This window comes from Dysidea avara, chromosome 6 (genome assembly GCF_963678975.1).
Source record: "Dysidea avara chromosome 6, odDysAvar1.4, whole genome shotgun sequence".
Classification (NCBI taxonomy): domain Eukaryota; kingdom Metazoa; phylum Porifera; class Demospongiae; order Dictyoceratida; family Dysideidae; genus Dysidea; species Dysidea avara.
The window spans coordinates 29,521,007-29,644,683 of NC_089277.1; the positions used below are offsets into that span (position 1 = coordinate 29,521,007).

General features: G+C 39.2%; 4 protein-coding genes across 4 annotated transcripts; 3 read left to right on the forward strand and 1 right to left on the reverse strand.

Annotated features, from left to right (window-relative positions):
* The first annotated feature begins 2,430 nt into the window (after nucleotides 1-2,430).
* On the forward strand, nucleotides 2,431-27,159 carry LOC136259388 (tripartite motif-containing protein 2-like). Its single transcript, XM_066052881.1, has 2 exons — nucleotides 2,431-2,470; nucleotides 25,344-27,159. The coding sequence occupies exon 2, from the start codon at nucleotides 25,783-25,785 to the stop codon at nucleotides 27,157-27,159; it is 1,377 nt and encodes a 458-aa protein (XP_065908953.1). The 5' UTR covers nucleotides 2,431-2,470; nucleotides 25,344-25,782.
* A 13,269-nt stretch (nucleotides 27,160-40,428) lies between these two features.
* LOC136258140 (tripartite motif-containing protein 2-like) lies at nucleotides 40,429-49,736 on the forward strand. Its single transcript, XM_066051448.1, has 2 exons — nucleotides 40,429-40,538; nucleotides 47,342-49,736. Exon 2 carries the CDS (start codon nucleotides 47,363-47,365, stop codon nucleotides 49,553-49,555), a length of 2,193 nt encoding a protein of 730 aa, XP_065907520.1. The 5' UTR covers nucleotides 40,429-40,538; nucleotides 47,342-47,362; the 3' UTR covers nucleotides 49,556-49,736.
* An 8,966-nt stretch (nucleotides 49,737-58,702) lies between these two features.
* Nucleotides 58,703-59,497, forward strand: LOC136259389 (nicotinamide N-methyltransferase-like). Its single transcript, XM_066052882.1, has one exon. The coding sequence runs from the start codon at nucleotides 58,703-58,705 to the stop codon at nucleotides 59,495-59,497; it is 795 nt and encodes a 264-aa protein (XP_065908954.1).
* Nucleotides 59,498-59,605: 108 nt separating this feature from the next.
* LOC136257183 (pre-mRNA-processing factor 17-like) lies at nucleotides 59,606-119,502 on the reverse strand. The gene is made up of 18 exons (XM_066050253.1): nucleotides 119,281-119,502; nucleotides 117,601-117,687; nucleotides 102,415-102,593; nucleotides 101,903-101,940; nucleotides 101,198-101,343; nucleotides 100,839-100,938; nucleotides 99,738-99,861; nucleotides 99,207-99,297; nucleotides 87,313-87,358; nucleotides 85,842-86,008; nucleotides 85,719-85,769; nucleotides 85,337-85,377; nucleotides 76,241-76,333; nucleotides 73,105-73,181; nucleotides 68,494-68,594; nucleotides 68,396-68,439; nucleotides 60,430-60,498; nucleotides 59,606-59,829 (listed from the first exon to the last, which is right to left on the reverse strand). Exons 1-18 carry the CDS (start codon nucleotides 119,446-119,448, stop codon nucleotides 59,721-59,723), a joined length of 1,731 nt encoding a protein of 576 aa, XP_065906325.1. The 5' UTR covers nucleotides 119,449-119,502; the 3' UTR covers nucleotides 59,606-59,720.
* Between the last annotated feature and the right edge of the window lie 4,175 nt (nucleotides 119,503-123,677).

Genomic DNA, 123,677 nt, shown 5'->3' on the forward strand with positions numbered 1-123,677 from the left:
ATCTCCATAGTTACAAAAGTTTTAATTGTGGGTTTTGTTTTATTCATTGTTTTCCACTATGGCTACAAGAGGTGATTCTTAATCAAAGTGTGGTTTAATTCAAAGTGTTAGTTGGTTTAACTGCATGGTAAATAATTTGTTTAACTGGTTACAGTCAGTATATAGCTACGGCAACTCAGCCATTTAGCAAAACTGTAGTCTTTGTAATTGAGAGTCTGATGAGGCGGCTAGCTATAGCATATTCACCCACTGACTTTTGTCTACAAATGTTAAATCTGTATTGGTTACCTTCTGATATGACCCCATGCTGTGGATTATGGTGCTGGCATTTGTAGCTAGCTAGATCAGTCTTCATGGAAATAAGTTAACAATCACAATAGCAAATTTATTCAGAAAGCTCATCATCATAAATTCAAGTAAAGCTGCATGTACAGGGTTACTATAGTGGACTAATAGCTACTATCACACCTGCTTTTACACTTTATTTGGTGCTTAAGGCTAACAAAGTGTCACTAAGCTAAGGAGCATGCATACTAATTGTGATCTTTAAATGTATCATTATGCTCAACACTACTGCTACTTAGCTATACTTGTTTCCATATCACAGATTTAGCTGATTAGAACATGGTGATCCATTAGGTATTTAGCATTAGCTAAATGCTTTGGTAGTTACAAATAAAGATCATTATTATTATGCGTGATACTCAGTGCATGTATTACAATCAATCTTGATACAATGGAAAAGTAAATGATATAAAATACCATTATTTTCCACTGAAAACAGCTGAAAACACTCTCAGATCAGATTCACATACAGAGTCTAATTTTCAAAAAGTTCCTGGGGGGCATGCCCCCAGACTCCCTAATAGTATGCTTTGCACACTAATGTAGCCTTTATTTTTCAAATATGGATACTAGATGAATTTTATCACTTGATCTCTGTATTAAAACACCCCTTATATTTAAAAGTACTATCCACTAGGGACCTGTGAGGAGGCTTGGCATCATCTTATGTCTGCCTAGTCACCTATGTCCCTGTCTGGCTTAGCCCCCCCCCCCCTTTCAAAAAATCCTAGATCCACCCCTGCGTATATAGGCATAGCTGAATGCTCTATTAGGCTACTCCAAATAAATCTCCTGTTTCCCGTCCACTTCCCACATCTGGTTACTGTCAGCTCTAAATATTCCATCATGGTTATTCCGTATTCTTCCAGTTATGCTTGCATACTGACAGGCTTTAGCAGAAACAGTGTCAGCTCACGTGTCAGCAGTGTTATCAAGTCGGCACAAACTTCACGTTTGTGTTATTTTTGCAACTTTAAAAGGAAGGAACATGCATATGCTTTTGTGCAGCTTTTATAGCTGTGCCAGGAAAATAATGGCTTGAAAAGCTGCCAGTCTTGTAATGAAATAATGGAAATGGACCGCCCGCCCGCCCGCCCGCATGCAAATATGCTTGAGGTCAGAACGGGAAACAGGAAATTTATTTGGAGTGGCCTTAGCCTTTAAGGGTGACTGTTCTATTAGAGTATCTCGATCTCGCATATGCTACACGTAGTTGGCTTTGCATGAATTATAACTCAGTGGTTTGTATCCGATTCTTCTGTACTACTGCAAGGACTTTCTATGATAATTATTCCAGCTACACACCGATTTTTAGCTCATAAAAAAAAAAAAAAAATTTAGCTCATTGCTCTAAGCGGTTTGCTTGGTAGGCGTGAAAACTAATAGTTTTTTTATTCATAAAAATCGATCGCATAATTGTGACACAGGTTGGGTTTTGTGTCATATCTTGATGGCCTTTGACTGGATTCCTTTCAAACCACAAAAAGGCACTCCTACGATAGTTACTCCATCTACATAGCTCATTCCTTCAAGCGGTTTACCCTGTGGGCGTGACAGACCTTCGACCTTATTTTACGCAAATAAGCGGTCATAACTCCGTGCATGTTCATTGGATTCCTACCAAACTTGGTAGTGAGATACGCCTTAATGAGCCCTTTACGTGTGCTAAATTTCAGCCCAATTGGAGCATGTTTTATGGCGGATTTTGCGAAGTGTGCGAAAAGAAGTAGAAGAAAAAACCAAGAAAAAAAACCCTAACTTTGGCCGCTCGTATCTCGGAAATGGCTGGAGCGAATTTCTTCAAATTTGGTATGTGAACTCCCCTACCTAGCCGGCACTTCTGTAGCAACTTTGGTTTCAATTGGATAAGGAATCACGGAGCTACAAAGGTGTGAAAATCGCGTTTACTTTCTTCCTTTTAATATACTCACGGTGTGGCGCGCCGGCTTCTTGGGCCGCACGACACACTACCGTGTGTCTTGATTTTTGTCAACCCTTAATAATGCATGCGCGAGAAGTCAATTGCTAGGGGCGCGCGTTTATGAATGAATGTTGGTGAGCGTTATTTAGCTACTGTAACTACTTGGAGCTGTTGGATCTGTCATCTACAACGCCAGTGTTTCTGGTGAGTGTACAGTATAATATTGTGGGTGCGCCTACATCCTGTACTTTCAGCGCCTTTATAGCGGATCCTATAGGCCTAATGTTTGGTGGTGAAAGAAGCCCAAGTGGATTCCCAGACATTCTTTCGTAGTGGATATACGTAGATTATGGGTTCTTGTAATAGAACACCAAAAATCCACGTTCTAATGTTGAGAGGTACAAATAAATAACAAGAGGTCAAAGACCTTGCAAAAGGGTGTACAGTAGTAGTCTGGCGCCGCCCGCCCCTTCGCATAAAGTAAGGGTCTGGTGAAATACAAATACCTTATCATTTCAAAAGGAATTCAATTAGACAGCGCACGTAATGCTTGTTATGTCAGATGATTGCACTTCAATTCGAACAAAAGCATTGTGTTGCCAAGGCGATTTCTGTGTGAACGTCATTGGCATGCACTAATTGGCTAGCGCCAAATCTGGGTGCTAGAAATGATTTAGTATCTGTATTTCACCAGACCCTTACTTTATGCGAAGGGGCGGGCGGCGCCAGACTAGTACAGTAGCTCACCTTCATGCTTTTAGGGGCGGAGCTAGCTTTCAGAGAGGCCCTGGCACGCCTATCGTTATCCACTATGCTTGACTGTCAAGTTGTCTTTAAAACGTGTACCTAGCTAGCTAACAATAGCTATGCTACACTGCTGTTCTGCAGTTTATTTCACTATGCTATTCATGAGATTGATAAGAATCTAAAGCTATACAATAACAGACCACAACTTGAGCTCCATATAGCTATCACTGTTCTGTATTTTCATACAACTCTTTATATGTACTTTGTGACATTGAGAGGGCTAAAATAAAACAATGATCCTCCCGCCCAATTTGTTCAATGCCTGAGAATTGTGTTTTGCCCATATTTCATCATTCTGCTGTTAAAGAGGTTGAATAAAATCCAACCAATTCTCTGACCCTGTTCATTATGCCAGGCTGATGTGAGAAGTGGCTTTCATTGGTCTACTAATAAAACAATTATTTTATTATCCAATAATGTCATCCAGTCAGTACAATTGCAGCAGAGCTTGAGTGTATGATTGTGAATGCTTAATTTCATGTGATACTGGGCATTATTACTAATTGACACATTTGTAAACTCAAGTCTTTGATATGTAGTTATTCCAGTGAAAGTGTCATAAAATGCTCAAAGTAAGTATATTATGTTAATTTTTTGTGATGGATGTTGCATTCACCAGACTTGATGCCTGGGTAAATTTCCTGGCAGGCCCAGGTATAGCTGCTTCCCTGTGGTATATGTATAATTTTGTGTTTGCTACCTCCTTGCTTTGTTAAGCCAGTATAGACTAATAAACATCTATTTAGGGTTGTACACATGATTCCAATACTTATCCTGTAACATTAGCAGGCTGGACATATAATTTTTTTCTATTAGAGTTTAGCAATGATTAAAGGTCGGGGTTTGTAGTGTAGCTAAAGAATCTTTTTAGTGATAGAGTCTATGCCTCAAAGGACATCCAGTGCTTGATATTAGCATTAAAATAATTTTATTCTAGGACATATTTGCACATTTCATGAGATACTTGTTTAACTTAATCAGATAATATTCGCATTACGTGTATATGCCTGTCAACCATTACCAACATTGACTATTTGTATTAATTTTTGTGGTACTATGCATAGTTGTGCAGCTGTATTTTTATTAAAATACTTTCACAAAACAAAGTTATGAACTTGCCACCCTATACAAGTCAATTGGGGTGCTTTTCTACTACTCCAGTGAATCTGTATTCTAGACTTGCAGTTGACCGATACTGATGATATTTATAATATTGGTATTGGTACAGCATACTGCTATAATCCCATATATCTGTACATTGGCCCATTTGCACGGTTCTTTTTCGACATGCTAACAGTTCATTCCATACTTTCTACTCTCAGATGCTCAAGTTTTTTACGGAAAAGGAGGGTATGTGTGCTATTACACAACTTCTCGTGAAATCCTAGAATCCCTGATAGTACAATAGGTCCTGCATAATTATAGTGGGCAGGGGCAGTCCTGTAGTAGTGGAGGGACTGGGAGTCAACTCTCAGACAGAGAATGATGCATATAAAAAATGTGAACATTAACTGCAAGATGTCTGTGTGTAGGGATGTGATAGGCAAGTAGTGTTTTGCGATACAGTGCATTTTGTGTACCATGTATCACTATCAATAAACTGTTCAATACAATACTGTATCACGATACTATAATGAAGTGGTCATGGCTAGTTATGACTTGCCAATTTATCTGTATCTTAAATAGCCGACACTGATTCTACATTCACTGTGTATACAAATTTCTTTATTCAGTGAATGTAAATATTATCTAATCCAAAACAGCCAAGCTGTAAAAAAAGTGTGCGGCCCTCAGAAAGGCTATGGTGAAAAAAGATGTGAAATCCAAGGTGGCGGCCAAGAAATGGCTGTGATGGTAGGTTAATGGTAAAAATTTTAATAACGACATTTCAGGTGAATTTTTGTACCGCTTCACAAAATTTACCTAAATTGTCATTATTAAAATTTTTACCATTAACCTACCATCACAGCCATTTCTTGGCCGCCACCTTGGATTTCACATCTTTTTTCACCATAGCCTTTCTGAGGGCCGCACACTTTTTTTACAGCTTGGCTGTTTTGGATTAGATTTCATTTCTTTTTGTATTTGTATACCCCAAAGCCGGCCTATGGCCAGCTTTGGGACTTTTTAACCTATGTTTTTTTCTTTACTACAGGAAGAAGAAAAGATGAAGTAGATGTACTTTAAATAGTTTATCAGTAAATTTACAAATTATATATACTGTATAATACATATGTGACCGGATTTGCGAAAAGGGGTCTACCACACACATCCAATTTGCCAACTTTGACAATTGATAACTTCAGATTGGAAAGAGCTATTGCCTTGAATGTTGGGCAGTGGTGAGCACCACTATAGCTGAATACATGGTGAACTTTTCAGGTTAATATGTTACTTGAACACTGAGTTATGGTCTCCAACGTTTACAGAATTGGATGTGTGTGGAAGACCCCTTTTCGCAAATCCTGTCACATAATATTATATTGATTACAGAAATCTTCATGGTGGTTTCTTTGTAACTGAACACTCTACAAGGTGACTTCTTCTAATTGCTCTCTCTACAGGGTGAATTGTTTGTAGCTGAACGATCTACAAGGTAGCTGATCTCTCTACAGGGTGATGTGTTTGTAGCTGAATTCTGTATAGGTGATTTGTTTGCAGCTGAGCTCTTTACTGAATGGTTTCTTTGTAGCTGAACTCTCTAAAAGGTAACTTCTTCTAACTGATCTCTCTACAGGGTGATTTGTTCGTAGTTAAATTCTGTACAGGTGATTTGTTTGCAGCTGAGCTCTTTACAAAATGGTTTCTTTGTAGCTGAACTTTCTCCTAGGTAACTTCTTCTAACTGATCTTTCTACAGGGTGATTTGTTTGTAGCTGAACTATCTACAAGGTAATTTCTTCTAGCTGATCTCTCTACAGGGTGATTTGTTTGTAGCTGAATTTTGTACAAGTGATTTGTTTGCAGCTGAGCTCTTTACAGAATGGTTTCTTTGTAGCTGAACTCTCTACAGGGTGATTTGTTTGTAGCTGAGTTCTCTACAGGGTGTTTGTTTGCAGCTGAATTCTCTACATGGTGGTTTCTTTATAGCTGAACTCTCTACAAGGTGACTTCTTCTAGCTGATCTTTCTACAGGGCGATTTGTTTGTAGCTGAGTTCTCTACAGGGTGTTTGTTTGCAGCTGAATTCTCTACATGGTGGTTTCTTTATAGCTGAACTCTCTACAAGGTGACTTCTTCTAGCTGATCTCTCTACAGGGTGATTTGTTTGTAGCTGAACTCTCTACAGGTGATTTGTTTGTAGCTGAACTCTCTACAAGGCGATACTTCTAGCTGATCTCTCTACAGGATTCCTTGTTTCTAACTGAACTCTCAACAGGGTGATCTGTTCATAGCTGAACTTTCTACTGGGTGATTTGTTTGCAGCTGAACTCTCTAAATGGTGGTTTCTTTGTAGCTGAACTCTCTACAATGTGACTTCTTCTAGCTGAATTCTCTACAGGGTGATTTGTTTGCAGCTGAACTCTCTACATGGGAGTTTCATTGTAGCTGAACTCTCTACAGTGTGACTTCTTCTAGCTGAACTCTCTACAGGGTGACTTGTTTCTAGCTGAACTCTCTGTAGGTGATTTGTTTGCAGCTGAACTCTCTACATGGTGGTTTCTTTGTAGCTGAACTCTCTACAAGGTAACTTCTTCTAGCCAATCTTTCTACAAGGTGATTGAGTTTTTTGCAGCTGAACTCTTTACATGGTGGTTGCTTTGTAGCTGAACTCTCTAAAAGGTGACTTCTTCTAGCTGAACTCTCTACAGGATGATTTGTTTGCAGCTGAACTCTCTACGTGGTAGTTTCTTTGTAGCTGAACTCTCTACAATGTGACTTCTTCTAGCTGAACTCTCTACAGGGTGACTTGTTTTTAGCTGATCTCTCTACAGGGTGACTTGTTTCTAGCTGAACTCTCTACAGGTGATTTGTTTGCAGCTGAACTCTCTACATGGTGGTTTCTTTGTAGCTGAACTCTCTACAAGGTAACTTCTAGCTGATCTTTCTACAGGGTGATTTGTTTGTAGCTGAATTCTCCACAGGGTGATTTATTTGCAGCTTAACTCTCTACAAGGTGACTTCTTCTAGCTGAACTCTCAACAGAGTGATTGATTTTTTTTGCAGCTGAACTCTCTACATGGTGGTTTCTTTGTAACTGAACTCTCTACAGGGTGATTTGTTTGTAGCTGAACTCTCTACAGGGTGATCTGTTCATAGCTGAACTCCCTATAAGGTAACTTCTTCTAGCTAATCTTTCTACAGGGCGATTTGTTTGTAGCTGAGTTCTCTACAGGGTGATTTGTTTGCAGCTGAACTCTACATGGTAGTTTCTTTGTAGCTCTACAATGTGACTTCTTCTAGCTGAACTCTCTACAAGGTGACTTGTTTCTAGCTGATCTCTCTACAGGGAGATTTGTTTGTAGCTGAACTCTCTATACATGATTTGTTTGCGGCTGAATTCTCTACATGATGGTTTCTTTGTAGCTGAACTCTCTACAAGGTAACTTCTTCTAGCTGATCTCTTTACAAGGTGAATTGTTTGTAGCTGAACGATCTACAAGGTAACTTCTTCTAACTAATCTCTCTACAGGGTGATTGGTCTGTAGCTGAACTCTCTACAAGGAAACCTCTTTTAACTGAGCTCTGTACAGGGTGAATTGTTTGTAGCTGAACTATCTACAAGGTAACTTCTTCTAGCTGATCTCTCTACAGGATGATTTGTTTGTAGCTGAACTATCTACAAGGTAACTTCTTCTAGCTGATCTCTCTACAGGGTGATTTGTTTGTAGCTGAATTCTGTATAGGTGATTTGTTTGCAGCTGAGCTCTTTACAGAATGGTTTCTTTGTAGCTGAACTCTCTACAAGGTAACTTCTTCTAGCTGATGTATCTACAGGGTGATTTGTTTGTAGCTGAACTATCTACAAGGTAACTTCTTCTAGCTGATCTCTCTACAGGATGATTTGTTTGTAGCTGAACTATCTACAAGGTAACTTCTTCTAGCTGATCTCTCTACAGGGTGATTTGTTTGTAGCTGAATTCTGTATAGGTGATTTGTTTGCAGCTGAGCTCTTTACAGAATGGTTTCTTTGTAGCTGAAATCTCTACAAGGTGAATTCTTCTAGCTGATCTTTCTACAGGGTGATTTGTTTGTAGCTGAACTTTCTACAAGGAAACTTCTTCTAACTGATCTCTGTACAGAGTGAATTGTTTGTAGCTGAACTGTCTACAAGGTAACTTCTTCTAGCTGATCTCTCTACAGGGTGATTTGTTTGTAGCTGAATTCTGTATAGGTGATTTGTTTGCAGCTGAGCTCTTTACATGATGGTTTCTTTGTAGCTGAACTCTCTACAAGGTAACTTCTTCTAGCTGATGTATCTACAGGGTGATTTGTTTGTAGCTGAACTATCTACAAGGTAACTTCTTCTAGCTGATCTCTCTACAGGATGATTTGTTTGTAGCTGAACTATCTACAAGGTAACTTCTTCTAGCTGATCTCTCTACAGGGTGATTTGTTTGTAGCTGAATTCTGTATAGGTGATTTGTTTGCAGCTGAGCTCTTTACAGAATGGTTTCTTTGTAGCTGAAATCTCTACAAGGTGAATTCTTCTAGCTGATCTTTCTACAGGGTGATTTGTTTGTAGCTGAACTTTCTACAAGGAAACTTCTTCTAACTGATCTCTGTACAGAGTGAATTGTTTGTAGCTGAACTGTCTACAAGGTAACTTCTTCTAGCTGATCTCTCTACAGGGTGATTTGTTTGTAGCTGAATTCTGTATAGGTGATTTGTTTGCAGCTGAGCTCTTTACATGATGGTTTCTTTGTAGCTGAACTCTCTACAAGGTAACTTCTTCTAGCTGATGTATCTACAGGGTCACTAGTTTGTAGCTGAATTCTCTACATGGTGGTTTCTTTGTAACTGAACTATCTATAAGGTGACATCTTCTAGCTGATCTTTCAACAGGGTGATTTGTTTGTAACTGAACTCTCTACAAGAAAACTTCTTCTAACTGATGTCTGAACAGGGTGAATTGTTTGTAGCTGAACTCTCTACAGGGTGATTTGTTTGTAGCTGATCTCTATACAGGTTACTTATTTCTAACTGATCTCTTGAATTCTGTTCAGGGTGACTGCTCTATTAGGATGACTGCTCTATTAGGATGACTGCTCTATTAGAGTATCTCGATCTCGCACTTGCTACACCAAGTTGGATTTCGTGTTATAACTCCGTGGCTTTAAGTCTGATTCTTCTACACCATTGAAGAGCCTTTCTAAGATGATAACTCCATCTGTACAGCGATTTTCAAAGCATTACCCCAAGTGGTTTATCTGGTAGGCGTGGCAAGCATAATAATAATAGTAATAATAATAAATTAGCTAATCTCGATTGTGTAATTGTTACACACTGTTGATTTTTTCGCTGTATCTTCCTGGTTTTTAGCTCGATTTCTTTCAAACCACAAAAGGTTTGAGGTTCAATAGTTAACCTATTCACCCACCGATTTTCAGCTTCTTCCCATATGCGGTTTACCCTGTAGGCGTGACAACATATTGGTGTTATTTTTCGTGCATAATCGCTCATAACTCTTTGCCTGTTTATGGTATTCCAGCCAAAGTTGGTACCGAGATGCGCCTTTATACCCCCCTTCTGTGTGCCAAATTTCAAGGCAATCGGATAACACGTTCGTGTTTTATAGCAGTTTTTGTAAGTGTGCGAAAAGAGGAAGAATAATAAGAAGAAAAAAAACCGAAGAAACTAAGCCAATTTTTGAAGTCGCATATCTCAGGAATGCCTGAAGCAATTTTGCTCAAATTTGGAATGTGGAGTGCTGAAGTTGGAGGGAATGTACACAGCAAAATTTGTCTTGTTTCATCAAGGCAGCACAGAGCTACGGAGGTGCGAAAATTACATTTTCTTTCTTCCTGTCAATATACTCACGGAGTTGCGCGCCGGCTTCTTGGGCCGCACGACACACTACCGTGTGTCTTGATACTGATGTGACAAATAGCTAGTGTGTTCTGATATGGTTTTTAGTGTGGAAAGTAGAGTTACTGTTAAAAGCAGATCTCTACCTGGATACCTGCCTGTATTACACCACCCAGACAATAACACAAACATTTTAATGCATGCTCCCACAAAGGCTTTTCCGGATTACTCCGCATTTTGATGAATTGTCAAGAAGGCTAGTATATACAGCAGATTGTTTACTTTATATACTTAAAGTGTAACAGCTACTGTTTTTAGAAGACCCGGGTAAGAAAATTTTGGCCATAACAGCAGCACTTATACATGCATATTTGTATGGCTTCGCGTAACATTGCATTTTATAGTGCAGGTAAATAGATCGCTTTCTATTTGAGTATCTAGATCACTGTTACAGTAATACAGCAATCAATGACTGTTCTACTAGAAAACTTTGATATATCGATATTTTCTAAGTACGTACAGTATCGTATTGTGATACATATTTGCTGTATCGATATATTGCCGTATCGATATGTATTGCGGATCCCTATAGGCAAGTAAGAATTATTTTGGAATGATTGCACAATTTTTATAATTACAAGTTTGCTATCTTCTTACATGTACATGTACATGCCCAATGCTGTTTATGTAACAGGGACAGATCCAGGGTTTGAAAGGAATAGTTGCACTAGGGTTAGTGGCTGTGCATCCCCTAAAAGCTATAGGCATTTTATATCAATTACCGTACTGTTTAAGTAGGAATCACCTAGAAAATTTTGTGCGCCGCACAAAATTCCGCCTTTAAAAATCATCCCAGAGACATTTTACGTGATGAAAAAATCACCTTTACAAAATAGTACTAGTCCATATAATATCAAGACACATGGTAGTGTGTCGTGCGGCCCAAGAAGCCGGCGCACAACACCCGTGAGTATATTGACAGGAAGAAAGAAAACGCAATTTTCACACCTCCGTAGCTCTGTGCTGCCTTGATGAAACAAGACGAATTTTGCTGTGGACATTCCCTCCAACTTCAGCACTCCACATTCCACATTTGAGCGAAATCGCATCACGCGTTCCCGAGATATGCGACTTCAAAAATTGGCTTAGTTTCTTCGTTTTTTTTTCTTCTTATTTTTCTTCCTCTTTTCGCACACTTACAAAAACCGCTATAAAACGCGAACGCCATATCCGATTGCCTTGAAATTTTGCACACAGAAGGGGGGTATAAAGGCGCATCTCGGTACCAACCGTGGCTGGAATACGATAAACAGGCAAAGAGTTATGAGCGATTATTCACGAAAAATAACACCGATATGTTATCACGCCTACAGCGTAAACCGCGTATGGGAAGAAGCTGAAAATCGGTGGGTGAATAGGTTAACTATTGAACCTCAAACCTTTTGTGGTTTGTAAGAAATCGAGCTAAAAACCAGGAAGATACAACGAAAAAACCAACAGTGTGTAACAATTATGCAATCGAGATTAGCTATTAAAAAACGACTGCTTGCCATGCCTACCAGATAGACCGCTTGGGGTAATGCTTTGAAAATCACTGTACAGATGGAGCAATCATCTTAGAAAGGCTCTTCAATGGTGTAGAAGAATCAGACTTAAAACCACAGAGTTATAACACGAAATCCAACTTGGTGCAGCAAGTGCAAGATCGAGATACTCTAGTAGAGCAGTCATCCTAATAGAGCAGTCACCCTGAAGAGAATTCAAGAGATCAGCTAGAAACAAGTAACCTGTATAGAGATCAGCTACAAACAAGTCACCCTGTAGAGAGATCAGCTAGAAGAAGTTACCTTGTGGGGAGTTCATGCAACTATGGAAAGAGATAGTTCAGCTAGAAGAAATCACCTTGTAGAGTTCAGCTACAAAGAAACCACCATGTAGAGAGTTCAGCTACAAACAGATCGCCCTGTAGAGAGATCAGCTAGAGGAAATTACCTTGCAGAGAGTTCAGCTATAAAGAAACCATCATGTAGAGAGTTCAGCTACAAACAAATCACCCTGTAGAGAGATCAGCTAGAAGAAGTTACCTTGTAGAGAGTTCAGCTACAAAGAAATCATCATGTAGAGAGTTCAGTTGGAAACAAATCACCTATAGAGAGTTCAGCTACAAACAAATCTCCCTGTAGAGATATCAGTTAGAAGAAGTTCCTTGTAGAGAGTTCAGCTTCAAACAAATCACCCTGTAGAAAGATCAGCTAGAAGAAGTAACCTTGTATAGAGAGTTCAGTTACAAAGAAACCACCATGTAGAGAGCTCAGCTACAAAGTAGTGACCTTGTAGAGACATCAGCTAGAAGAAGTTACCTTGTATTAAGTTCAGCTACAAAGAAACCATTCTGTAAAGAGCTCAGCTGCAAACAAATCACCTGTACAGAATTCAGCTACAAACAAATCACCCTGTAGAAAGATCAGCTAGAAGAAGTTACCTTGTAGAGAGTTCAGTTACAAAGAAACCACCATGTAGAGAATTCAGCTAAAAACTAGTGACCCTGTAGAGACATCAGCTAGAAGAAGTTACCTTGTAGAGAGTTCAGCTACAAAGAAACCATTCTGTAAAGAGCTCAGCTGCAAACAAATCACCTATACAGAATTCCGCTACAAACAAATCACCCTGTAGAGAGATCAGCTAGAAGAAGTTATCTTGTAGATAGTTCAGCTACAAACAAATCACCCTGTAGACAGATCAGCTAGAAGAAGTTACCTTGTAGAGAGTTCAACTACAAAGAAACCATCAATTAGAGAGTTCAGCTTCAAACAAATCACCTGTACAGAGTTCAGCTACAAACAAATCTCCCTGTAGAGAGATCAGCTAGAAAAAGTTACCTTGTAGAGAGTTCAGCTACAAACAAATCACCCTGTAGAAAGATCAGCTGCAAACAAATCACCTGTACAGAATTCAGCTACAAACAAATCACCCTGTAGAGAGATCAGCTAGACGAAATTACCTTGTAGATAGTTCAGCTACAAACAAATCACCCTGTAGAGAGATCAGCTAGAAGAAGTTACCTTGTAGATAGTTCAGCTACAAACAAATCTCCCTGTAGAGAGATCAGCTAGAAGAAATTACCTTGTAGAGAGTTCAGCTACAAAGAAACCACCATGTAGAGAGTTCAGCTGCAAAGAAATCACTCTGTAGAAAATTCAGCCACAAACAAATAGCCTTGTAGAAAGATCAGTTAGAAGAAGTTACCTTGTAGAGAGTTCAGCTACAAAGAAACCATTCTGTAAAGAGCTCAGCTGCAAACAAATCACCTATACAGAATTCAGCTACAAACAATCACCCTGTAGAGAGATCAGCTAGAAGAAGTTACCTTGTAGAGAGTTCAGCTACAAACTAGTGACCTTGTAGAGACATCAGCTAGAAGAAGTTACCTTGTAGAGAGTTCATGCAACTATGGAAAGAGATAGTTCAGCTAGGAGAAATCACCTTGTAGAGTTCAGCTGCAAAGAAACCACCATGTAGAGAGTTCAGCTACAAACAAATCGCCCTGTAGAGAGATCAATAGAAGAAGTTACCTTGCAGAGAGTTCAGCTACAAAGAAACCATCATGTAGAGAGTTCAGCTACAAACAAATCACCCTGTAGAGAGATCAGCTAGAAGAAGTTACCTTGTAGAGAGTTCAGCTACAAACTAGTGACCTTGTAGAGACATCAGCTAGAAGAAGTTACCTTGTAGAGAGTTCAGCTACAAAGAAACCATCATGTAGAGAGTTCAGCTACAAACAAATCACCCTGTAGAGAGATCAGCTAGAAGAAGTTACCTTGTAGAGAGTTCAGCTACAAACTAGTGACCTTGTAGAGACATCAGCTAGAAGAAGTTACCTTGTAGAGAGTTCATGCAACTATGGAAAGAGATAGTTCAGCTAGGAGAAATCACCTTGTAGAGTTCAGCTGCAAAGAAACCACCATGTAGAGAGTTCAGCTACAAACAAATCGCCCTGTAGAGAGATCAATAGAAGAAGTTACCTTGCAGAGAGTTCAGCTACAAAGAAACCATCATGTAGAGAGTTCAGCTACAAACAAATCACCCTGTAGAGAGATCAGCTAGAAGAAGTTACCTTGTAGAGAGTTCAGCTACAAACTAGTGACCTTGTAGAGACATCAGCTAGAAGAAGTTACCTTGTAGAGAGTTCAGCTACAAAGAAATCATCATGTAGAGAGGTCAGCTGCAAACAAATCACCTGTAGAGAGTTCAGCTACAAACAAATCACCCTGTAGAGAGATCAGTTAGAAGAAGTTACCTTGTAGAGAGTTCAGCTACAAAGAAACCATCATTTAGAGAGTTCAACTTCAAACAAATCACCTGTAGAGAGATCAGCTAGAAAAAGTTACCTTGTAGAGAGTTCAGCTACAAACAAATCACCCTGTAGAAAGATCAGCTAGAAGAAGTCACCTTGTAGAAAGTTCAGTTACAAAGAAACCACCATGTAGAGAGTTCAGCTACAAACCAGTGACCTTGTAGAGACATCAGCTAGAAAAGTTACCTTGTAGAGAGTTCAGCTACAAAGAAACCATTCTGTAAAGAGTTCAGCTGCAAACAAACCACATGTACAGAATTCAGCTACAAACAAATCAAAGATCAGCTAGAAGAAATTACCTTGTAGACAGTTCAGCTACAAACAAATCAGAGATCAGCTAGAAGAAATTACCTTGTAGACAGTTCAGCTACAAACAAACACCCTGTAGAAAGATCAGTTAGAAGAAGTTACCTTGTAGAGAGTTCAGCTACAAAGAAACCATTTTGTAAAGAGCTCAGCTACAAACAAATCACCTGTACAGAATTCAGCTACGAACAAATCACCCTGTAGAGAGATCAGCTAGAAGAAGTTACCTTGTAAATAGTTCAGCTACAAACAAACCTCCCTGTAGAGAGATCAGCTATAGAAGAAATTACCTTGTAGAGAGTTCAGCTACAAAGAAACCACCATGTAGAGAGTTCAGCTGCAAAGAAATCACTCTGTAGAAAATTCAGCCACAAACAAATTGCCCTGTAAAAAGATTAGTTAGAAGAAGTTACCTTGTAGAGAGTTCAGCTACAAAGAAACCATTCTGTAAAGAGCTCGGCTGCAAACGAATCACCTGTACAGAATTCAGCTACAAACAAATCACCCTGTAGAGAGATCAGCTAGAAGAAGTTACCTTGTAGAGAGTTCAGCTACAAAGTAGTGTTCCACCGATAATCGGATCGGTATCGTATCGGAGCCAATATTGGGCTTTTCGTATCGATCGGTATCGGTTATTCAGGTATTCCGATACCGATTAATAGCCACTCGCGCCAATCGTCATAACCATAACTATCATCATAAATCCTATGCTAGCAAAACGTGAGGTATAACAAGTTGGAAATAGTGTTGAGTATTATTCTAGCATAAAAGGTGCAGGAATTGCTTTGCTAAACATCAAGCAACTGCTACTTACTATGTTTGCATGAAAAAGATCGAAATACTCTAATAGAACAGTCACTGCACAATAATATATTCTACTAGAACAGTCACACATAGCCAGCTTGAGATGATTGTAAATTGTATAGCAATTATCGGTATCGGTATCTGTATCGGTGAAAATTTGCTTCTAGGTATCGGTATCAGATCGGTAGTTATTTTTCTGTATCGGTGGAACCCTACTACAAAGAAACCACCATGTAGAGAGTTCAGCTGCAAAGAAATCACCCTGTAGGAAATTCAGCCACAAACAAACTGCCCTGTAGAAAGATCAGTTAGAAGAAGTTACCTTGTAGAGAGTTCAGCTACAAAGAAACCATTCTGTAAAGAGCTCAGCTGCAAACAAATCACCTGTACAGAATTCAGCTACAAACAATTCACCCTGTAGAGAGAGCATCTAGAAGAAATCACCTTGTAGAGTATTCAGTTACAAAGAAACCACCATGGAGATTTCTGTAATCAATATATGTATTATATATATATATAATTTGTACATTTACTGATAAAATATTTAAAGTACATCCACTTCATCTTTTCTTCTTCCTGTGGAAAAGAAAAAAAGATGGGTTAGAAAAGTCCCAAAGCCGGCCATAGGCCGGCTTTGGGGTATACAAATACAAAAAGAAATGAAACCTAATCCAAAACAGCCAAGCTGTAAAAAAAGTGTGCGGCCCTCAAAAAGGCTATGGTGAAAAAAGATGTGAAATCCAAGGTGGCGGCCAAGAAATGGCTGTGATGGTAGGTTAATGGTAAAAATTTTAATAATGACAATTCAGGTGAATTTTGTGCCATTTGACCAAGCGGCACCAAAATTCACCTGAATTGTTGTTATTAAAATTTTTACCATTAACCTACTGTACCATCACAGCCATTTCTTGGCCGCCACCTTGGATTTCACATCTTTTTTCACCATAGCCTTTTTGAGGGCCACACGCTTTTTTTACAGCTTGGCTGTTTTGGATTAGATAGCATTAAATAATAACAAAACACTTACAGGTGACCGGAAATAGAATTTTTTAAATCGCTATAACTTGAATTTTAGTCTCACTGCCTTACTGACCACAGTCACAAGGCTAGAGGCAAAACGAAGCACCACATAGCCACTATTTTATGCCACAATAGCAAACTCACCAGTGGGATGTGCCTTTTGGGTTTCCGACAAGTGTAGGCCCTCTGCACCTTTTCTTTTCTTTTATCTTCAATCAGACTGCTTGTCTTCTTCTTCATCCAACAAAGCCATATTGAGGCATTAATTTTACGTATCAACACTTTCTTTCAGCAACATAATATAGACACCATAGAATTATTTTAGAGCTGGGTTTCAGAAGCACTTCAGTCCTTGCACTATACTAGCTAGGTATCTGCAAGTTTGCGATTGGGATCTCATTCGCGATTGGTTTGTGACCATGCCCATCAATTAAAGATCTAGGTGGACTAATAGCGATAGAGTACGGGAACCACACCTTTTAACAATCTAGCTGTTACTTAACAATAAACAAGATGACCTCACCCCTTTTTGGTCTAGCTAGCTGCACACCTCTTGGCTGTCTTGAGATATACTCTATTACAACAGTCACTCTAATACAACAGGCATGTATGATATTCTATTCGAACAGTCACAAGTTACATTGTAGCTAGTAGCAAACTAGTATTTTAATTTTAAAATGAAGTAGGGATCTATGCTAGTGAAACAAGAGATGAATGATGGTATTATAGCATAGCTCAGTAGGAAAGTCCCAACTTTGGCACATTAGTTATAACAATTATTTTGCTCAATGCCAAACAAAGTAAGGACTTTCCCATAGTAAAAATTGTTAATTAAAAAATAAAGTAGGGATCTATGCAATAAAAAGTAGTAAAACAAGAGATGAATAATGGTGTTACAGCATATCTCAGTCTAGTTGAATCATATAGTAGTTTTGTGTATAAATATATGCACGTGCAGTACCATGCAATAGGCATACTATTGCCTCATAGGAATTTTTCATATATTCATGGGATCCTGAGGAATTCTCTCGGATTCTCTGTGTTGCATTTGATGACTGTTCTATTAGAGCATTTGACCGTTCTATCAGAGTTTCATGATCTTGTATTAAATTATTATTTGGCTTGAGGAAGAGGGTCACATGTCCAGGTAAGTAGAATTCTAGGAAAACAGGAATGGGAATGAAAAAAACAGAAAGTGACAAAATGTGACCTACCTCATTTACTTGGTTAAACGCCGCACCTTCAATATTAGCTGCGCTTGAGTGCTGTCACAATCAATTTTGAAAACATGGGCTTCTGCATGCTTTCAAGTATTGATTGGTGGTATAGTTACCACATCGATTTTATGATAAATGTGCAGCATTTAACCAAGTAAATACAGCAATTTCAGAAAACTGTCGATGTATGCACATTTTTCAAAATTCATTAATTTTTATTGCTTGTTGTCCATAAGGACAGAGGAGTGGACTGGCTAAGTTTCAGCTTCATAACGTAAGCAGTGTGGGAAATATAGCACTAGACAGCTGGTTGAGCAAATATACACAGGAAATTATCTACAGGTGCTTACCTAAACTGATACAACAGTGTATGGAGTTGATTCTTGGCTCATTGTGTTCGCCATAAGTTTGTGAATCCACTAAGGTATAGTTTTTTCCCCAAGGTATGCTTGTGTGTTCGAGAAGGAAGGCGAATTCAAGATTGTCATTGCAATGTAAACAAATGTTTGTAACTCAGAAACCCTCCCATGTTCAACTGTATGACAATGAAACAAGGATTTTTGAACTACATGTACTATGAACAAGCGAACACAATGATGCCCAGAATTTATTCAATGGTGTATCAATTCACCGACCAGTGAGGCAATAAAAATATTTTTTTCTGTAACTTTTGTTTTTTACGCATTACATTTTATTACAGAAGTACTATTATTGTGCATAGATCGACGGTTTTCCCAAATTTGGTCACAACTGTCTGATAAAGTCAATATGTGACTGGGCCTGCGAAAACAGGGCATGTGGGCACATGATTTTTGCCTACTTTTTCAAACTTCTTTGACTCATAATGTTTTATACCAATATGCTATGGCAATGAAATTATAAACACTTAGTGAGCATTTAATTGGTTATATGATACAAGTTACAGAATGCAAATATTCTGTTCCAGTATTGAGTTATGAGATTTAGTGTGACGGGGTGTAGTTTGTGCCCACATGCCCTGTTTTCGCAGGCCTGGTCACATATACATGTAGGATTTTGTGCCACAATGCTTCTTGGTGACAATGTTGGATTCTTCCACTAAAGTGATGGAAATACTCTAATAGGGCACAATTAAAGTACTTGAGAAAGTCACATGATGGGGTATGAAGCTGTATAATGCTTATCAGACTGGTGAGGTTCCATGAGGTGGCTAATGACTGTTCATGGTGACCTTAGCCACCTCAATGGGACTGCTCTAGCTTGACAAGCAACTGCAACATACCCCAACCTGTGACTTCTCATCCTGAAGCTGCAGGTAAATTTTCCTGGTGTAGCCTATACAGTGGTACCCCTCTAAGATGGGCACCATTGGGAATTTATCTTTGTCCTTTGCCCTTAGTATGAAGTATACTATAGTACTATTGATTTGGAACCTAGACAGGCATCCATTATAAAGAGATTGTCCACAATTCAGGGGTGTCCTTTAAGAGGGGCTCAACTGTAATAGGCACTGTCAGTTTACTAGAATACTTTGTAGTCCTCTTCATTTTTAATATATGAATCTTTCAACAGAGTAGCTAACATTCAGTGTTGTCAAGTTAGCTAGCCTATGTACCTGGCTAGCCCATTAATTTCAATACAGGTCCCTGGTAGGATAGTAATTTCAAAGCTTCTTGATTGCTCTATTAGAGTACTTTAACTCAAGTGACTGGTCTATTAGAGGGTTTTTGATCATTTCAATGGAAGGATCTAATGATGCTGCCAAGAAGCATTGTGGTATAAACTTTATATTGACACAATGACCTTATAAGATATTTTCCAATGGTTATTCCCTTTCTGATCTAATTTCCCAGAAGTCTACTTGCCTGTGGCCCTGTATGGTTCAACATTGAGTTGTTTTGGTTGAGTATCACTAAACCAATATTTACAGTGTGTTAAAATATTATATGAGAATGGCACTAATGTGTATTGTAAAGTGATTATGCACATGAAGAAAGTTAATCTTTTTTCAAAGATAGCCATGCATGTACATTAAATGTGCAAATTTTCCATTCCTTGAAATTCATATTTGCACATATCAAACAGTACAGTAGTACTGTTTAAGTAGGGATACCCCAAAAATGACATGCTCCACCTAAAATGCCGCCTTCAAAAATCATCTAGAGACATCTTACTTACGCAATGAAGATCACCTTTATAGAATGATAGTGTAGTCCATCTAACATCAAAATTTAATACAGCATTAAAAACAAGAAAACACTAATGGGTGGCCGGATGTAGAATATTTAGAATATCGCTAAAACTCGGATTTTAGTCTGCCTGCCTGCCTGTCTGCCCACCCACCCACCCACCCTCCTGCCTGTCTGCCTGCCTGCCTGCCTGCCTGCCTGCCTGCCTGCCTGCCTGCCTGCCTGCCTGCCTGCCTGCCTGCCTGCCTGCCTGCCTGCCTGCCTGCCTGCCTGCCTGCCTGCCTGCCTGCCTGCCTGCCTGCCTGCCTGCCTGCCTGCCTGCCTGCCTGCCTGCCTGCCTGCCTGCCTGCCTGCCTGCCTGCCTGCCTGCCTGCCTGCCTGCCTGCCTGCCTGCCTGCCTGCCTGCCTGCCTGCCTGCCTGCCTGCCTGATTGCTTCGGACAAGATAACAGTTAAGGTTACAGGCTTGGTTTTTCACTTGCTTCATCCCTAGATGTGCCTTTTAGTATGTAAAATGCACACATCAACGACATACCTTGGTACTCCTTTGTGCACCATATCCTTTTGCCAACATCCAAAGTGTCGATTCACGACAATGCAATATATGGCTTCTCTTTTGTAAATAGGAATTTTCCATGGTGACTGGATTGATTGCAGAGGCGTCTTTGTTTGTATTGCTGTGTAACGGGCTGAAAATGTTTCGGAGAATAGGTGAAAGCAAAGCGTAATGGTCATCTCACTTTCAAGTTAGTAATTGATAGATTGGGCATACGTATCCTTTGTGTTTTCGTGGTGGCTGGCTTTGTGCCTGGATTGAATGCAGAGGCGCTTCACCGCTGTTCTTCATTAGTGCTATGAGATGGGCTGAACATAGCTGAAAGCATAGTGTAATGGCCACATCATTTTCGAGTCAATAATTACTAACTGAGGGACGTGTTTAGACAATTAACTCTGACACCATCCTTTCTTTTGATGTGGTATGTGCTGTTTCACTAGTCATAATGATGCTACAAAAAAGTAAATAAACAAGTTAAGGAAAATTAAGGAATTTTAATTTCGGTTAGGGATCATGAAAAAAGTCATGACAGTAGGGGAAACACCTGAGGGAGGTTGCCTACACCTAGTGAACATTTAATCCCTAATCCAATCATGGATATATATTAACTAAATGTTTACTAGTATAATATACTAGTAAACATTTATTTATATATTCATGATACCCATGATTGAATATATTATCTGCTGGTGTAGGTAACCTCCCTTGTTTCCCTACTTTTTTCTATGATCCCTAATCGGACTTAAAATTCCTAATTTTTCCTTATTTTGTCTTCTCCCAGTGGCATTAGCTATTTTACACTGCAATAAACATGGTTTAGAATTAAAGGTGTTATTGAAAGAAACGACAACTTGGCTTTTATTTGAAGTCAATAGATAATTTTATTCCAAAGTTATGATCATTTGTATTAGCCATGAAATTCTATAAGCTACCTGTTCATTGGTGATTTACTGTACATCCCAAGGGAAGATAAATTCTAAATTTTACCTTAATTAGCTAATATAAAATTGGTCATACCTTTTGGGCAGATAGAGCTATTGACTTCAAACGTTTTTCTTAGATATGTATCATACGCCACAATTTTCTTAGATTTGTATATAAAACAATGCCTCAGGAAGATAAAGAGAAAAAACAACAGTTTTTCAGTGCAAAAAATGGCTGCAAATATCACCAAAGATCAAATCTGTAATAGCACTATATCAAAAATGTCATGAGGGGTACAATTGGTATGGAAAATTTCACACTATGCAGTGGTGGATCTAGGAATTTATAAAGGGTTTTCCAGTTTAGAATGTGGACATGTACACTGACATGGGTGAGTGTGCTTTACCATGCATGCGAAACATACATGTGCAAGGGGGTCTGGGGGCAGGAAATTTAGATGCTCTGAGACTGCATTTGGCAACAATTTTAGTGTGAAATTATTTGTAAAATAAATATTTATGGAGTCTATTTACCGAGTGCTGAGCATGTACATCGGGTGCACGCCACAATAATAAATTAAAATACTCGACTGTTGCATAATCATTCTTTAAAAGGGGTTTCGTGGAAACCTTGAAACCCCTTTAAATCCGTCACTGCTATTCCGCTCTTATTATCACATGTATAAGTCAAGAGACTTGCTAACTTAACCCTTAAACCCGCACATAATTTTTAGTTACAATGCATTGAAAATACACACACCGATAAATCAGCTTTTACACAAGGCCTCAAACAAAACTCTGTAGCTATTGAGCCAAGAAAGGTACGGCTACGCAATTTGTGCCAATATATTTATGATGTACTAAGGAATAAAATGGTATCTAGGGATTTACTCTTTGATAAATGTATGAGGTCAAAACTCGCCAAGAAACAACGTTTACACAATTAAAACATGCATGCCATTGCATACCTTCAGAAAATGAACCATAACTCCATCCCAGTTCAGTGTATCAAGCTGAAATAAACACTAGTGGTTTCAAAAGTGTAGGAACGAATTTCAGAGTGGGGGGCCAAAGATAGCCATAACCAGTTGAACACTAGCTAATAGCCCAAGCTAACACTATAAAAACACCAGCTAACACTATAAACTGATCACTAGCTAACACTATAAACTGATCAACACCCATGCAGACACACAGGGTCCTAATGATATGGCTCGTCTGTACCTAATTCATACGTGCATTTATATATAGGTGTTGTGGAGTGTTATCACTAGCTAATAGCCCTACACCTATACTGCATAGCTACATCTCCCTATCCTCCTAATGGCTGCTATGCTCCTCTACACCTACTGCATGTGCTTGATGCATGTATATATCACATGAGAAATCATGGTCACGTGAAGGTCTTCTCTTTATTCGAGCTTTACGTACTTCACACTACAAGGATTATAGCATTAATAACTGTTATCCGCAAAGTGAAACATGTTACCTTTAAGGAACTACAAGCTGGGATTTAAGGAACTACAAGCTGGGATTTAAGGAACTACAAGCTGGGATTTAAGGAACTACAAGCTGGGATGCCAGGTGCTCCCAAACTGAGTGTAGATCATGTGAATACCACTCTGCGTTCATGGTTGGCCACTTTCATTTTCAACATCCTTGTTTGTTTTGTTTACTTCACCAAAATTTCTGGTTTAATCGTCGGTAGTCAGCAACCCCCATGCACTCGCGCACTACTGCCCTCTTAGACTTAGATCTGTTACCACCCTCAATTCGAGTGGTACATTTTCTACTGTTTAAACTTATTCCTCTACATGACATGTATCATTTATTGAACTATGCATTGAGATATATACATCAGGTAGACATACAATTAAGCATAGTGAGGATGTGTCTTGTACACCCAAGTACATGACATAAATTCAGGAGTTCTACAGATTCCCATGCACGACTAAAGCACTGCTAACTATAGCAATAAAAGCTCATCTCAGTTTTGCATCACCCATGCACATTTTATTATAATGGTACAATGTACAGATATATTCTTTCCTCAATAAAAATCTAAATAGTTAAGTCCTTTTAGTAGCTGCTTTCATATTCGCATGAATGCTCTATTAGAGTTACTTGACTGCTCTATTAGAGTATATAGGTGACTGCTCTATTAGAGTATCTCGATCTATAGTCCTGATCCTTCCCTTTCTTGGAGTTAAACAGCAGCATCATGTTTACAGTAGTTAGCTAATATGGATATTATTGGAGAACACCGTGGTAATCACGAGATTGCGATAATATCGTTTCCAAGAATTTTTGACCATACTGGTATCGTTACATCCGAATATCACGGTTTTACTATTATAACCGAGATACCGCCCACCCCTATATACAGTGTTTGAAACAAACAGACAGAAATGTTAGGATATAGTATCTGAACAAAGTACATTTGATCAGACATATGTTCAAACTTGCTTGGGCATCAAACATTCTTTTTGCCTTGAAACACTGCCAAATCTGATAATTATGCATTTTGTCAGGGTGAATATTCTACCAATGGTGATGATTGGATATGATGTCCATCTAAAATGGTAATGCTTAGATATGAGTTTGGTCTAAAAAATGTCAGATGTCTGACCATATTTCAAGCACTGTAGCTATGTGGGGAAACCCCTTGTTATATACTATACCACGAGCCGGAACCCTACTTTATTTTTAAATTGTGACCTGATTTGTGAAAAGGTGTATTCCACACACATCCAATTTGCCAACTTTGACAATTCAAGTTGTTATTTGTTCTGCTATGATTATAAAAAGCTATCTACAATTACAGGTTGATTTGTAAATAAACCTGAACTCACTCGATTTATTATATAGCTAAACTCTACACAAGGTGACTTGTTTGCAACTGAAGACTCCACTTTTTGTATGTGGCTGACCTCTACAAGGTTATGGTGTTGTAGCTAAACTCTCTACAAGATAACTTTTTGTGCAACTGAACTCTTTCTATAGGGTGACTTGTTTGTACTATGCGCTCTACAGGGTGACATATTTACCTTCTACTGGGTGACTTGTTATGTAACTGAACACTCTACAGGGTGACTTGTAACATAGCTCAACTGTGCTCTCTAGATTGTGTATGCTGTACGAGGTAACTTGTAACATAGATGAATGCTCTACATGGTGATTCATTGCTTAATTGAACTCTCTAGTTTGTGTCTGGACTCCTATCAGGGTGATGTGTTGTGTAACACACTGTGATACAGACTAGTGGACCGATTTGCTGCTATTAGTTATGTATCATTTCTTAAGCATCCCATTTACGTACTAGCCACTCCTATTACATTTCATAATAACTCCATAGTTGTTACAAACCATGAAAGATCTGATATCCTACCATATCAAAAGAAACTTTGGTCAATTTGATAATTCCAACTTCGCCAAAGTTTAACCTGCCAATTATTTGTGGCACCTGAGATTAGTCTAAAGATTGAACTTGAATTCACCAAAGTTTAATATTTTGCCAAATGCAATTTAGTTTACTATTCGCCAAAGTTTACCCCTGCCAAAGTTTGCCTCTATGTACTTCAAGTTGTACTTTAAACCATGTATGCCGAATAATATAGGCAATTGATAATATGTGTGAGCTTTTGTACAGTACAGTAGATGTGCAAAAAGACCAAAGAAAGTAGATAAATTAACCTAATTATTAAAAGCTTTGTATTTCAGGAATACCTGGATCAGTTTTAGTATGTGGACTACTGAAGGTTGAAGCACTTTCATTGTAAAATTGTCTTGTATAAGGCAGCTTGGAGCTACGTGTGCATGAAAGTTGTGTTATTATTCATCCTGTTAATAACACACTGGTTTGACATTGTACCTTCTTGCACCTACAATATGTATTGATATTGCCATATACGTACAGTGTACAGCTACTTAAGTGATTTTGACTAATTGTGTTGCAGGTGTAAAGTATGGATGCTAACGATGTCCAAGTTTGCAAGGAACACGACAACTGTGAGTGCAAGCACTACTGCAAGGATTGTAAAAAGAATATCTGCCTTGTTTGTACACTAATTGGGGATCACTCTAAACACAATCACAGTACAATTGCACAAGCTGTCACTGAGTTTAGGAATGGAGTGAAAGAAACCAGTACCGCAGTAGATGAAATGATCAAGGGGCTTGATGAAGGGTATGCCAAGATTGAAAAAATGAAGACTAAAATAAGAGAACAATTAAGGTGATGATTTGAAGAACAAGATTGACGAACATTACAGTGAACTGGAGGTAAAACTAAAGAAGCAGAGAGAACAAGTGAAACAGCAAGTTACTGAAGCAGTAATTCATAAAGAGAACTCCCTGGAGACTCAGCTGACTACAGTGGGGCAAGCAAAAAGTGAAATGCTTAATATGGTAAAGATGAAAAACACTCTTGAAAAAAAATCTGGCCAAGAAGCTTTGTCAAATAATGCAGCAAAACAGAAACAGATAATTGATGAGTGTTTGCAGAAGTTAAAACCTAGCCATGACAAAATCAACCTTGAACCTGCAGATATAGACAATATTAAATTGTTTCCATCCTTGTCTCTTTTCCCTGAATTTTGTCATCTTTCCGTAGGTGCTATTTCTACTGACTGTAACTCAGAATTGTTGATACCAGATAAGGTTTTCTATTTGAATGACAAAGTTACAGTTACTCTTCTTACAAGAGATTCCCAGGGTCACTATTTTTCTGAAGGGGGTAATCAGGTTTCTATGCAACTTAAATCTAGTAAAGGAAAAATTACCACCATAAAAGTGAAGGATAATTGTGATGGTAGTTATGTGGCTTTAGTTAAGTGTGAGCAGGTTGGAGTAGCAAAGCTCGTAGTGTCCATAAATGGTCAGAAGATTGTGGGAAGCCCCTATAACATTATTGTGCATAGGAAGTACAAGACGTATGATGGGGACGAGTATTGTGCTACTTATAAGTCTAAAATGGGTGAACCCTGGGGTGTTGCATTTGGTAGGTATGGAGTATGGGCGGCAGCTTCCAACTCCAATCATTGTGTGTATGTATTTGATGGTCAAGATAACTTTATTAGAAAGATTGGCAGTTCTGGTACCAATGATAGTGAATTCAGTGCTCCTCGTGGAATTGCATTTGATAATGACAATCACTTGTATGTAGTTGACAGTGGCAACCACCGGGTACAAAAGTTTGGCATCAATGGTAACTATTTGCTGCAGTTTGGATGCCATGATTTAAATGATGGCCAACTAAAGGATCCATATGGTATCACAGCACGTGATGGTAAGGTATATATTGCTGATAAGGGTTACCATCGTATATCAGTGTTCCAGTCTGATGGTCAGTTTTGCATCTTCTTTGGTTCTGATCAGTTAGGTGGTCCCTATGATGTAGCAGTTAATGGGAATAATCAGCTGCTTGTTGCTGACCATAGCAACAACTGCATAGTCAGTTTTACTATTGATGGTGATTATGTAACCAAGTTTGATACCCGAGGACCTAATAAGAAGTTGTGTGGTCCATGCTGTCTTACCACTGATGAAAATGGTTACATCTTAGTGGTTGGATGTGAAAGTAATGTTGATCTTGTGTCTATCTTTGACCATAGTGGTCAACTCATTCATTACACTGAGCTTAATTCTTATTATCAATCTGAAAATAAGTCTAATGTTGCAACTTATCGAAGCATAGCTCTCTGTCCTAATGGTAGCATCTACATTAGCAATAAGGCCAATTGTGAGATTAAGGTAGTAAGTACAGAGAAATAAAATTTTGATGCAGTATAAACATTGTGTATGAAAGTAGATATCTTCTTTGTACCTTTTTGTACTCTATTTTTAATCAGCATATTTATTTTGACTGATAAACTTGTTTATATGCATACGTCACATTAATTTTATGTGAGTGAACCTTATTTGTCTTGTAACTATTTTAGAAATTTATAATAAGTCTTGATATTGCAGTGTTTTGTAGATGTAGCAGAAGAATCATTAAAATTTCAGAATGCCATAATCAAAGTGTTGTGTGCACCAGTCATACACTTAATTAAATTTGGTTAACTTTTATCCACACAAAAACAGCCAATTAAGCTGCAAAAAAATGGTACAGTCTTACAAAATGTTGTGAAGTCAAAGATGGTGGTAAAGAATTGGCTGCAATGATGTTATTGTTAATGCTAATACTGTAAAATTATCATTAACTTCATTGCAACCATTTCAGCTGCAATCGTTTGAACCTGTGAGGGGAGATGTGGTATGAACTGACTTATGCACACATGTGATTCTAATGATGTATAATGCATGTCTGTAATATACATATATATATACTGGTTGTACTGGTTTGCGTGGGATAATTGCGTGATAATCAAATCAATAGTTGTATAATCCCATCACGACATTAGCTAATCTGTAATAGTTTTAAAATGTAAGTCTCTAAGCAGTATCATACAGTACAGTAGTACTGTATATTAGGGATCATGGAGATTTGGGTTCTTCTGGCCAAAAATATCACCCAAAAACCAGCTTCACAATACCATTCTGGCACCTTGGCAATATTGGTTAGGTATCACCAAGCCCAAAAGTGCGCATGTCTTCAATACGATCCTAAATGCTTCTATTACAATTTTTTTTTAAATTATTCAATGGAATTTTCTACTGCCTGCCTGCCTCCTGAGAAAAAATCCACTTTTTAGACGGTCATGCACGTGAATTGTTTCGTCATGTACAGCCATGTTGTGGGGAGATTTTCACCAAGGCTTTAGGGATATCTTTATGGCCTGTAGTTGGGACAGGTTGGATGCTTCCAGCCACCCAGGGGATTATTTGTTACCGGTGGTGCATACAGCGCTTACAGAGGTGCGCAGGAGTTGTATCTTGCCCTCAATCCGTACTTCCAATGGACCTCTGTACATAGGGCTGTAATATAACAAGTGGCTTAGACCAGACAATTTCACTAAATTGATTAAAATGACTTGAGTAAAATACTATAGTGTATTTTAAGTACTTAGAAATCAGTTCCATATGTTGATATATACCACTTTGACATATAGTACACCTCAGATCAAAGGAAACCACAGGATTATATATCACATATTTCCCTGACCACAGTGCGATATCTAGATATCGCCCTGTGGTAGTGTCCGCAATGCGAAAAATCAATATCCTCCAATCAACTATCTAACTATTGTCATGTGTTAGGCTAAGTGTAACTTGAATAACACCAGCGTGGCAGCCAAGTTTGTCACTCTCTTCTGGTAGAAAACTATACAAATGTCTTAAAATCGCGTGATTTTTCGTTGCAGCAGTTCGTAGGGTTCTTCGTATGCCACGATATTCACTCTCAACATTGTTCAAATAGTCTATCATCAACTCAAAGTATTGGTGGTTTGATTATATTGGTCAGTTTCTGGTGGCAGCACGATATGTGCAGCTTTTTGGCGACAGACAAAATGTTTCTTGCTCTGGAGCACAGGACAAGCAGAGCAGCAACTGCGCCGTGGGTCAGCAATGACCAGTACTAGGTAAAGTACCTGCATGCGGAGTATGGTTATAACTGAAGCTTGTTAGCCATCTGGCTGAGCCATCTATGCTGAAATTCGGCGAAAACGACACGATTTTTGCAAACTAATACCAGAATCGTTGATACATCAGTGAGACAGTCTCCAACAGCAAGGATGTGAAGCTTATAAACACCTAACAATACAGCTATCTCGTCCAGTAAACCATAGATATTAGAGTACAGAGATTATAAACTAGCGCGCGCCCTGAAACACTCCGCCGTTGGTGAATTCATGAGGCCAAAATGGTGTCTTCTGCTCTGGACTACTTTCTACGGGCGTGGAGTATTTCATGACAATCTCTTTATGTTTTACAAGTACTAGGAAAACTCCTATTGTAAGTCTTGTTGTGAGTTTTTGCCGCCATCGATCATTTTAATCTCAGTTGACACGATTTTTTTGTGTACCTGTTGTGTTCATGGTAAGTTCACTTTCGACTGGCAAACAATGCCACAGTAACCCTAAAGTAACATAGTTTTGCATGGTGTACTTCATTTTATTATTCCGCTTGATTAATGCCCTTTGGCAGTCTCATCTCGGTTCTTTAAAATACTACTCCATGATTTAGCTATCAACTTCAACACAAGCGCTGTTATGCGAGAAACATCTTTCAGTGGTACTGTGCAAAACTTCAAAGTATTGCGAAGACTTCAGCACTATTTCCCCAGTGGAACTACACTTCTGTTCTTCGTAACAGGTAGACAAAAAACGGAGGTACCCATTGATGATCAAAATCGTAAATGGCGATGAAAACCACCCAAGACGATTAAACAACAGAAGCCAGAAGCATTAAAAGTCTTGTATATCAACTACAATACCACAAGGTGGTTGAAATCAACTGTAAGACGACTAAACCACAAACTGCCATCCTGTCCGCATGGATTTAATCAATACCGAGGAGTGCTTCAACCACAATCAATGGTAGATATACACGGCGCGCGCTCGGTTGCCTATCCCTTCTCTCTAATATCTATGAGTAAACGCATAGAGCAATCCATTGCATGAAATAGGCACTCACGTGATCGAAATTCAAATCGCGGAAAATACAACCATAATCTATTCCAATGACTTTAAAATCACTTGGAATCAAGTGGCAATCAGTTTGTGTGCATTAGGTTCAACATCTCGATTAGCCCAGCTGTCTGAGACTCTCCCTATTAGGCCACTCCAATTGGTAATTATGTTTCTGGTCCTTTGAAAATCAGTTTTAGGTGCGGGCGGGCGTAATTCAGCAATGCACTCTGCCCATTTCTTGCAGGTTTTCACTGATAAAATACAAATCATGACACTTAGATAGTTAGATTGTTGCAACCCCTGATTTGTTTCTGAAATCCAGGTTTTCAAAAAGCTGATGCGGGCATTTTACCCATGTATTTCTGAAATTTCGCATTCTCCAAAAAGGACACGGGCGGTGGACCAGAAACATAATTACCAATTGGAGTGGCCTTATGCCATCACAGCATAAAACACACCTGCACTGGTCCAGACCACGCCCGAGTGAACAATTAACAAACATTTACGAAATGAGCGCACTGCATGGTTCCTATTCAGAAATGAAAGCGATTTCATGGATATTTCCGCGATTTAAATTTCGATCACGTGAGTGCCTATTTCATGCATTGGATTGCTTTATGCGTTTACTGGGCGAGATGGCCGTATTGTTAGGTGTTTATAAGCTTCGTATCCTTGTTGTTGAAGACCGTCTCACTGATGTATCAACCATTCTGGTATTTGTTTGCAAAAATCGTGTCGTTTTGGCCGAATTTCAGCATATAGATGGCTAACAAACTTCAATTATAACCATACTCCGCATGCAGGTACTTTACCTAGTACTGCATGGTCATTGCTGACCCACGGCGCAGTTGCTGCTCTGCTTGTCCTGTGCTCCAGAGCAAGAAACGTTTTGTCTGTCGCCAAAAAGCTGCACATATCGTGCTGCCACCGGAAACTGACCAATAAAATCAAACCACCAATACTTTGAGTTGATGATAGACTATTTGAACAATGTTGAGAGTGAATATCGTGGCATACGAAGAACCCTACAAACTGCTGCAACGAAAAATCACGCGATTTTAAGACATTTGTATAGTTTTCTAGAGTGACAAACTTGGCTGCTACGCTGGTGTTATTCAAGTTATACTTAGCCTAACACATGACAATAGTTAGATAGTTGATTGGAGGATATCGATTTTTCGCGTTGTGGACCCTACCTGTGGTTAGGGCGATATCATGATATAGCCCTGACCACAGCTGCCTTTGATACTGAGGCAGCTACAAAGCATCAGTTCCCTTTGATTATTTATATAGAGCTGCTTAAAGTTTTGCATTGTGGTAAACATGTTGGTTTAGTCAGGGGCATTGTAGTGAAGCAAAAAGAATTGAGTGAGTCAGAATTGCATAGTTTTATTTATTTTTTATTTATTAATGCTTTACAGCACAAGTGCTGAAGGTCTGTAGGACACCTGGTCCTACAGCCTGCTCAAAGACTTTAGCTACTTAAGGTGTGTTTGAAAAGTTGGAGAAAGGAGAAAAAATCCATGACTGTACCTAGGTAGCCTCGAACAGCTACTAAGCATCACTAAATAATCATTTTTGCAATGTGTGGATTGTTTTTCTACAGAGTACATTTCAACTGCATGAAAAGATTTCCAATCTATATATCTGAGTGTTTATTTTAGCACCTTAGGTTACTTTATTCATCCACAAAGTGGTTATTTGGTTTAAAATGGTATCACTACAACCAGTGAAACCCACAATCATTTCTTTTGTGCCCTAAATTTAAACCCACAATCGATGTTTGCAAACATCTGTATAAAAGTAATGTGGTGAACGCAGTTTAGTCTTCCTTCACCTATTAGGTGAACATACCAGAGTGGTATATATCAAGACACACGGTAGTGTGTCGTGCGGCCCAAGAAGCCGGCGCGTAACACCCGTGAGTATATTGACAGGAAGAAAAAAACGCAATTTTCGCACCTCCGTAGCTCTGTACTTCCTTGATGAAACAAGACGATTTTTGCTGTGGACATGCCCTCCAACTGCAGCACTCCACATTCCAAATTTGAACGAAATCGCTTCGCGCGTTCCCGAGATATGCGACTTCAAAAATTGGCTCAGTTTCTACGTTTTTTTCTTCTTATTTTTCTTTTTCTTGTCGCACACTTACAATAACTGCTATAAAACGCGAACGCCACATCCGGTTGCCTTGAAATTTGGCACACAGAAGGGGGATATAAAGGCGCATCTCGGTACCAACTTTGGCTGGAATACAATAAACAGGCAAAGAGTTATGAGCGATTATTCACGAAAAATAACACCAATATGTTGTCACGCCTACAGGGTAAACCGCGCATGGGAAGAAGCTGAAAATCGGTGGGCCAATAGGTTAACTATTGAACCTCAAACCTTTTTGTGGTTTGAAAGAAATCGAGCTAAAAAACAGGAAGATACAACGAAAAAACCAACTGTGTGTAACAATTACGCAATCGAGATTAGCTAATGAAAAACGACTGCTTGCCACGCCTACCAGATAAACCGCTTGGGGTAATGCTCTGAAAATCGTTGTACAGATGGAGTAATCATCTTAGAAAGGCTCATCAATGGTGTAGAAGAATCAGACTTAAAGCCACGGAGTTATAACACGAAATCCAACTTGGTGCAGCAAGTGCGAGATCGAGATACTCTAATAGAGCAGTCATCCTAATAGAGCAGTCACCCTGAAGAGAATTCAAGAGATCAGCTAGAAACAAGTAACCTGTATAGAGATCAGCTACAAACAAGTCACCCTGTAGAGAGATCAGCTAGAAGAAGTTATCTTGTGGGGAGTTCATGCAACTATGGAAAGAGATAGTTCAGCTAGAAGAAGTCACCTTGTAGAAAGTTCAGTTACAAAGAAACCACCATGTAGATAGTTCAACTACAAACTAATGACCTTGTAGAGACATCAGCTAGAAAAGTTACCTTGTAGAGAGTTTAGCTACAAAGAAACTATTCTGTAAAGAGCTCAGCTACAAACAAATCACCCTGTAGAGAGATCAGCTAGAAGAAATTACCTTGTAGATAGTTCAGCTACAAAGAAACCACCATGTAGAGAGTTCAGTTGCAAAGAAATCACCCTGTAGAAAATTCAGCCACAAACAAATTTCCCTGTAGAAAGATCAGTTAGAAGAAGTTACCTTTTAGAGAGTTCAGCTACAAAGAAACCATTCTGTAAAGAGCTCAGCTGCAAACAAATCACCTGTACAGAATTCAGCTACAAACAAACCACCCTGTAGAGAGATCAGCTAGAAGAAGTTACCTTGTAGATCGTTCAGCTACAAACAAATCACCCTGTAGAGAGATTAGCTAGAAGAAGTTACCTTGTAGAGAGTTCAGCTACAAAGAAACCATCATGTAGAGAGTTCAACTACAAACAAATCTCCCTGTAGAGAGATCAGATAGAAGAAGTTACCTTGTAGAGAGTTCAGCTTCAAACAAATCACCATGTAGAAAGATCAGCTAGAAGAGGTCACCTTGTAGAGAGTTCAGTTACAAAGAAACCACCATGTAGAGAGCTCAGCTACAAACTAGTGACCTTGTAGACACATCAGCTAGAAGAAGTTACCTTGTAGAGAGTTCAGCTACAAAGAAACCATTCTGTAAAGAGCTCAGCTGCAAACAAATCACCTGTACAGAATTCAGCTACAAACAAATCACCCTGTAGAGAGGTCAGCTAGAAGAAGTTACCTTGTAGATAGTTAAGCTACAAAGAAACCACCATGTAGAGAGTTCAGCTGCAAAGAAATCACCTTGTAGAAAATTCAGCCACAAACAAATTGCCCTGTAGAAAGATCAGTTAGAAGAAATTACCCTTTAGAGAGTTCAGCTACAAAGAAACCATTCTGTAAAGAGCTCAGCTGCAAACAAATCACCTGTAAAGAATTCAGCTACAAACAAACCACCCTGTAGAGAGATCAGCTAGAAGAAGTTACCTTGTAGATCGTTCAGCTACAAACAAATCACCCTGTAGAGAGATCAGCTAGAAGAAGTTACCTTGTAGAGAGTTCAGCTACAAAGAAACCACCATGTAGAGAGTTCAGCTGCAAAGAAATCACCCTGTATAAAATTCTGCCACAAACAAATTGCCCTGTAGAAAGATCAGTTAGAAGAAGCTACCTTGTAGAGAGTTCAGCTACAAAGAAACCATTCTGTAAAGAGCTCAGCTGCAAACAAATCGCCTGTACAGAATTCAGCTACAAACAAATCACCCTGTAGAGAGAGCATCTAGAAGAAGTTACCTTGTAGATCGTTCAGTTACAAATAATTCACCCTGTAGAGAGAGCATCTACTAGAAGAAGTCACCTTGTAGAGTGTTCAGTTACAAAGAAACCACCAAGGAGATTTCTGTAATCAATATATGTATTATATATATAATTTATACATTTACTGATAAAATATTTAAAGTACATCTACTTCATCTTTTCTTCTTCTTGTGGTAAAAAAAAGATAGGTTAAAAAAGTCCCAAAGCTGGCCATAGGCCGGCTTTGGGGTATACAAATACAAAAAGAAATGAAATCTAATCCAAAACAGCCAAGCTGTAAAAAAAGTGTGCGGCCCTCAAAAAGGCTATGGTGAAAAAAGATGTGAAATCCAAGGTGGCGGCCAAGAAATGGCTGTGATGGTAGGTTAATGGTAAAAATTTTAATAATGACAATTCAGGTGAATTTTGTGCCAAGACCAAGCAGCACAAAATTCACCGTAATTGTCATTATTAAAATTTTTACCATTAACCTACCATCACAGCCATTTCTTGGCTGCCACCTTGGATTTCACATCTTTTTTCACCATAGCCTTTTTGAGGGCCGCACACTTTTTTTACAGCTTGGCTGTTTTGGATTAGATTACTTATACCATGGCCACTTGGGACTTGCCTGATATATATGCCCAAGCCCAAGGGCCGCTGATATATATGCCTCGGGCTTGGGCATATATATCAGGCAAATCCCCCATGGACATGGTATAACTATTAATTATCAGATCATATGCCATAACCGGGGAGAGTGCCCTAAATGTGGCTTTCCTATGCATACTACATAATAGCACATATGTAACACAATACAGGAAATACTCGTAACTTATTACCATTGCTGGAATAAGCTGATATAGCAACATACGCAAGCTAGCAGCAGTAGCTGCAGCTATAGGACTAAAATTATGTTCCAGACACAGTGTTATAGGGTAGCATGATTTGTATATAGCTTAAAATTTGACTGATTTTATCATGGTCACTATAACAAGTTGAATCCTTGTACATGTAATAATACATAATGATACTGATTTGAGATGCCTACTCTCATCAGTGAGAAACACTGAAAGCATGCACATATCCATTCCACCTTATGACCACATCCTGATTTGGGTATGCTTTCACAATTATGTACAGTAATCCCATACTATAGCTAACACTTCTGAACATAATCATACCATGTGTAGCTACACATTAAAAAGACATTAGCTACTACTAAAGTACCTATAGCTATTGGATGCAAGTGTTAGTGACATAACAACATCTTGCAGTTGTCATAGTGTACACCTCAGATTTTTTATGTATAGTTAACTTTATTCTTTGAATGCTATCCCACTATGGGGAGATGGCTTAAAGGCTGTGAATATAGGGAGTCAGAAACGTGTAATTAAAACTAAAATGTGAACTTGAATATATTTAATAGTTATACCATGGCCACGAGGGACTTTCTTGATATATATGCCCAAGCCCGAGGGCCGCTGGCCCGAGAGCACGGGCATATATGTGACCCAGTCTGACAAAACCGGGCTTATCACCTATTTTAAAAGTATCGAGAAATGCCAGTTTTAAGTATTTAGTGTGTTGTAGCTCGCCAATGGTTGAAGCTATGTGTACTACATTTTCACGCGTTTTACACCAATTCCTTACCTTCCAGAGTATCCACTATGCAAGTAGCCAACAACTAAGTTTCCCACCATTTTAGATAGTTTTTAAACCGAGGTTGACTGTATCAGGCGAGCTGCAAATTGGGTGGGAGGTGGGGGCCCTGGAAGGCAGGAAAGATGGTGTTCAAAAATTGAAAAGGAAGGCCAAGGGATGAATTGGGCCAAGTTTTGAGCCACTGAGGTCTCAAAACTGGCTAAAATGAAAGAAAACTCACAGCAGAGGTACTTATTCAACACCACAGAGCTGCACAGCCACATACAGTCATTCCCAGGCTGACCAGAGCTCCATTAGGGCCCCACACCACACATACGGATCGCCACTGGGCTCGGGAAAGGCAGCCAGCAAAACCAGACCACTCAAGTCTAAATGTGGAATTAGATAGTTTATTCATGTAGCTGTGTGTCCTGGGTGAAAAACTGAATCTGCTGACATGGGCAATAAGACCGGTTTTCTCAGAATTGGTCACATATATCGGGCAAGTCCCGAGTGGCCATGGTATAAGTAATATATACTACTCTGGTACGTTCACCTAATAGGTGAAGGAAGACAAAACTGCGTTCACCACATTTGCAAACATCGATTGTGGGGGCGCAAAAAGAAATGATTGTGGGTTTCACTGGTTGTAGTGATACCATTTTAAACCAAATAACCACTTTGTGGATGAATAAAGTAACCTAAGGTGCTAAAATAAACACTTAGATATATAGATTGGGCATCTTTTCATGCAGTTGGAATGTACTCCGTAGAAAAACAATCCCCACATTGCAAAAATGATTATTTAGTGATGCTTAGTAGCTGAACTATGCAATGCTGACTCACTCAATTCTTTTTGCTTCACTACAATGCCCCTAACTAAACCAACATGTTTACCACAATGCAAAACTTTAAGCAGCTCTATATGAATAATCAAAGGGAACTGATGCTTTGTAGCTACCTCAGTATCAAAGGCAGTTGTGGTTAGTGTTATATCATGATATCGCCCTAACCACAGGACGATATCTAGATATCGCCCTGTGGTCAGGGCAATATGTGATATATAACCCTGTGGTTCCCTTTGATCTGAAGTGTCAAAGTGGTATATTAAATGAATATAGAATTAACAGGGGTAGATCACATGTGCATAGTACACACTTAGTTTAGACATTAATATGTATTTTATTGAACTAGCTATAACCATTGCCATGCATATGCAATAACACTTTTTATAAAATTATAACAGTTACAGTAAAGCAACTGATTTGCATTTGTCATCTAATTTGTTTTATTTTAATCTGCAAGAAGAGGGATGGAAACCTCCCCAGGTAAAAAAATAAAAAAACTTGCAAGAGTTAACAAACTCATCCAAGATCATGCAAGGTCACATTAAATCTTGCAAGAATTGTGCAAGTAAAGGACCTTTTTACTTGTACAAGTGCAAGGATTGGCAAGATTTGTGCAAGAATTTGATGCAAGATTAGCAAGATTTTTGCAAGGTTTTTTTTTACCTGGGTCTTTATAGCTTGTGAAGTTGACAATGTTGCTTAATACTGATATGTCCCTCATTGTTTTTCTTGCAGTGGTCACAAATCCAGTCAGAGTGTAGTAGTGATGACCTTTACACCATGGATGGATTACATTGTTTGATGTCATTCATATAGCTATATAGTCAGGATGTGGTCAAGAATATTCTTAGCATGCAGTCATTAACAATGATGCTTATATATAGCAATGAGCTAATCATGTACACATAAACATATGGATCTATGTATAATCATTTTTAGGCAGGCAAACGTTTCAGTGGAACATAGAGAATTTGTAGATAATACACTGAGCTATACAAGTTTTTATCTTTCTTGCAGTAGGATAGATTAAAACAAAGCAGCTAAATTGTCAATTTTACGAGAAACATTTGAATTAGCTATAGTCAAATTGAATGAATAGAATAAACAAAAGAGCACAGATTAGGGGCTAAACTGTGAATACTTTGACAATAGCTAATTCAACCTCCTCAACCCTAAAACCACTCCTCATGTTTGAGTATGTTTCCTTAAGATTGGTGGCTTGTACTTTACACACAAGAAACAAAATTACATGCACACTTGATGCCCCAATTTTACCCAAAAGTCATCCATGTCAGTATACATACTTATAGGTTAGTACTTTAGCTGCTACATATAACCAATACAGCATAACTAGCTACTGGCCGGTTTTATTGTACCACTAATGGTTATAATCTTATTCCAAGGGATGACATCTGACATCGAATATCCATTAACCATGTAGTATTGTTACTAGATCTGCATGTCAATTTGGTATGCAGCATTGAATTGCAGCCAACAAGACAGTAAACAGGCTAGGGGGATAGTCAGGATTTTTCAAAAGAGACCAAGTGAGTCACTGATGCATGAGTGTTAGGGTGCAGCCACAGCCGCTGACATATTCTGAACAGATTAATGGTAAAAATTAACATACTACAGATACACATGTCAAGCTAGCGCTGTTACCAGTATCATTTTCCCTTAAAGTATACACATTGATTTTTGGCTACTTAATTAGTTGTGCAGGTATAGGAAATCTAGTTAAAACCAAATGCATCAGTATTCAAATTCACACTTATTAAAAATGGACAATCTAAAACTAAAATTTAAGAATTTTTTGTAGTGAAATGATTACAATATTACTTCAACTTGATGCTAATCACATTTTGATGTACATAATTATAGTATTTAAGTTATGCATCTCTGAACCATGGATCAACCAATAAGTGTTTCATCTCACTGAGAATCTATATGAACTCTTGCTACAACAGGAATATACAACACAAAACTTCATATCTACAAATGCATGTATTAAGTGGCGTATATTATGTAACCATGACAACTGCAAGATGTTGTTATGTCACTAACACTTGCTTCCTGTAGCTATATCTACTTTAGTAGTAGCTAATATAATGGCTTTTTAATTGTAGCTACACATGTATGATGATGTTCAGAAGTATATAGTATGGGATTACTGTACACAATTGTGAAAGCATACAGTGGTGTTGCAGGATGTGGTCATAAGGTGAAAATCAAACAGTTGTTATAGTCATGTAACGTGATGTCATTAGAGGTAATTAGTACTTAATTATTTTGTACTCTTTGCAATGGCAGGTCCTTTGATGTCAGCATAGAGTGATATGTTCTTCAGTTTATTATGTAGCTAGCTCTTTCATTAAACTCGAGCAGTATAGACAGTTTAGTACATGAGTTGACAGTTATGTTCATCATAAGAGTACTGTACAACTATACACACTATAAGTATGAATCACACAGTGAGGTACACGTAGTTGTTGTATGTATGAAGTGTATCAGATGACAGTGGCATATAAATTCTGGTGACTGCATGGTTTTCTAAAATGTTAATATGGGAGAATCTTGTAGTTACGAGTTATACGTATGTTATTATAGCTACATAACTATACGTACTATTTTATTTTCTTTATTTAGAGCAATGCTTCAGAGAAAAATGAAACAGCAAGAAGAGGTGGGGGGGGTGATATAGGAAATACAATTGCAAGCTAGTACAGGGGTGGATTGAAGGGCCAGGGGGCCCAGCACCCCCACCCATGTCAGAAATATTTCAACAGTGTTTCTCATTGGACCAAGCTAACTAGGCACCTTAGACACAATTCAGGTGCGGCACTTTATGCTGTCTCTATAGCAAACTACTACTCATATAGACATAACACAATGGGAACATACATATGGGTGGGTTACAGTCCCTTACATTTAAAGATCAAGATACTCTAATAGAACAGTCTGCATATAATACTCTAATAAAGTAGCATATAATTGCAAAACACTGTTAGCTAATCTGACTAAAATACAACTTAGTCTACCTGTTCTTAATTTAGTTAGCTAGCTACTGACTTTCCACTAGTTAATGTGACTATAAATTCTCTGGAGATGAAAAATCATGTACTTGCACACTACATTCCAGCAGCCGAATAAATAGCCATTTTGCAATGCTTGCATGTGCTTTAGTATATAGCCTACACCTTATACTATAATAATTCTGTTTCGTCCAGCTCTGTCAGTTAAATTTCACTAAAAATTTTGAGCTTCATTTCAGCAAAAATTGCTTTCAATCTCAAAAGGTCAATTTTTCAAAATTTTCTTTGGAGAGATAAGTTAGCTAGCAGAGGTAAAATAACAAAGGTGTGCTAACTCTAGAAGGTGCGTAGCTAAGTATGTATAGCTAGCTAGTCCCACTGTTTTACTGCTTTCCAGTGACGAGTCAGTTGTAGTTTTTCTATAGCTAGCTGTTGATTGGGGTACCAGAATTTCATGATGATATACTAGCAGTTCACAAGGCGAAAGCATTAACTCAGGTCTCTTTTCAAGAAAGCAAGGTACTTTGTGGTAACTATAGCAACTGTTACATTGGCATAGGTAATGGCAACAATTCCATCCTCACAGGACTGGGCAGAGTTTATTTCTCTGCCCACAGTTTCTTTATTAAATTAAAATGCCCATGATGATGTGCGAGAATTCACAATTGCTAGGGGCGCGCGTTTATGAATCGCGTAGGGGAATGTCGGTGAGCATTATTTAGCTACTACCGGTACTTGCTGTACGTGTGGGAGCAGTTGGGTCTGTCATCTACTGCGCCAGTGTTTCTGGTTAGTGTACAGTATAATATTGTGTGTGCGCCAGCATCCTGTACTTTCTGCGCCTTTATAGCGAATCCTAGTATTTAATGGTGAAAGAAGCCCAAGTGGATTCCAGACATTCTTTCGTAGTGTTGTACGGTAGATTATCGGTCCTTGTAATAGAACACCTAAAATCCACATTCTAATAGCGGGTGCAAGAGATACAAATGAATATGAGGTCAAAGACCTTGCCGGCAAAGGGCGGTGTCGCTTACTAGATGCCTTGAGGGGCGGAGCTAGCTTTCGGAGATACCCTGGCACACCCATCATTACCCACAAGGCTTGACTGTCAAGCTGTCTATGCATGTACCTAGTTAGCTACTGCTGATTCTTCAGTTTATTTCACTAGACTATTAAAATTAGTGCATGTATTGAGATTGATATGGGAGATAATAGAACCTAAAGCTATACAATTACAGACCACATCCAATATATGCACTACACTATTTTTAGCAATTACTATCTCTTCACTCTTCTGTATTTTCATACAAGTCGTTATGTGTACTTTGTATCTGACATTGAGAAACAATGAACCTCCCACCCTATCTGTTCAACTGTGTTTTGTTCATATTTCATTTTCATCAGTCTGCTATTGAAGAGGTTGAATGAAATTCAAGTAATTCTCTGACCCTATTCAATATTCCTGGCCTGGCTAGTGAAGAAGTAGCTATCATCAGTCAACCGTTTTACTTTATTATCCAGTACTGTTTTCCAGTCAGTGTAATTGCAGCATGCTTGAGTGTATGATCATGACTGCTTAATTTCATGTGATACTGGGCATTATATAGAATGTTACTAATTGACAAGTGTTCTTGGTAAACTCAAGTAGGCCAAACTCAAGCAGGCCGATCTTTGATATGTAGTAATTCCAGTGAAAGTGTCACAAAATGCTCCAAGTAAGTATATTATGTTAATATGTTTGTGGTGGGTATCACATTTACCAGGCTTGATGCCTGGCAGGCCCAAGTATAGCTGCACCCCCTGTGGTACATGTATAATTTTTTTTTGTTTGCCTCCTCCTGGCTTTGTTAAACCAGTTGATGGGGGATGTGATCATATATAGTAGAGTTCGGGAGCTGAACAGACATCTCCTTCATGATTCGCATGGATACAAACTCATCTACGACGCCATTTCTATTCATCGCATGACAAGCTCTAATTGTAGTGCAGCATTACAACATTATTTGTGCACATGCGTATGTGTGCATACAGTTCAGTTCATTGATCTCCGACACCAGTACAGACTAATATTTATACCATCTATCCATGATTCCAGTACTTATCCTGTAACATTAGCAGGCTGGATACATAAAATTTTCTTCTAACATTTCAGGAACAGTCAGTATAGTTTAGCAATAAATGAAGGTCAGGTTTTGTAGTGTAATTAATTATAACCCTCTCACCACCACATGACAGTTTTGATATATAAACTCCACATTCTGAATGTTCTGTAACTTCAGTTGAGCATTTTAGTAGCCCCTGCGCTTATCCTGTAGTGTGCACGCCCTTTAGTGAACGGGAACAGGGATAATCGGTCTCTCATGCACTATCACGTGGTTAGATGATGTGATCGCGTACTTTCAGAATGTTGATAACAAGTGTTGTAGACGATTCTTCGAAGTGATAATGGCACTAAGTACATGTAAAGAGAAACAGTAAGGAGAAGGATTATATAGGGAAACAGCATGTTGCTACTTTTGTATGTCTCGAAACATTGACGTTGTGCCTGTATGCACATGTGCATTTGCTCAAATACCGGAAAACCATACTTAGAGATAATCGGTTCAACTGTAAACAGGTTAGCGATGTTTGTAGTATTATTATAAACAGAGCTAGCCTGTATTGTAAAGTTGTGAAATTTTACGTTTGGTTTCACTTAGATCAATTTTTGCACTTTGAAGTTATATAATGGATTTGTGGTTGCTCTTGTGTAAACAACAACTCAATAATTGAATTGGAGCCTCTACAAATTTGGCGGTGAGGGGGTTAACTTAAAGATTCTTTTTAGTGATATGCCTCAAAGGAAGATCCGGTGCTTGATATTAGCAGTAGATCATATTTGCATATTTCATGAGGCACTTGTAAAACTTAGATAATATTCGTATAATCACATTACCTGTCAACCATTACCAATGTTGACTATTTGCATTAAGTTTTGTGGTACTGTGCAGCTGTATTTTTACTGAAATGCTTTCACAGAAAGTTACACATTTTGTCTGACTACCCCATGCAACTAACTCAAATGAGGTGCTTTTCTACTATTCCAGTGAAATATCTGTATTCGATGACTGATGTTGATACTCATAATATTGGTATTGGTACAGCCTCCCTATACTATACTGCTATGATCCCGTATATCTGTACATTGGCCAATTAGCATGGTTCATTTTCAACATGCTAACAGATCATCCCATACTTTCTACTCTCAGATGCTCAAGCTTTTTATGGAAAAAGGGGGTATGTGTATTACTATGGAGCTTCTCGTAAATTCCTAGAATCCCTTATAGTATGGTAGGTCCTATAGTCGGGTGTGGGCAGGAGCAGTCCTGCAGTAGTGGAGGGACTGGTGGTCAGCTCTCAGATAGAGAATGATGTATACAAAACGTTAACCGTAACATATGGTGTGTGTAGGGATGTGTCGAGAAATAATAGGCAAATAAGAAATAATTATACAATTTAAGTTGCTTGTAGAATAATCTTCTTACACGTACATGTACAGTACCTTGTATCCTCTTCCACCTAACTTTATAAAATATTCCACGGGTGTAACCTGTGACTGCTCTGTTAGAGTACATTCTGTTCTTGAGCTTGCTTCTCTACTATGTTGCCTGGTTTACTGAAATTATTTTCATAAAATTGTGTGTGTGTGTGTGTGTGTGTGTGTGTGTGTGTGTGTGTGTGTGTGTGTGTGTGTGTGTGTGTGTGTGTGTGTGTGTGTGTGTGTGTGTGTGTGTGTGTGTGTGTGTGTGTACCTATCTACCTATCTACCTACCTACCTACCTACCTATGTTTGTCCATACGTACCCACATGAGTAAAATCATTAAATAATGGTAAAAGTAGCTTTTACGTAAGAAGTACAGGGTGTAAAAGCAAAATGAAGTCTGTATTAAACATCTGCACTGGTGAAATTTGCTCTGAGGTGGTTTCTTTTCGGTGGTCTGAAATACGGGTGTGGCGACTCTCCACAGACTTTATAAAAGTGGGGGGCATGCCATGCCCCCCACTTTTATAGGACAATGTTTGCACGAAAAGATCAAGATACTCTAATAGAACAGTCAGGATCTAGATACTCTAATAGAGCAGTCACAGTATTCAGAGAAGCAGTGTAATAAGCTACATAGCTATGTATGTGTAGTTATAAATAAGGAGATATAGTTGGTGGAGGGCAGCAATGTACTTATTTGTCAGCATATAGATACCTTTTTTTTGGGTCTTCGCTTACAGCTGGCCTGGCCCCCTCACTCTTTGGCTTGCTCCACCGTCCCTGGTGTGTAATAGGAATTTTTCATAAATGGGATCCTGGGAATTCTCTCGTATTCTCTGTGTTGCATTTGATGACTGTTCTATTAGAGTATTTGACTGTTCTATCAGAGTTTCATGATCTTGTATGAAATTATTATTTTTCTTGAGAAAGAGGGTCACATGTCCAGGTAAGTAGGAAAACAGAATGGGATGGGAATGAAAAATGGAAATTGATTAAATGTGATCTACCGTATTTACTTGGTTAAACGCCGCACCTTCAATAGTAGCCGCACTTGAGTGGTGTCACAATAAGGGCTTCAACATCGTTTTCAAGCATCAAGTGGTGGTCAAATTTGAATAGTTGCCACATCAATTTTATGAACGAAGGTAATAAATGCAAAGCGATTAACCAGCAATTTCAGAAAACTGTTGATATACGCACACTTTTCAAAATTCGTCTTTGTTGTCCATAAGGACAGAGGAATGAGCTGGCTAAGTAAGTTTCAGCTTCATAAGTTGAGCAGTACAGGAAATCAGCCACACATGCAAATAAAATCAATATGTACACAAGCCATCAAGAATATTATCTACAGGTGCTTACATAAACCATACTGATGCAACGGTGTATGGAGCTGATTTTTGGCTCATTGTGTTTGCCATGAATTTGTGAATCCACCAAGGTATGGTTTTTTCCCAAGGTATATATGCTTGTGTGTTTGAGAAGGAAGGCAAATTCACTGAAGAAAGATCATCACTGCAATGTAAACAAATGTTTGTAACTCAGAAACCCTCCCATGTACAACTGTATGGTGATGAAACAAGGATTTTTGAACTACTATAAACAAGCGAACACAATGATGCCCAGGATTTATTCGATGGTGTATCAATTCACCAACCAGTGAGGTAATAAAAGTAGTTTTTCTGTAACTTGTGTTTATTACACATTGCATTTTATTACAAAAGTACTATTGTGCATAGATTGACGGTTTTCTCAAACTTGGTCACAACTGTCTGATACGTAGTTCATCATGTCAATATACAGGTAGGATTTTGTGCCACAATACTTCTTGGCTACAGTATTGGAAAGTGATTACAGCACTCTAATAGGGCACCACAAAGTACTCGAGAAAGTCACATGATGAGGTATGAAGCTATATAATGCTAATCAGACTGGTGTGGCTCCATGAGGTGGCTAATGACTGTTTTTATCCGAACAATTCCCTTATCTGAACACTTTTATCATTGCCTGAGAACAAAGGGGTTTGGATAACTGAGGGTCCACTGTACACTATAGTACTGTTGATTTTTGAACCTAAACAGGCATCCATTATAAAGAGATTGTCCACAATTCAGGGGTGTCCTTTTAGAGGGGCTCCACTGTAATAGCACTGTCAGTTTACTATAATACTTTGTAGTCCTCTTCATTTTTAATATTTGAATCTTTCAACAGAATAGTTAGCATTCAGTGTTGACAAGTTAGCTAGTCTATATACATGGCTAGCCCATTAATTTTAACACAGGTCCCTAGTAGGGTAATAGTTTCAAAGTTGACTGCTCTATTGGAGTACTTTAATGCTAGTGACTGGTCTATTAGAGGGTTTTGATTGTTTCTATGGAATAATCTAACGATGCTGCCAAGAAACATTGTGGTATAAACTGTATATTGACACAATGACCTTTATAAGGCATTTTCCAGTGGTTATTCCCTTTCTGATCCAATTTCCCTAGAATTCTACTTACCCCACCTACAGCCTGTGGCCCTTTCAGGTTCTATACTAGTTGAGCATCACAAAACCAATATGTTTAAGTATTGTGAATGGTTCTAATGTGTATTTGTAGAGTTAAAATAAGAGGTGCACTTACTCCCTGTGTATAACCAAGCATATATCATACTAACTATTTAAAAAATCAAAAGGAAGTAGGGGTTGATATACACGCTACAAAAAGTAAGGAAACAAGTTCAAAACTGTTACAGCTGAAATGAGAAATGATCCAGCAGTAAAAAGTAAGGAAACAAGATTAGACAACTACTTGCTAAAATGAGACACACTTTAAATCCTACTTTTGGCTAGCATCTTGAAATGAGACCATCAAATAAATTAGCCAAAAGTAGGGATTAAAGTGTGTCTCATTTTAGCAAGTAGTCGTCTAATCTTGTTTCCTTACTTTTTACTGCTGGATCATTTCTCATTTCAGCTGTAACAGTTTTGAACTTGTTTCCTTACTTTTTGTAGCGTGTATATCAACCCCTACTTCCTTTTGAAATTTTAAATTTTTTAAATAGCTAGTTTGTTTACTTTTTTGTGTAGCTAGCTAGCTCTATTATGTTCTTTTTGTTTTCCACATAGTATAAATATCACTTGAAGCAGCTATCTTTTACCTTCGTACGCAATAAGCGCCTCTAAAAATAATTATCGTCTTATTTTAAGTTACTACAGCAACTGTTTAAGGCTTCAGCTGCATTTCTAATGGCCTAAATGTTGATGATTTTACAGTAAAACATTGCTGGAAAGTCCACCATTATAAGAGTGGAACCCTCGCTTTTAGAAGTCTGGATCCCGAAATGCTGGGATCCGCCCCTCAAACACATTATTAGCTAGCTACCTCACAAAAAGCTAAACTGGTAATTAAGACTATATAAAACGACTACCCAGCATTAATAAATGCTAGAGACAACTCCTTAGGTACTACACCTGTTCACCCTCATCTTACGCACAGTTCGTTAAAATCATGTGTTTGGTTGTGGCACGCGCCGCAACTATTAAGCGCCTCAACTATTAATTTTCCTTCAAGAAGAACAAAGAAACGAATGAATGATGAAAGCAAACAGCATGGTGTAGTGGACAGAACGTAATCGGAACAACATATTCGTGAATCCGCCATCATTACCTTGACTGCCTGAAATTTCTGGAGCCGTACACCTAGCGCTACCGGGTCTTACAGCAGGCAGGCTGGCAGACGAAATGTAGATGAATTTCAAAATTTTTAAAACTCACTTTACATCAAACCATTTGACTTTTCGCTTTGTTTACCAAACATTATAACAGTACTAATGCGTTCCAGGTGGTTTTTTCTGGTAAAACTTATTTCAAGGCCGTTTTTTAAGGTGCAAAAATCCACGAAACCATATGATTTCTTACCAATCCCTACTATACAGTACTATCGTACTGTATGATACATACACTTATACACTAATGTTTTTGAAGACAGCAATGTGTGTACATGTACATGAAAAGTGTATTCCTTGAAAATCATATGTGCACATGTATAGGAGGACATTCGTTTTATTGTAAATTTTTATTTTCTTTAGCTATTTACTGTCTTGAGTTGAATGATGTCAGCTGCAGAGGTAAAGAATGCACAAACCAATTTGACCTGTCCAGTGTGCTATCGACTGTTCAAGAATCCCAAGTATCTACCATGTTATCATTCCTATTGTCAAGGATGCCTTGAGAAGACACAGGTACAATCCAAGATCACCTGCCCTGAGTGCAGGAAGGTAGCTAAGGTTCCTGCAGGAGGCGTGAAGGAGTTTACAAATAATTTCTTCATCAGTCGACTAGTTGATGATTTGATTGTTAAGAAGAAAGTTGCTGAGGAAGCTGAGAAAGTCAAATGTGACAGCTGCACTGAAGATGATCCTGTAGTATCATTTTGTCCTGAATGTAATGCATTCTTATGCAATCTTTGTAATGAATTCCACAAACGTAGCAAACAGTTCAGTCACCATGATGTAGTACCACTTACAGAACTACAGTCTGATCAAGGAGTACCGATCCAAGCCAAACCAAAAGTCCCACTTTGCCAGGAACATGATTATGAACTGAAACACTACTGTGAGACCTGTAGCGAGTTAGTGTGCATGTATTGTACAATGAAAACACACAATGAACATAATCACGACACCGTTAAAAGTGTCGCTAGCAAGCACCGAAATCATTTAAAAGAGATCACTGCTCCAATGGAAGAAATGATCAAAGATCTGTCTGGCAGTGAAGACAAAATAGACAAGATGATGAAGAAGATCAAACAACAAGGAGAAGAAGTAAACATGGAGATCGATAAGCATTACAATGAACTAGCTCAAAAGCTGATGAAGCAGAGCAGTCAAGTGAAGCAACAAGTAGATGACATGGTATCACAAAAAGAGAAGGCTCTGAAAAAGCAACTTGATGATTTACGGTCAACAAAAGATGGACTCGTGAAATTGAAAGAATTAAATGATGCCCTAGAGAAGAGTTCTGATGAGGAAATATTGTCTGCAGAGATGTCAGTGATTGATGGCATGCAGCAACTAAACAACAGCTACGAGAAGATAAATAAAGTCCCTGTACAGTCAGTCACTGTAGAGTTCGTGCCTACAGAAGAATCTTTTCCACAGTTTGGTCGACTGTCCGTCTTGCATTCTTCAGTGTGGCCTGACCTTCCTGAGTTTATTGCTTTAGGTGAGCAAGTAAACATCACCATCATTACAAAAGGAACTGATGATGATAAGAAACTGGAGCAAACACCTGTGAAGTTAAAGTCATATACGAACAACATTGTTGTTGGACCGGTGGTTGATAATAAGGACGGAACCTACATGGCATCATTTACTGGTGAGAAGGTTGGAGAGGCAAAGCTTTCAGTACTTATCAATGGCCAGGAAACTAGGGGAAGCCCCTACAGTATTGTAGTGTGTAGGAATTACCAAGCAGTTAATCTGTCTGACAAGATTTTGAATAAAAGTGGTAGCATGGGAAAGCCCTGGGGTATTGCATTTGGCAAACATGGAGTATGGGCAGTAGCTGACGAATCCAACCATTGTGTGCATATATTTGATGGTCAGGATCAACTGGTTGTGAGTGTCGGCAGCAAAGGGAAGTCTAATGGTGAATTCAATTACCCTCACGGGGTTGCCTTTGATGATGATGACCATTTTTATGTGGCAGACTTTGGTAACCACAGAATACAGAAGTTTGATGTCAATGGTAACTACTTGCTGCAATTTGGAAGCTCTGGCTCCGGTAATGGTCAACTGCAGTCTCCGTTTGGCATCATAGCACATAATGGCAGGGTATATGTTGCTGAATATGCCAACCATCGCATATCAGTGTTCGAGTACAATGGCCACTTTTGCATCACTTTTGGTGCTGACCGATTAGGTGCACCATGGGACCTGGCAATCAACACAAATAATCAGTTACTTATTGCCGATCACACACATAGCTCTGTAGTTGTTTTTACTCTTTTTGGCCAGTACAAAGGCAGATTCGGTACTCCGGAATCTGGAAAGGGTCAGTTGAAGTGTCCTTGTAGTCTTGCCACTGACGTAAATGGCTTTGTATTAGTGGGTGATAACCACAGCAGTTATGATTGTATCACTATCTTTGGCAAAGATGGCAACTTCATCCATTGCTTTGGATCACATGGATCTTCCAGTGGACAATTAAATAGTCCACTTGGCATAGCCGTTAGCCCTAATGGCAGTATTTATGTTTGCGACTGCAACAACAAAAGGATTCAGATATTTAGTAACTTCTGATCTTGAAAGAGAATTAACTATGACATGTATCATACAGTAGTATCACATACACGATATGCTGCATTGTCAGTGTGAATTAGTTTGTACCAATGTACTTTAACCACATGTGTGCCTTTTTAAAATTGTACTGTACATGAAGCTTTTGTGTTGCAATTTTTCATGTGCCATTAATTATCTTTTAGCCAGATTTTATAATCACTGGTGCATAGACACTAAAGACTATTGTAGAAAATCTCATGCAGTCCAGGTGGTGGTTCAAACCTCAGCCAACTTACAATCTGGCAAATATATATTCAAGAAGCCATGCAGCCTGTAGCTGATTTAAGACAAAATAGGAAAGTCAACTCAAGATGGTGAGGTTGTACATAGTAGCTATCATAATTTAAAATGATCTCACACTTGCTCTAACCATTCCCACCAATAGCTTTTGGCTTTTGCCATCATTCATAACATACATTTTATTGGGTCAGTAACACACTTTAGATCTATTAGAACAAGCTATCTATCTAAATATATATTCTTATAATTATTTTCCTGCATCAATATTTTTGTTGTAAAACCATATCAAGATAGCTGAAAAAAGTAAAAAAACGAGTTCAACAAGCCAGTATGTTAAACACACAGAGATCTCTATTTAGACTCAATGGATATGGTATATAGAAATTAAGGGTTTCTCCATAAATCAGGGGCAGATAAGTACTGACAATGCTTTCTGTATAAATGTTTATTTGAGTCCAAATAGAGATCCCTGTGTGTTTAACATGCTGGCTTACTTTTTTCAGCGATCTCTATTCCCATGTTTTAATTTTTTATTATTTTTACACTTGTTTGTTTACTTTTTATAAATCCATTAATGGATAGCTAACATGATAATAAGAGGTGCTGGTGGTGCTTGATATTACATAGTACTAAAAATGTGTATTAAGTTAGTCAGCTGGTCCTGACAATTGTCACCCATACATTTTGTTTAGTGTTTATAATGGTCTAGTTTTACCCTTGACAATGCTTTTAATAAATCACTTGAAGAATCCACTCTACCCAACTCATGGAAGGATGCCAATGTTGCACCAATATTCAAGAAGGGCCGCAGGACCAAACCCAGTAACTACCGCACATGAGTTTAACATCTGCATATGTAAAATGCTAGAAGCCATCATGATAACTCACCTAATCAGGCTAATGGAACACCGTACCTAGAGTCAAATTTGTTGTTATCTGATGTACAATATGGATTTCGTTCTGGAAGATCTTGTGAGCTGCAACTACTGAGAGTGGTAAACCATTGGACTGACTGTTTTGATGCTGGTAAAGATATTGATATTTTGTACCTGGATCTCCAGAATGCCTTTGATAAAATCCCCCACAAGCTACTGATTTGCAAACTTGAAGCTTATGGAGTAAATGGAGACGTTCTTAATTGGATTCAAAATTTCTTAAGTAATCGTAGATAGAAGGTTTGTGTCAGAGGATCAGCTTCTTCTAGGTCTCCTGCACTCAGTGGTGTTCCTCAGGGCAGTGTCTTGGGCCCTATACTTTTTATAGTTTATATGAATGGCTTGCCTGATGTTACCAAATCTAACCTGTGAGAATTTGCTGATGACACAAAATTATATCATTGCATTTCTCCACTATCTGGACTTTGCTGCAGACTGATTTATGAACTGGTGTGTAACTTGGCATTCATCTGTGAACCTTGACAAATGTAAACATGTGACTATTGGCCACGGTTCAAATAGACAATACTCATTATCTACAGACGTTGACATTTATATAATTCAGCAGTGTACTGAAGAGTCTGATTTGGGTGCTACATTTACAACCGATTTAAAAATTTCCCATCATATCAACAATTCAATTCGTAAAGCGTCTAAACTGGTTGGAATTATTTATCGTACATTTCATGTGCTCACTCCACACACTTTACATTTGTTGTACACATCTCTCCTAAGACTGCATTTAGACTATGCACGTGTTGTTTGGCAACCTCATCTTCTTAAAGATATCAGAGCACTGGAAGCTGTTCAAAGAAGAGTTACTAGATTGTCACCTAATCTTGCACACCTGACTTATTCTGTCAGACTAAAATATTTAAACCTGCCCTCATTGTATTATAGAAGGTTGAGGATGGATATGATCATGATGTATAAGATATTACACAGACTTGAATTGATGAGTTTTTTAAATACACCACCTACTGTACAAGATCAAATGGGCTGAAGTTATTGAAACCTCATGTGAAAACAAATAATTTTGCTGTGAGAGTAATAAATGCTTGGAATTCTTTACCATCTGACATTGCTATGGCCACTAACATTAATTCTTTTAAAACTTTGCTGGATGTACATTAGACAAACCGTATATTGTAATGTGTGGTATTATAGGCTTTGCTTTTCAGAACCACTAATAAATAAATAAATAAATAAAAAGTTAGTCATCATGTACAGTAGCTAGTTGTAAAGTAGTCAGCTAATATTATCAGAGTTGGCAAACACCAGTGCATTATTTCATTACTATTGAATGTACTTTGTACTATACAGCTTTGACATATAGGCAGTGCAATAGTATTTCTGATTTATCATATACATGTAGGCATGTTTGTGCAGCTATGTGATCACAGTATATAGGTCAAGTACGCAGTGGTACACAACAACGTTATTGCTCTGGTATGAACCTAATATACTGTGGCTAAATATAGGTAATGATATAGGGTTTCCAAGTAAAAGTGTTAACATGAATAGATTGGATACTTATTAACACATTTGAACATGTTGGTTACCCTAAGTCAGATCAATGGCAAAGTGAACCTACAAGAAGCAAAGTTGCTTTAAAATGGGTGTTATCATTGTAATATGCATTTAAAAATAAGTCATGGAAAGTTATGTAGTTTTATTCCCAAAAAGTACTCACATTTTGCTCTAGCCTTAAGAAGATGAACAAAATGGCATATTAATTTCAGTATTCAGTTATTTTAACAAGTACTTTCACTGGCTCCTTTTGACTTCATATTTCCAGTGTACCTATACTCCTTCCAAATTAACTTCTAAGGCTTCTTTTGTGGTTGGGGGAACTTCCTAAGGTGGTGTTTAGGTGTGTGTTCTATTAGGATTTTGGCAACAACATAGGCAATTTTTCTGCTTGTACATGTGCTGCCTAAATGGTGTAGCAATTCAGTAAAATTCTAAAAGTTGTAAATAAACAGAGTGTATCTATATATAGATATATCCATTATGACATCATAAATCTAATTGGATTGTTCAATGATAAGTGCAAATAACTATGTAGAGAAGTGCTGCTAAAAATTTTGTGATGCGCAAATATACAAGACTTATGAGATTTAAAATCAAGAAGTGTAATTGTATGGTTAAAGTATAGACCTAGAATTGTAAACATTAAACATGCAGGTGCACATGATTGCCAATTACATCTGAGTGTTTACTTTGCTATAGCATATTATATAGCTACACATTATGCTTTATATTGATATCATTATCGCAACAGACACTACAGAATTAACACATATATATGCTGTTACCTATCACTCAATTTTATTTACAAGCCTTTTAGTTGGACCTCATGGAGGGTGGATGGACTAAAGATAATAGCAGAGACCTGAGGTCCTCAAGTGTATGCCGTGTATGCATGCAAGTGTGTACATGGTGTAAACCCCATTATTGGTTTGCAGGGCAAACTCTAGGCACCCTGCCTGCCTGGCGGTCAGGGACAGGGCTGCTGCCATTAGCTACACCACGATCCTCTGTGGTGTATTACCAGGCCCACTGTTAGGTGGTTGGCAGCAGGGCCCCTACACACACAAAACACACACACAAACTCCTTGACTGCCTGTCCTAGGTTCTTCTTCAATCCGATTCCAGTGACCCACCCTCCATGGGAAGCACCTACCCACCTAGTTAAGGGATGCTGGGTAACTTGTGATTTATTTAGGCCAGATAAATGAATGGACTCCCAAGGAGGGTGGATGGGCCACTGACAATAGCAAATACCTGAGTCTCTCCTTAGTCCACCTAAGATGCAATGTATGCAGCAATGTGTGCATGGCTTGCAAGGCCAACTCAAGGGAACCCTGCAGGTCTCATCCATATCATAGTAACAGCAGAGTAGTGCCAGGTATGATGTTAGTATAATATATAATAATGTAGTAACTTTTGAGTACATGCATGGTAATTGGCTGAACATAGAGATATAATATTTTTAGACAGACAGCTAGGCGAAAACCATCATAATCATGACAAAAGTGAAAAAAAAAACAGTATGTGAATCCTCTGATAAACCAGACCACATAGCTAATCTGATCCACACAGTAGCAGATCCATTGTGGGTATGGAAAGAAAATTAAACATTGTTTAATAATATACATAGAGTCTAAACAACAACAAACATCAGCAACAAAGAACTGTACAAAAAAAACACTATAGCAACCACATGTCATGGTAGGGTCTGTTACGGCTAAATTTTGCCAAAATCGTAACACAGCAGATTAAAGTACCAAATTTGGTACAGTGATTTCTTAGGATGTATAAAGTGATTTCAGAAGGGGTGCCACTATGAACTCACCCTGTACCCCTTTTGTACGGACAGCTAATTTTGACAGTCTGCAAAATTAGAACTCATTACATTTACTATTTTGAATAACTTGTTTTCCTAACCACATTAGTACATTCCCAAAGGTTAATAGTTCCTTGTTTGTGAATGAGTAGTCCATGACATCCCATAATAATTTTATTACAATATCATGTCTCTGTGTGAAAGCGGGTACATGGCCTAAACATGATAGGTTTAGCAAAATTGAAGTCAGTAAAATTTAAACTTGGCTATTTCATGAAGGTTTTTCACAATAACAGTTAGTTACTTATTTTCTGTCAAAAGTGATGTCTCCACTACACTGGCTGAGTATTGTACACAGAACACCAGTTTTCAATACACTTGACCTCCTGAGGTTCAACCTTATGCGTACATAACTACAGCCAGAATTTTACTATAGCTATATAGCTATACATTTGCACAGTTCTATTTGCTAATGAAATGTACATACATTGCTGTTCTGTCATTGAAATTTTTTGAGATGATAAAATCAGATAGAGACCATCTGATTCTGTCATCTCTTATTTCAATAACAGAACAACAATGTCATTAGCAAATAGAGTTGGGCAATATTTCAATATGATTAAGGTATTAATACACAGTGAATGGTATTTGTGGTATTGTGATAATTGAAATACCGCAATATAGCTATTGCAAATACTGAGAGTAATTGCAGGATACTGTTGGCATAAATGTGAGCCATTCCAAAGCATCATAATGTCAGACTGATTTGTATCTTCAAAACACTACAATATTTCAGTGAATATTGATATCACCTCCTTGTTTCAGTTTAATGTCCATTAGATGTACATAATCATAAATGCCAGTTACAAAAATTATTGAATAATTTCAATTATTTCATTAATACTGTATTGATTCTTAGAATTCTCAATATTGCCCATCACTAGCTACCGTGCAAAATGTATAGCTAGCTATACTGGCTGTATAGTTTTGTATGTACTGTAAGGTTGAACCTGTTTATAACCTCAGGAAATCAAGTGTCCTGAAAACTGGTGTTCTGTGTACAATACTCAGCCAGTGTAGTGGAAAACATTGGCATTGCTTTTGACAGAAAATTTTACCAATTTTAATTTTCGCTAAACTTATAGTTTGTTTAGGCCATGTATCTGAGACATGTCATTCCTGACCGCAAGTGGAAATGCAAACCACAGACAATAGCTGATAGGAGATCATATTTCCTGTATGGTTCATGCCTTCATGCAGTCGCGGGTTTATATTCGTGACACAATTATGCGGTGGTATAATTAGCAAACCACTGCAGCTCAGTTCCTCTGGCCCGGGGATTATAGAGGTCACAACTGGCTGCTCGGGCTATAGCTATAGGTATCAAGTTATTCAGCTTGACTATAGTCTCTCTCTCTCACTGCCAAAGAAGTTACCGATCGATCAGACTGTTGCAATGATGATCAAGTTGGCTAATCAGTTGTTTCAGGGTAGGGTTCAAGCGTCGCGGAACGTTTTTCTGCGCTTGTCATCAACAGCTCAAATTAGGTACGAACTGAAACGCATATTATGAACTAGCTAGCTAACCAACCAGTTTCCTAGCTGCGGTCTACACCACAGCTATGCAATGGTAGGGTCCGCAATCCGAAAAATGAACTTTTATAAATTGATCCCCTACCATTGTATATAGATAGTGCACTGTACTACTGTGTAACTGCATTGGTAGCTTTTTCAGTTGCTAAGCTATAGGGTCCGCAACGTGAAATTTCGACCTCCGAGAATCAACTACCAAACCACCCACAAATGCTAGGCTAGGTGCCACTTAGAAAATTCCAGATTGGCGTTATTTTTCATTAACGTCTTGTCGTGCAAATCGGCGAATATGCTTACAAATTGCGAGATTTTTTGCTATATCTTCAAGGAAATGTCTTTTAAAGCTACAATATGTGCTCTCAACCTTTCTTACTAAGTGTACTCTAAACTAAAACCATCAGTGGCTACATTGTCTGGAGCAATTTCCAGCCGCAGCATCGCGAAAATGAAATTTCGGACTCGAAAAAAGTTTCGATGCCACTGGAGCACACAGTAGCGATGCCAAAGTAACCCTCCCAGGTCAAACTGGTCTGGCATGGGTCCAACTATCACCACACCAAATATCATCGAATTCCAAAATTGTTTGCCATCTGGCTGAGCTCAACGGCTATCAAAAATTCATCAAAAATACTGATTTCATTCACTGACGGGAACTTTTGCTAGCCATATGTGCTACTTTATTTCTCAAAAACTTACTAGACCCATAGCCAGTAGCTTTCATTCATAGGGTTGGTCTGGCAGCTTTTCTAGCGACCACAAAAACTGCCAAATGCCAATATCCACGAATTTTGCCGATGTTGACCAATTTACAATGCGTTAAAGAAATTTTACACACCAAACGTGATGCTTTGCCTCTCTAAAGTCATGCTGCATCCTTGTTTAGTTATATTCGTCCATAGGGTAGCACTGGCGGCTCTCTAATCGAGGCCAAAATCCATCAAATTGCCCATCTCACCATTTGTCATCAGTTTTAGGAAGTTTTACATGTCAAATATGTTGGTTTACCTCTCTACATCCTTGCTGGACCATGTAATCACCTTCACCTGTGTAGGCAGCTTTCTTCAGTCTCTTCAAAATGCCAGAGCACACCAAATGGGCGCAACCATCAATACCAGTTAATGCTTAGCTATTTTGTTTCATTGGTTCCATGTAAAAATGACAGGAAAACCAGCAGAAATGTAATAGAGCGCAAATGGAGTTAGTTTAGCTCTAAATAAACTACATGTTTATACAAATGATCACCGAAATGCAAATTCCGATTATCAAAAACCACAATCGAAATTTCCATTCGTGTAGAGTTCCGAAGGGTGGATATTCAAAACTAGACCATAGATAATATACCTACTGACAGTAGGTATATTATCTATGACTAGACTAACTCCAGTTGGGTTATGTAATATTTCTGCTGGATTTTCATGGAATCAATGAAACAAAATAAGCAGCAAGTGGTGTTGATGGTTGCGCCGAGGCCCAATTGGCATGCTCTGACATTTTCAAGAGGCTGAAGAAAGGTGCCTACACAGACGAAGGTGATTGAAACGTCCAGTAAAGATGTAGAAAGGTAAACCAGCACGTTTGACTTGTAAAACTTCCTAAAACTGATGACAAATGGTGAGATGGGCGTTTTGATGGATTTTGGCCTCGATAAGAGAACTGCCATTGCCACCCTATGGACGAATATAACTAAACAAGGATGCAGCATGACTTTAGAGAGGCAAAGCATCATGTTTGGTGTGCAAAATTTCTTTAACGCATTGTAAATTGGTCGATATTGGCAAAATTCGTAGATATCGGCATTTGGCGGTTTTTGAGGTCGCTTGAAGAGCTGCCAGACCAATCCTATGAATGAAAGCTCCAGGCTATGGGTCTAGCAAGCTTTTGAGAAGTAAACTAGCACATCCGGCTAGCAAAAGTTCCCGTCAGTGAATGAAATCGGCATTTTTGACAAATTTTTGACAGCCGTCGAGCTCAGCCAGATGGCAAACAATTTTGGAATTCGATGATATTTGGTGTGGTAGTAGTTGGGCCCATGCCAGACCAGTTTGACCTGGGAGGGTTACTTTGGTATCGCTACTGTGTGCTCCAGTGGCATCGAAACTTTTTTCGAGTCCGAAATTTCATTTTCGCGATGCTGCGGCTGGAAATTGCTCCAGACAATGCAGCCACTGATGGTTTTAGTTTAGAGTACAGTTAGTAAGAAAGGTTGAGAGCGCTTATTGTAGCTTTAAAAGACACTTCCTTGAAGATATAGCAAAATATCTCGTAATTTGTAAGCATATTCGCCGATTTGCACGACAAGACGTTAATAAAAAATAACGCCAATCTGGAATTTTCTAAGTGGTACCTAGCCTAGCATTTGTGGGTGGTTTGGTAGTTGATTCTCGGAGGTCGAAATTTCACGTTGCGGACCCTAGCTAAGCTGCTTGAATTGCAATCTACTGATGGGTTTGCATGGTGTAATAGCTAGATTGCATTTTTGACTTGGGCCAAAATACATGAGGACTATGCACAGAATTGTTGATATGTCAGAACATTTTGGTCACTTATGTGGCTTTCACTTCATTTCCCCAAAACATTAATGATGACATATGTACACGGCCTATGTGCGCTTCAATCATGATGTGACCGGAACCAGGCTTCCACACACATCCAGATTTGAAACTTTGAAGGACCATAACTCGATGTTGGAGTACACTATCACTTTCAAACTTTGACCTGTTATTGCATAATGTAGTGAAAATTGTAGGTCAGTAGCATACTGTGTGGTAAAATTACAAGCAGTTAAAGAATTGGATGTGTGTGGAAGCCTGGTTTTGTCAAATCCGGTCACAGTATATTAAACCTCATGTTTGGCTGCAATCCAATCTGTCGGCATTATACTTGTGGCTGTACACAATGCAGATCAGTTTGACATAGCATGATGGTTTGTAGCTACAGTGGTGAACTATTAACAAGTTATTATGTATTGTGTGTTACAGTCATACAAAGAGTATGATAGATCGCTACAGTGATGTCAGAAATTACTTACAAGTTCGATATCCTGATGTATTTTCTGAAGGCTCACAGTCAGCCTCCACCAAGCGTCAATATGTGTGGTTCCACCAATGCTTTCATCACTTCTACCAAACATACAACAAACAGTGGGATAATGCTACTGCAGTTCTGTTGGAGGCAGGAGGAGGTCCCTGCATTTATCCTCTCATCAGTGCTGCCCCATATGTCGCAGAGATATACCATTCTGACTACATGGAAGCTAATCGTGAAGAAGTGTTGATGTGGAGAAACAATGATCCGGACGCTTATGACTGGTCTCCATATTTCAGACACATTGTACAAAGCCTTGAAGGTCAAACCAGTCATGATGCTGTGGCAAGACGTAAAGAAAGGCTGCGAAGTGTCCTCAAAGATTCTGCTCCCTGTGATTTTAGAGCTAACATAGTTGTTCCATCTGTTAAAACTCCTGTCAACATTATTAGCAGTAACTTTTGTATGGATGTCTGCTATGAATCACTAGGAGAGTACATTGGTGGACTAAAGAAGGTTTACGACATGTTGGTTCCAAAGGGCTTTCTTGTTTCACTGTCAACACTGGGTCTTAGCTGGTGCAAGTATGGAGATGTGACATATCTGTCCTCTTACCCGTTATCACTGGAAGATATACAAACTCATTGCAAAGGAGCTGGCTTTAATATCCTCCACACTGACAAATTTGACGAGCCGTTAGAATCAAGGAACATCTACAATGATTCGGTTGGCTATTCCTTGATCATAGCACAAAAGCCATAGCTCCTACTGACTGAACTATTGGTTACATAGTGTGTGATCCCTATAATGCTAGGACATACTGTATTGTTGTGACATATGTAGATGTCTGACATAAAAATTTTAAGCCGCTTATTTTGTAACTGAAGAGTATCACCATAATTATACGGACACACAACAAAACACATAGAGTAATGTAACATGTACAGAGAGGGTGTGTATAATGAATGGTATAGTGGATTGTGTATCAGTCCCAGAACTTGATCAGTCCATCCCAACCACATGTTATCACTTTTGAAGTCTCGTGAGGATGCCACAGACAACCAATACATACAGAATCATGTGCCTTGAATTTACTACAGTAAAGAGAAACATACAAGTACGTATAACAATTAGGGCAGGCATGCACATTATAAAAGGTACAGTGAGGTGTTGAAAAATACCATTACATGTACCTTTTTTCACTAAAAATATTTTACATGGTGTAAGGATAATTCTCATGGGGGCTTGCTCAAAGGAGGTTGGAGATGCATCATTATTCATCTTGTGATCTCAAAAGAATATTGCTACACATAGTCAGCACTAATCAATACCACATACATATGTACAGGATGAATAGCTTAGTATATCCAAGCCACATATACACAGAAACCTTTACCACATTTTGTTACATAATCAGATAGAGGTCACTTGTTAGAGGTGATGTACAGTGTGCAGGTCACATGGCAGAGGGGTTAAGTGGTCTGGTGGATACTTTAATTAATACCTTAATGGATATTTGGTAGAAGTGTCAACCTCAGTAGTCGTGTGGGGAATGAAATTGGAATAACCACTAACCAACAAATATATTCAATAATGACACTCATAAAGTGCTTTCCAGGCTTGAAGGCTTGAAGGTTCATAAATATGTAGGAACTACGACAGTGGAAAATATTTCATGTGTGCACATACTATACCTGTAAAGTTTAGTTGACTTCCAGTCCCATACATGCAGTTTACCTTCAGCATCTCCTGATATCACATAGCTGAATACAAGTAAAGTAGCACATGTAAACTAGGGCTGAAACGGATAGCAACTTTTACTATCTGGATATCCTGAACAAAACCTTTCTGGATATCCTACAGATAGTACTTGCTATAAAGTTTATTGTGAACAGCCTTATTTTACTAGTACACACCAAAGTAAATATAACGTTCATATCAGAACAAAGAGTTTGTAGTGTTACTTTGCACTTACAGTAGCTAATACAATTGTCTATAACAAGATTGGCAGATAAAGAAAACACGAAAACAGGATGTATATAGCAGTTGCTACAAGACCTTTCACAGGTACAACTAGTAGTAAACAGCTCTTTATAAGGCAATAACTCTTCTGCTACAGCTTCTTCGGCAACATTACCACATTAGTGATGGAGTAGTCACTCACAAAAAAGCAGATTAATTTACCAGGCTGTTGTTAACTTCGTGTAAAAGTAGCTAACTTTTCATGGCAAAAAATCATTCATCTAGTGATGAGCAGTTGGTTTCTTCAAAGACAGATAAAATGCCTTAAATTATTAGAAACTACCCGGTTGGCTTCAGGTTACTATCCAGATATTAAAGTGTTATCTGGATATCCGGATAATACGGATATCCGTTTCAGCCCTAATGTAAACACATACAGTGTACGGTACATATTAGGGCAGGGATGAATATTGGAATTTACCTTCGAATATTCGCTTGTAAATGTTCGGACATTCGAAGCTTCAGTGTTAGCCTTCAAGTTACAGATTTTCTTGTACTTACTAACATCCTTCTTAAGTTTTATCTTTCTAGTCCTATTTAATAAGTTTGTAGAGAATTGACTGACCTATTAATAGTAGCAATGTGTTGTGCGCATGTATTATGTATTGTATGACGTATGCAATCACGGGGCTTAGGGCTTTAATTAGAGTATTGAGAGTTGTATCCACTCGTGGCGAGCCAATCCGAGGTAATCTTTCCTGAAGGCGAACCGATACGTCCTTACCGTGACATTCTCTGGTGCTGTGAAGGAACTCTGTCGTCCATTGAAGCCGATTCATAACCCCAGGCGTAAACGCTGTGGCATCGTGGCATATTGGCTCTACTAACAGTGCCAGAAGAGGCAAGCACTTCATAGTTGTTTGCCATTTGTAATTATTTTCAGTGGACTACGACGATGGAAAGGTTAACTCGACTACGGACTTCTCGAAGAGCATACCGCTCCCACGTGACACGAATTTTTGGCAAAGTGGAAGAAACTCTAGCCACAGAACTTGATGAACTTGCCGTCACTTATTTAAACACCGCTGTTACTCAGTTAGAGAAGAAGAAGGAGCAGATTGTAGCACTTGATGAACAGATTTTCGAACTGATACAAGAATCTACGGAGTTAGAAGAAGCTATTATGGATTCAGAGGAGCTACAGGACACCATAACGGAGAAAGTTAATGAGTTAAACAAACATGTGGACCTATTCCAGCGGGAAAATCATTCTGCTACTCCCTCACAGCAAGGATCAAGTGAAGCTACAATACAAGGACCAGACAAGGAGGTTGTGAGTGATATAACTAGCACATTACCAACTGGTTCTTGTGATACACCTTTTACAACTGTCACTAGTGACACCCCAGTGTTATGTACTACTCATGATACACCAGTAATGAACACCATCAGTTATGCACCAGTGGTAAATGCTAGTTTTGGAACTCTTAGTAGTTTGGTACCAACCTCGTCACTGACACTCCCAACACTAGACTCATTCTCGTCACATTCGACTTCACCTATCTCACTCACATCTGTCAGCTATGTTTATGGTTCAGGGCCTCCCCCCTTAATTCCAACAGTTACGAATGCTGGCAGCCCTATATCATCTAGTCTAGCAGGAGACCCAAGTCTGTTATTGCCATCATTATCAACCCAGAACCTTAGACTCAGCAACTCTACAAGCTTAGCTGGAATTCCCACTATCAATACCGTATCAACCACACACCCAATAAGAGCAGCAGGTCACACTCAATCTCAACAGTTTGCTATGTGCAGGTTACCCAAACTGACCCTGCCAACATTCTCAGGAAATCCTCTACATTGGCTAACCTTTTGGGACTCCTTCCAAGCTGCAATTGATCTAAATCCCAATCTAACAGGAGTACAAAAGTTCAATTATCGTAAGGCACAGCTTGAAGGAGATGCAGCTAGGACAATTGAAGGGTTCCCCCATACTGACCATAACTATTCACATGCAGTAGCCATTTTACAAGATCGTTTTGGTCAGCCTCACAAGGTGACTGCTGCACACATGAAGGTTTTACTTGAGATACCAAGACCAGCTAACAACCTGACTAGTCTGCGTGTGTTTCATGATACTATTGAGAGCCACTCCCGTGGCCTTTCCTCACTGGGAAAACCTGAAGAAACATACGGTGACCTGATTGTGCCTATTATTCTTGGTAAGCTGCCAAAAGAGATCAGACAGAATCTAGCAAGAGAAGCCACTACCTCAGAATGGACATTTTCTCAGCTAATGTGTTCTATCCTGAAGGAAATTCGAATTCTAGAATCCGGTAACGATGATCTATGCAAGTCTCAGCCCCATTCTACAGCTGCCTTTGTAGTGAGTTCCAAACTTCAGGGTAACAAACCTAAGTTAGCACCATCATGCGTATATTGCAAGGGACCCCATGCAGCTCACCAGTGCACTACTGTAACAGATCATCAAAGACGACTGGAGATTGTGAAGCAAGGTCGCTTGTGCTATAACTGTCTTGCCAAGCATAAAGTCTCACAATGTAATTCAAAAATTCGATGTAGAAACTGCAAGCGAAAACATCATACGAGCTTGTGCAACAGTGACCATAGAACCGATGAACCAAGGGCCATACCTCAGATCACTCATCAACCTATTGTGCCACAACCTATTCCTTCACCTACCACTAATGCTACACCAGTCACATCATTGCTCATTCCTGATTCCCACCGTACTATTTGTTTACTCAAGACTGCTATAGCTCCTGTTATTGGTGGTGGCACATGCCTGAATGCCAACATTCTTTTTGACAAAGGAGCACAACGCTCATTTATTTGTTCAGAACTAGCTAACAAACTCAACAATGTGCCATCCACCACTACACAAGTAGCTCTGTCTTCATTTGGCAATGACTCGCCATCATTTCAGACTTTAGGAGTAGCTACTATCCAGATACAGACGCTTACCAGGGATCTTGTTCCTATTTCTGTCCTCATAGTTCCACAGATAGCCTCTCCTATTCAGAATTCCTGTGTAGTGGAATAAGAGAGCTTACCACCTTTGAAAGGGCTGCAGCTTGCAAATCCCGTTACAGATAGTGACGAATTTCTAGTCTCTATTCTAATTGGAGTGGACTATTACTGGTCATTTGTACAGGACCACATCATTAGAGGAAACGGTCCCACAGCGCAGCAATCCCAACTTGGCTACCTTTTATCTGGACCTCTACCTTTATTGTCTACCCAATTACCAATGTCTATCCTGCTTCAATTTACCACTACACCAAAGGAGATTGATTTGCAACAGCTTTGGTCAACAGAAGCCAGTGGTACAGACACTCATGAATGTGGTTCTAGCTTTCTCAGATCCTACCAATCTAACAACATCTATCAGCTACCGGATGGTACTTATACAGCCAAATTCCCATGGAAAGATGACAAACCACACCTACCATCGAATTACAACATCTGTAAGGGAAGAACTAACAGTTTACTCACGAGGTTAAGGCAAAGTCCACAATTACTGAAAGTGTATGACAACATTCTAATGGAACAGGAACGCCGTGGTTTTATTGAAAGGGTCAATGACACTCACTCCTTTTCTACTCCTGAACTGTCAGTACACTACTTATCCCATCATCCCGTCAAGAAGGACTCTCAAACAACTCCTATTCGCATTGTATATGACTGTAGCTGCTGTGAGAGCTCCTCTGCTGCAAGCCTGAATGATTGCCTAGAGGTGGGACCTCCTTTCTTGAATGATTTATGTTCCATTCTGTTGCGCTTTCATTTACACAAGTATGCCCTGTCAACAGACATTGAGAAGGCCTTTCTTCATGTCAGATTACACGAAGACGACAGAAATTTTACTCGTTTCTTGTGGCCAGTGCAACCTGAGAACCCTGACAGTTTACTTCAGACTTTTCGTTTTACATCTGTTCCATTTGGCACAGCCAGTTCTCCATTCATGTTACATGCCACTATTGATCTACACCTTCGCACATTTCGTTCATGTGTTTCCGAATACATTCAGCGCAATATCTATGTTGACAATATCATATCTGGGTGTGACACTGAGGTTCAACTCCTTGAATACTACACACAAGCAAGGAACTTCATGCAACAGCTAATTTCAACCTAAGGTCTTGGGCATCAAACAGTATCACACTACAACAGATTGCTACTGCCAATAAGACCATCGACCACAATACCACTGTCCAGATCCTTGGTCTCCTCTGGAATACATGTACAGATACAATGTCACTGGCTCCCAAGTCACTGCCTTCAAGTAACATCATAACCAAACGTAGTGTTCTTCAAGATTCATCATTAATCTTTGATCCTCTAGGATGGGCTACTCCAGTTACTATCCGTGCCAAGATACTACCACAAGAAGTATGGCAACAGAAACGATCCTGGGACACTCCACTTCATGAAGAACTTCAAAAGAAATGGGTTCGAATACGCAGTGACATCCTCAAGCTCTCTAACATAACTATTCCAAGAGCCTACTTCCCTATCCTATCAGACAAAGTTATAGATCATCTTTATGTGTTTGCTGATGCCAGCACTAAGGCATATCGTGCCATTGTTTATCTCTGCAGTGACAACAACATCTCATTTGTCATGTCCAAAAGCTGTGTAGCTCCCATCAAAGCTTTGACTCTACCTAAACTGGAGTTGATGGCTGCTGTTACTGCTACCAAAGTGGCAAAATTTGTTCAAGCTTCAATTTCAGCCAGTCAGCACCTCATTCCAGTACACCTCTGGACGGATAGTCAAATAGTTCTCCATTGGATCAACAATGGTAGCCATTCCAACTCCTTTGTATACCAACGAGTAACTGAAATTCTGAAGTTTTCCTTCAACAGTTTGGTCATTTACACCCTCATCCGATAACCCCGCAGATCTCCTTACCAGGGGAATATCCACAGAGCAATTGATGTCATCTGAGTTATGGACACATGGTCCACAATGGTTGTCGAACACTTCCAATTGGCCAACCTGGACACCTATCAATGTTCTTGATCTAGTAGTGACTGAAGCTACAGAATTTATACCCTCCACTACCATGTCTTCATTGAAAGATCGAACTAATCTACTCACAGTCATTGATGCTTCACGGTACAGTCACATTAATCGTTTGTTGGGCACCATTGCTTACATCTACCGCTTTATTCACAATCTTCGCAAGTTAAACCCCAAACTTTCTGGTCTGCTTACTAGAACTGAATTGTCTGATGCACGTAGACGTTTGATCATTACAGTACAACACAGTAGTTTTCCAGAAGAACTTGCTTACCTGCTCAAGACATCCTCAACATCTTCCAAATGTCCTCACTTAGTCAAACAGCTTAGATTATTTATTGATGACAAGAAGTTAATCCGTTGTGGAGGACGAATACATAATGCACCGATATCAGATCTTAGCAAGTTTCCCTACCTCCTACCCAAGAAGCATCCCGTCAACAAACTGATTGTAAAGGACACTCACAAGAACTTGTATCATGGAGGAGTGAATACAAACGTTACTGCCCTACGCCAGATTTTCTGGATACCAGCAATACGGCAGTGTGTTAAGAGTGTATTGAGACACTGTGTTCCCTGCAGGAAGCTCATTGGTAAGCCATACAGAGCCCCAGACCCACCACCGCTACCAAAGATCAGGGTTACTGAAGCTCAACCCTTTACCATCACCGGTGTGGACTTTAACGGAGCCTTATTTGTCAAGGAAGGACAACAGGAGAAGAAAGTCTACATTTGTCTTTTCACTTGCGCGGTAACAAGAGCAGTACACCTTGAAGTAGTAAGTGATTTATCTGTTGATACATTCTTGCTGGCCTTTAGAAGGTTTTCCAGTAGAAAGTCACTACCACGCAAGATGATCTCCGACAACGCATCTACATTTCTTGCCGCCGCGGAGGATATACAGAAGTTATTGCAATCAGACACTCTGAAAGAGACATTGGAACGTCAGAATGTTACTTGGGAGTTCATTCCCAAACGAGCCCCATGGTATGGGGGCTTCTGGGAAAGGACGATAGGACTTACGAAGCAAGCAGTGAAGAAGACATTGGGACGAGCATACATATCACGGGAGCAGCTGGAAACAATCATTGTTGAAGTGGAGGCAATGTTGAATGATCGACCTCTTACCCATGTTTCTTCTGATCTTTCAGATCCCGAACCCCTCACACCATCCTATTTGTTGTATGGTAGAAGAGTGCAGATCATTCCCCATGATCTAGAAGATGTAGATGATTCTGATGATCCAGACTTCCTCACTTCAAGTATGATCAGGAAACGGGTAGACAAACAGACACAAGTCATCAAGCAATTTTGGATGCGTTGGAAGAGTGAGTACCTCACCTCTTTGAGGGAATTTCATAAATCTTCAGGACACAACCAGCAAGTCATTAAGAAAGGTGACATAGTGATAGTCCATGATGAAAAAGCTAGACTGTATTGGAAACTGGCAATCGTAGAAGACCTCATTCAAGGAAAGGATGGCTACATTCGTGCTGCAAATATCAGAATAGGCAACCATAGGACATCACGTCCAATTGTTAAATTATATCCTTTAGAAGTGTCAAACACTGATAATGAAGAACTTCCAACTGAGACTGTTTACAGTAAGCCAGATCAACCAGAGTCAGGAGATAATCCAGCTATACATAGTGATCGCCCCAGAAGAAGAGCTGCCGTGAAAGCACTACGTCTAATATCTGAATGGGTGGATACTCTCAACCGCTCCCGGGAGGATGTAGAGAATTGACTGACCTATTAATAGTAGCAATGTGTTGTGCGCATGTATTATGCATTGTATGACGTATGCAATCACGGGGCTTAGGGCTTTAATTAGAGTATTGAGAGTTGTATCCACTCGTGGCGAGCCAATCCGAGGTAATCTTTCCTGAAGGCGAACCGATACGTCCTTACCGCGACAAAGTTTGCAAGCATTGGAAAGTGCATAGCAGCAGTACTGAATGATGCGATCAATCGATTGCAAATGGGCGTATCCGCTATACTGCAATCATACATAGGTAAACAGCAACTAATGGCTAAACAGATGTTTTCCTGCAATATCTATCACTTTTTAAGGTGTTTCAAGGCTATAACTGTGGTAGCAAACTAAATTGCGATGATGTAAAAGTGGGCGTGGCACTCGCGAAGAGACGAACGTCGATTGTGCAAGATCAATAAGCAGCTGCAATAAAGACAACGACGTTTATTTGTAATTCTTTTGTAAAAAATGAGTGCATTACAAAGCTTCGAAGGATATTTTTAAAATTCGAAGTTTACTTAACCTTCGAACCACCGAAACATTCGAAGCTTCGTCCCAGCCTTAGTACATATGACAATAAAATGCTACAAATCACTAACTACATTAATGAGGTGGCTACAGTGAAACCTCACTTAGTAGCCACCTCATTAATATAAGACCACCTCATTATAGTGACCATGTCAAGTAGGTCTCAAACATAGCTAGGTAAGGTGTGTTTAATGACCTCACTAATAAGACCACCTCATTATAGTGATCATAACAAGTAGGTCCCAAACATGTACTTTATAACATCGTTTTATAAAGTCATTTCATACACTGAGATGGCATTTTTCATATAACAATTACGACAGATAGACTTTACCAATATATACATGTATGCCTTAAAGCCTAACCTTCCTTCAGGTGACACATCTATTTGACAAGCATATCCTGCAACCTGTAAAGCAGTGATGTGCATGAAACATTAGAATACATTTAATAGAGTACTAACCATATGGCCTTTGAAGTTCTTTTTACGGTTCATCCGAAAGTTATTCAGTACACCGAAGCAGAGAATTTGGTTATCCATAGCCTGACATAACACCCACTTCCCTGTGATAAGAACAATACTCATACAGGTAAGTGACGTTTATTTGTAAAATACTACATATAAGTAACACAAAGAGTAAATAATAGAGGAACTGTCTTTTTATATCATATTTCAGAAGGCTCAGTCTCGCGTATCAATGGTATTAGGCCTACTTTCCTAGAATTACAGCTAGTTAGTTGTTAAAATATTAGGATACAAAGCTGCACGAGGCATCCATATAAAAACTGCCACGTTTTCACGCCTTTGGCCATTTTGCTAGCTCGCTAGTGTTAGCCATTTGTGAACCTATTCTACTAATTTACCATTGTGATGTCGGGAGACAACTCAGAACTGCTTGCTGCCATGCAGCAAACACTCGACCATATGCGTGGATGTGGAGAACTTGAAGCACACGCAGTCCCCAGAAGGGCAGGAAGCACAGCTCCCTGATGGTCGTCAGCCTGGGACGTTACCAAGTAACACGGCGCCAAGCATCGTTTCAATGCCAGACAATGTATTCGGCAGTGATGACGATGACAATGTCGCCACACGCCTGACCTGGCAAGAGCAAATGGAGCTCAAAGACGACCCAGACGTCAACAAAGTCGAAGCGTCCAAAGGGTGAGAAACTTAGCTTAACTAAAGACACGCCCTTTCACCACTCCACCTCGCCTAGACAAACTGATGGCTACGGAATGCTCAAAGAACGTTAAATCTGCAGACCAATCCCACTCCTGCATCCAGGCACTATTCCTGGATGCAGCTGGCCCTCTCATGGGTCTGCTAGACAACATTAATAAGGACAATCCTATTATTGTGGAGGATGTGGAGACCACAGTAAAAGCTGTTCTGACTTTCATGGGAAACGCCTCTTCCTAATGTAACGTTGAGAGGAGGACACTCATTCTGGAGGTATACAACAAGGACCTTGTGGCATTTGGCCAAGACTCCGATCTATTCTCTTCAGCTACAACAACACTTTTTGAACCATCCTTTCTGGAGAAAGCAGTGGAGCACCTGACACAGCTCAAGACGTTCCGCCAAGCTCGAGGTGCTGGATCCAAGGCAAGCCACCAAGGTTCCCTCACAATACACTCAGCAAAGGGGCAGACCCAAGATGATCCTGAGGCAACAAAACAGCCTACCATACTCCAGAGGAGGGACCAGCTCAAGAGGAAAGGGTCCAACAGCTTTCAGTCAGCAGGCCAAGCCCAACAAATGACTAGAACCCAATGCACACATATCTTTGATGTCAAGTTCAAAAGAATGTGTAAATTATGTTAGAAAACCATGGCAACCAACGGGTACCGTATTTGACCAGTTAATAGCCGCCCCCGCATAGTAGCCGCTCCACAGCCTAGAATTATTGTCATAAGAGCCGCGGCTTGTATCTGAACATATTGTTACAAGTGTTGACTAGACACATTTGAAGCAGAAACCAGGAAAAGGAGTTGTTTTAAGCCAGGAAATAGAATTTTTGAGAGAAGCTAAAGTGAATGACAGTATTGACAGGTGATTAAACAAGGTCAGTCACTCGTGAATCCGTATAAACGCTGCGGGCTGCTGCCACACAAGCTCATAGTAGCCACCCTCGGATAGCAGCCACAGGGTTTTGCTTGCTGAAAGTTATAGTAGCTGCGGCTATTAACCGGTCAAATATGGTATATTTAGTATATGCCTCAACATGTGTTAACCTCAGTCTCACCAGTCTACGATGGCGTTGCAGCTCTTCAACAATTTAGGAGACTGTTCAAAACGTTTGACGGAGTTGATAAAAGATGGAAGGCCCTTGATGGAGGCAGAAGCTACGTAGGAAACTCTTTAAGAGTGTAGTGACTATATTATATTGCCAGGACGACATCGATGTCAAGGAACTAGCAGAGATTATTGATATGTTGGGTGGCATCAATATGTCAATGCTTAAGGAGCTCCACGATGTAAAAGAACAAATTGAGAAGTTACAGCACAAACATGAACTGTTACAGCATGAATATGAACTGCAGATTTACAAGTTGGCCAAGTTGCTTATATGATGGAGGCAAATATACTTGGATTCCTTCTTAAGGAAACTCAGGGGGTAAAGTCTCCCTTGATATCTTTGCGGGAAGTGTTATCATCAGTAATAATAGTGTTTTACCAGTAGGATCGGCACTGATTTACATGATTTACAAAGGTATCATAAAGCTACAGGCATCACTACTGTCACTCAATGTGGCTGGCAGGCTGAGCCACTTCGTAAAGAATTGGCAAGCACTGACAACAGAAAAATGAGTAATCAAAACTATACAAGGTTTTCAAATTCCACTCCTCAACCCACCAGTGCAGGTACAACAGCCAAACCCTCCTACATCCTCAGAAGAGCAAAGTCTCTTGATACAGGAGGAAGTAGGTACCCTTCAAGAGAAGGGAGCTGTAATCAACATACCCAACCCTCAGCCACAAGGGAGTTTTTACTCAACTTTCTTCCTAATACCCATGAAAGGGGGTCAGATGAGACCAGCAATAAACCTCAAGAGATTGAACGAATAGGTGGAGCCCTAGCACTTGAAGATGGAGGGTGTAGCCAAACAGATAGAGTACCGCATGCACTCTACCACATTACATTTGAGCCTGCCAGGGGAGAAACTTCACCACATCAAGTTGGAGGCGAACCAGACCCCACAGGAAGATCAGGTGACAGCATGTCAGCTAGCTCAAGTGATAGGGAAACTGCATGTAACATTTCAAACTAGCAGTGTGGCCTATCTCCGGCAGTAGTATGGAGGTACAAACCTTTCTAACGAAGCTGAGGAGCTAATCCTTGCATCCTGGAGGAGTAGAACATTGCGATCCTATGATTCCCACTTCAAGAAATGGTTGGGCTGGTGTACTGAACAGGGTTGTGATCTCATTTCAGGACGAGCTCCTGATGTAGCTAATTTTTTGGCAGAGCTAAACTCACAGGAGTACCAGACCAATTCACTTAATACTTACAGATCAGCAATATCCAGTGTTCACAACAAAGTGGATGACGTCGACGTGGGTAAGCACCCTTAGTGGCCAGACTCTTCAAAGGGGCTTTCCATGCAAGGCCATCACTGTCTAAATACACAGGTACCTGGAATGTGCAGGTGGTTCTTGATCATATTCTACTATGGTGAACACTGCTACACTATCAATAAAATTATCAACATTCATGTGATAATGCTGTATGTGCTGGTGTCGTTGGCTAGACCATCCCACTCCACTGATTTGGCAGCTATACAACTGGACAATTGTCAGTTCAAACCAGAGGATGTAGTATTTCTACCCTCTACTCTGGCCAAGCAGTCAAGACAGGGTAAACCCCTAACTGACTATTATTTATGCCAGTTTTCCTGACAATAAACAGCTCTGCCCATTGGAGACACTATTATTATTATTAGTATTGTTATAAACAGGTAACAGCACATTTGAGAAAGGGAAACAGTCAGCTATTTTTAGGTATCGTCAAGCCTCATAACCTTGTAACTCCGTGCACCATTGCTAGGTGGTTAAAAGAGATCCTTAAGATGTTGGGAATCAATGTGACAGTATTTACAGCACACTACACAAGAGGGGCTTCATCCACAGCAGCTGCTGACTCTGAGATTACCACTGGGGATATAATTATTGAAAACAGCTGATTGGAGTACAGAGTCTGTTTTCAGAAAATTCTACTACTGTTCTAGCCATGATCCCTCTTATGGCTGAGCCGTGCTATCCCGCAGGGGCAGTGAGACATAGCTAGATGTTTGTAAAATCCTGTGTGTACCCTCTATTGTGCTATTTGTGACATAGTACTGTACTCAACTCCACCTTCCCAAGCCAGTTGGTTGGTTGTGAGCTATGAACAACACCATTGATATGTGAGATTAAGCCTTCTGAAATATGATTTCTAAATGGCTCAGATCACACAGTGATTGCATGCTATTTGGGATTATATGAAGAAGGCGAAGTTGAGCATATCAATGGTCCCACCCACCCGTGCCCTTAACTTTCATGCATTCAGCTCACTAACAAAAGGCCAAAGGTGTAAAAACGTGACAGTTTTTATATGAATTCCTCGTGCATGCACAGCAGCGCACGTGCTTCATATCTAATATTCTATGACTAACTAGCTGTAATTTAGGAAACCAGGCCTAACACCATTGATATGCTCAACTTCACTTTCTCCATATAATCCCAAATAGCATGCAATCACTGTGTGATCAGAGCCATTTGGAAATCATTGAATCTTGACAGTGTTTGAGGGCAAACGTTTGCCTCAACAGTCAACACTTAACAAACCTACTGTAATTCCATACAAATCAGTACACATACTTTTATAAATACACACACACTAACTTCTGCATCAAGACCCTTCTTTGAGCCACTGTAAGTTTACAAGGAATTAAAATTTTGTTCCCATTATAAATTTCAACATATGCAATGCTTTACTAACATCGTGTGCACCGTATCCACAAAACATACACAATTGACAACTTTGACATGCACGCTGTACAAAGGAAAAGCAATGTCCTCATTACAACATACCATTAGGGTGAAGTGTTACTGACGGCATTGAGTGCATCCCAGGTTCTGCAACATACTTCATATCTACTGGAGTATCCCTATGATGACAATGTTAAATACAATAACAGACATCACACACGTGCTATGCACATGTACTATACACACATTACAATACAAACTAACACATGCACTACACTACGCACAACACACACACACACACACACACACACACACACACACACACACACACACACACACACACACACACACACACACACACACACACACACACACACACACACACACACACACACACACACACACACACACACACACACACACACACACACACACACACACACACACACACACACACACACACACACACACACACACACACACACACACACACACACACACACACACACACACACACACACACACACACACACACACACACACACACACACACACACACACACACACACACACACACACACACACACACACACACACACACACACACACACACACACACACACACACACACACACACACACACACACACACACACACACACACACACACACACACACACACACACACACACACACACACACACACACACACACACACACACACACACACACACACACACACACACACACACACACACACACACACACACACACACACACACACACACACACACACACACACACACACACACACACACACACACACACACACACACACACACACACACACACACACACACACACACACACACACACACACACACACACACACACACACACACACACACACACACACACACACACACACACACACACACACACACACACACACACACACACACACACACACACACACACACACACACACACACACACACACACACACACACACACACACACACACACACACACACACACACACACACACACACACACACACACACACACACACACACACACACACACACACACACACACACACACACACACACACACACACACACACACACACACACACACACACACACACACACACACACACACACACACACACACACACACACACACACACACACACACACACACACACACACACACACACACACACACACACACACACACACACACACACACACACACACACACACACACACACACACACACACACACACACACACACACACACACACACACACACACACACACACACACACACACACACACACACACACACACACACACACACACACACACACACACACACACACACACACACACACACACACACACACACACACACACACACACACACACACACACACACACACACACACACACACACACACACACACACACACACACACACACACACACACACACACACACACACACACACACACACACACACACACACACACACACACACACACACACACACACACACACACACACACACACACACACACACACACACACACACACACACACACACACACACACACACACACACACACACACACACACACACACACACACAAATATTGTTGCCCAGAGAACTGGCACTCCAGTTTCAAATCCTCCTGGAGCAAGGCTAGTACCCCATACAAGTCTTCCAGACTGGAACCTTAATGACCTTCAAAAAATCCTCCTGGTGGCAGGTAGTGCTGTACACTGGTGTCCAATTAACCAGTTATTAACGGTGTTGTCTAGGTCAGCCAATAACTGGTGAAGAAACCTTTAAACCAGTTATCTGACAAGTGTTAACATCATAACATAACCTCAAAGAATGTGTAAATATGTGATTGTAATAACTGTTATTGCTAGACAGGATGTTGATGGTCACTTTGGTACCACCCTAAACCTTCCAGCAGGCTTGTTGACTCATTATGTCTGCCAATATACAAACAAACCAATTAACCAGTTATTGCCAATTATTGGTAGGCAATTAACCAGTGACAAAAATTTTGTAGGTGTACAGCACTAGTGGCAGGACTAGTAGGGAGTTTGTAAAGGCGGAACTAGGAATAACGGAATAGCGGAATAACTCGAGCCACAACAAATGGGCGTTTTATATCAATATGGCTTCTTATGCAATGTTAGGGTGATTGTACTGTTACAGCTGTGAACTCATCCGTCGTAGATATCCTTGCAATGTTAGGGCGATTGCGTGTACTGTTACAGTTGTGAACTACACTGCTTCGTCGCTCATAGCCGTCCTAGCGAAGTGATTACTATATGCTCTTACTACTACTGTATGTAGCTAAGTATCATTGCGCTAGCACAGCTAGAATATACAGTAGTTAGCTATTAGTTTTGTTTTAAGTCTTCATCCTTCCAGTGGAGGGATGAAACGAAACGGCTGTCACACCCCCTTTTGCTTGCGACAGTGGTACCATACTTTACATATAGTAGTGGCTAGTAAGAGCTATAATCAAATGTAATTTTGCACTTCATAAGCGGGTACTGTATGTTAAGTATGGTACCAACGTCATGAGCAAAGGGGGCGTGGCAGTCATTTCGTTTCATCCCTCCACTGGAAGGATGAAGACTCGAAAACGAAACTAATAGCTAACTATTGTATATTCTAGCTTAGTTACATACAGTAGTAGTAAGAGCGTATAGTAATCATTTCGCTAGGACATCTATGAGTGACGAAGCAGTGTAGTTCACAGCTGTAACAGTACACGCAATCACTCTACATTGTAAGGATATCTACGAAGGATGAGTTCACAGCTGTAACAGTACAATCACCCTAACATTGCATAAGCCATATAAATGCCCGTTCATTGTGATGCGAGTTGTTCCGTTATTCCGCTATTCCTTATTCCGTCTTTTACAAACTCCCGGACTAGTACCCCACACATGTCTCACGGGTGAAGGTGCTACATGTCATATTTTCACAAGTTCATGGATACCTTTTAGGTGATGTGAATGGCTGGTGCATGGTAGCACTGTCCTCAGGCACCTAAAGTCCCACCCGAGACCATTATGTGAGACGTGGACATTAGATAACACCAAGTACCAGCAGGATAGAATGAAGCAATACACACACGCAGTCACACACGCAGTCACGCACGCACGCACACACCCACGCACACACACAGGTACAAGTCCCTTACCATTCCCAGACTCTTAAACTCTTGTCATCTGAGGTGGTAACAAATCTTCTTCCCTTGTCCACAAATGTGACAGTATTAACAGCACCCAGATGTCTGCAAAACAACAATGACAACAATCACATTATTTTGTATAATAAAGTAACACAAGAAGTATATATAATGTTTGTAGCTACAGGTGTACAGCAGAATTTTTTTAAACCAGGTGTGTGCCCACAGGTCACAGCCGGCCAAAGGGGCCTACTTTATTCCATGGACTGGACTCACGGACTGGACTCATGGACTGAGTTGGAAACAGCTTTTAAACAATAATCCAGGCATTATCCATCCCTTGCAACACTGGAGACAGCACTATCGAGCTGTAATTACTGGTACTGCTCTTCCTTACAAGTCATGTGACACTAGCGCATGCACTAATTAATTAGAATACACTTACGATACACGTGTACTCACAGTGACAAAGTGTGACAGAGGCTATATTGTTGTAGCGTATATGTTTTTGTTTTCCTTTGTTGCTTCAGTACTTCACACTAGCATTAGGGCTGTGTGATGAGCCAGATTATTTAAATAGCCCCATCATCTCACCTGGTGGTGCCACCTAGCTGCCTGATAAGAATAATTACTGGCTCATCTCTACAGCTATAACACTAGTGCTAAAACAATAAAGGAAAACATCTACGCTACAAGAATAGCCTCTATCATGCTGTATCACTGCTAGTACACATGTATCGTAAGTGTATTCTAATTAATTAGTGCATGTGCTGAAATTGGTTTGGCAAAAACCGTGTGTCTGTCCAACACCCTTGTGAGCAAACAGGCTTTGAGGTACAGAAAATAAAGCTTTATTCATTTAATAAAGGCTGTTTACGTACTGTACTAAAGCTCAATGTCATGTTTACTTGAAGAGGGTATGGTTGGTAACTGAAATCAGTTAAAACAGTTCACTAGAGGCTAGCCTAACATGCGTATAGCAATTGAAAACAACGTAACAGGCCTTGAAAGCTTCCAAGAATGGCGCACTGCATCTTCTTGAGTTGAAAGGGGGCACATCCCATTTGTACGTAAACGAAAATTGAGCAGCCATGATGCTTTGCGTAGAGAATTTGCGTATGAAAACACAATAGACAAACTATAAAGCAGTTAAGATATAGTTTGTGGTTTTACTTGAGTTACACTTAATCATAGCGATGTAATTGATGAATTAAGAAATAATTGGTGAATTACAAAATATATTTAATTTCAATGTACTGCATGTATTGTTACAAAACAAGGTGAAAAACAAAGCTATAGCATGTTGTGTGGTTAATAGAGGTGTACCGATATACTGATACATATCGTATCGGTGGCCGATATAGAAATTTTTACTATATCGGTGGGAGCCGATTAGTGTTGCACCGATAATCGGATCGGTTATCGGAAAAACCATGTATCGGCTGTGTTTTTTGTATATCGGTATCGGATCGGCGCCATGATGAAAAAAGCAGCAGATACAGATATCATGTACGTATTTAGAAATACATGCTCGTCATGTTTACAAATGCATCGAGTCGCATATTCCTGCATTAAAAAGTTGTTATTACTGCTTCATTGTACTGTCAGCTGTCGTTATAGCAATACTGCTGCTATAAACAAGTTAAATTGACCCTTCATAGTCAAAGTTCTAGTAAAAATTGCTACAAGATGGACATGCTGTGCTATATCGGATCGGCTACCTTTATCGGCTTGAAAATATTATCCAATATCGGTTATCGGAATATCGGCAAAATCCCATATCGGTGCAACACTAGAGCCGATATTGGTGCTATAAACCGATATGATACACCGATATACAACTGAACTATCTTGAGGACACTGTCCAATGATCAAGCCACATTATAAACCCTATTATTTAGCAAACAAGGGTGGGAAACAGTAGTTATCTTCCTTGTCTAAAAGTGGCACGCTATGTGAAGCCATCTAAGTGCATGCATAATCACTGTTTTGTCACAATACTTACCAATCATACAACAAACACTCCAGGGCCGGAGGAGGGAAAATTGAGTTGGTCAGGCCATTGACTATAATGTTGAAATTGCTACTATATACATGCCAATGAGAGAGGAGCTGTTGCACAGTGTGCAAAGCACACTCTGCGAAGTGCAAAGCATGAGCATTCTAGGGGGGTCTGGGGGCATGCCCCCACAGGAAATTTTTGAAAATTAGACACTCAGATATGCAATTTCAGTGATATTTTACTGCTAGCTAGCTATATATAAATATGCTCAAGCCTATTTGTTGTTCTTCAGACTTTCTATACTATGTATAATTGTAGACCTGACATACAGGGGACACAGCATGAAACTTGCTGTATGGTTCATTTAGTTATAGCTAGCAATTAGAAATTCAAGGGGAGTCTGGGGGTGCAACCCCCAGGAGCTGCAGAATTTTTGCAATTTATAGGCTTGAAAATGCCTTAAAATTTAAAATTGATGCTAAATTTTAAAGTAAAACTAGCTAACAACTTGCAACTTTCCCCCCAAATTTCACAGGGAACCCATGCAGCATGGCCCCCTTTTAATAGCTAGATATAATTACTATACAGTGAATCCACACAGCTACAATAAAAAGCTACGGCTACAAAAATATTACTATACTGGTTTGTATCAGTGAAATGAACGGATCATCACGTAAATATACTGGTGGACAGTCACGAGACCAATCAGTATTCGAAAATGGCACGATGTGGATGAGACTGAGTTTGCTCATTATCTCGACAGGACGAGTGGGGAGTGATTTCTACTCAACATCTCATCCAGATGGCCACCATGTAATGTATGGGTGTACAGCTTCTTGCCGCGGAATGAGTCATCTGGTTTGTCACTGCCAGCCCTTCGCCCAGTAAAAGAAGCCAAGAGAAGAAATGCTAATGATTATTTTATGAAGATTGAATTGTGGTACAAGTGCTGGTTTAGAATCAAAGAAGGCACCTGCCTTACACGTGATAAATGCCAACTGTCAGCACACGTGATACTGTATGTAGAACCCACAATCATTTCTGTACGAAACGATACGAATACTATGCTGTACTGTAAGGTAATTGGAGGTACTATACGTGTAGTTCTGTGCTTTAGTTAGGCTGAGAAACTAGGTAACTACTCGTGTCATGCATTTTCAATAACGTCTGTAAAATGTACGTAGCTACATGTAGATGTGATCGTCCAAAGATTGCATGAGAGTAATGTAGTTCGAGCTGGTCAGCTAGTTGGTTCAACTCCAGATTATTGGTCCGGCTCAGGCCTGACCAACCGGACCGTCTCCTCCGGCCTTGCACTCATAATGGTGAACCTGAGGAAACAGCAATAAAATGAACCAAGAGCACAGCATAAAACAACCAGCCATCTCTGCAAGCCATTGTGTCATCCAGACTAATCTTGGCAGGGGCATGTATTAAAATATTTGTGAGTGCCTTATAGAGCATTTTCAACACGTGATCCGGGTTACACAATCACTTTGTTCGCCTACGCATCCGCCATATTGGTGAACCATCATAACGAGCAGTAGTTGGCCAAGTATGTCAGTACAGCTGTCTTCCTACGCAGATAAGTTAAAGAAAGAAGGAAAGGATCAATATAAGAAGATTTCTTTGATTAACGGAGTAGATCCGCTTGGGAAAGTGACTGAAGGAGAACAGTTTGATGACAACCCACCAGTAGAAGATTGTGACTTGGTGTCTTACTTAGTACTTCGAACCAGTTTTATTAGTATGAGTCAGTTTAAGGCGAGGAAAGGATTAGAAGCGTATAACCAGTTCGTAAGTGGATGGATCAAAGAAGTCAACACCAGGAAAATTGCTGACAGATTACTGGTTACTGGCAGAGTAAGTTGTAGCTAAGATAGCTGCCCAATATTTATGCCTTTTGTCTTAGATTCGCCATTCACAAAGGTTTAGTGACACACCACTAACTTGTTGGATTATCACTGAATTAAATGGCGAGATTTGCTGTGCACATTGCAACTGCATGGCTGGTTTGGGAGAAACATGTACACATATTTCTTCTGTGTTATTTTATTTGGAAGCGTCAGCCAGACTGTATGGGACTAGCAAAACTTGTACAGAAGAATCTTGTAAGTGGATAATTCCATCATACCTGAAAGAAGTTCAGTATCTTCCAATCAAAGATATAGACTTTACTTCAGCCCGAGGAAAGAAACGAACTTTGGATGAGCAGATCAAGGCTGTAGATGTTGAGGAAGTAGACAATGTGGAAGCTGGCGAATCGGAACAATCTAAAAAGATTGGATCAAAGTCTACAGAATCAGAACTCTCTTTGTTGTTTCAAAATTTGAGTACTGGTGGTACTAAACCTGGTGTGTTATCTGTTATTCTTAAGTATTCAGATGAGTACATGCCTAAATCATCAAGCAAGGAATTCCCACCACCATTAAGCACACTGAAAGATACTAAATATATGGAAATGGAGTATCACAACTTGTTGACTGAATGTAAATTAGTTACAATAGATATTACAGCAAAGTCAGCTGATTCTATACAGAAAGCAACCCGAGACCAGAGCAATTCCAAGTTGTGGTTCAAGTATCAAGCAGGGAGAATAACTGCATCCAGAATGAAAGCCGTGTGCCACACTAATTCAGACAAGCCAGCTCAGTCCCTTATCAAAGGGATATGCTATCCAGAAGCATTTAGCTTTAAAAGTAAGGCTACAATTTGGGGATGCCAGCATGAACAGAAAGCTCGGAATATTTACTTCAAGACTTGTAACGGTCAACATGAGAGCTTTTCTGTCAAGGACAGTGGGCTTGTAGTCAATTGTGAATGGCCTTTCATTGGAGCATCCCCAGATGGAATTATTAATTGCAGTTGTCATGGAAAGGGTGTACTTGAAATAAAATGTCCATTCTGCCATCGGGAATCCACAATACAATCTGCTGCTATGGACAAATCTTTTTGTTTAAAACAGTCAGGTGAAAAGCTGTGTTTAGACAAAAAGCATGCTTATTATTACCAGATTCAAACACAGTTGTTCGTCTGTGATGTGGAATATGCAGACTTTTGTGTGTGCACATTTTTAAAGGATGGAAACAACGACTATGATGATGGAGGTATACACATTGAACGTATTACTAAAAACTTTGATTTCTGGGAAGAATGTGTAGAAAAAGCACGTAACTTTTTTACGACTTGTTTACTTCCAGAGATACTGGGTAGCTGGTACACAAGGCCAACTTTTAAGAAACATTCAAGTAATTCCTTGACTGATGATACAACACCAGGAACCTCAGGAAGTAGAAATGGCTCTGCAGGAGGAATCTCAGAAAGTGGAAGTGACTCTGCAGGTGATGATACATCTTCTGATGTTCAAGAGCAACAAACATTCTGTTATTGCCATGGCCCAGAAGAAGGAGACATGATCGCATGTGATAATCCTGATTGTACCATAGAATGGTTTCATATCACTTGTTTGCAAATGGAGAGACTTCCTAAAGGCAAGGCCAAGTGGTATTGTCCGGATTGCAGAATACTACCACAGTTTCAAGTTTGTCATCGAAAGAAAGGTGTAAGGCATTGACTATACTACTGTATGTGGATACCTTTAGCTAAATAGCATGTGTATTTACTCTCATACTGTCATAATTGTTTTTCTGTAATTTTTGTGTGTGCACATCTAGCCATCGTGTATATGTAGTGGTAATAATGATTGTGATTTCTACTAATAATTAATATTACATATTACAAGACAACAACAACTGAAAAGAGCACATACACATATATATACATAGTTAATCAAATGGAACTACAGAATCACAAACATTATTAAGTGCACAACACACACGCACCATACGATCAATCAATGGAATATCTTCACCATTTCTTTTCATTACATAATGGATCGGCAAGGTACTCTGTAAAATTGGATATCTTTGGCGAACAGCTCCAATTACACGCTCAACGTGGATGCTTACGTTTGCAATTTTTCTTGTTTCTTCCACTTCAAGTGCAGAAAGTTGTGTTTTCCCTTTGGTGAAAGCTGGGATGTGTAACTTAGCTTGCATTGACCCAACAGACTCGGCTATATCAAAGCCACAATCTGCTAGTACAATGTCTCTGGGTAGCAACTTTCGTAAAATTCCACAGTGTTCAGTGAGATACCTATCACTGACTCGTCCTCCCCAAGCTTCCGAAACAAAACCCACAACTCCTTGGGGCAAAATTCCAATCAAAACTTTTGCTGTGTTCTTGTGTTTGTAATTTGACCAGGTGGATGTTCTAGCTTGAAGATTACTGGGACGTTCAATAAATATTTAAAAACAATCAATGATGATTGCAACTTTTTTCCCAAAGGATTCTTGAAAACAGTCTGGCATTGTTTTCTGTAAACTTTCACGCTCTGGCCAGATTATCAAGTCCTGTAGCCTGGTGTTCATTTGTGATAACCACTTTAAAAATATTCGTGATACACTTGCACTAGACACATCAAAAAGGGATGCCAAAAATGGTCCAGGACAATTTAGTCGCAACTTCATCAAACAACAGATAAATTGTTGAAACAAAGAAAGCTTACCAGTTCTGTCAACTGGCATGGTTGCTACAACATGATCATATAGTACTTTCAAAATTTTGAAATTTGGCAAACCTGTCAAAAGCACAACTTTCTCATCACTGAAAAGCATCTCATCACTGCCGAATGGTATTGACATCTGCTTGATTTGCAACGATAGCTTTTCAATTGTACAATGGCATTTAGCCAGATCATCTCGTAAGGAACTAATCGTAGCTGCATAGTTACACTTGGCTTCAGCAAATCTTACATATTCAGCTTCCATTTCTTCCTTTAAAACCTCTGCCAGATTACTTTTAACGAATTCTAAAATATATCTTTCCATGACCATAACAGTTGAATTTTCAACTAGTTGAAACTCCTCCATTGCCTCCTTAAGTATTACCATTACTTCCTCCTTTACAGTTAGGTGTAGATCCTCCTCAGAAATTACTTCAGCAGTCTTTCGAATTATCCGTTCTTTTACTAGTTGTTCCTCGTTTCGTTGTTGGGCTCTTTCGTGTCTCTCTAACTGGGCCTTAGTAAGAGGCAAAGTCTTTGTATGTCCCAGCCTACTCGTAGGAAGCCAATCACAATTGGAACAGTCAGTCAAATTCGATGGTTCTCCTGAAACAAAATGATTTGAACAAATTCTATATTTCCCTAAGTCGTTCATATCCAAGTCCTCTCTGGAAATAGCAGCTAGAAAGCCATCTCTCCTTCGTATAGAAAGTTCCAGCTCTAGCTTGCCTCGGTCACGAATTATCGCTGGAATTCTGTAGAATGAAACATTATGTTCACCATCACGATTAGGACAAAGGTTGCGACGAAAATCAGGACCTCTATCAGAGCGATTATTACACTCCACAACACAACAATTCACCATTGTTACTAGTGGTTCACCAATATGGCGGACGCGTAGGCGAATAAAATGATTGCGTAACCCAGATCACGTGTTGAAAATGCTCTATAGTCTGAGCTGTCAATAGAGGCCACACCACCATGGGTAACCAAGCATAGCCAATAATCTTAAGACTGTCTTCAGTAGTTAAAATAAAGTTGAACATGACATATGTGGTTCCTCAACTATAAACAGCTACACTTAGTGATATCAGTATATCGGATCGGTATTGTACCGGTTTCAAAATGATTAATCTCATATCGGATCGGTTTAGTTTTCTTATATCGGTACACCTCTAGTGGTTAACTTAATTTACAAAGAGTTGATTGATGCAAGAGACAGTATTTTACTGGGCACCTGGTTTTTAGAAGTAGCACAGCATCAACTTGTTTTGAGGAGAAATTTATTTACAGGTTTTACAGATTTATAGCTACTGTAGTTATACATTATTGAAAATTTCCACCTCAAAATTTGTAATTTTCAGAACTCAATTGATCAAAATGTTTAAGTATTGCAAGATCCTGAAGAAATGAAAATTTCCCACCTCAAAAATTTGGATGGTGATGATCCTCCGAAAGTGATACAAAAATAACCTGCTATATAGCACATGACACACTGTAGGGGGTTGACCATGGCTTTATCTCTGGATATACGTACGTATAGCAGTTGTACCAAGTAGAACCCCATTAACAGCTAGTTAGAAGTACCGGCTATAGAACTACAAGAATGTGCTGTATACTAACTGCTGTGCGCATGATACACAAATTATATGTATAACAGTACAACGCTGTAGTTAGTATTGGGGAATAAACACAATACACCTATGAAGAAAAGACACTTTATAGTTTAGCAACGTAGCCCCCAAAATTGGCAACATTGTGCACTTTTTCATAAAACCATGAAACCTTTTACATACAGTAAATAGTACTCCTCATGACATGTATTTTTAGATATAGTGCCATCGCTGATTTGACTTTTGGTGACCTTTACTGCCATTTTTGTACAGAAAATTTATCATTTTTGTCTTTAACTCCCTGAGGCAGTAATTATCTTGTTAAAACATGGTACCAAACAAAAGATCTTGCTGATAGAAACAACTTGGTGTTTATTTGAAGTCAATAGGTGATTTCATTACAAGTTATGAGTATTTTTATTAGCTGCAAAATTTGATAAATTTATGCATAATTGTCTGCCCACAGGTAATTCACACCTCGAGGGCAGGTAAATTTATCAAATTTTGCAGCTAATAAAAATACTCATAACTTTGTAATGAAATCATCTATTGACTTCAAATAAACACCAAGTTGTTTCTATCAGCAAGATCTTTTGTTTGGTACCATGTTTTAACAAGTTAATTACTGCTTCAGGGAGTTAAAGACAAACATGATAAATTTTCTGTACAAAATTGGCCGTAAAGGTCACCAAAGATCAAATCAGCGATGGCACTATATCTAAAAATACATGTCATGAGGAGTGTGGAAAGTTTCGTGAATTTATGAAAAAGTGCACAATTTTTGGGTTGTGCCGCTATACTATTAATGCATACGTAGTACCCACATAGTGTAGTTAATGTAGCTTATGACATCATTAAAAATTTCTTGTTTCACTTTACATATGCATACGCTGTGTGTACGTAGGCTTCTGTAACAATGATTTATTTACCTGTCATACTCCTGGACAATGCCTCCTGTTCTTGTATCCCACTAAAAACAGGAAAATAAGATATTGTGAGCATTGCGTATCGTTTTATTTGTGTATGTGAGTACAGGATAATCCATGTACTAACATGTGGCAGAAGCACCTTCTTAATGCACAGGTACATTCCAGTTTGGCATGACCACAAGCAGGAGCTTTAAAGCAAAGCTCCTTACGGCACTTATAGGTCTTGCCACAAGAAAGGCAGCAAAACAGCATTCATTACCTTTAGTGTGGACATGTATGTTGTGTATCTACTTGTTTGTGTGTAGTGTGTAAAAATACAGAAGTACGTATAATTGCCCTGTACTGCACAAAATATATTACAAAAACATAACTAATTTCTTACAGCATATATCTTTTTATTTGAGCAGCCCACCAGAAAGTAATCTTTACGATGCTACAACATAAAGACATGATAATAATAATACACGTAATTAAATGACAATATTATCATATAGTATTAACTTACCCCTCCAGGGTGGAACTTGATAGAGTATGGCAGTTTGTGGTTACAGAAACGTCGTACACACTCGCCAGTTTCTGTATCCCATAACTTGATATTTCTGTCATAGCCAGCACTGACGAATCTGGTGCCGTCGTGATTGAAGCTGATGTCCTTCACAGCTTTACCATGACCTTAACAAGTGATACATGGTTGATAGAATTTATGACCAGTTTAATTGTTACAAAATGCTACTAAACATTTATTTGCTTACAATTCCAATTGTTGTTTTTTTATTCTTACAACTACAGCAGAAACTCCATTGTACAAACATCACTAATCATTAAACTACACACCAAATGAATCATTATTTAAGAATTACTGTACCAATTTGTCATTCTTAGGGGTTCGCATGTGGAGACAATCAGACATGTATTCTAATCATAAACCATTTGCTATGTATGAATGTGGGAAGTAAAAACAAATCTTTGAATAATACATTTGAACAATTGGCCTCAAAATAGGACAATTCTTTTTCAAAAGTGTAATACTCGTTTACGTGACCAGCTGAGCGAAAACTGCAACATTCACGTATTGAAATAAATTGAGTAAAAATATGCATGCACATTTATCCTCTTTGGTGTGCACTAAAAAATTCACATCAATAAAACCTATGCATACACCACCAGATTTGCCTGTTGATGTAGAGAAGAAAACCTTTGTTTCGTGTTGGTACAGTGAAAGGTGTGTGAGTTTTAGGTAAAAATAAAGTATAGCGTGATCAAAGTGCCACACTGGGTGATAACTAACTTTAGTATGGTTATGATACATATATGTTCGAGTCACTTCTTCATAAATAAATTATTCACTACAGTCATGGTTTATAGGCTGTGTGATTTGCACTAATATCCCAGTAAATTCTGGCAATATCTTAGATATCATCCTCGTACCAGGGGTAAACACATTACGTATGTATATACAACCTGAAGGGCTGTTGTGTGTACGTATAACAAGATCACACTAAAGGTGCACCAATATAAATATCAATATTGTTACTGATATCACAATATTAGTAATATCACAAATCAGTAAATAGTTGACTTTTAAACATATACTTCACAATTCTTAAAATTGCTCAGTCTACGGCATAGTTGATCTTGTAGCACTGTGGATAAAGCATGAGGTTTGAAATGTAGACTGTTTCATAGTGGCCAACGGTTCAATTCCCAAGCATGCATAATTTTTTCTTTGTTAACACCTTTTCAATGCACTTTTTCACAAGTCTCTCTTCCTCCTTTTTTTTACAAAAAATGTTTTAAACACCACCATTGAACTTTTTGTCTCATTTTAAACGTTTTTATTGTAGTGTCCATACTGAAAACATTAGAAGATGCACCCCACTAAAAATATTGGTATTGGAATCTGTAATTTTGTAGTTAGTATATATCGGCTTTCGGTATATTTCCATATCAGTGCACCTCTACATTCACACACATACCAACAAACGTTCTAATACATCTCCTTTCATTGTACACTTCCCATAGCTAAAGAGAGAAATAAACACAATGTCAACTATAGTAAGTGTGTACTAGGGTTGAGCGATACTAGCATTTTAGTATCATGATCGATACTTAATTGAATATCGGTCAACCTGACATGTAGGGCATATTGCAATAATTAAATCACTTAAACAACAATATTGCTCAGCCCTAGTAAATGCATAGTTTAATCAAAAAGAACATCTTGACAAGCTAATAGCTGCCATATGATACATACATTATACATCTTATATGTGATCGGATCTGCGAAAACCCGACACAATCGCGTATTTTTCAAATTCCTGTTTATTACATATTTATAATAAGTGTACCCTCTGGCAAAGTTTCAGCCTCATATGCCAATAACTTTCAGAGTTACAGCCCTACAAAGTAGCAACAACAGAAAAATTGATTTGTACAGCAAGTATAGGGAAAATAAATCACAGGCGATTACGAAAACAGTTGTAATTTATGAACGAATCGATGTACTGAGCTGAAATTTTCACCATCGTGTTCGCCATGAATAGGGAGATCTTTTACCGGATAAGTTTGTCTTTTTATTACCTTTCTTCATTGCATATAAAGGCAAAATTCGTGAAGAAAAATCGATTGCGTGCGATCGCTTCGATGTGACGTAAACAAATGCTCATAACTTATGTATCCTTGGTGCAAAGATTTTCCAACTAGCTCTTGAGTAGGTGAATAAGATGATATCCAGGTTTTTATTGTTAGCCTCTTCCTTCACTAGAAAGAGGCATTCAAAAATTTACAAAAATTTTCAATAATATGCAACTATTTCACCCATTGTATTCAATGTTTTATACTGACATTTAGGCTAGCATGATTGTGTCGGGCTTTTGCAGATCTGGCTTCATACAAAGTGCATTACTTTTTTTGAAGGCCTTTCTAGATCAGACCTATCCAAAAATTATTGTCTTCTAACCCAGTTTGATGCTAGCATTGATCATTGTGGATTTTGGTTTATACAAGTCAGTTATATTATCCTGTTTATTCTACAGTGCCACATCACTATGAGTAGGTAGCAAGTTTGGACTACAGTGTACTTGCAATTGGCAAACACTCAAGAGATTACATAACATCTGTGTTTTAGATAACGCCATAGCTGAGGAAATCCACCACTGATCTGATTTCTGTGCACAGTATGGTCTACAAGCTGCACAGTTATGTATTAACTAGTACCAGCAACAACACTATTGCTATACATGCACAGACTTGAGACTCATGTGGAATGATGGGTGTGCCAGGGTGGAAAGGCCGAATTGTCTGGTATATTGTGTAAACACTTTCCTGATTTAAGGCACACGTGAGATGCTCACATGATCCAGGAGGAATTTGGCCACTACAAATCTCCAGTGCCAAACTCATGTGGAGTAAACAGCTCATGAAAGTTCAACACCCTGAAACCCATGTCACATTGAATATACAAGATTAGGTATACGTATCAATGGAGAATTAAATTTATTAGGGAGGGAAAAAACAGCAGCTCCTCAACTCACTACGACTCGTTTGTTGAATGTCACTAAGTAACTTGTAGGTGGGCAAACTTTTCCAATTTAAAATGCCCAGTGCACGTGATGGCCATGCTGTGTTCTTGCTAGCATTTTACTTTTTACTATATGTAAGTGAGAATTAGTTATACGAATGTGAGAACCTTCTAGTTAACACTGGGAACCTGTGGTTAAACTTGTATTATCAGTGAAATTGCATTAAGCTCAAAGGTCTGTTGGCCAGCCAGAACAGATTTCCGTACAATTACAGTACTAGCTACGTAACTACAGTACTAGCTACATCACTACAGTACTAGCTACATCACTACAGTACTAGCTACATAACTACAGTACTAGCTACATAATTACAGTACTAGCTACATAACTACAGTACTAGTTACATAACTACAGTACTAGCTACATAACTACAGGTGTACTGTATCCAATAAAATCACCACAAGTTGTGAGTGGTAGAAATAGATTAGAATCTTAAGATAAAACTAGTATTTTTTTTAAATTGTTGATTTAAAAATGAAGTAGGGATCTATGCAATAAAAAAGTAGTGAAACAAGAGATGAATGATGACATTGCAACATAGCTCGGTGGGAAGTCCCTACATTGGCATTAAACAAAATTATAGCTAATGTGTTAAAGTAGGGACTTTCCCACTGAGCTATGCTGTAACACCATCATTCATCTCTTGTTTCACTACTTTTTATTGCATAGATCCCTACCTCATTTTAAAATTTTAAAATACTAGTTTGCTTAGTTTTTCTTGTTGTAGCACAGCTAGCTACAATGTAACTTGTGACTGTTGTATTAGAATATCTCACACACATGACTGTTGGATTAGAGTATCTTGAGTCAGCCAAGGGGTGAGCAGCTAGCTAGACCAATAAAGGGTGAGATCATCTTGTTTACTATAAAGTAAAGAGCTAGATTGTTAAGAAGCGTGGTCTCCATACTCTATCGCTATTAATCCACCTAGATCTTATTATATATTTATTTGATGGGTGTGGTTGTGAACCTATTGCAAACGGGATCCCAATTGCAAAGTTGCAGATATCTAACTAGTAGTATACCTCTTATAGTAGCGCCGGGACTGAAGTACTTTCTTTGGCCCTTTTGTTACACCTTATTGTTAGCTAGGTCAAGTACTATTCTTAGGTTTCCAGTTCCAATTTGCTAGGTATATAATCCTAAGGCTGCAGCACATGTTGCTGTCAGACTTTCAGTGCTGGTCAACAATAACAACAACTTCTGAAATCCAGCTCTGAAATAATTCTGTGGCATCTAAATACGTATGTACTGAAAGTGTTGATAGGGAAAATGCTTGAAAGACAAGGCGCAGAGGGCCTACATATGTAAATATTTGGGGTAATTGTCCATTTAAGCAAAACAGTTATTTAAAATGAGTACATAACAACAGGTCTATCAAGGAAGTTTCAGACAGGAAAATACTAGCCTGTGACCGAAAAGTTACTGATTCAATTTTTTTTTTAAATGCAAGAATGGATATTATCCAATATTTGGATATCGATATATTAATTGAATGGTGATACAGTATGCAATATATGTAGTAAAATATAGCAAGAGCAACAGTGAGCAAAATTCAAGTGTTATGTCCTAAATAGTGGCATAGTTGTAGTTAAGGAAGAATTGGTATACTCTAGCTAACAGTTAGTAGTAGCCTGATGGCTAAACAGCTGTTCTGTACTAAGCCCAACCTCAAAGGAGTTTCTGAACCTTCCCTAAAACCACCCCTGTAGAGCACTGCTATGGAGACAGACAAAGATAAATTTTTTTTTTATTATCCCAGACCAGGTATGGTACACACAAGTACATACATACACTAGTACATAAATTTAAAAATGAAGTAGGGATCCAAGCAATAAAAAGTAGTGAAACAAGAGATGAACGATGGTAGCTATTACAGCATAGCTCGGTGGGAAATCCCTACTTTGGCATTCTAATTTTTAATGTACTAGTTTGTTTTGTTTTTGTTAAGGCATACAGCTAGCAGCTATCAACATGTGACTGTTCTATTAGGGTGACTGCTGTATTAGAGTATCTCGAGTCAGCCTGCAAAGATGTGCGCTTGCCAAAAGGGGGCATGGTCATCGTGGTTTTGATCGATTATTAGAGTGTCTCGAGTCAGCCTTCCAACTTGAAGGTGTGTAGTCATGGAAATACAGCTATCATTAAAGGAGTGTGTCTCAATCGATAGTGCGTAGAGTAAAGAATGGGCGTGATCTTGTGACCTATCATGAAAGCTATCTAGTACCGGTACCGATCCGTACAGTAGCGCATAGTCTAAGCACCTTAAATAATCTTGTGGCGTCTATTATGCTGCTTAGAGAAAGTGTTGATATGGAAAATTAACGTCTCGATATGGTTTCGTTGGATGAAGAAGACAAGCAGCCTGATTCAAGATAAAAGAAAAGACAAGGCACAGAGGGTACACACTCGTCGGAACCCCAAAAGGCACATCCCACTGATGAGTTTGCTACTGTGGCGTAAAATGGTGGCTGTGCACTACTTTGTTTGGCCTCTAGGATTGCAACTGTGGTCAGTCAGGCAGGCAGTCAGTCTAAAATTCAAGTTTTGGCAATTTTTTAAAATTCTATATCCAGCCATCTGGAAGTGTTTTGTTTATTTAATGTTTTATGCATTATATGGACTAGTACTATTCCGTAAAGGTGATTTTCGTTTCGTAAGATATCTCTAGGATGCTTTTTTAAGGTGGAATTTTTGGCAGCACGAAAATTTCACCAGGATCCCTACTTAAACAGTACAACCGTACCGTTTGATACTCAAAATGGGATAAATCACGAAGAACCAGTTGTGAAATAGATTGTAATGTAAGTCTATATTAGGGTTATACCAATACAGAAAAATACTTACTGACCCAACACTGATACCTAGCAGTAAATTTCACCGATACACATACTGATACTGATAATTGCTGTACAATTTACACACCTCTCAAGTTAGCTATGTATGACTGCTCTATTATTGTATGCAGTGACTGTTCTATTAGAGAATTTCATGTAACCATAGTAACAGTTGCTCAATGTTTAACAAAGCAAATCAGAATACTGCTCAACACTATTTCCAGACCCCAAGTTTTGCTAGCATAGCATTTATGATGATAATTATGATAATGACAATTGGCGCAGGTGGTTATTAATCAGTATCGGAATACCCGATACCAATGGATACCAATATTGGCTCTGATTCAAAACCAATCTGATTATCGGTGGACACTAAACTATATAAGAGTTTAAGATTATTAGTTTGGGATGGTTTTTACTGAAGTTTAGCGTTTTCTATGTAATCATAGTTAGTATTATGTAAACAAAAACAACACAGTTGAGTTCCTTACAGCTAGTATATATATGGCCAGCAGTCACAGGAATTCGGTCATCAATGGGTCTTAAGTAAATGCCTGAGTGTATGCTGACAGTGGTTGTCGATATACAAAATCTGACATTTAATAATTGTGACCCGCTGAGCAAACACCAGCAGTTTTCGCAAAATTCATCAAATTCCATTTTATTGCTTCTCTGTTATCTATAGTAACAAAGGAGTGGACAACCAAAGCCTCAGCCTTTTGTGATGAATAGTCTTTGGAGTTATAGCACTAGACAGTTGGGACAGGAATAAACTCGATTTTTACAGCAACAAAATGGCAAATAAATTACAGGCGGATCATAACTCACGACTGAAACAAGCTACAAAGATGTGATTTGGCTCAGTTTGTTCACCATGAACTGGTACATCAATCAAGGTATAGTGTTTTCCTTGTGCGTCTCCGTGTGGACAAAGGAGAGGGCCATTTCAACAATTAAATTACGACGGTAAACTTAATTTCTACCGCATCGTACATAAGCACCCATAACTCAAGAACTGTAGCTGTGCAGGCACAAAACAAAGATTTTCTTACTCCCAATGAACAGGAGAATCTGGTGATGCATAGGTTTTATTACTTGGAGCTTTGTTTCAGTACATAACGAAGCGATTAATATATACGCATAAAATATTTATGTAGCATGTGTATTTTTACCCAATACATTTTAATAGCAAAATAGGTTTTGCAAAAACACCCAGTTATTGCTCAGCGGGTCACAATTATGACAAGCTAATAAACAGCTTTGCAGGGAAAATGGCTTCAATAACATTACATTGTTTTTGGATGGTCCTTTAAGATCAGACCTTTACAAAAATTTAATTATGATCACAAGCTGATTATCACTTTGTCCAGGTTTGCTCATCTCTTATATAAACACATATGTTAGAATTGATTGTGGGTTTTGGTTTATACTATTTACATCATCCAGTTCACTATGAGTTACTGAGTGTCTCCAATAGCAACATCACATGTACTAGACAATTGCCATAAAGGAGATATTACCACACTAAGCCTTGCAAATAAAGGAACCACATCATTTCTTATTTTGGGTCAGCCCAGGTAATCTATAGAAAAGTTTTATTCTCCTACAATTATGCAGGGAGTATTCCATTATAATTATACAACACATGTACATACATACATACTAGGGCTGGGACGAATATTGAAATTTACCTTCGAATATTCGCTTGTAAAATGTTCGAACATTCGAAGCTTCGGTGTTAGCTTTCAAGTTACAGGTTTTCTTGTACTTACTAACATCCTTCTTAAGTTTTATCTTTCTGGTCCTATTTAATAAGTTTGTAAGCATTTGGAAAGTGCATAGCAGCAGTACTGAATGACGCGATCAATCGATTGCAAGTGGGCGTGTCCGCTATACTGCAATCATGCATAGGTAAACACCAAATAATGGCTAAACGGATGTTTTCCTGCAATATCTATCACTTTATAAGGTGTTTCAAGGCTATAACAAGCTAAAATGCGTAGGTTTAAAAGTGGGCGTGGCACTCGCGAAGAGACTAACATCGATCGCGCAAGATCAATAATCAGCTGCAATAAAGACAACGACGTTTATTTGTAATTCTTTCGTAAACAATGAGTGCATTACGAAGCTTCGAAGGATAGTTTTAAAATTTGAAGTTTACTTAACCTTCGAACCACCGAAACATTCGAAGCTTCGTCCCAGCCCTAATACATACTGCATCAAAAGTATCATACACTACAATAGTACTGTATAGTAGGGACCACAAAGAAGTAGGCATGGCCCACAAAATAATATCACCCAAAAAACAACCTCAATTCCCCTAACGATGATCAGGCAATATTGGTTAGGTGAAACTAAGCCCAAACAAGCTTTCAGATCGACCCGAAATGCTTTCAACAAGTTGCTACGGAATTTTAAAAATACTTTATTTAACGGAATTTTAAAAATAATTTATTTAACGGAATTTTCTACTGACTGAGTAAGTAACTGACTGACTGATGCCTTCAGACAAGCATAATTTGATAACAGCTAAGGCTACGGGCTTGATTTTTTTCACTGTTCGACGTCGCTTCGGCCCGACAGGTGCCTTTTGGCATACCGCAGTATGTACAATGCATTCTTCATGGACTTACCAGTGTCCTCCATTGTGTCCCATTCATCTTTGCTGACAGCAAAAAGTGTCGATTTGGCGATAGCACATGATGGCTTCCCTTCGTAATGGAAATCAACCGTATTTGTCATAGTGGCTATTTTGATAGCAGAGGTGATTTTCAAACAGTTCTTGATTCATAACAGGTTGAACATAGTTGACAACGAAGCGTAATGGATGCTTCACTTTTCAGACGATAATTGATATGAGTGGGATGCACGGCACCATTTCTTTCTTTTGGTATGCATGGATTGCAGAGGTGCTTTTCGAACAGTTCTTGATTTGAAATGCTGCGTAACGGGTTGAACATAGCTGACAACGAAGCGTAATGGATACTTCACTTTTCGGATGATAATTGGGGCGCGCGGCGTCATTTCAGATGCTTATTGTTTTACTGTGATTTAATATCGTGTACTACTCCAGCTTGTTTTAGTACCTTTTATCGATGTGCTTTGGTGTAGTGCTGCCACGATATAGAAAAACTCTATATCATATATCACCAAGGTTTATATCACGATATGTATATGTTATACTACAGATATTGTGGTATTCGAAATATATACCAAAAGATATACAAACTTAGAAAAGATGTTATAGTGCGAGGCGAAGAAGCCTCGCACTATAGCACCCTTTCCTAAATATGTATATCTTTTGGTATATATTTCGAATACCACAATATCTGTAGTATAATATGTTAATACAACATCTCGTTTAATTACTAGAATATCAATATCTTCAATATACTGAGTCTATCAATGTCCAGCATTGAATATATACACACTGTATGTGTCCCATTTCTACAAGAAATACTGTCAGTAATATATACACTATAAGATTGTTTAGTCTGAGTCTGAATCTATTATCACTCTGCGTTTTTTATAGGGCTGATTAGGTGATTGTCCTGGTGTCTCCATTGCTGGTGTACTGGGAAATCCAAAGTATACAGTACAGTTTGAAAAGTGATATTTATCATTAATTGATGATGAGAAAGGGCCTGAGCCAATATGACCGTTTGCTTGAAGTACATTACTGTGAGACTGTGGAATGTTTGCCACATTTTGAAAGGGATAATGACTCCTAGTGCTGCTGAGAATTCCACTTATTCCTTTATGATCATCAGAATCAGCATTTGAGTATGCTCGAAGACTTTGCTCATTGCGGTGTCCTGTGATAGCTGCAATTTTGTCATTTGAGACCCCTGCTTTCTGAAGTTTACGGACTGTTGTTTTTCTAACACTGTGGTTTGTAAATTTTTTGTTAGTAAGGTCTAAACCACCTTGCATGGCAATATATTTCATGTATGTGTCAATGGTATGCATACCAACGGGTTGAGTTGTGTACCAAACTTCATTAATTGGTGTGTCTAAAGGTTTAAGGTAAAGAGGGCCACTGTTCTTTAATTCATCAGGCCGCTTTGATATCAATAGTTCCAGCAACTTAACTGGGCATTGATCATGACCCTGGTAGTACAACCGCTGAGGTAGTCGTCGGCTTTCCTTAACAAGTCCACCTTGCCTGGTCTTAGTAATTCCTTCCACCCATTCAACATAAACAGTTTTACCTGACACATCTTTTACAAATTTTAGATCTTCTACTCTTATTTGATGGTGTTCTTGGCAACCTCTAGTACCGAATTGCTGGCTAATTGTATAGAATATCAAGTAGTTCAGACTGGTGGGATTTGTGCACCCCAATACACCCTTTTCCCACAATTGCTCTTCTTCTTCCAAAGTCAGTGCATCTGATCTGTTTTTACGTTTTCCCATACCCTTCTCTCTCAGTGATATAGCCTTTCCATTCAGTACTTTCCTGCATCCTTCAAAGGCCTTGTCTTTAATAATGCTATATTTTTGGCCTTTCTCTCTCAGCCATCGATCCAGTGAAGATAACATTGTACGAAGACTATCTGGCTCATACTCACTCCCATCGATCTTCCTGACCTCAGCAAAAAAGAATTGCAATATTTCATCAAGGTGATCCACTGGAATATTCTCAAGTCGCTCCTGTATATTTCTAGCTTTTCTCCATGTATCAAATCTTTTTATCCAAGTTAACGTAGTTTTTGTGGTGTTATAATTTCTTGTATTGTCAGCAAATGTTTGTAAGTCTGACTTACTAGCTGTGGCGAATGAACTCATAGCTTGGGCGTGGTCTTGAGCATCATGACTAGGGCACGCGACTTGACTAGCGACATCATTATTAGAACTGCTGAGAGTTGTTGTGGGTTCTATAGTGCCGGAAGTCTCGTTGGCAGTAGTTGCTCTCTCTAAAGTGTTATTGCTGGTGGTATATTGCTTCCTTATTAAAGATGCGTCCAATTCTGTCTCAGCTAAACTGCTAAATAACTGGTCCAGTTCGTCTTCCTCATCGGAACGCACAAACGTTGCAAGGTTCGAAGACAAGAAGTCTGCAAGGTCTATTGTATTCATTGTATACGTGTTTTACTACTGGAGTGTGATATATCGTAACCATAGAGATGAAAATATATAGCCAATCACATTCGGATATCACCGAACAAGATTAGAACAAATGTTATACAGCGTTCATTGGCTACTTTGCTGTAGTATATCAAATATATACCACCGCCTCTTATTGGGTGTTTTGTACAGGACACGATATTGATGTTGTATTAGAACATATATCACGATATAAAATTAACTATAACATTTGCAAGACAAACATATTCATTGTAAGTTTAAATGTACCACTCTGTGTGGGCAGTTCAAAGGCACCGCCAGTGCCATAATTTGTATATTGTACTGCTGCAGACCGCAGCGAGTGCATTATAACTTATAACGCATTGGTTGCGGTTTTGTAGACCGCAACGAGTGCATTATAAGTTACAATGCACTGACCGCAGTGCAATATACAGATATTGCACTGGCTGCGGTTTTGTGCAGCAGCACAAGTGCCGGTGGCGAAGACCACTACAACACCTCACCTAATAGGTGGAAAGACACTTCACAGATCACTCGAATTCTTTTATACCCTGACATGTAAAGGTCGATTGTGGGCCATAACGTCACCAATACGTATAATGTTTACCAAGCAGCCAATGGCGATCGAAAAAGCCAACGCGGTGGCCACAGCTTTAGTCTACATATATATAAACGTACTTATACACCTTACTAGTCTGGCCCAGATTAAACTGTAGTCTACTTCTACAATGACTCAATAAAACTATTGTATTCTAAATAATACTCACCTTTACGTTTCGATTGTGGTAACTAGTTTTGTCATGCCAGCAGATTCGAGTTTAGCCAGTGTGAATTAGACTAGTATCGTTTAGTAGTTAGGTTTTGTTTACTTAAGCCGTTTATTTAGCTGCTTTTTTTCGCTCGAGAGAATCACTATGGTGATTAGTCTGGCGCTTAGTCTTTATGGCGATTGAGTGATCACGCTGGCATACTGGGCACTACATGATGAGAGTCAAAGAGCGAATGCAGGTTAGTGATATAACCCATAGCGTACTAGCTTTCAATATCTCAGGTGGCTGCAGTACTGTAGAGGGGACGTCATCGCAACGTTCGGCTTGGTTACCCACAATTGATGTTAGAAACCTGGCCTTTATAAGTGTTACACCTGCCTTGTGAGGCTCTCCCCACCTATTAGGTAAGTAGTACATAACAGTTATACAACTTGCACTCATGCTCTGCCTGTATAAACGCACTTGCCTTCGGGCCTGACGGCCCTCAGGCTCGTGCATTTATATCAGGCAGAACACTTGTGCCCGTTGTATAACTATATAACGTATACCACAAGCAAAAGTTACTCTTGTTTATCAGGTTTTAAATGCATTTTGCTACTGCTTTACAGTTGAGACAAGTGGCTGGCACTACATAGAAACCTTAAAACCTCCCAGTTTACTTTGGGGTTGGCTTGTTTACCACACTATGTACACCATCAACACATAACTTAATTAAATGCCAAATACCATATGTCTGGCCTCCCCCACATCATTGGTGCCACTATTGTGCAACCATCGATATAACTGATTGGTATATCATATCATGTTATATCGACACTATCGATGTATCGATATATCGTGGCAACACCAGTATGGTCCCTACTCTAGTTAAAAATTCCAAATTTTTCTGTGTACTGTATAATACAGTAGGGAGGGGGGGACAGTGTCAAACTACACTATACAGTGAAAAATGAGCCCGTAAAGTACTATGGCATCATTCAAATGACTCAGTGACTTTGGAAATTTAGAAACTTTTACTTAAAATATACAAACTTTTGTTGGAAATATGTAACTGAAATTTTAAATAAGTAAAACTGGACAATTAGAAATTGCAAAGTGTTCAGCATCAAAACTTAATTATTTTATTAGTGAGAGTTAAACTAGCACCATCTAGATTATAAGCGCACCTATGTTGGTAATCTACTTTGTAATTTGTAGTATACTTCCAAACAAAGCAGACACAAGCAGACTAACCTCAAAACAAAACATCGAGGTTTCATCATGGTCGAGATTTCATTTGAGATTTCACCATGGTCGCCATCCCCTGCCTACCAGCGAAAGTGACATGTCCAGATGGAATGTCAGCCATTGTGATTGTGGATCACCCGTCTAAACTTTTAAGGCATTAAATCTGAGCAATCAGCAGCAGTCAGGTTCACGAGAAGAAACGGAAGTATGCCGGTTACTTTACAGGCTCATTTTTCACAGCCTATAGCACAGTTTGACACTCTCCCTCCCAATTATATACTCTTGACTGCATGTACTGTATATAGTTATTTGTACATACCATATATGGACATACAGCTGTATGTGCTATTATATGTATATACTGTACCTTCACTTTGCAGTCCATACCAGCTGAGAGTAATAAATGAGCTGATTTGGGGAAAAACCTAATAGCAGCCACGCCCTTATTGTGTGCAGACCTACATTGAAACAATACATGTGTGTCTTCATGAATGTTGTGTCTTTATGAATGTTGTGTATACTGTAAATACACAATCTGCATGCATAATTACACAATTGTAAGTACAAATACTTTCTTCACTACTTGTCTTGAGATTCTGCCCCCAACTTCCACCCACCCTAAGGATGCACATAACAGGCCATTTTATTTAGGGAAATGGATACCCAAAGAGAGTGGATGGGACAGAATATAGTACGGTGACCTGGTATGGATGGCATCCTCTGATGATGTGCGTGCATGATGTGAGACTTATTGTTGGTTATGAAAGGGGACCTGACACTGCCTGTTCTCCCCCACATAGTCAAACAGATAAGCACACGCACGCATGCACGTACACTACACTACACACACTATACTACACTACACTACACATCTATACTACACTACACACACATTTACCATGTATGTATAAGTTTTTTAGGGATGAAACATTTAAGAGGTGGATCCTCTGATCGAAGGTTAACATCAAGATCTTGTGGAATGTGCAGGTAAGAACGACCTTGATAATCATACGGGTTGTCGACTATAGGAATGCAGAAACACAGTAAAGTGATGATATGTTACAACAGCAGTACTAAAAGTACACACAGACATTACCCATAACTCACACATACAACATGTAGCGTAAGTCACAACACTCTTCTGGTTTGGACTATTCAACAGAGCAGCCTTTGGTCTCTCTGGATACCACGTTGTAACTGAACCACACCAGCACATTGCGAGTTATGTGCGAAACAGTACAGCCTATCATCTACCACTCCTTCAAGCGCCATTACATATTATCGAACAGCTGTACATGTAGTTCACTCAATGACCAATTATCGAACAGTTTGCACATTCCAATGTATAACTTACTAGGGAATCACCCTGTCACTTTGAGGTTTCTATGGGATATCCAACTACCAGACCAACCTGTGACAGAAATTTTACAGAGATCGAATATGCTGTTCACAAGTTATTCAAGTTAGACTGAAACCATAGGCGCTACCGCAACTTGAGGCCTGTTGGTTTGATTTACTTAAAACTTTGTACTCAAGGAGAACAAAGACTGCTCCATTGAATGGTCCAAATCGAAATGCATTGTTGTGCTGAGAAGTTATAGGTGCTGTTAGCTTTGTCCCACCGCATATCCACTAAAGCTTCTGGAGCTCTTTATCAATAGAAACCACTAAAGAAAACTATTGTAAATGTTGTATCGGTGGTCCATGCAGCTCAAAAAGTCTTTAGTTATCGTTTATTGGCCTTGGTCTGTTGAGTAGCTAGCCTGGTGTGTTAAGTTCGATAATACGACTACGCATCGTTTGGTAATAGGTGCCTCATATGTAAACACACAAGTATGCATGCATGCACACAACACACACACACACACACACACACACACACACACACACACACACACACACACACACACACACACACACACACACACACACACACACACACACACACACACACATTATATGTACACTGGTATACGTAAGAACAAGCACAGATACTCACTATGTAGTACTGTTTTGTTTTCTACATCTTTAGTCTCTTCCTCTTCTCCTCCCTTCTTCTGTTTGCTACCAAACTTCTCTTGAAGGACAACCATCTCCTCCTACAGAAAAGCAACATATAATAAACTACAGGAATCTATACTTTAGTGGCATAACTGTTACAAAGACACTACAATAGGATTGATTATCTGGATCCCGAAAATTCTTTATAACCAAAACAAGTGAAGTGATTGCTCTATTAGAGTATTTTTAGGAGAAAACACTGGGGCATGTTATGCAACGTTGTTCTGCTACTATAGAACCTGTTGCCTAATATAGAAATAAATGGCTGAGGTAAAACATGATGGTACTGCTTCTCACCTCAGATGGCTTGGCAACCTTCTGCTCATCAACATATCCCGCCCATGGTCCGAGGTAGCCATCAATGTCAGAAGGATCACCACGATCAACTCTCTTTCGCTTGGCACCAATTCTCTTCTTGCCAGGTAACTCCACTATGCTAGTACCTGAAATAAAATGCATTCAATTCTGTACTCATGTCTACTGAAGTGAGCCATTTCCTTATGAGGTAAGACACACCCAGATATAGCGTACACATTGTGTTGTAAGGCATGATATGGTTTCAAAGGTGGGAAACATGGTTATTCAGCTGGAGAGCAGCTCATAAATTCGTAAGCTGGTGAAGCCTTCATGAAATGCTCAATAAAATTTTGATGCATGTCACTCACAAATATTTTTGTGCACCCTATAGTATCAGTTGTGTGTCTACGTAAATGTATAAAGTGCCTTATATCAGGATTGTTAAACTGCCAAAAAAAAATCACAAAGAATTCACATCCCAGCCAAAGAAGTGTATTCAAATATGTAGGAATCAAAATCCAAGAAGTAAGAATTTAACAGCAGGCATAACTAAGAAAAAGTGTGCCATGTATTTTTCTATGCATGCTGGTAACCAATAATAATAATATTAACTTCATATGTGCAACAATACATATATGGCTGTAAAATAGCATAAACATGTATCTATGTGTAACATTCTACAATGTACATAAATCACCAACTAACCATCTTGTTTCTCTGCTTTGTCAACATCACCAATCACCCTGAAACAACACCGACATCAAGGATGTTCGGATATCATTCATGTCTGTTGTGCTTGATGTGTAATACAGTAACACATGACAAACACTATACTACACACGCTATTTGTTTTGTTTCATCACTCTCCAGTGTGCATTGTCTACTGAGTTTGCTAGTCATACAATAAGGATTTCAAATGCTCACTTTCCGAGGTCAACTTACTTGTTGGTTCACACAATCATTTAAACAAGAAAACTAACCAACATATACATACAACATTAGAAATTTAAACTTGTGTTCAGCAGAGATGCAATTTGGACATCTTGATATAAACCATGTTGAATTATCCTTATTACTAGTAGGGTATCCAGCTTTACGGCCTAATCATATACTGTAGCTTAATAGAAATGGGACTTCATACAGGTATCCTCATTATCCACAATTCAGGGTGGGTCATGAATTGAGAAGTCTCACTAGAAATATATGTACATACTCACTTTGGCTTCTCTGTTGGCTTATCAATGGTGGATGGATCAACAGCGTAGCCCATTGTGTGGAAGGTTCGCCGCTGGTTGTCAAAATCAAATGCATTAACATGGGCTCGTTCAACATAGCCAGACAGCATGTTCTTTGGTGCCTTCTGACGTCTTGTCTTACGGGGGTTTACAGGACCGACCTGTGGATATCAACAGCATATACAATTGTCTCTGTGTGTGTTAGGACTGTGTGATTATGAAAATACAGTGAAACCTGTCTATTCTGGTCATCATAGGGACAAAATTTTCTGACCTCATTAAGGTCGTGGCTGGTCACTTTGTACACAGTTGGCACATCATGTGGGGATTTTTGTTTAGACAGGTGGCCTTTTTATGCAGTGAACTGATTAGACAGGTTTTACTGTACCTATATCTCGATAATGAAGACCAATTTTATCTCAATAATGATTTATCTCAATAAGGAGTGATCTGCACAAAATAATATAACTACACACTGTACAATTTCATACTTTTGTATATAGACCCGTCTAAGGATAGTTTAGCAAATAGCTGTACATTAAACAGTATATAAGTTGAGTTGGCAGGAGAGTAGAAACAATTCCACAAATAAGTCATCCGAATATTTGTGGAAATTACAAAAAACTTATGGAAGTTTGCAATTATCTTCATAGTAAAAAACCGTCATCTTTATCACAGAAAATTCTCTCGATAGGCATTTTATCTAAATTACCTCCCAGCCCTAGTGTGTGTGTGTGTGTGTGTGTGTGTGCGTGTGTGTGTGTGTGTGTGTGTGTGTGTGTGTGTGTGTGTGTGTGTGTGTGTGTGTGTGTGTGTGTGTGTGTGTGTGTGTGTGTGTACATGCATGCACATAATAGAGTTACTACTTTGTACGTTAACATCACGATAATTAAAAACCCACAATCAATTTTTTAATAGTCACATATAAAGGATGGTCATGACAGTGACTGTGTAGTACAAGTCTTTCCTGTATCTTCTGCTCCTAGGATAATTTTTGGCGGTGTTCTCAACAAAACTGTTGAGAATTTGAAATTCTTAACACATGTAATAGTTGTAATGTGGGCATGACGGCTTTGCCTGATATGTATGCCCAACAGTGTGAGGGCTGAGGGCATACATATCAGGCAAAAGCCCGGATGTGCCCATGTTACAGCTAATCTGTAACACTTCCCATTCGCATGTGCAGGGTAATCAATCACCCAAGTGCAACCACTGGATATATTATTACATGCATGACTAAAATTTCAATTATGGGTCAGCAGTTAGTACACTCTGGTTGCGTTCAGTTACGATGAATGGATTATTCCTAGAGATATCACGGAAAATTTCGGTTACGCAAGTTTAATTTTTTAATCAGTGCTATTGAATCATTTATGAATAATTATGAAGTTTACTAAAGACCTAGATAGGTAAGCTTGCTTGTAGAGTGAATGTAGAGAGGTACATGTAACTTCGTGATGGGGGTGTATGTCATGGACAATGAGTAACTCTTAAATAACTATTGTATATTGCCGTGTATTTAATTGTGTATATTAATGTATTGTGGGTTGTACTTTGCTCACGTGTACCAATTTGCTTGATTAATAGTGTGAACACGTGTTGGTGTCCGTTTGCTTCGGTCTCGTTTCAGTCAACGTTACAGTATCCCCCTCGCACCAGTAGCGTTTAAGATTGATGCTGTAACCAGGATTGTTCTCTCGACAGGTAAACCCACTATACTCGTCATTTGGTGCTGTGACCAGGATTGTTCTCTCGACAGGTAAACCCACTATACTCGTCATTTGATGCTGTAACCAGGATTGTTCTCTCGACAGGTAAACCCACTATACTCGTCATTTGATGCTGTAACCAGGATTGTTCTCTCGACAGGTAAACCCACTATACTCGTCATTTGGTGCTGTGACTGAAACCGATCAACCACACGAACTTTCAGATGGAAGAAGCAAAGCGTCTTCGTGTGAAACGGCGCGCCCTCAAAGGAAACATAATGAAACTGAGTGGAAAGGTTCAAGGGGAACTCGCCGCCGATCTGGAAACAGTAAACGTAGAAACCGTTCCCGAAGCACGAAGAATTCTAGTATCTACCACCATCGATCAATTAAAATCGAAGCTTAAACAGATAATTGAATTAGATGATGCCATTGTCAACACAATTCAAGGAGAGGAGGAGCTAGAGACGGAGATGTGTGATGCAGATACCTACCAGGCCACCCTAGAACAGCAAATAGCACTCCTGGTGGAATACATTAGGAAGGCCAGTGAATCGCCAGTAGCGCGAGCCCCCACCCCCCCACCCACAATGCGTGATAGGAGTCCACCAAGACTACTAGAGTCAGCAGTAGAGTCAGCAGGAACAGCTACAGAGCCTGAAATGACAGCTGCTACCCTACCAGAAACTGAACCGACCAAGAAGCTGCTACACTCTGACTCAACTGTCCCAGAAATTGAAGTGACCAAGAACACTGAAACGACCATGAATCTGAAGACAGCTTCATCTACACAAGTGAGTAGTCTCACATCAGATATAAATGAACACACAAAAACCACACATCAGACATACACGAGGCTTCCCAAGCTGCCACTGCCTACCTTTGATGGCAACCCACTAGAGTGGCAGTCCTTTTGGGACTCATTTACTGCAGCGGTGGACTCAAATCCACATCTTATGCCTGTACAAAAATTGAATTACTTACGTTCTCAGCTGCATGGGGATGCAGCCCGTGTAATTGGTGGCTTTTCCTTATCTGATGTTAATTACCCACACTGTGTTACACTACTAAAGGAGAGGTTTGGTCAGCAGTACAAACTTGTAGATGCCCACAAGGAAGCCCTACTGAATGTGTTGACACCATCAAACAATTTGGCTAGTCTACAAGTGTTTTGTGACACCATACAGAATCACATTAGGGCCTTGCCAGCATTGAACCAACCTACAGGCACCTATGGGCCCCTACTAACCACAGTAATTCTGGGAAAGCTTCCGCCAGAAATCAAGATTCGTATGGCTCGTGATAATTACGACTCAGAATGGACCATAGATGAGCTACTAGCTAGTGTTTTGAAGGAAATTCGCATTTATGAAGCTGGACAACACTCTGGACGTAAACTACCAAATTCTAGAACCAGCTCCTTACCAACTACTGCCTCGCTTCATGCAGGTGCTCAAAAACCCATTCACTCGCGTGACAAACGTAAGACAGACCCAACATGTGCGTTTTGTAAGGGTGCACACAGAACTAATTCATGTACAACCATCAAGTGTCCAAAGGAAAGGCTTGCCATAGTAAGAAGTGCTGGTCTGTGTTTCAATTGCTTAGCCCGCCATAAGGTGTCCCACTGCACATCAAAGTCTAGCTGTAAACACTGTAACAAGAAGCACCACACAAGTCTTTGTCATGCGCTTGGCACAAGTGCAGAGCCAACACGGTCAGCTTCTGAGGTTGCCACAAATCAGGTTGACACTAGTGCGACTACCCAACAGACAGACACCACAGTACCTACCAGCTCATTTACCACTGTAACAGCTCCACCTCCATCCGCACTATACACCAGTGTTTGCCTTTTAAAGACTGCCATTGCGGACATTTCAGCTGAGTCAACAACAGTAGAAGGGCACATTCATTTCGACGAAGGTGCTCAGCGTTCCTTTATCACGCAAGAACTGGCAGACACTTTGCAATTACAACCAACTAGACATGAGCTTATTACAGTTTCTTCCTTCGGTGCACAAGTGTCCACTCCCAAGAAGTTTGCCGTAGCGACAATCTGTATTCATACATTGAATGGTGGCCGAATTCCAGTTTCTGTCCTTGTTGTGCCTAAACTAGCTGCCCCTATTCGAAACTCTGTTCGCACTTGCCTGCATCAACTTCTGTACCTCAAGGGATTGTCTTTAGCCCATCCTATTACCAGTGATGATAACTTTCATGTCTCAGTTCTTGTCGGAGCCGATCACTACTGGCAGTTCATCCAGGATCACATAGTACGTGGTAACGGACCAACGGCTGTTCAGTCACGATTGGGCTATCTACTCTCAGGTCCACTGCCAGTACCCCAGGTGGTTGAGACTTCTAACTTCCACATCTCTATGCTCTCATGCATTACGGAAGAGGCAGAACACAACACCCTTTGGCAAGTAGAGTCACTTGGTACTACATCTCCAAAGCAGAACCCAGAATCTGACTTTCTTAAGGAGTATATGATGACAAAGATATCAGTGCAACCAGATGGGGCTTATAGCCTCAAGTTCCCGTGGAAGAATTCTCATCCTCCACTACCATCAAACTATGGCGTTTGTGCTAGGAGAACTCGATCTATGGCTTATCGGTTAGCAAGAATACCACAACTATTAACAACATACAATGCCATCATTCAAGAACAGGAGGCAAAAGGATTTATTGAGAGGGTGAATCATGACTGTGTACGAACAGCGGTACACTACATACCACATTACCCTATTAGGAAGGAGTCCTCTACCACTCCTATACGTATAGTGTTTGACTGTAGCTGCAGACAATCATCCAACTCTGCCAGCCTGAACGATTGCCTTCATGCCAGTCCTCCATTCCTCAATGACCTTTGTGGCATTCTCATTCGCTTCCGACAGCACAACTTTGGCTTCTCCTCCGATATAGAGAAGGCATTTCTGCATGTTCATCTAGATGTAGAGGACAGAGACTTCACCCGATTTCTGTGGCTGTCTGATCCATCCGATGCTAACAGCCCCTTTGTTACTTTCAGATTTAAGGTGGTGTTGTTTGGAGCCACATGTTCACCGTTTATGTTAAGTGCCACCCTTACCTATCATTTGACACAGCATAACTCTGAGGTATCCCAAGACCTTCTGTGTAATCTCTATGTAGACAATGTGGTTTCTGGCTGCCAAACAGAGTCATTGTGTATGGATTACTTTACAGCCTCAAGATCAGTACTGGGCAATGCCAACTTTAATCTACGCTCCTGGGCCTCCAACAGTACCCTACTTAGATCCACAGCTGTCGAACACAATGTCGCTGAGAGTGCCAATCCAGTCAAGGTACTTGGCCTGTGGTGGGATACACAGTCAGATTTAATTTATTCATCTCCCAAACCAGACGTTCCCTATGTCACTACTGCCACCACCAAGAGAGAGATTCTGAAGTGGGCCTCTACCATTTTTGATCCGTTAGGACTCATTTCTCCAGTGACCGTATCAACCAAGTTGTTTCTACAGAAATTGTGGCAGCAGCAACTGGATTGGGATGTCCCATTAAGTGAAGAGCTCTGTGAGACATGGAACAGGATCTCCAATGATGTAATTCGAGCTACAGAAATACCATTCCCATGACAATGTACATCTCTATCACTTATGTCAGAGACTACACTACATGTTTTTGCAGATGCCAGTCCTCAGACATATGGAGCAGTTGTCTACATGGTGCAGGGTACACATGCTGCTATTGTAATGTCAAAATCCAGAGCTGTGCCACTTAAGCCTCACACTCTACCTAGATTAGAGCTAATGGCAGCTGTTGTTGCTTCACGACTGTGTTCATTTGCTATAACTTCACTCAACACAACTGCAACAGTTTGTCTCTGGTCAGATAGCCAGATAGTCCTGTCGTGGATTTTCAGTGACAAGAAGTTGAAACCGTTCGTCAGTAATCGAGTGGCTGAGATACGATCTGTTTCGACCAGTTGGAGATACTGCCCTTCAGCTGACAATCCCGCTGATCTACTGACCAGAGGCATAACATTTGACCAACTGATCACCTCACAGAAGTGGAATCATGGTCCAGAATGGCTGATTTTGCCATCGCAGTGGCCTACCTGGGAACGTCTTGAAGTTCTCCATATTCAAGCAGCAACAGATGAATTAGAGGAAGAATGCGAAACTTCTACTCCGGGTACTGCTCCAGCTGTCCAACTTGGTATCCACAAGATCATCGATCTCACCAAGTTCAGTAACCTTAACAAGTTAATAGCAGTCACTGCCTATGTCCGTCGATTTATCTACAACTCCAGGCATCAAGGTGCATCAAGGGTAGAAGGCCCCTTAACAGTCTCAGAACTCACACAGAGTAACCTACAATGGATACGACAAGCTCAGACTGAGACGTTTGCAGATGAAGTAGCAAACTTGAAGGTGAAGAGTCGCCATCTACCATTGGTGAGACAGTTGCGCTTGTTCCTGGACAGTGATAGTCTCCTACGATGTGGTGGGCGCATTCACAATGCCCCTGTCTCAGAACTAATGAAGTTCCCATACCTCCTTCCCTCTCGTCACAACTTTACCATCCTTGTCATCAGGAATGCTCATGTTTCCCACTTACACAGCGGAGTCAATGCAACTCTCACAACACTACGGCAACAATATTGGATCCCATCAGCTCGTCAACGGATTAAGACTATCATTAGAAAGTGTGTTATATGTAAGAAGACATCTGGAAGACCTTATGCCATGCCAGACCCTCCTCCACTCCTCAAGTCAAGAGTCAACCAATTGGACCCTTTTAGTGTGACAGGAGTCGATTTCACTGGCGCATTGTATGTTCGAACTCCAGAGGGAGAGCAAGAAGTATATATCTGTTTATTCACATGCGCTGTCTCCTGTGCGGTCCACCTGGAGATAGTCATAGATCTAACTGTAGATAGTTTTCTCCAGGCCTTCCGAAGATTTGCAGGAAGAAGATCTGTACCCCAGCTCCTAATGTCTGACAATGGTTCCACATTTTTAGCAGCGGCGGAAGAACTAAAGACACTCTTTGCCTCTGCAGAACTAACAGAAGCTCTTGCCCGCAAAGGTACCCAATGGACTTTCATACCCAAGCGCGCCCCTTGGTTTGGGGGTTTTTGGGAGCATCTAATTGGACTAACCAAGACCACATTGAAGAAGACATTGGGAAGGACACATGTAACTCTGGAGGGTCTTCAGACTATTATTGTAGAAGTTCAGGCACTTCTCAATGACAGGCCTCTAACATATACATCTTCAGACGTCAAGGATCCCGAACCGATCTCACCATCAAATCTACTTCATGGAAGAAAGATTGTTACCCTACTGCACTTGAGAGTTCAAGACGATGAGATTCGTGACCCCACTTTCGGAGAAAGCTCTGAGCTGAGACGCCGAGCTAAGAGGCAAGCCCTTGTGATCGGACATTTCTGGAAAAATGAATATTTAACAGCCCTAAGAGAAACCCATAGAATGACTGGAACCAATGACCAACAGGTGAAGGTGGGAGATGTTGTCCTAGTTCATGATGACACAACACGAATCAATTGGAAACTTGCTGTTATTGAGTCAGTCAACAAGGGAGCAGATGGCATGATCCGCTCAGCCAACATCCGGACCGCTGATGGAAAGACAAATCGTCCCATTGCCCGACTCTATCCTCTGGAAGTAACAGCAACTGATTCAGAAGTAGCAACCCAGTCATCTGCCACCTCAGTACCTGAGACAAGAGACACACCGTCCTCTAAAAGACCAATGCGAGAGGCAGCCAAGAGAGGACAAAGTCTAATGAAAGAGTGGATCACATCCCTACGTGCCCCCCCGGAGGATGTCATGGACAATGAGTAACTCTTAAATAACTATTGTATATTGCCGTGTATTTAATTGTGTATATTAATGTATTGTGGGTTGTACTTTGCTCACGTGTACCAATTTGCTTGATTAATAGTGTGAACACGTGTTGGTGTCTGTTTGCTTCGGTCTCATTTCAGTCAACGTTACAGTATCCCCCTCACACCAGTAGCATTTAAGATTGATGCTGTAACCAGGATTGTTCTCTCGACAGGTAAACCCACTATACTCGTCAGTGTAGTCCACATTCGGAAATGTGTGGAAACAATCAGTGAATAAGTTATAGCACTAGTTCTCACCATTTTTCAACTCATAGGATAGTGAGGATACTGGTTTTCATGGTGAAATTGAAGTCGTGCATCCTAATCATGCTATTGATCGATCCCACAATCGATTTTGGCCTTAACTTCTACAAAATTCCTGCCCATATGTAGCCTGGGCTACATTTCATACGTAATACAATTTCCTGGGATACATACAAGGTGTAGTTTGGGCGGCTCCTTTGATCTGAGGTGCGAGAATGGTACATATAAACATACATACAGATATGTATGTATTACAAGTTTTGGATTCTCAACTGTTTGTTGAGAATACCGCCAAAAATTATCCTAGGAACAGAAGGTTCAGGAAAGACTTGTACTACGTAGTCACTGTCATGACCATCCTTTATAAGTGACCATTAAAAAACTGATTGTGGGTTTTAATTATTGTGATATTAACGTACAAAGTAGTAACCCTACACATTAGACAGTAGAAACACAAAATCTGTGAAGCATTAACATAACAGCTTTCTGCATTGAAAATGCGCAAGTCTTTTTGCCCATAGGAAACTAGACATTTTCTGGGATTAGTTCCTTGACTTCTTATCAGATCTAGCCACCCACACTCATAGGATGCTTATAACTGCTCAATGTGAAAAGTAGTAGTGAAGTCTGCATAATTTTGGGACCACAATAGCAACTAATGTACGTAAGCCTAAGAAAAAAACGTACCACCAACTGCAAAAGAAATTTAGGCACGTACACACTACAACAGAATGTACAAAACACAGAATCATAGCAATGACATCATCAGTTGGCACATTGTAGCCTTTAGCAGACTGTTTTGGCTAATACAAGGCTTGAGCCTGTGGTCCAGGTTGTCGAGTATACAAACAGTATCAGGTAAGCCCATACTTGATGTAGCACCGACAGTGATAAAGTGTAACCAATAACCATTTACACACAACTGATAGTTCAATTAGAGATGTACCACTCTACTGATCTATTATTGGATCGACAGCTGGTCTGGATGATTTGAGCAAATATCGGAAGTGCCGATTTTTGTGCATAAACACCGATTCGATTCCGATCTTTCTGAAACTTCATGTCTTCAAGCACATTCAGCTTACTCTATCATTTCTCTTCTTCATCAGCTTATCAAATAAGCAATTGTGAGCCCTTCAGTTCTTCTCGAGCGTAGCTGATGGTTGATTTCAGTTCTGGGGTACTGATAGTTTGTAGGTGTAGCAATAAAATATTGACACCAATACCAGCAGCACTGGTACTTGTACATCAATGATAACAGAGAATGATGAGGCTGCAGTTACTGTCATAGAATCCTCAAAAGGACCTTCACATGGCTATGGTAAGTAGCGCCCACTGTAAAAGCCATAAAAGTGCTGTTAATAGTGCAAAGCTTGAGCTGATTAATAAGAACCAGTTGATGATTGATCACACTTTAAAGGAGTTGACACAGAAGAACGTACTACAAAAAAAAATAATAATTCACCTCGGCAGAAGCAGCCAGACAATTTCTCACTAGAAATGTTAGCACAGGATTTGTAGCAGATCAAGAACATGTCACTTACAACAGAAGTACAGACATTAAGGACCACAGAAGGTTTTTAACTATAACTGGCCATTTCATTTACTTATGGAAGCTAAAAAATGTGGTTCTTGCACAGCATATTGTACTTCAAGAGTGGTGTATAGCAAACAAGATGATAGTAACAGATAACGCATCAAACACAAATCACCATATTTACTACTTAACCTACATGTTAACCTGCTGTAAAATCAATTCAAGAAAATGTTAATGATGCAGAGAAATGAAAATTCAAAGACAAAATTAAAGGGGAGAAAAGGAGAGATTAGATGTTTGTGAATCAACAATAGACAGTAAGAACTGCACTTTACCTTATAAAATGCCAACCACATTACTAGTGTGGAATCATAACTAATTGTAGAATGTTGTCATTCTTTGAAGCAGCAACTAGAGGAATGTCTGCTGAGAAACTATTTCGACTCTCATCCCATTAGCAAAGTTGCTGATCTTTTTATTGCCCACTATGAAATGCCACTGGTGAAGAGTGCAGAATGGATGTAATCACAATGCCACTCTACTTGTACTTTCGCGAACTAAATAGATGCTGAACAAGGCATGCAACACTTTGTGCAGGAGATGCCATCAGTATTGACTGTCACAACAAGGAGTGGGGTCAGCAGTGACTGAAGCAGCCACTACATCTATTATTGAGCAATCCAGTAACAATACCAAAGATAACTTGTGGGGAATCATTTGGTTCAAAAGAATCTCAAACCACTTGGGGAGGTGCGGATTCAACTCTCCAGGGAAGAGGAAATTATCTTTTCAAGGTGAAATGGTAGAGAGATCATGAGATACACTGAACACTACTCAGTATATTAGCACTAAAGTACTTGTCAATATCAGGTACTTCTGTGTCCCAGAACATCTCTGTTTTAAAGCAGAGGAGTTTACATCAGCACAACAGAAACATTGACATATATTTAGTAGACATGATAAAGTCTTAAATGTTGCCGACAACCATGGAGTAGTAAACAGTTTGAGTCCTCACGTTGTTCTCAAGGCTGTTCTTCCATTTTATTGCCCTTCACTGTTGTTTCAAATTTTCAATACGGTTGCTATTTTAACTGTAATTCTCCATATCTTTATTAAAACTAAATCAAATTTCAGGGTTGCAGCTGTTTATACTAGGTAAGGTGAACACACTAGATCAAACCAGAATGACAAGTTCATTTCAGAATGGTTTGGTTCAATTTAGTACACGTTTACACTACCCTGGAAGTGGAGGACTAGACTGTTTGTTGTGTTTTTATTGCTACGGATATTGTATACTTACAGCGGATGCTTGACACACAAAAATTGTCACCCAAGTTGTCTACATAGGTGAGCCTACCTGATGTCAAGGAAACTAAAGCCAAAATCAATAGTATCATTACAATCAGTTATAAGAGATAGTGTTGACTTTGCCGCATGCACAGAGTCAAGCTCGTGGGAGGAGATGAGGTTTAAGTACTTGTACCTCCACCAAACTTGCCACCAATCAGAATGACTTACTCTAAGGAAAATGTTCTGTGCAAAATTAACACACTGGGACCAATTATTTCACCAAAACTTGTTTTTAGTACATCCTTAGTGTACCCACCTATGAAATACACTGTAGCTGAAAGCCTGTTTATCTTGTACATTGTGATACGACATCATGTAGGTACGTATAAGTGTAATCACTTGGTACCTATTACTTTGGCCAGTAGAAGGACAATCTGACAATCTATACTGCAAATTTTAAAGGTATACATACATAGGTTTCATGCTATGTGCAGCATAAAAATCACAGAAAAAAATAATTTGTAACCAGTATAGGTTTGTAATGGATTTAGTTATAACCTCAGGCATCACAGGACATACATGTATTGCATAAATTGTTTTTTAGCTACTGTAGTAATTGAGCATGGCTGATCTTTTCGTTCAATGTTGACCTGTAATATTGCATTGTCCAGAGTTGTAGAATAATTCTTCTATTACTTTCTAAGTCTTTCTCATCAGACCAATGCTTGGAAATCCTATATACGCTGTACCATCTTATTCCCCTACTCATGGGGAGTTCGAAAATCTCTGTTTCATTTCTGTAGCCCCAATGGTTTGCGTGTCACATGCGTTTGTTTACAATGCGGTAGACGTAAACAAAATTGTACCCGTTTCTTCAATAAAACCACTTTCATACATCTGTGCGCAAGTGACTACAGCGCTAAAACTATACCTTAGCTGATCTGCCAATCCATGGTGAACACTGTAAGCCAAATCCCAACTTTGTAGACTAATCCAAACAGAAGTTATGGCTGCTAGTATAAGCGCCTGTAGTTTATTTTTAGTATAGTCACTGTACAAATCAATTTCCTTGCTTTTCCCGCTTTCTAGTGCTGTAATTCCAAACTACTCGCCATAATCGACTGAAAATTTGGTAAACCATTTCTTGGACTATGCAGATAATGCTGAGAAAATAAAAAGAAATTCCGAAGTTGACGGGTTTTCACTGAGATGGTCACGTATGATCATCGATGATAATTGACAACAGTTAGAGAGGCATTTTATACTGCAACAAATGGGAGTACCAAAATAATTACGTTTGTACAGAAACAATTGAAGAACACTTTTGAAACTAAATTCTCATGTTGTCACCAACTTGTTGAGCCAAAAATTATTATTTGTATAGAGACACCACCACAGTCACAAGTATCATAGTCATGTTGATATGAGAGAATCATTTGTATACATGAACATAGAGAAAGTGATTGTGGGTTCTGGTTAATAGCAGAATCCTACTACATGTACAAGCCTTCGTAGTATAAACGCGACTCAACAATCAATCCAGATTGCACTGAAGCAATCTCACTGGATTCCTTCTTTGGAAAATTATGATAGCATGCCAATGTAGGGATTTCCCTCATATGTACTTAGCTGTGTTATAATACCACTAATTATACAAGTATAAGAAAAAATTAGGAATTATAAATTAGAGTAGGGACAGTGTATAGTGCTGCAATAAAAAGTACTGAAACAAGCTGGATCAGTGTAGTACGTAATGTCCAAATACTGTAAAACAATAAGAAGTGAATATCCCTACTGTGCATTGATAGCACAGTAGGGATATTCACTTCTTATAGCTTTACAGTATTTGGACATTACGTACTACTCCGATCCAGCTTGTTTCAGTACTTTTTATTGCAGCATTATACACTGTCCCTACTCTAATTTAAAATTCCTAATTTTTCCTTATACTTGTTTGTGAAGTTTTTTTTGCAAGCTCATCACCAATAAATAGCCTTCTTTCACAAAACCAATCACAATATTTCAAGAGTTATATGACTCATACAATAACAACTGATTAGTGGGTGTGGCTCTACATAAGCCAGCAGACAATAATGCACATGGATTTGGAGACTGATAAATGGGCGTGACCACCATATGCCTACAGACAGTCCCTGACAATTTGGTCAAACATTATTTCACCAAAACTTGTGTTTAGTGCATCACTAGTTAGTGTATCCATCTGGTCACCTATGAAATGGCTGAAAGCCTGTTTATCTTGTACATTATTTAATAGTGTGTACATGACATCATGTATATTATTAACCAGAACCCACAATCACTTTCTCTATGCTTATGTATATAAATGACACCAATATGACACTACTGTACAGTGCTAGTTTTCCCAGCTCCCTTCGAGACCAACAAATGATAATTTTTGGAGATGTTCTCAACAAGTTGTTGACAACATCAGAATTTAGTTTGAAGTGTTCTTCAATTGTTCCTGCACAGAAGTAATTATCTTGGTATTCCTATTTTGTTGCTGCATAGAAAGCCTCTCTAACTGCTGTCATTCATCATCAATGATCATATGTTACTATAGCTAGATGCAGGGTGTAAAGCAAAACTTGTTGAAATTCTTCTTGCAAGCCGTACCACTTAACTTTCAATATCAAAGTTTCACTGACCTCATAAAATGCATGTGATGTATAGCTTAGCAGTTAGAGTATGTGCTTCCAAATTGGAGGTTTATGTGAGTTATATTTTACTGTACCTTACCTCAATATTTCAATACATACTTTGTAGTGATGGGCTGATTTTGTCGGTTTGTCTACGCTCTATCCAGTAAGGATGAGACGTATGAGTTCTTTGGTGCCCACAGTACAATCAAACACTGCTTTTAGCATATGTGCACATTGTATTTGTGTTGGTGACATTATGGCCCCACAATCAAATTTCACATGTTAGGCTATAAAAGAATCCGAGTGAGCTGTGAAGTGTCTTTCTATCAAATAGGTGAGGTGTCGTAGCAGTCTTGGCTCCTGGCGCTTGTGCAATGTTGCACAAAACCACAGCCAGTGCAGGTCAGAGCATTAAAGCTAGGGCATAGTATAATACCTTGTTTTCTACAGAGCTAGATTGAGCACTGATTATTAGAGGTGTGGTGGTATGTTATAATTGTTTAAGGGATATGACCCATTGCAATCATTCTATAAGCCCAGCTTAGCTGCTACGTACTGGACTACCAGTGATACTACAGTCTGTTAAGCACCTCAAATAATTTTGTGGCATCTAAATACACTAGCAAATTCAAGAAACATGTCAATACAAATATTATGGTTTCTGAAGAAGACAACTAGGAAAAAAAGCACAGAGGTAGTTTGTTTAGGGATCATAGAAAAATGGTAGGGAAATAAGGGGTCCCCTACAACCGCAGGTGTAATTTAAATAATCCCTACTTTAGTCTATACTCATGACTGAATTAGGGAATAAATAAATGTTCACTAGTATATCTGCAGGTATAGGCAACCTCCCTTGATTCCCTATTTCTTTACTATGATCTCTAATCAAACTTGAAATTCCAAATTTTCCTTACACTTGTTTGTTAACTTTTTTTGTAATATAATTATGACTGGTGAACCTGCCTACACTGCATTAAAAGAAAGAGTAGCACTAGAATAAATGGTTTTGTCTGAACGCATCCCCCAACTATTAATTACTGACTCAAAAGTGAAGTGGCCACTAGCTTAGCTCCCAGCTGTGTTCAGTTATACACAACGTCTCAGTAGGAGAAGCACCTCTGCAATCAATCCAGCCAGTCACCATGGAAAAAATGGATGATTCATGTTAGGAAACAACCACGTACACCTGCAAATCAACACCTTGGGCTAGTCGGTAAAAAGAAATTTATGGGATACTGTCATTATGTGCATTGTTCGTACTGAGGTATGCCAAAAGGTATCTGTCTGGTTGAAGTGGCGTAAAACAGTGAAAAAGTCAAGGCTATAGCTTTAGCCATTATCGATTTATGCTTGTCTGAAAGAATCAGGCAGGCAGGCAGTCATCAGAAAATTTTTTTGAATAATCTTTAAAAAAAATTTTTAGTAGCAATCTATTGGAAGCATTTAGGGTCATACAGAAGGCCCTGGTTATACCTGACAAAGCATACTGTGAAGATGGTTTGGTTGATATTTTTGCCCAGACTTCCTAATATAAACTGTACTATATGATAAATCTTCCCATTACAAACTAGATAAGCATGGTTTGAATACTGATATTTATATTCCCAACAATTTGTCAAGAATATCTCCAAAAATTCTTTGTTAGGTTCTGAGAATTCAGGCAAAACCAGTTTCAACTGAAAATATACTGACATCATTTTTATATGTGAGCACAGAGAAATTGATTGTGGGGTTTAGTTATTCTGTAAAATTAATTGCTGTCCACACACAGAAGTATCCCGTACATCAATCATACTAATATTATGTACATACTTTTGGGATAAACAGTTCATCAACCTTTGGGTTGTACATCAACTGGTTAGTAGTGGGATCAACTCTAGCAACATTCTTCACTGTTACCTGAAATGACACCACATGTAAATTCAATTACATACATAGGAACATCCAATAAATAAATTTTTTGTACATGAGCAAGCATGGGGAAGTGGTTTCACATACATCTGGACAACAGCACTGGAGTACCCCCAATACTGGTGCAACTAAACTACATACATCTCAAAGCAATACAACAATATGCATGTGATTATTTTGGTACACCCATTGGGTCTACCAAGTACAGGACGGCTACTAGTCTAATATTTCACAGTAGATCACCTCATGTTCCTGTCCATGTAAACAAATGAAAAGGCACTAGGTATCCACAAAAAGCCAGTACATACAGGGAGCGCTTTCAACAAAGTTGTTTGAAAGAGCAAGAGCTATCGGGTCCTCATACACTCAACTCAATGCAGTCAAAGTATCATTATTGTTTACCTAATGTGCTTAACACTTGATAGCCTGAATGTGCTATTAGACAAATATTTCTTCTGTTCTCTTCATGCATTATACACAAGTTGGAACCATTTCACCACACTATTTTCAATTTAGACAGAGATAAAGGGAGAGAAAATGTTGCCTTCTGTACATCTTGGATGGCATTTTTAAGGACACATGTAAACACCACCCTAAAACAATATCTGGATCGACTAGATTTACATCAATAGAAACAAACAATCAATAGACACAGCTAGGCTAGTGACCATATTGAAGAGTTAGTTAACATTATGTAGAAAGACTGTCAAGAAAGAAGAAAACTTAGCATTTACCATATTGAAATATTCGTGCTGGTGCTTATCCCTTTTACAGCTGCTTGAGGAAATGTTTCAAACACTTAACCTAACTGCATTATCCATGTCTGGTAAATAGTGTATGAAAATAAAACAAAACCAGGTCAATGACTAGTCTCGCCCCAGACCCAGGCCCTATCAGGGTCTGGTGACATGCAATACAAACACTTGGCTGAACTACGAACCCATACAACATACTTATTACATCAGGTTTTACGTACTTCCCGCGCTGTTTGTTGTCGCGTGATCTCATAGTCGTCCGCAGACTGGGCTAGACTGTACTAGTCTCAACAATGGAAGAATGCCTTGGCTGCGGAAAAACTACACTAAAGAAGCATCGAAGAGTGGTGATGGTGAAAAGGTACAAGTTTCCAGTATAACCTTTATTTGCTCCGTTTTCAGTCTCGAATAACCAAGTTCAACAGCACTTTCGTCCACAATTTCCCTAAGTTGCTCATCACACAAAGATATCGCCATTTTCATATGCGGGAATATTATGTATTGTAACGTTAAAATACGATATTCTGATTGGTGACCGACGATTTGTTCGGTCGTAGCCAAGTGTTTGTATTGCGTGTCACCAGACCCTGATAGGGTCTGGGGCTAGACTAGTCAATGACCAAGACAAATTTCTGACAAATGACAATGTGTCAAAACTGAATAATCAATCTTGACTGCGGTCGCGTGCACAGATTATGTCCACTGGCCATGGAGTGACACATGCACTCTTATGTAACTGTTACGTGCAACAATACCATTGTCTGTGCTGCATGCCTGCCCCTATAGAGGTTGTGATGCTAGGACAAACACATTAGTTGATGTGTACCTTATCTGCTACACGTGGGGCACTGTCTGGAGTACATCTTTGTGAAATGGCTTGAAACACGCTAGACGACTCTTCGAAATTAATTTTCGTGGTCTCTTCGCTTTCTTTGTCATCAGTAGGTGATGATGCCTCCTCATCACTGTCATACGCTGAGGCTAGCACATCCATCTGGTAATTGGGGCCTTAATAATTTCACGCAGCCCACAAAAATATTAGAATCATGAAATACGGAGAATATCCGTATGTGTGTTTGTGATTAGGGCGAGCCCGGATAGGCACGCAAACTGGTTTACCTGGGTTACGTAAACGCGTTTGCCAACCTTGTGACTTGAATTAGAGTAGAATCTAGAGCGGAATGGCGTTGTTGCAGCGATTGAGAATACCAGCCGGTCGTACACTGCTTGTTACACAGCAGAGAATTCAAGTAGCTCGATATCACAAAAAGGTACACGTTGGTAGATTGATACGAGACAACACTATCTTTTTTGCTGCTAGGTTATCGACCATTACGAGAATCCGCGTAATGTTGGCTCACTGGACAAGAACGATGAGAGCGTTGGAACAGGATTGGTTGGTGCTCCTGCTTGTGGGGATGTCATGAAATTACAGGTAGAAACTGTGTAGCGCGTCAATCGTCATGTCGGATGTTGTACATACACACTGCATACATTACACCAGATAGTGTTTGAATTAGCCTCATAGAGCCACCTGAAATGTTAATGCGTGGAAATTGCAGCCGCCCCTTTGCTTCCTGCAAGCGACGGGCAGCTGTGCATGTGCCAGACTACATGAAAATAAGGTCACTGGAATGTTGAATGCATAAAACTTGAATTCCGAGATGTGGTTTGAAAAAAGATTGATTGGTTTACCAGTCTTTGAACTCATTCATAAAAGAAGTCAGTAACTAGTCTGTCAGAGATTTTGTTGACCGTAATGGCTTTCTTGTCAGTAATGACTTTCTTGTCAGTAATAGAGGTGTGCGATTATCTAGATATATCCGATTATCGAGATATCGTAAGACTTATCGAGATAAGGATGATAAGTTTATTTATCTAGATAATAGTAAATGTCCGTAAATTACTTGTATACCAAAGAATATCTGATGGTGTAGATACCTCCTGGGGGCTTCAACTCTCCTACCACTTGGAAGCATTGTTAAAACTAACGTTTTTCACTTTTTTGTACTCTTTAAATTGCAAGTTGCTCACTTTACTGGTTAAATATTGACAGTAAACTACAACAAATAATGTTTTTCGATTATCGAGATATGTTAGATAATCGAGATAAGTTTAAAATAAATATCGAGATATGTCTAACTTTGTCATCACACACCTCTAGTCAGTAATACACATTAGTTTTGTCTGGGCTTTGGTTAACCAAAAATTACAAATTTATTGAGTTAGTCGCTGCTGTTGCATCATTTGCCTGCAAGGTTCAAGTAAATACTGATTTCTTGTGAAAGTATGCTTGATACTAGTAACATGTGAGGTGCATTGGACCGTTGTCAGGGACTCAAGATTATATGAATTTTACAATAACCTATGCTGCAGAATTGTTAAACCCTCCATAAAACCCACACAGTTTGCTACAGCAAGGGCCAGATGACCATGGTATTTGATAGTGTATGTGGTTGTTGAAACAACTAGTCTAAAGGTTAACCGTACCAAATCTGCAGGAGCCTTTGAAGTGACTAGATTGAGGTACAGGCTGTATTTGTGTTGAATACGGAAATGCAATGTAACACCAGTGTACACTCAGCCTACTCAGAAAAGATACTCCTTACTTGTTGTGATCACATTGTGTGTATGTGGTGACTAGTGCAAATGAGAGACCATAAACAACACCTGTGATATACCATACAATGCAATGGAATGTTGTTAGGTTGCAAAATTAGTTTAGTAGGGTACATATCTAGTTGTACTATCAAAATTATCTTGACTGTTACCAGAATTTTTTTGAACCCTTTGATAGCATGCAGAATGCACTTTTAATGGAGCAAAAATGTGACTGGATTTGTGAAAAGGAATCTTATAGCCTTTCCAAATTTCTAAGTTTGACTACTGACAACTCCTTGAGTTGTTATCCTGTCACTTCACATTACAGTACTATGTTAGGAGTGTAATATGACCACATTGCAGTATTCATTATTCAAGTTATAGGTTGCCAAGTACACACAATTGGAAAGGCTATAAGACCTTTGCAGATCCAGTCACGGATATGCTTGAATTGATTTCATTGTTGGGTCTGTTGTGTACATGTTCCATGTCATTAATCTGGAGTGGTTTATGCATACCATTTAGAGGAAAACTTTGACGGGAATAAACTTAGGTGATAAATTGTATTTGGCGAAATAAACTTTGGCGAATTCAAGCTCAAAGATGTTAATCTCAGGCACTATGAGTAATTGGTGGGTTAAACTTTGGTGAGTTTGTAGCAAATTCGCCAAAGCTACTTCTGGCAATTTAAAATGTTACTCATGTGATCAACAGAGCTGTATGGAAATAATATCACTCTTATTTGTGTGATCTTCGACCACAGAAGTGCATTAATACATCTTGTAGCATTGGATAAAATGTGTGCAGTGTGGTGTGGCTTCTTACATGTTAACTATAACCACAAACATGCACAGGTATTTTCCTTCACAGTATTGTTTACAGTTACCATTCCTGATATGGACTGTAGAACAGCATTCTTTTACCAATTATAGAAGCCATATGATGGTTTTTGTTTTTGGAAATGGTGAAAGTAGTAAACCCTGTATGTGTGTTTATTGCTACAGATCAAGGTTGATGAGGATGGAAAGATAGTGGATGCCAGATTCAAAACATTTGGTTGTGGCTCTGCCATCGCCTCGAGTTCTCTGGCCACTGAATGGGTCAAAGGCAAACAGGTGCGTGCGTGGTGTGTGTGTCTATGTGTGTGTGTGTCTATGTGTGTGTGTGTCTATGTGTGGGTGCGTGCATGTGCATAGTATAATATACTATCTAGACTACACTATGGTATGTGATGGTTTACGATTATGTTTTGAATGGTTTTCTAGATTGATGATGCACTAAAAATTAAGAATACAGATATTGCTAAAGAGTTATCTCTCCCTCCAGTGAAATTACATTGCTCAAGTAAGTGACTACATAATTATGTGACCGGATCTGCGAAAACCCGACACAAATCACACAAGCCTAAATTTACAGTATAAAGGCATTGAAAAATGTTTGCGTATTATTGAAAAAATTCCATAAATTTTTTGAACACCTCTTTCTTAGTGAAGGAAAGGGACTAACTATAGAAAATGATATCATCTTATTTGCCTACTGACAGTACTCAGAGGAGTTGGAATTTTGTTGCAGTAGACCCAAGGATATGCAAGTTATGAGCGTTTGTTTACGTCACGTCGAAGCAATCGTATGCGATCGATTGTTCACCGCAATATCGGTCCTCCTGCTGTTCTGTACTGATACCGATATAAAGTCATGGGCAGTTACAATTTAATAGTGTCTCCCTGTTTAAATAACAAAAAAAAAGTTATGAATAATAGTATCCTTAGAAATGCAACGGTTTCTAGCAGGTAAGCTGTTTAATTATGTAGTAAGATTTATTCTCACATTGAACTGTCTCAGAAGTGTGAACTTGTTTTCTGGACCGTGTTCTTCCACAGCAGTATGTGCCATGATTTTTAATTTACTCATTCGTATTTACATGTGATCACAACATCACGATTATTTGGTAACACATATCAACATGATGTTCAGAGACAGTCACGATTAATCTCACAATTGATATAATCTCCCAGCCCTACTAAATAGATTATAAATATTTAATAAACAGGAATTCGAAAAATGCACGATTGTGTTGGGTTTTCACAGATCTGGTCACATATATAATATATAATGCCCACTTGAAAATGTAACACTAACTGGTATGTAAATATCTGCACCTTCATATGTAATGGTTGACATACCCAAAAGAATGAAGTGAGATTCATACTGTAGTTCCCTTTCGTATTTGTGCAGAGGGTGTGTTATGATGGCTTGATTAATTCTATAAAATTTCAATGGTTGTCTCAATGTTAATTATGTGTTGCACTGGTATGTTAATATGTCTGACCTAATTATCATATACAAATGTATTAATTTGAATACAATTTGTATCACTATGTCACACACCCACATGATGTGTGCAGCAATAGTGCATGCTGATCTGTTTATATACGTGCCACAGACTGTGATTTGAAATGTTTTACAAAACAAAATTTCATTTTCAGTTGTTTTTTTTTAAATCTGAACTTTAGTTGCAAAAATATGATCGTTGTATTAAATTGTTTTGTCAGTGTTTGTAAAGTTTATATTGCACACAATGTCTCAATAGACTTCAGTTATCTGGACACAAGGTGGACTCCA

Bases quoted from the DNA above. Each gene is read 5' to 3' on its own strand.
- LOC136259388 (XM_066052881.1), top strand. From the start codon at position 25,783: ATGCTTAATATGGTAAAGATGAAAAACACTCTTGAAAAAAAATCTGGC.
- LOC136258140 (XM_066051448.1), top strand. From the start codon at position 47,363: ATGATGTCAGCTGCAGAGGTAAAGAATGCACAAACCAATTTGACCTGT.
- LOC136259389 (XM_066052882.1), top strand. From the start codon at position 58,703: ATGATAGATCGCTACAGTGATGTCAGAAATTACTTACAAGTTCGATAT.
- LOC136257183 (XM_066050253.1), bottom strand. From the start codon at position 119,448: ATGGATGTGCTAGCCTCAGCGTATGACAGTGATGAGGAGGCATCATCA. The intron at 99,298-99,737 runs GTAAATGTGTGT...GTTTCAATGTAG, and splicing joins AAAAAACTTATACATACATG to GTCTGCACACAATAAGGGCG. The intron at 76,334-85,336 runs GTAAATAAATCA...GTTGTTTTGCAG, and splicing joins ATTGTCCAGGAGTATGACAG to ACATCTGGGTGCTGTTAATA.